Source organism: Syzygium oleosum, unplaced genomic scaffold (assembly GCF_021117445.2).
Source record: "Syzygium oleosum isolate NSW1041296 unplaced genomic scaffold, Sole_v2.1 Sole_v2.14, whole genome shotgun sequence".
In the NCBI taxonomy this organism is placed as follows: domain Eukaryota; kingdom Viridiplantae; phylum Streptophyta; class Magnoliopsida; order Myrtales; family Myrtaceae; genus Syzygium; species Syzygium oleosum.
The window spans coordinates 7,581,209-7,723,108 of record NW_026607498.1 but is presented as its reverse complement, the minus strand read 5'-3'; the positions used below and the strand labels follow the sequence as shown (position 1 = coordinate 7,723,108).

General features: G+C 40.8%; 12 protein-coding genes, 1 non-coding gene and 1 pseudogene across 43 annotated transcripts; 8 read left to right on the top strand and 6 right to left on the bottom strand.

Annotated features, from left to right (window-relative positions):
- Positions 1-5,813: 5,813 nt before the first annotated feature.
- On the bottom strand, positions 5,814-6,549 carry LOC130139887 (uncharacterized). Its single transcript, XM_056317837.1, has 2 exons — positions 6,418-6,549; positions 5,814-6,326 (listed from the first exon to the last, which is right to left on the bottom strand). The coding sequence occupies exons 1-2, from the start codon at positions 6,547-6,549 to the stop codon at positions 6,159-6,161; spliced, it is 300 nt and encodes a 99-aa protein (XP_056173812.1). The 3' UTR covers positions 5,814-6,158.
- Positions 6,550-21,099: 14,550 nt separating this feature from the next.
- LOC115694194 (uncharacterized) lies at positions 21,100-21,579 on the bottom strand. The gene has a single exon (XM_030621321.1). The coding sequence runs from the start codon at positions 21,577-21,579 to the stop codon at positions 21,100-21,102; it is 480 nt and encodes a 159-aa protein (XP_030477181.1).
- An 8,922-nt stretch (positions 21,580-30,501) lies between these two features.
- Positions 30,502-39,560, top strand: LOC115694200 (probable disease resistance protein At1g58602). 29 transcript variants are annotated; one of them, XM_056317796.1, is made up of 8 exons: positions 30,502-30,824; positions 30,917-30,961; positions 33,741-33,784; positions 34,103-34,194; positions 35,231-35,356; positions 35,479-36,584; positions 36,675-36,785; positions 37,621-39,558. In XM_056317796.1, the coding sequence occupies exons 6-8, from the start codon at positions 35,576-35,578 to the stop codon at positions 39,294-39,296; spliced, it is 2,796 nt and encodes a 931-aa protein (XP_056173771.1). In that variant the 5' UTR covers positions 30,502-30,824; positions 30,917-30,961; positions 33,741-33,784; positions 34,103-34,194; positions 35,231-35,356; positions 35,479-35,575; the 3' UTR covers positions 39,297-39,558. The 29 variants fall into 29 exon arrangements, with proteins under 29 accessions (XP_056173771.1, XP_056173768.1, XP_056173757.1 ...); XM_056317793.1 differs by having other exon boundaries at positions 34,075-34,194; XM_056317782.1 differs by having other exon boundaries at positions 34,072-34,194.
- A 4,743-nt stretch (positions 39,561-44,303) lies between these two features.
- On the bottom strand, positions 44,304-50,480 carry LOC115661740 (uncharacterized). Of its 3 annotated transcripts, XM_056317616.1 has the most exons (13): positions 50,158-50,477; positions 49,591-49,825; positions 49,375-49,449; positions 49,204-49,278; positions 48,744-48,841; positions 48,294-48,535; positions 47,675-47,760; positions 46,808-46,905; positions 46,220-46,460; positions 45,684-45,821; positions 45,094-45,339; positions 44,929-44,990; positions 44,304-44,584 (listed from the first exon to the last, which is right to left on the bottom strand). In XM_056317616.1, exons 1-13 carry the CDS (start codon positions 50,263-50,265, stop codon positions 44,414-44,416), a joined length of 1,875 nt encoding a protein of 624 aa, XP_056173591.1. In that variant the 5' UTR covers positions 50,266-50,477; the 3' UTR covers positions 44,304-44,413. The 3 variants fall into 3 exon arrangements, with proteins under 3 accessions (XP_056173591.1, XP_056173590.1, XP_056173589.1); XM_056317615.1 differs by lacking the exon at positions 47,675-47,760 and having other exon boundaries at positions 46,808-46,907; positions 48,297-48,535; positions 49,591-49,784; positions 50,158-50,480; XM_056317614.1 differs by lacking the exon at positions 47,675-47,760 and having other exon boundaries at positions 46,808-46,907; positions 48,297-48,535; positions 50,158-50,476.
- A 415-nt stretch (positions 50,481-50,895) lies between these two features.
- Positions 50,896-54,614, top strand: LOC115661733 (putative disease resistance protein At1g50180; annotated as a pseudogene).
- Positions 54,615-65,540: 10,926 nt separating this feature from the next.
- Positions 65,541-70,015, top strand: LOC115661734 (protein NLP7-like). Its single transcript, XM_030583936.2, has 5 exons — positions 65,541-66,146; positions 66,755-67,326; positions 67,515-67,562; positions 67,661-68,603; positions 68,736-70,015. Exons 1-5 carry the CDS (start codon positions 65,795-65,797, stop codon positions 69,875-69,877), a joined length of 3,057 nt encoding a protein of 1,018 aa, XP_030439796.2. The 5' UTR covers positions 65,541-65,794; the 3' UTR covers positions 69,878-70,015.
- A 356-nt stretch (positions 70,016-70,371) lies between these two features.
- On the bottom strand, positions 70,372-76,791 carry LOC115661732 (beta-amylase 1, chloroplastic-like). Its single transcript, XM_030583934.2, has 4 exons — positions 76,126-76,791; positions 71,819-72,029; positions 71,625-71,741; positions 70,372-71,415 (listed from the first exon to the last, which is right to left on the bottom strand). Exons 1-4 carry the CDS (start codon positions 76,671-76,673, stop codon positions 70,627-70,629), a joined length of 1,665 nt encoding a protein of 554 aa, XP_030439794.2. The 5' UTR covers positions 76,674-76,791; the 3' UTR covers positions 70,372-70,626.
- A 2,845-nt stretch (positions 76,792-79,636) lies between these two features.
- Positions 79,637-83,391, top strand: LOC115661736 (luminal-binding protein 5). The gene is made up of 8 exons (XM_056317866.1): positions 79,637-79,774; positions 80,591-80,858; positions 80,937-81,151; positions 81,258-81,500; positions 81,590-82,069; positions 82,195-82,349; positions 82,451-82,533; positions 82,647-83,391. Exons 1-8 carry the CDS (start codon positions 79,717-79,719, stop codon positions 83,146-83,148), a joined length of 2,004 nt encoding a protein of 667 aa, XP_056173841.1. The 5' UTR covers positions 79,637-79,716; the 3' UTR covers positions 83,149-83,391.
- Positions 83,392-84,836: 1,445 nt separating this feature from the next.
- LOC115661735 (glutamine-dependent NAD(+) synthetase) lies at positions 84,837-92,167 on the bottom strand. Its single transcript, XM_030583937.2, has 13 exons — positions 91,933-92,167; positions 91,157-91,462; positions 90,502-90,725; positions 90,192-90,295; positions 89,399-89,533; positions 88,713-88,881; positions 87,825-87,960; positions 86,735-86,873; positions 86,433-86,609; positions 85,917-86,084; positions 85,508-85,603; positions 85,172-85,300; positions 84,837-85,077 (listed from the first exon to the last, which is right to left on the bottom strand). The coding sequence occupies exons 1-13, from the start codon at positions 92,124-92,126 to the stop codon at positions 84,871-84,873; spliced, it is 2,184 nt and encodes a 727-aa protein (XP_030439797.1). The 5' UTR covers positions 92,127-92,167; the 3' UTR covers positions 84,837-84,870.
- Positions 92,168-96,010: 3,843 nt separating this feature from the next.
- LOC115661737 (ABC transporter F family member 3) lies at positions 96,011-104,742 on the top strand. Its single transcript, XM_030583939.2, is given in 19 exon segments — positions 96,011-96,355; positions 96,710-96,925; positions 97,102-97,291; positions 97,456-97,664; positions 97,771-97,926; positions 98,613-98,741; positions 98,828-98,929; positions 99,068-99,214; positions 99,823-99,885; positions 100,124-100,170; positions 100,266-100,325; positions 101,408-101,490; positions 101,792-101,886; positions 102,161-102,247; positions 103,252-103,339; positions 103,494-103,579; positions 104,055-104,117; positions 104,206-104,323; positions 104,326-104,742. Coding segments are annotated over 19 exon segments (2,337 nt in total). The 5' UTR covers positions 96,011-96,151; the 3' UTR covers positions 104,520-104,742.
- Positions 104,743-105,281: 539 nt separating this feature from the next.
- TRNAG-CCC (transfer RNA glycine (anticodon CCC)) lies at positions 105,282-105,352 on the bottom strand. The gene has a single exon. It is a non-coding gene; the product is annotated as a tRNA-Gly (tRNA).
- Positions 105,353-114,998: 9,646 nt separating this feature from the next.
- LOC130139848 (uncharacterized mitochondrial protein AtMg00810-like) lies at positions 114,999-115,970 on the top strand. Its single transcript, XM_056317640.1, has one exon. It carries the CDS (start codon positions 114,999-115,001, stop codon positions 115,968-115,970), a length of 972 nt encoding a protein of 323 aa, XP_056173615.1.
- Positions 115,971-129,342: 13,372 nt separating this feature from the next.
- On the top strand, positions 129,343-134,074 carry LOC115668597 (probable trehalase). Its single transcript, XM_056317894.1, has 11 exons — positions 129,343-130,228; positions 130,901-131,020; positions 131,386-131,501; positions 131,579-131,676; positions 131,760-131,869; positions 132,455-132,527; positions 132,622-132,789; positions 132,863-132,950; positions 133,143-133,242; positions 133,363-133,576; positions 133,754-134,074. The coding sequence occupies exons 1-11, from the start codon at positions 129,633-129,635 to the stop codon at positions 133,844-133,846; spliced, it is 1,776 nt and encodes a 591-aa protein (XP_056173869.1). The 5' UTR covers positions 129,343-129,632; the 3' UTR covers positions 133,847-134,074.
- Positions 134,075-136,526: 2,452 nt separating this feature from the next.
- LOC130139976 (uncharacterized) lies at positions 136,527-140,156 on the top strand. The gene is made up of 2 exons (XM_056318067.1): positions 136,527-136,781; positions 138,743-140,156. The coding sequence occupies exon 2, from the start codon at positions 138,775-138,777 to the stop codon at positions 140,116-140,118; it is 1,344 nt and encodes a 447-aa protein (XP_056174042.1). The 5' UTR covers positions 136,527-136,781; positions 138,743-138,774; the 3' UTR covers positions 140,119-140,156.
- Positions 140,157-141,900: the final 1,744 nt, after the last annotated feature.

Here is a 141,900-nt window from a genome sequence, read left to right as displayed (position 1 = left end):
CGACGCCGTTTTTCTAATTTCAGCCGAAATTAGCCACGGAATAAAATTCGTGGCTAATTTGCGACGATATTACCCACGAATTTTAAATTTATCGCGGCAAATTAGAATCGAACTATGAAATTGTCGCAGTAAACCCTTATTTTTTGTCCGTGGCAAAATCCGTTGCAAATTTGCTACGGATTTAGCCACGGAAAACAAATCTACCTACACGATTTTTTGTCCGTGGCAAAATCGGTGGCAAATTTGCCACCGATTTTGCCAAGGACAAAAACTCACCCCACACAATTTTTTGTCCGTGGCAAATTTGCCACAGAACTGAAATCTCCCCGCACACCTGACTAATTTTTTTCTGTGACAAAATCAGTGACAAATTTGCCACAGAACTGAAATCTACCCGCACACCCGAACAATTTTTTGTCCGTTGCCACGGATTTTGCCACGGAACTGAAATCTCCAAGCACACCCAACTAATTTTTTTTCCGTGGCAAATTTGCCACAGATTTTGCCATGGGAACAAATTCACCCCGCACATTTTTTTTTTCCGTGGCAAAATCCGTGGCAAAAAATTCACCCTGAACAATTTTTGTCCGTGGCAAAATCCGTGGCAAATTTGCCACGGATTTTGTCACGGAAAAAAATTCACCCCGAACAATTTTTGTCTGTGGCAAAATCTGCCACGGACAAAAATTCACCCCAAACAATTTTTTGTCCGTGGCAAATTTGCCACGGATTTTGCCACGGAACTGAAATCTCCCCGCACACCCTACTAATTTTTTTCCGTGGCAAATTTTCCACGGAAAGAAATTCACCTCGCACAATCTTTTTTCTGTGGCAAATTTGCCACGGATTTTGCCATGGAAATGAAGTCTCCCCACACACCCGACTAATTTTTTGCCACGGAAAACAAATTTATTGCCACGGATGTTGCCACGAAAAAAAATCACTCCGCACAATTTTTTTTCCGTGGCTAATTATCCATGGATTTAGCCACGGAAATGAAGTCTCCCTACGCACCCGACTAATTTTTTTTCCGTGGCTAATTTGCCATGGAAAAAAAAATTAGCCACGGATTTAGCCACGAAAATAAATGAAATTATTCGGGTGAGCAAGGAGAACTCATTTCCGTGGCAAAATCCGTCGGGCATTGCAAGTGCCGCGAGACTTTATTTTCGTCGCTAATTCCGTTGCAAATTAGGGACGAATTCAAATCCGTCACTAATTTGCGACGGAATAGCGACGGGGACGATCTTTCATATTAACAATTCATCAAATAAAAATTTCCCGACAAAATTAGCGACGGCCTTTTAACCATTCAACAAATAAAAATATCGCAAATGTCATCGCTAATTTTGTCAATTAGTGACGATCCAAATTCAATGGAAAATAAAATATCGCAAATGTCATCGCACGAATAGTATTTGACTTGTCGCCATTTGGCGACGAATTTCTCGACAATAACTTTTCATTAACAATAATAACAATAATAGCAATAATAATAAGCAACAACAACAATAATAATAACGATATTAATAATAACGATAATAATAACGATAATAATAACAATAATAAAAATAAAAATAATAACAACAACAACAACAATAAACTCATGTCACAATAATAATAATAACAATAATAATTACGTTATAATTAGTAAAAAGTCTCAAAAATCATAATCTTCATCTTCACCTTCGTCTTCGTCTTCGTCTTCGTCTTGATCTTGATCTTCTTCATGAGCATCATCATCATCATCATCATCATCATCCTCTGTCTCAAAATCAGATTCTACAACACCTTCTAAATTTGATTCGCGAATTTCAGTTAGATCTACATCTATCATTGCTCCACATGGATCTCGTAAAGTTGGAATGTTATATTCCTCAGTTTCAATCGTGTTACAAACTTCCTCTTGTTGATATGTTGAATCCTTCCAGTGTTCCTCGATTTTTCTTCGTGCTTTGATTTTACATACAGCCCACCAATCAGTTTTGTCACGTTTCAAACTAGGATATGATGCATAATATACTTGAATTGCTTATTGTGCCAACACAAATGGTTCATATTTCATATACCTTTTCTTGTGATTTATTTCAACCAAATTAAACTTCGTACGCACCTTCATTTCTTTGATGGGGTCAAACCACATGCACTTAAATAACGGCAAAAGGACACTATAAGTGCCATAAGTTGTGTACGGAGGACACTTTGGTGCCATAACTTTTTTTCGGATCACTTTGGTATCAACTTTTTTGAAAAACGATCACTTTAGTGCCAATGCTGACATGGCTCGCCGGAAAATCTGACGTGGTGCTTTTTTATTAATATCTGATGCTGATGTGACTGGCTGGAGAGTCCAGTCAGCCCTTATAGCGAAAACGATGCCGTTCAACCTTCTCCCCCTAATTTAAGAACCCTAAATCAGCTAATTGGACATATTCCCCAATTGCAAACCCTAACCGGACATATATTATTTCCCTGTTTTCCTCGAAATTGATAGCTGAAGGTTGCAAATGGATGGCAAGAGCTTCACTAGCGGCTCAAACTCGTTTGAACGAAGTGAAGAAGAAGGCCGGTTCTTCTGCTATTGTGGGTTACCGAGTCCAAGAAGAACATCTTGGACTCGATTGAACCTCGGGAGAAGATTCCATGGATGCACCAGGTATAGAGAAGGCTCGAAGTGCAAATTTTTCAAGTGGGTTGATGCGAAATTTTCAGATCGAGCAACAAAGGTGATAGTGAAGCTACTTGAAGCTTGACATTAACCTCCACCTACATTAATGGACAAGTTGGACAATGTCGACTCATTGCAAGCTGAAATGAAGGCTTTAGCATCTCTGGCCAACTATTTGAAGAAGGAAGTTCGAAGGATGAAAATTGAAAGAAAGTGTTATTGATTGTTGATTGTGTTATTGATATTTTTTATAGCCTATTTTATGGTCAAATGTAATGTCAGTGATGAGCAAAAGTTTCTTAGTCTACCATAATTTAAGATAGGCTTGTACTATGTACTTGTATTCAGCAATTTGTAGCTATGGTTGTCTTATTAGTTTGCTGCAATTTACGTATGTAACAAGAGGTTTGCTGCAATCTATGACAAATGGAATGTTGGAATTTATTGGTTCTCAATCTTGAGTTGCTTAGTATTTTATTGCTGCATATTTTGATGCGGTTTTGCCTCATTGGCGACATATTTTTCTCATTTGCTTGCACTTCCTCATTTGTTTGCATATTTTTACTCATTTGCTGCACTTCCTCATTTGCTGCATATTCACTTGCTCATTTGCTGCATTTTTTCATCTGGTTAGATGGTTGCATATTATGGAGTAAGGCTCACTACTGGAAAATAAGGTACTGCAAGTGCTGCAACTCTGCGTAGCAGTAAATCATGGAGTCGTCACAAGTTCAGCAGTTGATATTTTAGTGCCAAATATTTATAATCGAGATCACTTAAGTTCCAGTCGTGGTTCAAAAGTGATCACTTAAGTTCCAGTCGTGGTTCAAAAGTAATCACTTAAGTGCCAATTGTAGCCGAAAGTGGATCACTTAAGTGTCATGCCGTGTGTTTCTTTGAAAAGGGAAGACTTTGGTTCCAACAAATCAATCTTTAAACCAGATCATTTCAGGACCAAAGCAGTAACTGTACCAGCACCAAACCACCCCAAACCATACTCATAAACTGGTTCAAACAGCTCCTAAACCATATTCAATCACCAACACGAAATAGCCCCCAAACCATTTAAAAAATTGGTTCAAAATGCTTGCACCAGCACGTGCTAGCGTGCTGGTCCAAACACCATACTGCACTCCCAAACATGACAAAATCAGCAACTGCCATGCTGCACTCCCAAACAGTACAAAATCAGTAGTTGGTGCAAACATCATACTACACTCCCAAACAACACAAAATCAGCAGCTAGTACAAGCACCATACTGCACCTGAAAATAGCACAAAAAACCAGCACTGGCAGCACCAATTCCCACCCTCCCCACCAACTGCATTTCAGTGTCAAACAGCACATACTGAACCAGTTTCTTTGAATATTAACTTACTGGTGCAACTTGCAAGCGCCCCACTACACCAGTACTATACTAAAACAGGACAAACACTTGTGCAAAAATATGGAAATCACAACCACCTTAATTATGGTAAACATCGAATTTAGTCATTATGCACAACATCCCATTAGTCAATAACATTTCACGACCACAAAAAATCAACCTCCCATTAGTCAATATGGTAAACCTCCCTAATGTCACAAAAACTAACAACCACTTCAACACCCTCCCATTAGTCAATAGTGATAAGTCCACCCTTTCCTTTTCCTTTCAACAGCTTCTTGAATTGGTTCATAATTTTTTAACTCTTTCGAACTGGAAGAGCTGCAGGTTGTTCTTCTGAAGATGCAGGTTCTACAATATCTGGAGCTGCTTCGTCTTGAACTGCTGGAGCTGCATCTTCTTCAACAACTGGAGTTGCTTCTTCTTGAACTGCTTGAGCTGCATCTTCTTCAACAGCTAGAGCTGCTTCTTCTTGAACTGCTCCAGCTGCATCTTTTTCAACTGTCGGATCAGCAGGTTGTTCTACTGGCCTTCTTGCTTGAGATTTCTTCTTTGGCGCAGCAACTGTCTTCCTCTTACTGGTGTTGATGGCTGTTTTGGAGCTGTCAGCATGTGCTGGCTGATCAGGAACTAGTGTTGGATTCGTTGTTAGTGGCCGTTTACGAACACTCTTCTCTGCAGTCACCCTTTTTCTCTTCAGACCAGCCGCTTGCGACGTTGGTTGGGTTTTTTTTTGTGTGGCCCTTGACTCTTGGCTTGGGCCAACTTGAGATATGAGAACCTCTTAACTCCTTCCAGGCTATAACAACATAATCATGGATGAGAAGAAGTAATATTGTCATGAAAGTGAAAAACTCAAAAATGAAATGCATGAGATGTACAAAATTTACATGCAAAATAGTCATTCCAGTATCGAAGTCCGTATAAATTCCATAACCATATTACCTTAATCTTCTGCCGAGGACCCCTCTTGTTTGATATGGTGCCTCACTTTGAGGAATCTGAGCTGCTTGTTCAGTTGGTCTTCTTCTCACCTGATAAGGACAAAACAATGTCAACTAAAGCCAAAGTCTGCTCACCAAAGATTAATACAAATACATATACTGAATAGCTTACTGGATATTTTCTCCTAGCCTGTACAACAGTCGAGGAGGAGGTTGCCCTTGAACCTAGGCCTCTAGTTGGCTCTTCAGCTGGTTCTTGAACTTGGCCTTCAGCAGCCCTTCAGCTAGACAATCAGCATGCCTATCAGCTGGCCCTCCAGTAGGCCTTTCAAAGACCCCTTCACGGTTCTTATCTTTGGCCGCACTTGATCCAATTTGAGTCCCTCCACTTGACCGTTGAAGCAACATCAATTGCTTCTTCGAATGACAATCACTTTTGTTGTGACCTTTCTCACGACAATATGAGCATCTCATCTTTGCACCTGACCTACTCATCTTCTTACTTCCAGGCTCTCCCTCTTGCTTTCTCCATCTCCTTTTAGGCCTTCCTATTTTCTTCTTAAGTGGCAAAGGATGAGGGGCTTCATGATTTGTCGGCTCCTAGAATTTTGTACTTCTAATAGGTTGCATCATGTACTAGTACGCAGCAAGATATGTGCTTTTGTGGTAGCAACCATGCAGGTATTCCTCGGGATTTTGGTACTTCGCTTGGATGGCACAAATGGCATCTGCGCAGGGAATTCCAAAAAGTTGCCAAGCTTGACATGAGCACTTTCTTTTGTCCAATTGGACAACAAACTTGTCTGTCTTTTCCATGACCTCATAGCCATCATCTCCATTCTAGATAGGATGACAGAACCTACTACTCGCTAAGTTGTCATCCAATCTTTTAGCAATCCTAGGACCACACTGTCTAGTCCACTTCGCAGCCTCATCTCTCTGTTTTTGCAGCCTTGTCATGACTATCACTCGAATATCCTCAAGCATGCTAATGATTGGTTTGCATCTCGCCTCTAAAATTTTGCCATTGAAGGCTTCACTGAGATTGTTATCGATGATATCACTCTTGAATTCTTCACTGAAGAAGGCCTTGCACCAATGCTTGGGTTTAGTTTGGAAAAGTGCTTCATAACCATCCTTCATCAAGTCAAGCATCTGCTATTTGTGAATTCTAAAATCAGCCATGTTAGTGCTCTTAGCTATCATCCAAAATTGCTTCTGTAGTTTCTCCCCTTTGTAGATCTTTGCCCAGTTTGCATATATGTGCCTCGCACACATCCTATATTCAGCAAATGGCATCAACTCAGCTAGAGCAGGAAGAAGTCCCTACAAGAATTCATACATCAAGGCATTAATAAAGGCATGTGCAAGATAAAATATGTCATAAATATTGTTTGTGCAGTTGCACTAGCATTACCTTTTGTTGGTCGCTCATAAATGCCCAACATCCTCCATTAGTGATCTCAATGTCTGCCATCAAATTTTTCATGAACCACGACCAAGTGTCCTTGTTCTCTACCTTCACAACAGCCCAAGCAATTGGAAACATCTGGTTATTGCCATCCCTCCCAATGGCAGCCAACAATTCTCCCTTACACACGCCCTTCAAGAAACATCCATCTAACCCTATGACTCGTCTACAACCAGCAACAAATCCTCGCTTGCATGCATCAAAGCAAATATAAATTCGGTCAAAGTTAGTCCTATGGTTAGGCAGTGGCCGCTCCACAACCTTAACATAAACTCGACTACCCGGGTTTTGCAGCCTACATTCTCTAGCATATTCCCAAATTTGACCATATTCTTCCTTGTACCTCCCTAGAAGTTTTTTCATCACCTTCTGCTTGGCTCTTTTGCACGGATTGAGTGACACATTAATCCATACCTGCTCCCTCACCAATTGCTTCAGCTGAGGACATTTCACATCAGGCATCGCTTTAATGGCATTGAAGAAGTGCTTCGACAACCAAGCACTCGTTACCCTTTTGTTGTCAAACATGATGGAACAAGTATGTTCCTCCTGAAGTGACCTAGTTTGGAATAACCCGTTCCTCTTTGAACGTGCGCCATATATCTTCCACGAACAACTAGGTTGAGAACACTTTGCTCTAACATAGTCCTTTATATTTCGAGTGAACTGAAGACTCCTCTATTCAGCTATTGAATACTTGATAATCCCTTCTTTGAACTGTTTGGCATCAGAAAATTTCATACCTACAGTCAACATAGAAGAAGAAGAGTCAGGATCATAGAACGAATACTTACGTTTCCTTCTGCGCACAACGGGATCATCATCTTCATGCTAATTTTCAGAACTATCATTTTGTTCATCAGAGCCACTTTCTTCATAATCAGTGTCGTTACCTTCAGCTAGAGCTCCATCAATTCTATGTCCTGGTTCAGCTTCATGCAATCCTCCAAGTGCAGCTACTGATTTTCTCCCAAATTCACTTTGCTTTTGCCTTGACTGTGCAAGTTCCTCATCGTCATCATCACTTGGGAAATTTACATTTGCCACACCCTCATCATCTGATTCACTAGATGCAGCAACTTCCCACGATAATCCAGTGAACTCTTCACTCGTTGCACGGCATGCCTCCCTCTCCTCCCTCTCTTGCCTCTCATGTCCAGCTTCATCTATAATAGAACTAGCACCAACCTGAGTACTAGGTAAAGCAGCACCATCCCTACGTCTCCTCCCTCAGCCCCTTCATCAGATTCACCATCACTATAGGACTCAACATACACAATAGCTTCTTTTCCATGAAGATAATGGTAGATGATATGCTTAACACCATTATCATCATGAAAGTTTCTAATACCGTCCTTCAAGCTCTTTCCAGGAACACAATAATTCAAACTTCCTATTTTGCATCTTAATTGTTGAACTATATCCCTCACGAGATTAATATATGCTGGCTTGCTTCTATCGAAATAAACAGTACCTTCAAGTCACCCAAAGTATTCCCACTCGTCAGTGCCGATGACAAATTCTCCTCCATAACGAACAATGATGCCAAGAATTGTGTCTTTATCCTACATGTCGACCTTGCATTGAAGGAAAAAGGCCAAAAAAGTCATTATTTTAGCTTTTGGGACCACACCACATGGGAAAAAGAGCACAGCTTTACATGGAGGTCCCCCACATGGTCGACAAGATCGAAAAAGCTACCAATAGACCACATGGGAGACAATGACAGAGGTCCCCACATAGACCACAGTCTATCGCATATACTCAGCCTGGCACCAACACAACCGAATCCACTTCAAGCCCTAATATCCGAACAACTAGCCATAATTTATGAAGTTCAAGCTTTAATTACAGAAGTTCAAGACCTAATTTCAAGTTTGAGCCCCAATTTCCCAAGTTCGAGCCCTAATTTCCGACTTCAAACCCTAATATCCCGAAGGCAGCCCTAATCTACCAATTAATTGAGTGAAACATGGCACAATGAGGCACAATGTGTCGATCAATTCAGCAAAATAGAAATTAACAGCCCTTATTTGAAGACTGACCTTCGTAATTTGCCACAGAGACGGGACCGATGCCGACGGGATGAGTGATGCTCAGTCCACAGGATGATGGAGCGACGCCGACCGACCACGAGGGGAAGGCAAGAGACGGCGATGGCGACGGGATGAGGGCGCCACGAGCCATGAGCGACGGGCGACGGCGACGACGATGGGATGAGGGCGCCACGAGCGACGAGCAATAGGCGACGGCGACTGGACGAGGGAGACAGCAGAAGAATGGGCGTGACTCGCGACGCTATGACAACGACAACGCGATGCTAAGACCTTTGACTGAGCGACGTCATTTTGCTCGTCCACGTGGAAATCAAATTTTGAACCGAATATCCACGTCACTCTCTTTTTTTAAATAAAAAATGCAAGGTTAGCTTTTTGGCCAGAATTTTAGCCGGAGTCACTAAAGTGATCCATTTTTCCTCCGACATGGCACCAAAGTGACCCAAAAAAAAGTTATGGCACCAAAGTGACCTCCGTACACAACTTATGGCACTTATAGTGTCCTTTTGCCCTTAAATAACACAACCCGCATTAATGGTCCATGGTATGCTATCTCTATGATTTCATCCAACAACCCATAAAAATCATCTTTTGAACTGCTAGCATTGGATGAACGAACACACACATCACTATTCATTGTGGCTTTTCCTATTCCATATTCTTGAGTGTGAAAATTATACCCGTTTATGAAATATGCTAGCCAAGTTCGTACTGCTGACTTTGGACCCCATGACAGATGATATAGCAATCCTTGCTCTTCAACTTGATCATGATTACTGTGAACCTAAGGTTACACACGCAAAGTCAATAATATATGTTTTAATAAATAATGTATAAAATATTAATAACTTGATTTTAGTCCATAGGCAACTTACATATGTTTTGAACCATGTTGCAAATTCTTCATCGCGCAAACGGTCAAACTCATTTGGTGGTAGTCCATACATTGAAGTTTGAAAAATCCTATTAACAATTTGCATTTATATATTAGCAAATATTTGACCCGCAATACATATATTTGTAAATGTACACTTACTCGAAGTATGACTCCACTTCTGGACAGATGAGTAAAATATATGTGTGGGCTACCAGCCGTTCTTCGCCTGTTAAGCAACGAAACTTACATGCGCCACTTGGTCAATCGAGATAATTGAAAATAGAGAATGATTTGCAATTGGGATCAATGGGACCCTCATCATTTCTTCCTGCTCTCCGCCTCTTGCACTGCACGTACGGCTCAAAATAGTATGATCCAAATGTTGTCACTTTTTCCACAATATATGCATTGCAAATTGAAGCTTCAACACATGCTTTATTCTTCACTTTTTTCTTCAAATGATATAAGAACCTATTTGCAATACAAATAAGTTTATCAGAATATAATATATAATAAAGTATTTTGAAATTTATTTTAAAAAATATTTTACCTCTCAAATGGATACATCCATCGAAATTGGACGGGACCTACAACTTTGGCCTCATAAGGCAAGTGAACTAAGAGATGCTCCATTGAATAAAAAAACGATGGATGAAATATCCTTTTTAAGTTGCAAATAATAATTGGAATGTCTCTCTCTAGTTTCTCCATGTGTGATGCTTTTAACACTGTTGAGCAAATATCATGAAGGAAATTACTTAACTCTGTAATGGCGCCCCATATAAAGTTTGGTAGAAGTTTCTTGAAAGCTATTGGAATTAGTCTTTCCATAAATATGTGACAATCATGACTCTTTAAACCTGTCAACTTGCATTCGTTCAAATCAACACATCTCCCGATGTTCGAAGCATATCCATCAGGAAATCGCACAAATTTCAACCATTGACAAACGACTCGTCTTTGCTCCTTATCCAATATAAAAACTGCTTTTGGTTTTGGTCCCCTGCTGCTTGCATCCACATCTAGTGTTGGCCGATCACAAATATTTCTCATATCTTTTCTTGCATTCAAGTTGTCCTTTATTTTTCCAGTTACATCCATCACAGTATTTATGACATTGTCAAAAACATTCTTTTCAATGTGCATAATGTCAAGATTATGATGAATAAGATGGGCCTTTCAATATGGTAGGTCCCAAAATATACTGTGTTTAGTCCACTTATGTATATTTCCGTACGCAATAGTTGTGCCATGAGGGTTTTCAACAACAGTTGGAAAGTCTTGCACTCGCTCCCAAATTTGATCATCGATCAACCTCAATGGTGGATGTGTTCTTTCAATCCTATTCTTGATGAACTCTTTTTTTATTCCTTCTGAATGTATGATTTGTCGGCAAAAACTGTCTATGACAGTCAAAATAGTTGGGCTTCTTACCATGCCTTAATCTGAATGACTTTGATCTCTCCAAACATATCGGACATCCTAAGATCCCAGCTGTACTCCATCCAGATAACATTCCATAAGCTGGAAAGTCATTTATCATCCAAAGAAGAACAGCCTTCATTACAAATGTTTGATTAGTAGAAACATCATACGTAACGACACCTTCATCCCATAGCCGTTGTAACTCTTCAATCAATAGTTACATATAAACATCTATCAACTTTTTTGGATTTTGCAGGCCAGTCACGATCAATGTCAAAAACATATAAGGTGTCTTCATACACATACCGGGTGGAAGATTGTACGGAGTTAATATAACTGGCCAACATGAATAACTTTTTCCTGATTTCCCAAATGGGACAAATCCATCAGCATAGAGACTTAACATGATGTTTCGAGGCTCTATCGCAAACTCAGGGTATGTTCTATCAAAATGTTTCCATGCCTCTGCATCTGAAGGATGACACATTAGACCCTCTTCTGTTTCATGATTTGCATGCCAAGTCATGTGTTCAGCAGTGACTTGAGATGAATAAAGCCTTTACAATTTAGGGATTAAGGGCAGATAAAACATTTGCTTGCATGGTCTACGCTTCTGATTACGACCCTGCCTCCTGTTAATTTTGTACCTAGGTTGGCTACAGAATTTGCAAGATTCTGCATTTTCATCATCTCTCCAATATAACATACAACCCCTACTATATACATCAATCCTTTCAACTGGAAGACCTAAGTTATCCACTAACTTTTTTATATCGTAAAAATCACTTGGCATGATGTTATCATGAGGCATTGTTTCCTGCATTATTTCAACAAAAGAGTTGAAGCAATTCTCGGACACATTATGCTCTGCCTTGATATTTAACAGTCTTACTGTCACTGATAACTGAGTGTGGTTGTCACAACATGTCCATAAAGGTTCATCTACTGCTTTCAATACTTTCCAGAACTGATTAGATGGAAATGTTCCATTACACATATTCTCATCAAAACCTGTTACTCCTATCTTTTCCAATTGTGATGCATGACTAGTGTGTACTTGTTCAAGTGTAGGAGTAAAATTAGTACTTGCATGGTTCGAATCTGAAATAAAATTCTGACTAGCTGCATCAATCACCATCCTATGGTATGAGTTCAATTGGTCATAATAGCTACATTCTTCCCTCACTGAAAATTGGTCACTTCTTCGATATCTTTCATCAGATATAAATGGTTCACCATGGCAAATCTAATTATAGTAGTTCGGAGTAAATCCAAATCTATAAAGATGTTCTCTAACTTTATCACACACATGAAATTTACCATTACTGCACTTGTTACATGAACATCTTAACTTATTTCCATCCATTAACTCATATTTACTACTAGCAAAGTCCAAAAATAGTTCCAACCCAGTACGAAACTCATCGGTCAATCCTCGACGTCTAGGTAAGTTCTTATTATACATCCAAGCTCTGCCTCTTTGCATTGTGTCTATATCAAAATAAAAAAATCTCAGTAAAATATTAAAAATATCATATCTACTGTTTAATATTCTTAATTAAAACCATAAAATTCTAAAAATTAAAATTTTGTTTTTGACAAAACAATTACTTTCAAATTGAAAATAATAAAAATATTACCATGTCAAGAAGACTTACCCAAGTATTTGACTGAAATTTTTGTAGTACAAAGTGCTCAATTTGATGAGAATTGCAACGTTCACTTCATCTGCAAGACTTTCAAATGGACACGTACCTAAAAAAATGACTTCAGATTTTTTTTAAATAATATTTTTTTCGAATTTTTTTTTCATTATATTTTTCGCCGGTCACCCGACCAGTTGAGGCCGGCGAGTTGGACCTCGCCGGCCATGGGCGAGGTCTAGCGGCCTCGCCATGGTCGCCACTCGACCTCGCCGCGACGGCAAGGTCCAGCGGCAGCGGCCATGGCGAGGCCGCTCGACCTCGCCCAGATCTGGGCGAGGTCCAGCAGCCTCGCCCATGGCCGACGACCGGCGACGAAGTTAGAAGTTAGGAAAAAAAGAGAGAAAAAAAGTCAATAAAATAAAAAAACCTTTACCGAGACCGGCGACCAGCAAGGAATAGTTTTGCGACGAACTGTCTTCATCGCCAATTAGCCACGAAATTAGCCATGATACTTACCGGTAGAAAAGCTTTACCGAGACTGATTTGCGCGTGCGTAGAGAGGTTTATCAAGAGAAATGAAATAGGGAGAGGGAGGGAGAACGGCGAAGAGGGATATGAGGAATTAGCAGGGAGAGAGAGAAATTGGGGGTGGGGGTATATTACAAGTAGCGAGGGGGACAATTAACGACTAATTTATTTTCCGTCGCAAATTAGCGACGAAAAAAAATTCGTCACTAAATCCGTCGCAAATTAACAACGAATAATTTTTCGTCGCAATTTCCGTTGCAAATTAGCGACGGATTTTTTTTTCATCTCAAATTCCGTCGCAAATTAGTGACCAATTTTTTTCGTCGCAAATTAGCGACGAATTTTTTTTCGTCACAAATTAGCGATGGAAAAAAAATTCATCGCTAATTCCGTCGCAAATTCGCGACGAATAATTTTTGGTGGCAAATTCCGTCAAAAATTAGCGATGGATTTTTTTCCGTCGCAAATTAGTGATGAATCTTTTTTTGTCGGAAATTAGCGACGAAAAAAAAATTCGTCGCAAATTAACGACAAATAATTTTTCGTCGCTAATTTTCCGTGGCTAAATCCTTGTTTTTTTGTAGTGCTCCACCAGTCTGCGTGATGGTCGGTGAGGGCGTCCATGCCTGCGAGGGCTGGGCGAGGGTCCCCTCGCCGGATCTAGCCACGGGCAGCCTCATCCCGCCCTCGCCAAAGGCTGGGCATGAAGGCGAAGATATGAAGAAGACGAACATGAGGAACGTGCTCGAAGTTGAATCCCCGAGAGGACCTCCTCTTCTTGGGATTTATAGAAGGAGAAACAATGCCTGCCCGTGAAATTCACTAGCATCATCTCACCGTCGATTTGACCTGCACATCTCACCCTCCTTGGTGTCACACAGTCCGAGAAATTCTCTGAAAACGCTGTGATGTGAATCTTGTATCTCTTCATCCACTTGCTATTACTCGGACCCAAACCTCAATATGTCTCACTAAGGAATGGTTTACTATGGCTAGCGATCCTCTCACCTCAAACAACCCTGTTTCGCTCCCAGCACCATTGAACTTCGAGGGCCGTAGTAAAGAGAACTCTTCCTTTTCCAAGCTCTAACGAAACCATCTCCGGATCAATTCATCCGGCAAGGGCTGGGCGAGGGTCCCCTCGTCACATGGGTGAGGCACCCAACCCTCGTTGGCCCTTGTCCCTCGCCTCGCCAGCGACCTTCACGGGTCGTCATGGAGGCTGGCAATTGGTGGAGGGAAATAAGGAAAAAGGAAAAGAAAAAAGAAAGAAAAAAAGAAAAGAAGGAAAAGAAAAGGAAAAAGAAAAGAAAAAATGTTTAAAAAAATATCTATGTCAGTGCTAGCCATGTCACGTTGGACAGCCGGTGTCCACGTCAGCAATTTCCAGCCTAAATTGGACGGATTGACTCAATTTGTACCAATGTGAAAAGGTTTAGGACTAGATTGGTCCACTTGAAGGTTAATGACTGAATTGATACCAATGCAATAGGTTTATAACTTTTTTTATACTTCTCCCCATCATCGATTGGGAGAGAGCAAACTAATCCTCGCCATTAGATCAAAGTCTTCTCCTATCGACAATCAGATTTTGCTCGATAATTTTGTCTTACAAAATTCCACAGCGCGGTAAGAAGGCCTTGCATTATACAGGGTGAAAAGATAGTCGATCCAAAACCAAGACTATGGTCCCTCTCCCTTCACTTGGGCTCCTCAAATGTGTCGCGACCTCCTCGAACCGACCCCGCCGCCTAAGAGGTAAGGCTAATGGATTACTAAATTAAACCTAGCTCGAGCTATCCCAAGCTCATACCAATTCGCGACTTCAGTTTAAGTTATTAACATGGAAATCAATTTCACCTAGGAGTCACCACTAATCAGTTTTTGGTGGGTCGATTAAATATCCCAAGTAAAGCACGGGAGAAATGCTTCACTTCTACGAACCAAAGATTCAATGGGTACGGGAACTTGATTACACTAATTGACCAATTAGTGCCCTTTCGGTACCTAATCTTGTTCAATTCACCGCCTAACGTGTTCACACTAATCGAGAGTCTCAAAATTTCATTTCTAACTAAGCTAAGGAAAACAACAATCAATACCTAAACCTAACATGCATAATCGACCATATGCGAGGTTAAATTAAATGCACAATTTAAAGTATATGAATCAAGCAACATGTAATAAAAAATGACACTAATCACGCAAAATGGCAAGAAAAGCCAATTCCAAAGCCCAAATAACATTTTATTTTTATTTTCGAATTTTTTTTTATTTTTTTATTTTTTTAATATTAAAAATAATATAAAACGGACCCAGGTCAGATCTCCACATCCGACCCGGATCGGGACTGACCCGGGTGTGTCGACCTAGGTCCACAACCAGACCGGGCTCATTTATTGAGCCCGGTTTGTCCGGAATTATTTTTTAAAATTTTTTTTAAAGGAAAGGAAAAGGGCCCAGCCCGAAATTTTTCATTTTTAAAAAACAATCAAAAGCCCAAAGCCCACTAAAAATAAAAAAATAAATAACAATCTAGCCCAAATTGACCAATCCGGTTCACCCGCGAAATGGCCCAAAATCTAAAAGCCACATTCTAACTCTTAAACTAAAAAGCCCAGAACAAATAACACCAAATAAACATAAATCGGCCCAAACTCTAACAAAACCCTACTAGGTTGCAACCCGCGAACCCGACCTGGCCATGAGCTGCTGACCCGACTCGCTGGAAACCCTAATGGCTGCGACTAGCTTGTTCGACCCGACTCGCCCGAACGCCGGCCATCGCCCCGACGGAGAGCATGCGTTCGGCCTTCACGGCTGAGACCTTCCGGCCACGCGGCTGGGCCCGTGCCCAACCGTCGCCCGTCAACCCTAGTTGCCAGCCCACATCGCCACCCCACCGAGGGGCAGTGGCATCCTCCGTCCAGATCACTGCCATGGTGATCGGCGGCTGACTGAGACCACCCAAGCCCTGACGAGGGGTTGGGCGGCTGCGAACCAGCCGGATCTCGACGAGGGACTGGCTATTTGCTCGTTTTCGCGGCTACGCCTGGACCATCGTGCCCACCGGCGGTACGCCGGGACCGTCTGACACTCCCAAAAATGCAGCAGAACAGAGACAAACCAAAGAAATTTGGTTCAGGCAAAACGTCTAACAGTTGGTGCGCGCGATGAAAACGAGAGATTTTAGGCTCTATTGAGGCTCAAAATAGACCGAAATCATCAACACAAGACACACAGAGAAGAAAGAACAAGCACGAGGCATCACGGGCCGGAACTCGCGCAAGCCGGACGGCCGCGAGCTCCGGCCAGTGAGCCCAAGAATAGGGGAAAGAAGCTAAAATAGGGGAAGGGGCTGCGGCGCTCCCTATCCGGCTCGGCGACAGTGAACAGTGGCGAACTTGACAGATCAGACTACCTCCGGTCGCCTCGCACGCCTCCGAGCCGAAATCCTCGGGAAATCGGCCTTGGGTCACACGAAACAAAACCCGACAGTGGCTCGGATTCGTCACCTACCGCGTGGAACGGGATGCGCCGGACCGTCGTCGACCACGGTTGAGGCGTGACGGTCGAGGACAGGAGACCGTTCGCCCCTCGAATCTCACTCTCCGACGTTCTCGAACTCACACACTCTCTCTCTCTCTCTCTCTCTCTCTCTCTCTCTCTCTCTCTCTCTCTCTCTCTCTCTCTCTCTCTCCCCCGATCTCTCATTCCAGCCTCGATTTAAAGCCGGCTAGCAGGCAGGTTCGAATGGCCCCTGCCACTGCCATCCTGCCATGGCCGGCCGATCTGTCGACCCGCAAATCGCGCTGTCGCCCCACCTCTTTGGCTTCTGCGTTGTTCTGCCTCTGTTCCGAGTTCTGGCTTCTGTTCCATTTCTTCTCTTCCTCCCCCGTACGCTTAGAAATGTTGACTGGGGAGGGAGGAGGTTGAACAGTGCGCGGGTCGGGCCGAAGGAAAAAGGGCCGGCCCGCGCGAAAAATAAAAAAAGAACACAAAGATGGGCCGCACGAAAAATAAAAAGAAAGGGAAAGAAAAAGAATGGGCCGATTGACCTAGCCCGGAAAGACACATTTTTTTTTAAATATGAATATGTTTTAATAGGCCCTATTAATGCAAATGTACCTAATGTCTATATGCCATGCAATTTAGTGAAAATATTTTTTGTTTAGGGGTTAAAAATTAAACCCTAATTTTTTATGCGGTAAAACCCTAAATGATTAAGCAAAATTTAGGTGTCAACAACTGCCCTTCTTTGAAGGAGAGCTCGAGTAAGTTCCTTTTAAAGATAAAAGACACTTAAATTTTGTTCATGGAGGGCAAGGGAAGATGCATGAGAGACAACTAACGGGCTTGTGGCTGAATGAAAAGGAAGCCATACCATGTAAGAACGGGCTTTTGGCTACACGAAGTCTCACTATATAAAGAAAGAAACTCTAGGCTGCGAAAGCCCTCCAGGTTAATAGGGTGCTCCGGGCTGCAAAAGCTTACCAGGCCAGGAAAAAGAAAAACTTTGGGCTGCGAAAGCTCGCCAGGTTGATGGGGTGCTCTGGGCTGCGAAAGCTCACTGGGCAAGGAAAAAGACAGACTCTCGGCTGCGAAAGCTCGCCAGGTCGATGGGGTGTTCCGAGCTGCGAAAGCTCACTAGGCAAGGAAAAAGACAGACTCTGGGCTGCGAAAGCTCGCCAGATTGATGGGGTGCTCCAGGCTGCGAAAGCTCGCCGTGGAATTCCGAGGCTGTAAATCTATCAATCAAGAAGATTCTGAAATGGCCACTGCACATCTAACGGAATATGTTATTACAAATGCCTTGGTAGGGAAAGCATACCAGGCGAGATTGATATCATTTGGACGTCATGAAGGACACTATCAAAAGAATAGCATCACTAACAAAGTGTTGATGGCATGAGCAAATCAAACTAGTTTCAATTGTTTAGAAAACATTTAGCATCATTCAATATCACAAAATTGCCATTGGGCTTGGGATATGTCATTAATCATCAAATTCTCATAGGAGATAAACCTTTGTCAAAAAGACCTTGGCTCATGAAAAGGGTTCGTTAATATGCCAAACAAGAGTTCCTTAGTCAGAAAGGGCTTCTCGCAAGCTCTCAAAGAAGGCTGTTTGCTCCCATCCATTGATGCGGGAAATAGGCATGTTTTCTCTATATACCTCACACTATCAGTGTCAAAGGCTTTGAGAATCATTCACAATAAGTATGCATTGAGCAATCCAAGAGGTCTTTTAAGGGCCGTAATATGGATTTAGTTATGGTTTCGACAATGGATAAGCATTATCGACTAGGAAATGAAATACTTGTCGATCAGCATCTCCGCCAGGTTTACAAGTCAAGAAACCTTAAAATGAGATAAGACAACCTTGCCCCCACTCCTTCCGGCGGTAGCTTCTTTGGAAGTCCAAATTTCTTCTTGAACCATCCCAATCAGAAGAGACTTTGGAAAGGGTTGTAACGTTGGTTTGATGAAAGGCTCGAAAGGCTCAAGTTTTTCAAATGGGATTTAAGAGTTGGTGATTATCATGGCATCATCACCATATCATCTGATCTTTTTCAAAGGCAATTGATTTTTGAAACCCAACTTGTCTTGAAAGTTCATTGGTTAATCATTTTGACATGAGCTTTGCTCTTTTCTCTAACGGTGTTTGCACTTCCCATGATCTTTCTTTCTTCTTTGTAAGCATTTTGCTTTTGACGTTTTTTACAAGAGAACTATTCTCTGGATGTGACACGTTTTTTTTTACAGACATTGGCCTTGCTTTTACCAGGCACACGGCTTTTTCATGCCCCCTAGCTTTCATTTGACTTTTGCTCATTTGAACATTTTGAGCTCCTAGGACTTTCGAGATTTTTTAGACGCTGTCACATGGGCACCAATTGCCTTGGTAAATCACGTGTTTTGCCCCAGTATATAGAGATAATCACCACCCGGGCTTTAGAAATGAATATTCATGCTCAACTTGGCTGAACAAAGGGTATGAGTGTTTGGGTAGAGAAATGAATGCTCTTCTTCACTTTGGGATGCTTCGAGCTTCTACAAGGATTCACCTGAACTTACCACTAAAGGATTGATGCAAGTAAGAGCAAAGAAATCTTTCCCGTCTTCTTCATCAAATATTGCCAACCAAAATCTCCAAATTTACCCTATTATGGGGTGGTTCTTGACAGGGGTAATTTTATAAACTCTTAATGTGTAAAGGCTCAAAGGGACCTGTAGTGTGTAGGACGGATGAAAGAGATGCCTCTTTTCACTTTGATCTATGTACTATTTGCGAATGAATCCCTCGTCTTAAGACATGATCTTTTCACGCTCAACTCTCAAAGTTTTTATGGGACGTGTTTGGGAATGGCTTGCCTTTCTTCATTCTAAGTATTTCTCGCTTGGCATGATTAACATGTTTCCTCTCGTTTTGCTGAGATCGCCTGAGTTGGTTAATCTCCACGGGGAATTTCAATTCAAAATGAACGATCCACCGAGCATCAAGACAATATCCAAAATTTTTGTGAAAAGTATGCTTTCACAGTTTCAACTTTTATGCTTGTTTTTTCAAACCTGTCAAAAACCCTCTTTTTTTTTTCAAAGCAAATTTTCCATTCGACCTTCTTTTGGCATTAAGAAAAAGGGTACTTACCTGCGGCTTAATGACTTGGTAACCCCCTCTTTCGCATTTGGCTTGTTGGATGCTTGCTAGGACGATTCAGTCGTTTGCGGATCAATTTGCGGATTGTTTGGGACCTACAAAGTAAACATGTGTGCATATATGCATGATATGCATGATGTGAATAACCTACAGTGATTCGGATTGCATCGAAAATGGCTCTCGGGCCTTGGATTTCATTCAAGGAAAATACTTTTTCACTGAATCGGCGTTTACAGGGTTTGGCAACTCTTGGCCATCCATTTTTACAAGAACTAAGGCACCCCCAAGTAGAACCTTTTTAACGACATATGGACCCTCATAATTAGGAGCGAACTTTCTACCTAATTCTGGTGTGAGGGATAGCACTTTCCTTAGCACGAGATCTACGGCTTCAAAATGTCGAGGCCGGACTTTGCGATTGAAGAACTTTGCAACTCGCTTTTGGTAGCATTGACCATGGTATAAAGCCTTTAGTCTCTTCTCATCGATCATGTTCAACTGATCCCACCTCTGTTGAGTCCACTCTTCCTCAGAGAGCTCAGCTTGTGAGAGAATCCTTAATGAAGGGATTTCGACTTCCACGGGTAAGACCGCTTCCATACCATAAACAAGCGGGAAAGGAGTCGCCCCTGTCGAAGTACGCATAAGGCAGCCGTTCATGCCAGTCTCGATAGTTATCGGCAGTTTTTGACAAGATCTTCTTTATGTTCTTATTGGCTGCCTCCACAGCTCTATTCATTTATGGACGATAAGGTGAGGAGTTCAAGTGACAAATATGAAACTCGTCAAGTAAGCCATCTACAACCTTGTTTCAGATTTGAGCCGTTATTAGTAATGATCACCTCCGAGACTCTATAGCGAGCGATGATGTCACGGCGAATAAACTTGGCCACATTCTTGGCGGTAACATTGGCATATGAGTTCACCTCGATCCACTTGGTGAAGTAATCGATGGCTACCAAGATGAAGCAATGTCCATTGGAAGCCTTAGGATTAATTGGCCCAATCATGTCGATCCCCCACATTGAGAAAAGCCATGGCTCAGGCATTTGGCGCAATTCATTCGGGGGCACATTGATTTTATCGACATAGATTTGGCACCGATGGCAATAACGAACATGCTGAATACAGTCAGCTTCCATAGCCATCCAAAAGTAACCCAGTCTCATAATTTTTCTGGCCAAAAGATGATCGTTCATGTGCGAACCGCATTCGCCCTCATGTATTTCTCTCATCAACTGATTAGCTTATTTGGCATTAACGTATTTCAACAAAATTGAGTCAAAAGACCTCTTGTAAAGAGCATTGCCACTGATGAAGAATTTCGACGCTAGCTTCCTTACGTACTTCTGATCCGCTAGTTAACTCCCATAAAGGTATTCACCCTTTTGAAGATAGTTCATGATGTCGTAATACCACGGCTTCTCATCAGGTTCATTCGCGATTGCCTAACAGTAAAAGCGGACGTGTCAGTATTTTGATTTTCAGTGGCTCGATGTCTAACCCTTCCATGACTTGTAGCATTGATGACAATGTGGCCAGGGCATCGGCGAACTGATTTTGCGCTTGGGGTAAATACTCAAAAGAAATCTCCTTAAATTCCTTTATTAACTCCTCAAGGAATTCATGGTAAGGGATCAATTTGGGGTCATGGGGGGTTCGCCATTGACCCTCTGTATGAAGAATGATGAGGGCGGAATCGCTGTAAACCTGCAGCTTCCTAACTTTCATGTCGACGGTCAATTGCAATCCCAGTATGCAAGCTTCGTATTCTGAGACATTGTTGGTACAAGGGAATACCAACTTGGCGGCCACAGGGTGGTGCTGACCCGTCTGGGAGATAAGGACTGCCCCAGTCCCGGAACCAGCCAGGTTAACGACACCATTGAAGTACATAGTCCACTTATCACTCATTATTTCCAAAATGTGCTATTCTATAGGATCTAACTGATCATGGTCTTCCGACCTTTCAAAGTTTTCTACCAACATGTCAGCTATAGCTCTTCCTTTGACGGATTTCTGTGCCATGCTGTGGACGTCGAATTCGGACACCAGAACTTGCCACTTTGCTAACTTTCTAACCAACGTAGGTTTTTCCAGCAAATATTTGATAGGATCATTCTCAGTTACAAGCAGAATCCGACGATGGAGTGTGTATTGGCGTAAGCGATATAACACCCACACTAAAGCCACACATGTTTTTTCAACTCTGAGGTAATTTATTTCGGATGAAGTAAACTTCTTACTGAGATAGTACATTGCACATTCTTTATCATCACTTGGTCTCTTTTGAGCTAGTAAGGCTCCCAACGATTCATCATGAATAGTCAAATAGAGTATCAATGGCACTCTAGGGACAGGTGGCACCAGAACCGGCGGATGAGAGAGGTATTGTTTTATTTCCTCAAAGGCCCTTTGACAATCGGTAGCCCACTCGACTTTGGCATTCTTTTTCAAGAGCTTGAAGAAAGGTTTAACTATCTCAGACAATTGAGAAATAAATCTCATCACATAGTTCAGTCTTCCTAGCAAACTTCGAACCTCTTTGACAGTTGAAGGAGGCTTCAAATCACAAATGGCCTTAACCTTCGACGGGTCAATTTCAATGCCTCGACTACTGACCATAACCCCAATAGTTTCCCAGACTTTGCCCCAAACACACATTTGGCAAGGTTAAGTCTTAGCTTGAACCTTCGAAGTCGATCAAACAACTTCCACAACACCTCGATGTGGTCCTCTTCATGTTTGGATTTGGCAATCATATCGTCTACGTAGACCTCCACCTCCTTATATATCATATCGTGGAACAGGGTGACCATTGCTCTTTGGTATGTTACCCCGGCGTTCTTCAAGCCAAAAGGCATTACCTTATAACAAAAGGTCCCCCATGGTGTAATGAAGGGGGTTTTACTTTTATCCTCTTCTTTCATCCGAATTTGATTGTAACCAGAAAATCCATCAATAAAGGAGAATAGTTCAACCCTGCAGTACTATCGACCAACACATCGATGTGAGGCAGCAGGAAGTCATCTTTTGGACTCGCTCGATTCAGATCGCGATAGTCAATACAAACCCTGACCCGATCATCCTTCTTCATGACGAGGACGACATTGGTGATCCAATCAGAATAGTGCGACACTTTTATGAAGCCCACTTTCAACAACTTCATGACTTCTTCTTCGATTTTCTTGGATAATTTGGGCTTTGTTCTTCTGAGCCTTTGTTTCTTAGGCGGGATACTCGGATCAGTGGGGAGAGCATGCTCTACAATTTTCCTATCTAACCCTGGCATATCCGCATATGACCTTGCGAACACATCTTGGTATTATTTTAAAAGGTCGACCATCCTTCTAGCCTTGATTTCAAAAAGGCTAGCTCCAATCTTGATTTCTCTAACATTCTCCGAATCGCCCAGATTTATTGTGATTGTAGGCTCCGCGATCAACGGCTCAGACTCTTCATGCCGAATCCAATCTCATTCGATACTTTTCCGATCACAGTCATCCTTATCATCATCGGTCCCAGAGGAATTTTCGTCAAGCAAATTCAACTCACATATACACCTATCATGATCATGTGAAATGTTATGCCTGAGATGCAACAAAGAAGGTTAGTAATTAAATTGGCAAATGTTATTGCAACTAATAATATGCATGTGTTTTGAAATCATTTTGAAAGAGTTTTTGAAAATGAGGGATCCGTCCTCATATCCTTGGACATCCTTATCCACAAATGATTTTGGAAACTAGGAAGCGTGCGGAAGTCCAGGTCTTAAAGCATCATTATCAGCCTAGTTTGGGTACTTCCACACGTCCTTAATAAAACATGATCATGATTCTATTAACAAGATAAGGCTGTTTACATGACTCGAGGTCTTGGACCTATGGCTCACAGTCCAAGACTTTGATTACAAAGAAAAACAACACCTAGATCTAAACAGACTTCCCATGGAAGGGGTGAACATAAACTTAAACAAGGCGAAACAAGAAACAAAAGCGGCATCCCTACTCAGAAGGGTTGGCAGTGGTAGCAGAGAGCTCGGCCTCTTCATTTTCCATGATAGCGCAGGCGAACTCTCCCCTGAATAAATCAACTAGGCTAAGAGCGGCCCCCTGCTCTTCTTGTAGTAGCTTGGGTGGACCCGGGAATATCTCTTTCAACTCCGGAAGAAGTAAGCCGTTCTGACCTTCTCCCAATCCAAATAGACTTCCACGACCTTCGCAACATCCACGATTAGCTAGGCTTCCGTAGTCACCACTGTCTTCATTACTTCCTCGGCCACCATAATTAATTTGGCCACCACGGCCCCCATGATGATCTCGACCTCCGAGACTGCCTCGTCCTTCATGGTTATCTCGGCCACCAGAATCGTCTCCATGATAACCTAGGCCTATCCTTTTGCGCCACTTAGAAACCTGAAGGGGTTCTTTGATACCTTGACCATGCAGTGCCCAAGCCGGTTCCGGGAATATGACCATTTTTTAGCAACACCCTGCTCGACATGATCGAAGGCTTAGTCATTTCTGGGTTTCGCATAATAGTTCCAACGGGCACATGGACCATCGAGACTAACTCCAAAGTCTGATAGCTCGATTCAGCTTTGTTCTAGGGTTCTACATATGGGATCGTAGTATCGTGAAAGACCTTGAAATCAGTTTCTCCATGAACAGTTATCAGTTTCCCATCCACGATGAATTTGACCTTCTAGTGCAAGCTAGAGGACACAGCTCTGGCGGTGTGTATCCAAGGTCGTCCCAGTAGAAAATTGAAGACACTAGGGATTTCCAAGACTTGAAAGTTAACCAGAAAAATGACCGGACCAATCAGCAGTTCAAGCTCAACCTCACCAATAACTTCCTTCTTCATACCGTCAAAAGCACAAACGGTAGATTTAGATACCAAAATTTTCTCTTCATTCACTCCTAGATGACGAAGGGTGGCAAGTGGGCAAATGTTTAATGCAGACCCATTGTCAATTAGCACTCTCGCCACCATTCTATCAAGACACTTAACCGAAATAAGTAGCGCCTTAGTATGGTTGCGGCCTTCAACGGGGAAGTCTTCATCGGCAAACGAGATTTGATCTTTCAATAAAACGGATCCAACGAACTCCTCTAGCTGACTATCATCGATATCCTCCGGCACATGCACTTCATTAAGGACTTTCAGTAGTGCATTTTTATGCTTATCAGATGATTTAAAGAAGTCCAAAAGAGAGATATGGGCGAGCATCTTTCTCAACTGATTCACAACGTTAAATTCTCTCGTCTTGACAATTGCCAAGAACTGCTTCGCTTCCTCATCTGAGACGACTTTCTTCTCAACTACCCCAGCAGGTACATAGCAACGGCCTGAACGTATGATGGCGTCAATCTCGTCCGTCTTATAATTTCAAAGAATTGCCTTGGGGTTGTAACTCGGGGTTCTCTCTACTATTATGTCTTCTTCATCCTCAGGCGGGAGTTCAATCACCATTGGCTCCATGACGCAGTCATCGATCTCATGGTAGCGAACTTTTCGGCCATAAGGTCGATGACTACATGCTCGGCATCTCCCTTGTCTGGCATTCATAAATCTTCCTCGACAGATAAGTCAATCACCACAGGGTAATCATGCCAACCATCTCCTCCTCGGGCTCAAGTGGATCGTCCATACCTCTCCATCCATCAGGAACAACATCTTTGGGATCGATGAAGAAATTCGGTGGGGGTGAATACTTCACAAAATAGTCGAATTTGCCGCTAGGTTGACCCAGTGTGTCAACCACTTCCTCATTCTCGTGAGCGAGCTTTATGAACTTATGATTCCAATTGACATTGCTAGCTTGAGGTCCAAGATCATTATACGAATTCTCTCCTTCACTGTCGGTCACAATTAGACTCTCCGAAGCGCCATCATTAGTCGGCTCATTAGTTTCTGTAAGCTCAACAGGTATCTCCTCCGACTCCTTCTCAAAAGATGAGTCAATGACAGCCGCCAGAGCCATCATACTATCTTCTTTCAAACTGTAGATTATACCCATGTCGACCATCTGAGTGATACATTTCAACTTATCTTCCATCAAAATATCCTCCACTTCTTCAATGTGTCCAGCTGACATTAATAGCTCGTACAGCTCATGAACATCCACCTTAAAGATTTGCTTACCCTCATTACCCTTCTCCATAACCACGTTGAAGTTCTCAGCATGATTGGGCAACTGGTTTTGTTGAACATTAGGCGGTATCTCTTTGAAGGATAAAATGCCTTTGTCAAGCAAGTCCTGAACTCTGATCTTAAGAGTGAGGTAGTTATCTACATCATGACCTTTTTCACCTCTATGGAACTTGCAGGACTTCGACAAATCAAACCTGAGGAATTTTGGAGGATTATCTCGAGGTATTTCTTTGGCTATCATCCCCCTTTTCAACAACATGGGCAACAACTTGGACAAGGGCCTAGGCAGGGGAGTGAACTGCCTTGGTGCTCTCCTTTTGAATTCATAATTCTGATATGCCCTCTCTCGGAACATAGGCAGGCCTTGAGAGGATGAGGCAAGGGGCTTCGTCATAATCGGCGCTCGTACATACGCGATCTCCACATCCCTTTCTTTTCTATTCGAGACCTTCCTGCTAGTTCCTTCATTCAATCTACCATCATGCATGGCCCCTCTACCCTCTCTCCGACATCTACCAATTGAGAGAAGGTCAGGCATCCAGAGCCCACCAATTTTAAATAGAAATCATTAGGTAAAGCCTTGAGGAAGAGATCCAGTAGCTCCTTTTCGTTGAGTGGAGGTCGAACTTAAGCGGCGAGAGTACACCATCTTTGAGCAAAGGCCCTAAAGGACTCACTTCTTCTCTTTTCAGTTTGAGTCAACACTTCGCGTGTGGGGGCTATCTCGGTGTTGTACTTGTATTGCAGGATGAATACCTCAACTAACTCCTCTCACTTTTCAAACTTCTCAGGCTCCGACAATACATACCATTGCAATGCAGGTCCCGTCAAACTCTCTTGGAAGGTGTGAATAATTAATGGGACATTCTAAGCATACCTTGCCATTCGATTCAAATAGTACTTCAAGTGGATCTTTGGGTCTCCAGTCCCATCATACTTAGTGAAGTCGGGAATCTTGAACTTCTCTAGAAAGTTCATTTGCGCGTATCGAGACAGATCTTCGATCACGTGCTCTTCATATCCTCGTAGTACACGGAGTTTCTCTTCTATCTTTGCAAACCTCTTGTTGTGCTCCTCCTTCAAATGGGCCGTGATGGCTTCCGAAATGGGGTCTAGTTCGACCACTACGGGTGTAGAATCCAATGCCTCCTCAGTAACATTCCTTCTCGCACGCCCTTCTATGGGCTCGGGAATGGCTTGAGGTGCGACTTGACCAGCATTTGGTGCTACCAACACGGCCCTCATATCATTGGCGAACTGAGTGAGCTGAGCCGCAAGATTATTGATCTTGTCATCTAGAGCGGCGAAACGGGCATTTTGCTCCTCGATATTCATTCGTGTGGCCCTTGATCGTGTCCGAATCGGCAATTGCCTCGAAGCCGTAGCTTTGACTTGGTGGAGGAAGGGAGCGTTGGCGAGCTGTCAGACTCAGCGTGGACACCACGATTACCGGAAGATCTCTTTCTCCGACCTCTTGGTCTCTCAATTCCTCTCTTCGTGCGTTAAATGAGCTCAATTTGGCGAATATAGATGATTTGCAATCACCTGAAAATGAGCATACGTGAGCACACGATTCAAATGGGAGGTTGACCCATGGCAATGGTCTAGGCGTTTTATATCCCTCGAGAGAAAGTTTTCTAAACATTGAGATTTTGGAGTTTTTAGACATTATAGAAGATAACTGAAATGAAAACTCCTTCACATTGAAATTAGAAAATGAGATTCTCTTGACATTGAAACAAAGAAGGTACATAACTATTCCTAAGGCTCGAAATTAGAAAGAAAGAAATTACCTAAACATTGAAACTAAAAAAGTACACGAAACTTCTGGAACATAAGAAGAACATAATTCCCTAAACATTGAAACTAGAAAAGCAACAGAACCGCCTAAACATTGAAACTAGGATGACAAATTAAGTGAAAGTGTCATTTCAAGCTTCTCGAGGCAACTCATTTTATATGCGATAGGGAACCCACGGCTTTGTGGAGCCGTTTGTTCTCTTGAGTTAACCTTGAGATGCGAGTCTTGTCCAATTCCATCCTCTTTTCAAGATGCTCAATTTGCGCTTTTTGGGTGGGCTTGTCAGTCAATTCCGGGACCAGTGGTTATAGAATGGTCGGAATTTGGTGATTGCGGATGTAGAATGTGGAGGCATGGTGAATCTCTTCTTCCCCATTCAATTTCTTAGGCACGACAATTCTTTCAGAACAGCATTCGCTCCATGCGATCTCAATGGCACGGATTTCGTCGAAGTAGTCGTAGTCCGTGCGGGTGAAGCGAGCCTGAAACATCTCCATTTTGAGAGGTGGCGGAATCTCTTGAAGAGCTTGGGCCACTCTGTACGGGTAATAAGAAGTGGCGCTAGAGAGACCAAGCAGCGAGATCGAGTTAGCAAACTTGTGAGCGAAGCAGGCTTCCTCAACCTTGAACCATATAGCATGCCATAGAAGTGCCTTGGGTTCGAGGTCTTTTAGGAAATTTATCCAACGGGAATATTCTTTGTCAGGGGAATGCTTCTCTAAGACCTGGAACCTCTGTATTTGGTGCCTAAACTCATCTACTTGAAACAATTGCATAAGGTGCCAAAATCCTCTTATGTGAGAAAGAAACCATATTTGCAAAATTTCTGGGGAAGCTCGCGTGATTTTTTCTCTGTTTTGTTTAAAACGATTAAGAGACAAAAATGTTTCGGCTAAAATCATGTTGACATAGTTTAATCTGGCACACATGTGTTTGACCACCCAAGCAATTGAAGGATTTATGGCATTCTTACGATGAGGAAAAATGATGAGCCCGACAAATGCTAAAATGAAAAACCTACTCTTTTGAGCCGTCGGTTGATTTGAAAAGCACTCGGCCAAAAACGAGAATGGGCACGCGTAACAATTAGCTTTAACAACCTTCCTTACCGCCTCAGCCCTAACTCTAAAAAATTGTGACAACTCGGACATGGGGTCTATACCTATGGGTGGCTTGACAAGCCACTTGAGTCAATCTACCCAATTTTGGTCCAAAATCATTGACATGGACGCCGGCTATCCTATAGGTCATGTCCATAAGAAGGGTGGCGCTAATGTAAACAATTTGTTATAATATTTTAAATTTTTTATTCGAATTTTTATTAATTTTTTATTTTTCCCTTTTCCTTTTTCCTTTTCTTATTTTATTATTAAAAATTCAAAAATATATATAAAAAATTCAAAAAAATATTAAAATATTATTAAAAATTATCCATATCAGCGTCGGCCGCACCACAGTGACAGAATTGGTAAAGGTGTAGTAGGTTTAGGAATTTTTGGATAATTTCCCCGAGGACAAGCAAAGGGCATGCGAGAGGAGGCGAAATCCAATGGTTCTCGAAAGATGCTGATGCGAGACAAGTCGAAATGAGAGTCGTCGCAAAGTCATCATCAAAGTTAATGCTAAACCAAAGGAGGGAACACCCTTGCATTTTCAAGTGCTGGCCACATGTTTGACAAAATGGCCATGTGGACCGAGACCGTGTTCGAGCGGGCGAAATAAGAGCCCCATGTTGCCTTCGGTTTGAATCATTCAATTCTCACATTTACATGAACAACGAAGTAGGAAAAAGTAAAACCGCAATTAAGAAAAAGACCAATCGGCATCTCCAACTTGTATTGATTGAAGGGACGAGAAAAGACCTATAGCCGTGCCCTATAGGATAGTTGGCATTCACATCAGCGATTTTCGGCCAAAATTGGCCAGATAAACTCAATTGGCAACACATGAAAAAGGTTAATGACTCAATTGACAAAATTAAAAGGTTTAGGACTGAATTAGCAAATGTGCAATAAGTTTAGGAATTTTTGGACAATTTCCCTGAGGACAAGCGCAGGCCATGCCAGAGGAGGCGAAATCCAATGCTTCTCGAATGATGCTGATGCGAGACAAGATGAAATTAGAGTCGTCGCAGAGTCATCGTCAAAGTTAATGCTAAACCAAAGGAGGGAACACCCTTGCATTTTCAAGTGTTGGCCACATGTTTGACAAAATGTCCATGTGGATTGAGACAGTGTTCGAGCGCATGAAATAAAAGCCACACGTTGCCTTCGGTTTGAATCGTTCAATTCTCGCATTTACATGAACAACGACGTAGGAAAAAGGAAAACCGCGATTAAGACAAAGACCAATCGGCATCTCCAACTTGTATTGATTGAAGGGACGAGAAAAGACCTGTAGAAGTGCCCCATATGACAGCCAGCGTTCACGTCAGCTATTTTCGATCAAAATTAATCAGATGGACTCAATTGACAAAACGTAAAAAAGCTTAAGGACTGAATTGGCAAAATTAAAAGGTTTAGGATTGAATTGGTAAATGTGCAATAAGTTTAGGAATTTTTGTACTATTTCCCTAGGGACAAGCGAAGGGCATGCGAGAGGAGGCGAAACCCAATGCTTCTCGAAAGACGCTGATGCGAGGACAAGACGAAATGAGAGTCGTGGCAGAGTCACCGTCAAAGTCAATGCTAAACCAAAGGAGGGAATACTCTTGCATTTTCAAGTGCTGGTCACATGTTTGATAAAATGGGCATGTGGATTGAGACAGTGTTCGAGCGCATGAAATAAGAGCCACATGTTGCCTTTGGTTTGAATCGTTCAATTCGCGCATTTACATGAACAACGACATAGGAAAAAGAAAGGCTGCGATGAAGGAGAAGACCAATCGGCATCTCCAACTTGTATTGATTGAAGGGACGAGAAAAAACGGAAGTATGATGCTGAATTATAGCTATTAGACCATGCGAAACCAATCTTTTGACGGCACATAAGACAAAGATTATGGCTAATTAGCCCGTGTGCCATTACCTCTACGCCATTGCCTATATTTAGTTAGCTGCAGAGAGCGATGAGCTCATTGACCCAAGCCCAGTATTATTGCTGAACGATAATAAAGCTGAATTGTTGTTTCCAGTTGATCCCAGGAACGAGCTCCGGCTCATTCGTCGGATCAGTAGCGAATCCTAAGGAGAGATCTACCTCGGTGGGTTGCTCGCTAACTGATACTCGGTTTTTGCTTAATACGTTCTGCTTCTAGTTTGATTCTGATTGAGGTTTTTTGCGAATTATTTGCAGGTACTATTTATTATTCAAAGGAACGAGGGAGTCGCAGCTAAGCTTGTGAGTGGCTCTATTCCCAGTCAAATTGACCTTTTTTTTTTTTCTAGTTTCTGTGCGTTCTAGTTTTTTTTTAAAGGATTTTTGTAGTAATCGCATCGGTATTTTGTTGATTTGGAAATTGTATGTTTTACGAATTATTAGGCGATGTGGATTGTGCTCTGTTCTGTTTTTCTCTTGGGTTGTTTGACAAGCATAGATATCGGGGGTTCACTTGCTTCCAGCAAGTCGGCGGTGCTAACTGTTATAGTTGAGAATGAATTTTGTTAACAAGTGGAAGCTTTACACGGTTTGCGGCTTTCACATGCATGTGTATTTACGTTCAGAGTTGGGATGCTTGAATTCGTGCTGTGCTTCTGGTATAACATGATTGTAAGCCCAAGTATCAACTTTTACGGTGCATGTCTTAACTTTTTTTTACTAGTCAGTGATCATTGTCCCTTATCGAGTATCGGTTCTTTGCCTGAAAGATTACTTATAAGAGAAAGATAAGAAGATCCATTTTTTTCGACAAGTCAGTGATCCTTGTCCCTTGTTGAGTATCGGTTCTTTGTGTGAAAGATTACTTATGAGAGAAAGATAAAAGGATCCATGTTTTGGTTGGAACATGTACGCTTTCGACTGACTGAGATCAATGAGGGGGTCGTTGCTAGGGAAGCCACTGAGGCAACTATAGTATTCCCTTTTGATGACATGAGTAAGCTCTGTTTAACAATTAAGTAGGGACTAGTGAGAAACGCACGTGCGTTACTGGTGGAGGCGTAGAGAGAGAGAAAGCCGTCGCAATAGACCTTGTTGTCCTCCTTCGGATGCTCCGTTTCTTCACAACTTCCATGGTCATGCATCTGGGATTTGAATTTCTAGGAATTTCAAGAGCTGTGCGAATGCATTTGATAGCTTTACTAGTTATGGTGGAAGCCAAAAAATTATGAAATTTGAGATGTGGGGTTAGACCTACAATCCTCTTGAGATGGGCTAAAAGTTTTTGGACAATTATTAGATTCGTAACAAGATTTCTACACACTTTGAAGATAATAATGTAATCGGGTTTTTCCACATGCAAATCACTCAACGGTGAATGTTTAAATCAATTCTCAATCTGATAATAGATTTAACAAGAGTCCAAACTCTCTTTTTTGTTTCTTCTACTACGTTTTTTGACCTTATGAAAAGCACAAAGCACGTATAAAACACACATTCAGATAAAGTGATTTGATTTTCTTCTTATTTTGTATCTATTTTTTTTCAGGTAATTATATGTTCAAGAACATCATGTTTATGCAAAACTGACCTCGTATAGCTAAATACTTTCGGTTTCTTCTCAATCATAAGATGTCATATTGAATGTAGCAAATTGTAATCGAAATTTCTACATGATTTGTTTTTTGGTCGAAATTTTTTTACATGATTATTAGATGGGTGTGATTTAATATGTGAATTTTTGCTCAAGTAAAACATACTTCAGGCAAATTTATGATGACAAACTTTTGTTCCAATTTTTCCCCATACTTTGACAAATTTTGCTTTACTTACAACATATTTAACCAGGTACCCTGCTTACAACTGAAATCGGCCTGTTGCTTTCGGCTTGTGTGATCGATTTCTTTGTATATCGCCATCAGCCGATAGAGTACATGATTTATCTTGACAGCCCACATAACTACTTAAGAGCCGAACCTTAATGTGTGTGACCGAGAGCAAAGATTGAAAAATACATTCAGAAGAATATCGAAAGAAGCAACACACAGTTTTTAATCGTCCTCGACTTGTTTCCATGTTTTCAATGCATTACTTCATTCTTTCATTTCTATATTATCAAGTACATCTTTCTCAATAAAGAGCTACCAAGGTAATTATTCATCATCAAATGATCCTCCACTCAATTGAATGCGCAGACGATTCTTCATAATCTTCGTTATAGAGAATGATCTTTGTTTGGCAACTTAGTTACCAGTACTGCTCAAAGCTCCAAGAGTTGGGGAATGGCGATGGAGAATGATCTTTCTAACTTGTCATCAGCACAAGCCAAATCAAATTTATAAGCAACTAGATCAAAGGATAAGACAGCATCTTTCTCCTTTTTTTCTTTTAGGAGCTAGCTTCTTCTGAACTAGCTCTAGAACTAATATCAGAGATTAATAGATGGGAGCTACTGAACCGCTGCGTTATTTCTGCCTTCTGGCGGCATTTTTACTTCTTTATTGTCTTTTTTTTAATTATTATTTTTTGGCCTTTTGATACTTATTGTAAAACTATAAAATGATTTTTGTGTCGGCCTTTATTCCACTTCGGGCATTTCAAGTTTTCATAGAGTAACAAATTTTAGGTGGGGTTAAAAGCTCACAAAGCAATTGAGTCAAACTTTGCACGGGACAATTACGGTAAGATTCTTAAAATTTGTATCGATCCGACACTTGAGTTATAAAATTTCCATCAGCTGCTTGCCATCATATAAAAATGTCGATTAGTAGTGACCAACACACACTCTCTCTTCGTCACTGGCTCGATATTCGCGGTTTGATGGCGATGAAGTCTCTCCTATAGTCTTATGTATAAGAGCGTGCATAGCTACGGTTCTTCCCTTCGTAGCAGGGGTTTTGAAATTCACTCTCTGGTGGAGCCACGCGTCGGCAACAAGTTCCGGCTCGGTGGTAAGATCGGTAACAGATCGTTCGGAGAGATCTACCTGGGTTTATTGCTCACTAACTGATATTTGGTTTTTGCTCTATCCGTTCTGCTTTTAGTTTGATTCTGATTGAAGTTTTTCGCTAATTACTTGCAGGTACTAATAATATTCAGACGAACGAGGAAGTCGCGGTTAAGCTAGTGAGTGGCTCTTCTCCCAGTTGAATTGACCCTTTTTTTATCTAGTTTTTGTGCATTTTAGTATTTTTTTTTTTTTTTTAGTATTGTTGTGGTCAACGCATCGGTATTTTGTTGATTTAGAATTTTGAGTATCGACTTTTTTGCTTGAAAGATTACTTATAAGAGAAAGATAAGAAGATCGATTTTTCGCTTGAGACGTATATGTTTTGACCGAGTGAGATTGATGAGGGGTGTTTGCTTGGGAAGCAACTGAGGGAAATATAGTTTTCTCTTTTGATGACATGAAGAAGCTCTGTTTACCGATTAAGTGGTGACTAGTGAGAAAGGCACGGACCTTACCAGTGGAAGCGTGGAGGGAGAGAAAGTCGTCACGATAGACCTTGCGGTCCTACTGCAGGTGCTTCGCGAAGGTGATGTTCCATTTCTTCACAGGTTCCATTGTCATGCATTTGAGATTTGAATTTCTAGGGATTTCAAGAGCAGCGAGACTGCATTTGATAGCTTCACTAGTTATGTCGGGGAGCCGAAGTATGAATATGTGAGATGTGGGGCTAGACATGCAATCCTCTTGGACTGGGCTAAAAGTTTTTGGGCTATTATTAGGTTCGCAACAAAATTTCCACACACTTCGAAGATAATAATGTAATCTAATTCTTCCACATGTCAATCATGCAATTGTAAATATCCAAAATCAATTCTCACTCTGATAATGGATCTAATATAATTCCAAACTTTTTTGTTTGTTTGTTCTGGTACGTTTTTTTTTTAACTTATGAAAAGCACATGTTCTTTATAAATAGGATAACATAATCACGTATAAAACACACATTCAGATAAAGGAATTTGATTCTCTTCTTCATTTGTATCTATTTTTTTTTTCATGTACTTACATGTGCAAGAACATCACGTTTGTACAAAACTGGCCTCATAGATAACTAAATAATTTCGATTTCTTTTCAATCATAAGATGTCATATTGATGTAGCTATTTGTAATTGAAATTTTTACATGCTTGTTAGATGGGTGTAATTTAATATGTAAAGCTTGCTCAAGTAAAACATACTTTAGGCAAACTTATGATGACAAACTTTTGTTCCAATTTTTCCCCATAAGACAATCTCACTATGAGCAAGCTTTTGACAAATTTTGCTTTACTTACAACAGATTTAACCGGGTACCCTGCTTACAAACAAATCCATAATCAACATAGGTTCCCAGACGGACCCCACCATGAAGCCTCTCCTAAGGGGGCTAAGGCCGAAAGCTTAAAAAATCGCATGCTGCCCGCCTAATTCTCGATAAATGCAGGAGTAAGCCACACCAATAGTATGCTTCCTCTCCCTCTATAAATTCCATAACTTACTCTCTCTAGTCCCATGCTAATTTAAGCATCGGAGAATTCTTAATGGGCCAGAACCTGGGGACTTCTTCTTTTTGTGGTGTGCAGGTTCAAGGCACAATTTACAGAAAAAAAAAATTGAAGCTGATGCTTGTTGCAACTCCAAGAGAAAAAGAATAGACATAATACCAGCTCGCTACACTTTGAAGAAAAGTTGGCAAGCTTCGAGACCAAGTAAGCCTCAAGTCATTCGTGGGGTGATTTTCTTGCACTCGTGGATGTAGACTATGTATTATCAATACAATATGCAACTTTCTAAGTACTTATTCCTCTTCTCTCTTCTTTGCAAATCGCAGGCCTATATGTCCCCAGCTTGTTAACGCATCAGAAGTGAATTCTCAAGTCATTCTTAATCATAAGCTCCACTGCTCATAGTCAAGTAGGGTGATACCAATGGCCGAGTATGTTGTTTTGTCCGTGGGGCAGACAATAGGAAAGCTGCTCATCGACGAGGCCAAACTCTTGTGGGGCGTGGAGGGCACGGTCAAGGACTTGCAAAAGGAGATGGAGCTGATTCAGGGCTTTATGAGGGATGCAGACGCGAGACAAGAGCGTGAACAAGCCGTTGGAGTATGGATCGCGCAACTCCGAGACATTGCCTATGATGCCGAGGATGTAATAGAGAGATACATCCTCAGAGTTGCACGGAAGAAGGGACAAAACATCATCAAAGCATATGCTTGCTTCATAGCGAAGTGCATGTGCTTGCATGTTCATGTGGTGGGGAGAGATATTAAGGGCTTAAAATCCAGCATCTCTGATCTTAGAGCAAAGATGCAGGTCTATGGCATACAACCTGTGAATGATAGCGAACGCAAACAGACGAGAGCTTTGATGCCAGAACGTAGTTATGCCTATTTCGAGGAGGATATTGTTGGGAGGGAAGATAGTATTAAGGTGTTGGTGAAAGCGCTGAAGGATGGAAAACATAATAGAGTTGTTTCTATATGGGGAATGGGTGGTTTGGGTAAGACCACACTTGCTAAAAAAGTCTTCGCTCATAATGAAGTGAAGAGCAATTTCCATGGTTTCGCTTCGGCTTGCATATCTAAAAATTTCCATGTGAGAGAGATCTTGGTGGGAATTTTTGAAAAGTTGATCCCTGATAAAAAAGAAGGGGTTATGCATATGAGAGAGGAAGAATTGTTCGAAACTTTATACAAGATCCAACAAGAGAAGAGATGTATCGTGTTTCTTGATGATATTTGGACAAAAGAGGATTGGAAAGCTATTCGAGCCGCGTTCCCAATCAAGAACACGAGAAGCAAGCTATTGATAACAACCCGCAATAGAGAAGTAGCGGAGTATATTGATTCTCATGGTTTTCTCCATAAACCTATGTGCTTATCAAACCAGGAGAGTTGGAAGCTGCTAATGAAGAGGGTGTTTCCTGAAACGAAAAGTAAGGTTTCTCTAAGGTTATTATCCTCACATACAGTAGCTTTAAGAGATTATATTGCTTGTTCCATTCTGATTTGTGGCGCTTCCGTAGGGTTAGATATTGGACCTTCTTCCGTTGGACAAGGAGTTGGTCAAGCGACTGTTGTAAGCCAAGCTGTAGAAGGTATTACAAGACGGTCAGAGACGGAGGGACAAGGACAAGGTACGTCATTACTTAGTTTGGCCATTTAGAAAGTTCAACAATTTATGGATTGACAGTTATTACGGAGTTTGAATGATTGATATATGGAGTACTAGGCCTCGAAATCTTGATATTTGGGGAATGAGATGCCGCTTTTGTTTCTTAATAGCTAGCAATTGTACCTCTAAACAAACATCCAAAACTTTGATCCTCCTTTCCTCTGATGAGGGAAAATATCAAAGAGGCTTTTATATGGCCAACATAATAAGTTATTTTGATAGGAAATCATGGAAATAATGTGGAGCCTAGCTATGTTCCTTCTTCCATGGGCTTCATCTCAGGTCCACCTTGTTTGTATTTGTGAATAGTTGTCCAAAATTAAGAGTTGGGATTGTTAGGAAAATCATTAATTGTTATACTCTAATAGAGCGGCAACATAATTTTTTCACTAGAATTTGCTGCGACAGTGAAGATTACTAGCACACTCAAATCACATATCATTACTAGCACACTCAAGGTTATCTCTACTGTTTTTGTTTTTCTTCATCCAGTAGATTCTTGTTGCTATACATTTACTCGAGCCATTTCAAGCCACAAATAGCAAAGCCAATATATTCCATTTGTTAATTTAAGGTTCTTGATCTTCCAGGTGTAGGTGGAGGCATGTATAGGAACTTTGCTGTGGTCCCTATAGTCTTTCCCCTTACATAAGCATAAATGAATCACCGAAAATAAAGAAATATAGTAACTTACTTATATATATATCAACATATATTCATCCCTGAAGTTATTTTCTTATTATAGTTTTATCTTCGTATGACTGCTGAGTTGTAATTTGTTGCCTAATATCGTGTAGAAATCACTGAAAACATGAAGACGTTTGGAGATGAACTCCTTAGGAAGTGTGGAGGATTACCCTTGGCTGTCAAAGTGCTTGGTGGACTTCTAGCGGCCAACGAGTGGGAGAAGATTTATAGAAACATCAATTCATATTTAAGCAATGATGACGATCTATCAAAAGTGTTGGCCTTAAGCTTTGACGATCTACCATGGCATCTAAAGCCATGCTTCCTCTATTTGGCTAGCTTTCCAGAGGATGAAGAAATCCCTGTAAAAAAGGTTCTTCACATGTGGATTGCTGAAGGCTTTGTGTTGCCCACTGCATATGGCGGAGGGGGAGAAATTACAGTGGAAGTTATAGCAGAGCGATATTTAATGGAGTTGGTTAAAAGGGGGATGGTTCAAGGACAATTCAAATCGAGTGGAAAGATAAAAACCTGTCACCTCCACGACGTGATGCGAGAGTTATGTATCCCTAAGGCTAAGCAATTTCTAAGCATTATTAACATTAAGCAAGACCATGAAACGGAGGATCGTTCTTCTTCAATCGGAATGGAAGGCGAGTCAACTTGCAAAACACGAAGGCTTTCTCTTAATATGCATGGGAGTGCTAAAGGAAATAGCTTTTCGAGAGTCGAACAAATAGGAAGGACCATGCTCCACCTTCGAACTCTTATGTTCTTCTATTCTGGGGGATCTGTTGACGGGATGTGGGAGCAATTTCGACCTATTTGCATCAACAATAAGTTTCTCAGAGTTCTAAAGCTAGAGCACCTAATTAATATGAGTGGAAATTTACCTGAAGCAGTGGGAGACCTAGTTCATTTAAGATACCTAAGTTTAGCAGGAAGTAAGTTCGAGGGCCTGCCGCAATCTATGGCGAAACTTGTACGCATGGAATTCTTGGACCTGTGTATGGGACAAAGAGTAACTGTGCCAAATGTGTTGTGGAAGATGAGAAGGTTGAGGCATCTCTATCTTCCCTACCGATTTGCCATCGAAGAGAAACTTTATGGGAACCGGAAGAAGTTGCAATTGGACACTTTAAAGAGTTTACAGACGCTGAGAAACTTCCATTTGAAGAACTGTGACATGAACGATCTAGGCAAACTGACCAATCTGCGAAAATTGACTTTAGCCACCATCGACCATGCAGATGACCAGTTGGAGAAAATTCCAGAACTTGCTAAATTCGATTTGAAACATCTTGAATCCTTATCTTTTGATTTCTCATGCTTTAATTTTAATATTTCATTGACGGAAGGTGAATTGAGTAAAATGTCAAACTATCCCCATTCCTGCAAACTGTCCATATTGGGAAAAATAGAGAAGTTACCGGAACATAATAATCTACCACAGCAACTGAGGAAGCTGTTCTTGTTTTACTCCGAACTGGAAGAAGATCCGATGCCAATATTGGAGAAATTGCATCACTTGGTTGTTCTCGTACTATTTTATGCTTTTAAGGGAAAGGAAATGGTTTGCTTTGCAGGTGGCTTTCCTCAACTCAAGCGTTTAGTTCTTGATAATTTGAGAAATTTGGAGGAGTGGAGGGTGGCTAAAGGAGCCATGCCTCATCTTTCTCGACTGGGGATCAGCCATTGTCCCAGATTGAAGGCGGTACCTCGACGAGTCCACACCTATGACAGTTCTGAAGAAGTTTATCATGAGTATCGGAAGCACTGCTTCTGAGAGAGAGATATTGATGACGTGGGTGGTCGTGGGTGGCCCCAGCAGTCCGGAGAGAGAGAACAAGGGGGCATTGGCATTGTGGGTTGTCAGAGGGAGGGTGGGCCCCACCCAGATAACAGCGAGATGTGGAAATTGAAGAAATGATGTTGCTAGCATAACTCTGTACGGTTATTTTAATTTGGTAACGGTGCAATGCAACGGCAGCCAACACATTTCATTTTTACATTGATAGGGCAACCGGCATTCACAATCATTCACTGGTGACGGAAACTAATTATGCTATGCAAAGATAGTGGATTGTGGGATTTCGCTCATTTTGTTATGGCACATTTTACATACATAACAACGAAAGTCCCTTTATTTACGCATTGAATTCATATTAATCTTTCTGTCTTTCAAAAGAAAAAGTGTCAATCTCTCCTAATTTTTCTCGAAACATAAATAAGAGATATCTAACGTAGAATTTTGATTGTAATCACTCATGTATTTATCTCGTCTTGAAATAAAGATGATCAAACTGATCCTTTCTAATATTTTTCGAACGAAGGAATTCGTTTGACAAAAGTTTAATTGATGAAAATTGTGTTATTGTCAATGTTGGGACAAATTATTTAATCGTAGATACCGGTATTGTGACAGTAGGACAAATCGAATTTGTGTCTGCTTTACACATGTTATGGAGTCCATTGACTTTTGTGTTGAAATTTAAAAAATCTTATCAGAGTGATTTTTAAGATGGCCTCGGGATATTGAACTCGTACAGAAAGAAAAATAGCAAATAAATTTTTTGTATGGTCCTTTTTTGTGGCCATAAGTTATAAGATCATAATAAATCAATTTTATATAGACCAAAAAAAATCAAATATAGCTTTTGATCAAGTTCATTTTACAATTTCCCATAATGTTCAATAGGAAGATTGATACTATAAAAAGTAAATAAGTTAATCTATGACACTGAATTGGAACAAACAAATCGTTTCATACTTTTAAAAGTATCTAAATTTTGACCGTTTTCTTTCTTTTTGTTTTTTTTCCCTTGTTTTCATTGTGGCCAACCTTTTCTAAATAAAAAAAATTTAAGAGAGAACTCAGTGGAATTTGCCAACAAGAAATATTGCATTGAGTGAGATTCTCAATATCCTAAGGAAACCAGGCAAACAAGTCTCCCTGTTTCGTCTGGAAATTACATGGTGGAGACGGCACCGTTCCTACTACTCTCGTAATATTACGGTGCTGTCATCTTCTCAAATTCCAATGAAAAACACAAAATCAGTTTCCCACAAAATTTTAACTGAAATTGATTATATCGCAATCCTTTAAATGTTGCTATCTAATCTAATATTTTATAGCTAAAATAGATTATTATGGGAATCCTCGATAAATATTCCATGTCTTCTTTTATCATAGAACATCCTTCGTTTTATTTTCCCTCTCATTCTCGAGGACTTAAATTAGTGGGGGCATCTATTATTTCGCTCGCTGTCGAGATAACTGGCGACTTTTGCCCATGGAAGATTGCAAAGTCCTCCCGAGCGCCGTGAGGAGGCGGAGCGAATTCGATGCTTCTCGAAAGACACTGATTGCAGGCATTTATAACGAAATAAGAGTCGTCGCTTGTGGTGTTGAAGACACCATCGTGAAAGCAGCTGTTTTGGTGAGGAGAGAAGATCCAATCATTTCGACATGAACATCGAGTACCCATCGGAACCCCATAGTTCCACTTCAATGTCTACTCATGTTGAGGGGAATAGGAGAACTGTTATCGAGCTATATTCCAGCAAAAACGGGAAAAGAGCCAAAAAAAAGTCCTAAACCTTTTGTATTTGTATCAATTTAGTCATAAACCCTTTTTTTGTGCCAATTCAGTCCTAAACATTTTTATGGTGCCAATTCAGTCTTAAACTTTTTGTATTTGTGCCAATTTAGTCCTAAACATTTTGTTTTTGTGCCAATTCAGTCCTTTCAGCCAATTTTGGCTGAATTTTGCTGATGTGGACGCCGACTGGCCAGCGGCCGATCACTGGCGCTGACGTGGACAACTTCAATAATATTTTAATATTTTTTTGAATTTTTATTTATTTATTTATTTATTTTTCCCCTCCCCTCCCTCCTTCCTCCAACCGATCGCCGGAACGGCGATCGACCATAGGCCAGTGAGGCTCACCCTCACCGGCACCGGCCTCTAGTCTAGCCTCTGGCCGGTCGCCGGACCGGCGACCGGCTGGAGGAACGAGGGAAGGGGGGAAAAAAGAAAAGAAATAAAGAAATAAAATTTCAAAAAAATATTAAAATATTATTAAAGTTATCCACGTCAGCAAAATCCGACAAAAATTGATCGAAAGGACTGAATTGGCACAAAAACAAAAAGTTTAGGACTGAATTGATATTAATACAAAAAGTTTAGGACTGAATTGGTACCATAAAAAGGTTTAGGACTGAATTGGCATAAATGCAACAGGTTTAAGACTAAATTGGCACAAATGCAAAATGTTTATGACTTTTTTGGCACTTTTTCCCAGCAAAAATAGACGTCTCTTCAGGGCCTTGCTTAGCATGCGGAATTCAAGAGAGGACATCAAGTTATGCAAGTCCTTGGACGAGAACTAACAAGAACAGGGAATGGAGGAAAGCAGATAGACCCAAATCTCAGTTTCGTTGCATAGTGTGACCTCGGCTGTATTTGTAAGCTGGCTTAAGCTTTTGAGAATAATTTTATGACAGTAAGAAACTGAATGAAAAGAAAGTCCAGATAAAATTCTACAGGGTATTTCTTTGGAAGATCGTTGCACTCTATAGTCTATAGTTCACTCTCGCCTGTTTATTATTGACAGAGAAGGTAAAGATTAAAGAATGTTTAGAAAAGTGAGACACTGTTTCCTCTTGTTGATTAATTAATGATAGGCTGCTTTACCTTTGCATTCAGCTGAAACTGGGTAACATTCAATGGCACAAAACATGTTATCTAGCTACATAACCAAACTGAGCATCTTCCTCGATGGGAATCGAACGAGCATTCTCTACAAATGAACTGTCTATGATGCAACTTTGCCCTGCCATTTTAAATATTTAAAGACATCAGTACATACACCATTATATTTGCTTCCTCAGCTGAACTTGTTCACCATGCGCTCACTTGTCTTAATTTTAACCAGTATCTCATATCAACATGGGTGGCCTCTTTCCATTTGGCTACGTAAACATAGCGTACCTCAGTATGTAGAAGATGACTGGAAATACATTGAGTATGTCGTATAGCTGAGAAGTATTTCAGATCAGACAACTGAAAATGAACTTGGCACAAAAACAGTCCACATAAAAACCAGAGCTCGATCATCGGGGTCCTAAAAGCTCTAAATACACCCCAACATCTGGTTGAATTGATAAGTGAGTGCATTACTACCCCGAGGTTTTCAGTAAATTTTAATGGCGAACAGGTAGGGTATTTCAGTAGCACTAATGGGCTGAGACAAGGTGATCCTCTTTCTCCATATTTATTTGCTCTAGTTATGGAAATTTTCAATAGAATTGTAAGAGCAAAAGTTGCTGGTTCTTCCTTCAAATACCATTGGCGCTGCAAAACGCAAAGGATTACACACCTTTGCTTCGCCGATGACTTGTTCTTATTTGCCCATGGAGATGTAGACTCTGTTCTATGCCTGGTAGAAGCTCTTGAAGAATTCGCTACTCTCACTGGACTGCGGTTTAACCCTGACAAATGCCAAATATTTTTCTCTGGGTTAAATGAGGAGGAAAAGCTTCTTATATTGGACCATACGCCTTTTCCCGCAGGTACTCTCCCTATCAAGTACTTGGGTGTTCCTCTTATTACTAAAAGACTCACCCACTCAGATTGCAAAAGCCTTACTGATAAGATATTCAAGAAAATTGAAAGTTGGGGAATGAAGCATATGAGTTATGCGGGTCGGTTACAACTAACCAAATCGGTCCTTATATCTATCTGCACGTACTGGATGCAAATGTTTCTTCTTCCGAAGCAAACTATCTATGAGATTGAGAAAAAGATTCGCCACTTCCTATGGGTTGGGTCTTCAACAAACCGTGGATCGTACAAAGTTGCATGGCGTGTAGTATGCTCACCCAAAAAGGAAGGAGGGTTAGGATTGCCTGATTTGAACCTATGGAACAAAGTGTTATTAGGGCGCACAATGTGGAATCTTATCAATCATCCATCTTCTTCACTTTGGAGCTCCTGGGTCCACAGTACAAAATGCAGAGGAACCCCATTTTTTGCGAGATGGACATGAAGGGTAGTATGGCCTGGAGTTGGCGATGTCTTCTCAAACTACGTCATGTCCTAACCCCAGTCATGTCTAATCCAAGATATTGTTGTCATGATGTCTTGGATGAACTTAGACACGAGAGTCCGGCTGTGGAGTGGTATAACTTAATATGGAGTAGCGGCGTTAGCAAACACAATTTTATTGGTTGGCTAGTATGTAGGGATAGGCTTCCGACAGCAGAGATCATATCACGGTGGATGACTTCAGTTGATGTTCAATGTACCTTCTGTAGGGCAAGTATAGAGAACACGACTCACCTTTTCTTCCAATGCGAATGGACAGGTAGCATCTGGCGTAATATTCTTGCGCAACATGGGATTAGGCGTAATGTATGGGGATGGAATGAGGAGCTTCAATGGATGGTTAGAGCAACAAGAGGCAAAGATTTGGCAGCGAAACTCCTCAAAGTATCTTTCCTAGCGACTGTATATTGCACTTGGATGGAGCGCAACCATAGGCGGTTTCAAAACAATCCAACTGACATTCAGATTATTTTGGCGAAGGTGCGGAAAAATGTAAGAGGTAGAGCTTCACTATACAAAAAAATCAAACCTTCGCAAGCTAACTTTGTTTTAGCTACTTTATGGAGACTTCCTACCTCCATATTCTCGAATTATTAGTACTAGTTGTAATGCCGGGGAATGCCCCTAAGCTGCTGTACATCATCTGTTATATACTACTTACATTTTACACCAAAAAAAAAAAAAAACCAGAGCTCGACTGTACATATTTCACGTGTGATAGGCACGAGATTCTTGAGCACTCCATCCAGATTCTTGACAGTAGCAATATAGTTGACTGAGCAATGATCATGGTTCAAAATCCAAGATCAAAACTTGGACACTCGGCCTTCACTTTCAATGGATCCCTATCTCCTTCGGGGGTTGTCTTTTCATCATCAGCATCACCATGAGAACCGCATGAAAGAGAAGCTTCTGAAGCTAGATTGTTGCCACAGCATTTGGGGTCAGCTGGCTCGTGAGAAGGCTGTAAAGGATAATTGCAGCAGATGTATATGCTAGTCATACAAAGCTCAGTGAAATTAGGAATGACCTCTAGGTAAATAAAGAACTAGATTTTGGACTGGGATGTATTAGAGAATTTAAGTAGGTCCTGATGCATCAAGTTTGAAAATTCCCTACAAGCAGTAGCTATCTGCTGCTAACTTCCTTCAGCTTGTAACCAAAGAGTTTCAACAAAAATATCAAAACTCACTAAGTTCTAATGGAATTTCAAGATGCTCAGAGTCACAACCTTGCCACCAACGGGTCAAAATAGAGCTCAAAGAATTGATTACTGTGAATAGAATAGGACAAGTAGATGTGAAATACCTGTGAGTGGCCAATTCCAAAGTCCACCGTAGAGTAAAATTCATTGAAATCAGAGGCCGAGTCTGATGAGATTTTACAATGTCAGATGAGGAAACATAAAATACGAGAAATCTAACATCAAAATTTAAAAGATGCTAAAGTGAGTGAAATCACACTAAAATAAACCTTTAGACTTCATGAGACCAGGCAACTTTTCATTGCCAGTGGTATCAGTTAAATTTCCAGTGTCCACATTCTCCACTGAAGCTAGTTTAGCAGCTGGCGCTCTTTGTCTTTGAGCACCATCATAAGAATTATTTGAATGCTGAAGCTCCTTTGTTAGTGAAGCAAAAGTTGCCTCCCTCTCACGTGAATTTTCCGCAATGGCAACTTGATCTAATGGTTTTCGGAGGACAGATAATATTTGATAGGCTGCATCGATTGGATTAAGAGATCATTTGCAAGTTGGAGTAACATAACACAGTTTCCTCCAACAAACATGAGAGTTGACTTTGAAGGAAATGCAAAATAAAGTGACAGTGCTGCATCAATATCTATAAGATCAAACCCAAGCTTGATTGCATGACATTCTTCTTTCTAGAGCAGGTCCATGAAACAATTTATCCATTTGTGGGCTTTACAAAGCTTACTGTAAAATATTCGACGCAACTGAATAAGATAACTGTATTTGCATTGTGCCTAAACCTAATTACACATGGGATAGATAGTAACTTCAAAAGGCAGAAGAGAATCCTCATGATCAATGGAGAAATCACCATTACGTAGAGGCTTGGTCTCGGGAACTCTCTTGATGCAATCTGTGCTTTTCATACCAGATATTCCACTGTTTGAATCTAATTCTCTCGCTGGATGGACCTTCCCTGGAGTTTTGTCTCCATGTTTTCCCCAGAGTACTGTAACATCCAAAGATAAAGGGTTAGGCATCACATCATAGAGGCACATAGAGTTTTTTTTTTTTTGGTAAGGGCACATAGAGTTAATATCAAGGGAAGAAAGAATTAGATGCTCCATTTCTGAAGCATCTTGAGGTGACCATATCAGGTGTACAATCCACCTCAAATAAGTGCCGCTTCCTTGGTTAGGGAGGTAGCAACTTTCTCTTAAGATATTCTCTCAAAATTTTCATCTACAACTCTATCTTAATACCCACAGATATACCTATATAACCTCTTCAGCACTTCACTAGGACATAGCTACAACAGATAGGATGCATTAAGGAAAACTACAACTATAGACAATAAAGCTATTGAAACATCTGAATAGCATAGGATGAATCAATAATGCTGCAAACCTCCCAGGATGGATTGATCAACTTTAACACCATTCCCCTCCCCATGGCCTTTCCACATCTCTCCAGCGGCGCAACATGGTTCACGATCATTCAAACCCATCGGCACCTTTTCTTCTACTACATGTTCCTCAATATCAACTAAGTGAGAATCGAATACCAGTGATTTTCCAGTTCCCAGCACTTCGTCTTTCCTAAGAAATTTATTCACCAAGACTTTCCTGCTAGCATCATACAGTGTGACCTGAATGATCCAAGGGCGAAAAAATAATGAGCTTTCCTAAGAAATTTATTCACCAAGACTTTCCTGCTAGCATCATACAGTGTGACCTGAATGATCCAAGGGCGAAAAAATAATGAGCAGAAAAGTAATTCCAGGACGTATACAGAAGGGGTGCTTAAGGCCTTTTAACTTTTTTGGGTAGTGAAATGCATTTGAATTAGTGTGCTACTTGGGGCACATAATAAACCATTTTCCAAAAAACAGATGAAGTGATTCATGTTGGATCAGCAAACAAAGTAGCCAGCCCAATTTAATTAAAGAACAGTGGCTTAAGGATGAAAACATGTTTGAAAGTGCTTCAGAATGACCTGCCTCCCTAGGGATCCGCGAACTTCAAGCTGCAAAAAACCATCATGGTATTTCTTGGCCTTTTGAGTTACTTGTGTCGTGTACAAAACCTGCCATTCTACATGACAGGAAAGTGTTAATCTCCAAGTCGGACATGCTCAGTTAAACTAACACAAAATAACGGGAGGACACCACCCACAAAAGAACATTCACATGCTCATGCGTGTTGGAAACGACTGAAGAATAATGATGAACTTGTTATTGATTTCGTTATTACCATAACCTCAAGCTAAAAGGAGGCAGTAAATACACAGCAATATCAAGAACGTAATAGGCTAGTTAATGAAAACTTCATTAGAAAATCTATCGGGAAGTAAACGAACAACTGGCTATTTAATGAAAAAATTCATTAGAAATGTAACAACCATTAAGGAATATCCTGAGGAATCCATGTAACTCGGTTCATTGCCCTCCTCTTTTGCATGAGGTTCTCTTATTTATGACTCATTCTTAAGTACTTAAATAAGGGTGCTAGAGCTAGGACAATCTCAAGAACGTAACCAGACAAGGTGAATTATGGATTTTTCAAATGAACGGACGTACTCAGACCACCTCTGAAGCACAAAGCCGAAAACTCAATAGATAGTTTCATATAAGGTAAAGCTTTTATTTCTGTCATATCTAAGAAATTTTAAGAATCCACCAGGTTAAGCAGTATAATGTTTTGCCTATGACAAGTGCAAAAAAGTCTCCTAACTGGAAACTTTGATTTCATAAGCCAAAAAATTGTCAGATCATGATCACGTAAGAACATGCAACAAACGTATAGACCAGGCAACTAGTAAATACTTGTGGCAAACTGAATATGCATATAAACAAAATCTGACCTGTTACACTTGAGTTTCCAGCATCAAATATGCTCTCCTTTGCCCCATTCTGATGCATCTGACCATTTTTTTCTTCTGAAAGAGTACTAATGAATACATGTTTCAGTGCATCACAAACAGAATCAGGTAATTATTGTAGATCATGCAAAACATGAAGAGAAGAATCATGCTCCTTAACAAAAAAGAAAGAGATAATATTATAACAATGAAGATTTTCAATTGTCATCTTTTTTTATCTGGTCAATGAAGAAAGTGTTAACTTCACATAAAAACAATGAATTGACTAATGGCATCTGCAAGTTCAAGGACTTGTGGAAACCATCCCACGTATTGTGAACATCCCATGAACTTGTGTTCTTAAAGCTACGAATCACATTGTGTTGGAATATCATTTTACTAAGTATGAAGTATCCCCCAATAGCATCAATTGCAGAGCAGCTGAATTATTGGGTAGATGGGAATATAAACAATCAGGGAGAAAATGTTGACAATCTATTGGCAGTTCAAGACTTTAAGCCAGGAGTTAAGGCAAATTACCTCCGTATAAAGACTAAACAGGAAAAATGAATAATTTTTAGAACACCAGCAAACAGATAAAATTGAACTGCATTCCAGGTACCTTTTTACAGCAGATTTAACGGTAGTAACATTATGCTGCTGCTTTTGCATATTTAATTTGTGAAGAGAATTGATGCTGTTTCCACATGCATTAAGATCCCTTAAAGATTCATGGTTTGCTTCACTGTTGCCAACTTCAACCAAATGACCAGGAAATTCCATCATCTCCCCAGGGCTTACTTCTTCAGCTTTGTTCAGGAACCTACTATCTAAAAGTTTCCAGCTCATATCATACAAGAAAACCTGGTAAAAGACCCAAATAAGGTTTGAATCATCTGAGCCATATTTATCCTGGCAAATTTTTTTCTCTAGTCTACTGAGAAAGGTGTACATCACGAAGAAGAAAACCAACTAATAAAGGAAGGAAGAGCTGAAGTTTAATTCAGCAACAAGATAGCTGGTATTATCTAAGGGTAAAAATCCGAAGGAGATGTAGACTGTAGAGCTTGACCTGCCTAGTCATAGATCCACTGCTCATACAACGTAAGAAGCCATCATGATATTTCTTCGACTTTTGAGTTAAGTGTGTTGTATACAAGGTGTGCCAATCTATATCAAAAGGAATATCATGTCAACTGCAGTGCTGAGACAACAATAACAAACTTTTGAATATAACTGCATAGAGAATATCGAGACCAGTTTTCTAAGGGAAGTTTGAATATATCCTAAGAAGCTCCAATGATTTTCAGAAAAGCCATGAAAATATATGAAACCGCTGTGGTTGAGAAGATTTGATATAAAAAGCATCAGAGTTGAGAGTTGACCTTGAAAAGATTCTGTATGTAGTATAAAGATGTGCAGAAACTGTACCCCAAAGAAAATCAAGAACGGATTCACAATCCAGGAGATACATCTAGAGAAAGACACGGCCTGGCATGGGCAAATATGAGTCAGCAAAAGTCCAAACTCACCTGCCATACTCGAAGTCCTTGAGTTCGGACTCGCCTGCAATATACCGTACTTGTTCATTTCATTCTTCTTGAATTCTGGAAATCAAAAAACAAAAGAAACCTCATGCTAAGTTTTGTACCCAGCATTTACTTGCAGTTGAAAGAGAGATTATGTAGGATATCATCGCCAACCTCTAATAATTTTCTGCGATGGGCTTAGGCCGATTGCCTGCTGTTTATCCTTCTCCACTTTGGTCTTCTCATCTCCTTAAAAGACAGCAAAGTGGATTATATAATAGAGGTAGATGATGAGCACAACATTGCGAATGTACAAGTATGAGTCGTCAAATGTCAAACCAATGGAGACACCAGCATTAAGAAAGACAAATATGTAAGAACAGACAATACCGGCGCAATCAGATATGTTGACGAACTTCTTTCTGTGAAGCAAATTTGTTTGCTTAAGAACTTTATTTTCTCGGCTGCGAGTGTAAGTATCATCGGGAGGCTTTTGCCCTCCTTCAGGCTCTCCAACATCAACCAAATAAGCGTTGAACGTCAGTGTCTCACCGGAGCTAACAACTTCATCATTCTTCAAAATCCTGCATTCCAACAGCTGCTCGCTGTCATCATACAGCATTACCTGTCAAAACATCCGACCATCAATCACGGAATGACCTAATCTACTCAGAACAAGCTCGATCCCGGAGAGTACAACGACCAAAAGCCCAGAACAGAACAATCCCGCGATGACAGTCGAAATCGAAATCCGAAAGGATGCTATTCAGCTCAATCGAGCGACCTAAATTCGGGGAAAAGACGGTGGCAAATCGATTGCCGCTGCATTTTCGACATAGACTAGCCAATCAAACTCGAGAGTGTCCGAGCCCAATCGAAGCTAACTAAAATTTTCCGATTCGAGTTGAGCTGGGACATGAATGGCGGAGATCAGTAAGCGAGAGGCCGGCAACGCACCTTGCCGGCGGAGGAGTGGAGAGAGAGGAAGCCGTCGCGGTAGACCTTGCGCTTCTGCTTGAGGTGCTTCGTGAAGGTGACGTTCCACTTCGCCGGAGCTTCATCCATGGCGGTTGCTGCAGCATTTGGGGGATGAAGATGAAGATGAAGAAGAAGAAGAAGAAGAACTTCTAGGGATTTCGAGAGCTGCGAGTGATTGCTGCGAGAGTGAGTGATACCGCTTCTGAGAGCTTATATAGTCGTCGTGGCGGGAGATGAATCATTAAATATGAGCGCGAAACGAGCTTAAGAGCCTCTCTAGGAAGACCGACTGACGACGACGGTGCTTTTGTTACGCTTTTTTTTTTTTTCCTTTTTTTCTTTTTCCGGCCTGAACGTATCCTATTTTATATTTATTTTACAAGATATTGCGGATGCCATGTGCTATGCGCAGGTTGCAGAAGCCTGCTCTCGCTCACGCGTCCTCACCCCCGGCCCTCCCGATTGTTCCGCATTTTCTGCCATAACATTCAAAGACAAGAAAGCATCGGATTCGTGATTGCTGTCGAGCAAATTCTTTACCCTTTCAAGAAGTTTTGATTAAATTCTGTTGGTGCGATTTTCTTGCGTCGGTGGATATAGAATATGTGATTATCAATGCAATATGTAACTTTCTAAGGTACTTATTCCTTTCCTCTCTTCTTTGCAACTCGAGGGCCTTTATGTTCTCGGCTTGTTAACGCATTGGAAGTGAATTTGTCAAGTCATTCTCTATCGTAAGTTCCACTAATCACCGTCAAGCAGTGCAATACCAATGGCCGAGCCAGTTATTTCGTCCGTGGGGCCGACAATAGGAAAGCTGCTCATCGACGAGGCCAAATTCTTGTGGGGCGTGGAGGGCCAGGTTGAGGACTTGCTAAGGGAGCTGAACCTGATCCAGAGCTTGCTAAGGGATGCGGACGCGAGATGTGAGCACGACCGAGCTGTCGGAGAATGGGTCGCCCAACTCCGAGACATTGCCTATGATGCCGAGGACGTCATCGAGCAATACATCCTCGGAGTTGCGCCAAAGAAGGAACTTAACATCGTCAAAGCGTATGGTGGCTTCGTGGCAAAGTGCATGTGCTTGCAGGTTCGTATGGTGGGGATAGAGATCGATGGCTTAAAATCCAGCATCTCCAATATGAGAACGAGTATGCAGGCTTATGGCATACAAATGGTGAATGAGGGCAAACACAAACGCACGAGAGCTTCCACGCTGAAACCGACTTATCCCCATTTCAAGGAGGATTTTGTTGGGAGCGAAGATAGTGTTAAGGTGTTGGTAATTGAGCTGTCGAAGGATGGAAAACAGCACGGAGTTATCTCTACATAGGGAATGGGTAATTTGGGTAAAACCAGACTTGCTAAGAAAGTCTTCGCTCATAATGAAACGAAGAACAATTTCAATGGTTTCATTTGGGCTTGTGTATCTCAACCTCAAGAATACCACGTGAAAGATATCTTGACGGGTATTCTTGTTGAGTTGATCCCTGACCAAAGAGAGGGCGTTATGCACATGAGAGATGACGAATTGTTTGATACTCTATATAAGATCCAACAAGAGGAGATGTATCAGGGTTCTTGATTATATTTGGACCCAAGAGGCATGGGACAATCTTCAAGCCGCATTCCCAGTCGAGAACACAAGAAGCAAGCTATTGATAACGACCCGCAACAAAGACGTAGCGGAGTATATCGATCCTCATGGTCTTTTCCATAAACTTCAGTGCTTATCAAACCTGGAGAGCTGGGATTTGCTGAAGAAGAGGGTGTTCCCTGAAACAAAAGGTAAGGCTTTTTTTAAGGTTATTATCCTAAGATACAGTAGCTTTGAGAGATTATATTGCTTCAAGAGGTTATTATAGTCAGAGACAATGGTACAAATACGAGGTAGTTCATTGCTCAGTTTGGCCGTTTAGAAGGTTTAACAATTTATGAATCGATAGTTACTACGAATGACTGATATATGGAGTATTAGGCATCAAAGCTTTGATATAGGGGGAAAGAGAGGGAAATTGTCCAAAAAGTCATAAACCTATTGTACGGCAGCTAATTAAGTCCTAAATCTTTTAATTATGCCAGTTCTGTCCTAAACCTTTTGACAATTTGTCAATTCATTCATAAACCTTTCAATTATATCAATTTAGTCATATATCTTTTGAGATTTTGCCATGTTAATCCTAAACCATTAAATGAATTGCCTATGTAGTCCTTTCGGCTAAGTTTGGTCAAAGTTTGTTGATGTGGTGGTTTAGTCAGCACCGACTGTCCTATATGATGTGACCGACGCTAACGGAGACAGTTTTTTAATTTTTTTTAAAAGTTTTTGAAATTTTATCTATTTTTTATTTATTTTTTATTCTTTTCTTTTCTTTTTTCCTTCAATATGCTAGCGGGGCCGCCAACCCCTGGGCAAGTGCTCGATTGCCCTCTATATGGCCCTCGCAGTTACCCGCAAGGGCTCGTAACGCCCTAGCCGACCACAAAAAACAAAGACAATACATTACATTTGTTAATTTAGGGTTCTTGATATTTCAAGCGTAGATGAAGGCATGTATAGGAGCTTTGTTGTGGTCCCTATAGCCTTTCCCCTTATAAAAGCATAAATGAACCATAGATTATAAAGAACTATAGCATCTTTCTTATATATCTATAATTAGATATTCTTCCTCGAAGTTATTTTCTCATGATAGTTGTGTCTTCCTGTGATTACTGAGTTGCAATTTGTTTCCTGCTATTGTGTAATAATCACTGAAGATATGAAGAGGGTAGGAGATGAACTCCTTAAGAAGTGTGCAGGATTACCCTTGGCCGTCACCATGCTTGGTGGACTTCTGGCGGTCAATGAGTGGGAGACGGTTTACAAAAATATCAATTCGCATTTTAGTGATAAGAGTGATGTATCAAAGGTGTTGGTCTTAAGCTATGAAGATCTACCATGGCATCTAAAACCATGCTTCTTATATTTGGGTAGCTTTTCGGATGATGCAAAAATCCCTGCAACAAAGGTTCTTCACTTGTGGATTGCTGAAGGCTTTGTGTCGTTGAATGCATATGATGAAGAGAGAGAAATTCAAGTGGAAGATGTAGCAAAGCAATATTTAATGGATTTGGTTAACAGGGGAATGGTTCAAGTATGATTCAACTTGAGTGGAAAAATCAAAACCTGCCACCTCCATAACCTGATGCGAGACTTATGCGTCTCTAAGGCTACGCAAGAGAGTTTTCTAAGCATTCTTAACATTCAAGAGGACAATGAGATGGATGATTTTTCTTCTTCTATGGCAATAAAGTCAACTTGCAAAACACGAAGGCTTTCTCTCAATATGCACATGACTGCTGAAGGAAACATGATTCCGAGCGTAAAACCAATAGGAAAGACTATGTTCCACCTTCGAACTCTCATGTTCTTCGGATATGTCGGAGGGATGTCGGAGCAATTTCAACCTATTTTCATTAAATGTAAGTTTCTTAGAGTTCTGGAACCGGAGGGCATTCATAGTAAGAGAGGAATTTTGACCGACTCAGTGGGAGACATAGTCCTTCTAAGATGCTTAAGTTTAGGAGGAAGTGTGTTCAAGGGCTTGCCGAAATCTACGGGGAACCTAGTATGCATGGAATTCTTGGACCTACGAGTAATAGATTTAGTTGAGGTAACCTTGCCAAATGTGTTGTGGAAGATGAGAAGGTTGAGGCATCTCCATCTTCCCATCTATTTTGCCGTCGATGACTTGAAGAAGTTGCGATTGGACTCTTTAAAAAATCTACGGACATTGAGAAACTTTAATCTAAAGAACTGTGATGTGATCGATGTAGGTAAACAAACCAATCTGCGAAAACTAATTGTCTGCAACCAGTTCGTTTGGGACGAGTTCAAGATAATTCCACAACTTGCTAAATTCACTTTGAAACATCTCCGACCCTCATATTTTAGATTCACAAGCTATGGTACATTCATTGAAGGTAAATTGAGTAAAATGTCAACCTATCCATATTCCTGTAAACTATCGATGAAAGGAATAATAGAGAAGTTACCAGAACATAAAAATCTATCCCAGCAGCTGAGGAAGCTGATCTCAATGAAGTCCCGGCTCGAAGAAGATCCTATGCCAATATTGGAGAAATTGCATCACTTGGCTGTTCTCGTATTGGAGACTGCTTTTATGGGAAAGGAAATGGTTTGCTCTGCCGGAGGGTTTCCTCAACTCAAGTATTTAGTTCTTGATAATCTGCAAAATTTGGAGAAGTGGAGGGTCGCTGAAGGAGCCATGCTTCATCTTTCTCAATTAAGGATTAGCAAATGTTTCAAATTGAAGACAAGACCTGAAGGAGTTTACGAATCTGGTGGTTCCGAAGACATAGGTGATGACGATAATGACATGACGAGTTTTCTTTCCAAGGTGAGTATTGCTGCCACTTCTTATCAGAAGAATTAAAGTGAGGGAATTTAGTATACTGACTGATAATGCAGACTTGATGTTAAAAGTGATGTGGTAGCGAATATTGTTGGGTGTTGGGATAGGACTCGCTTAATTAAAACATGATCACAGTATGTGATATTCCTTTGTACAAGATTTGGTATACAAATCACATATATCTACCTACTGTACCTAATTATTATATTTAGACAGGTTTTCTAAATTTTCTTTGCAACATTACTTTATAAAGAAATGATATAAGTTCATCTAATCGAGCCGACTTGAACTATTTTCCAAATAAGGCCCATAAAAAAATTACTCTAGGTTGGGGCCATATGCACAGGTCAAAAGTTTGGACTTAGCTGGGTCATGGGGCTCACAAGTGTTTCATAAGCCTTTAGGTAACCAGTCTCTAAGTCTGTGTCCCTGGATTATAAAAAATAAAAAAAAAGACCCATAAAAAGTTTTGATGTCGAGTGAAGAATTTTTATGTGCACCATTGATAAATTACCTCTGCAATTTACTTAAAAAGGATTAATAGTTATTCCACTATGATATGAAGTTGTATAATAAGTATTTTCAACAGAGTTTTTAAGTGATCATGACATTTTGAATCGGATCTATATCTATGCAAATGGAGGCAGTTTTAGAGATTTTCTACTCTTTTTTTGTCCATTTGCATATTTCGCAATGGACAGCTAACTTATTGTTTCTCTACTTTATTTGTAACTCCTTTGTGTGAAAAATATTTTTTTGAATTACTTAACAAATTCTATAAACTCTATAAATATCAATGACAATATTGTGTTCGCTAATTCATTTATTCAAGTTGTTCGCAAATTCTTTAAGTTTATATCATGATTATTATCATCTAGTAATAAATTAACATTAAGTCATCTTTACGCTTAAATACATTGTCCATCATCTTTTATCATAAATTTGTCAAATAATTCATGGATTACATCTAGTTAATTGCATTATGGCTATAGGACATGAATACTGCTCAATAGTTCCACACCCTAATTAATTCAAACCTTTTAACCGCAGGAGATACAGGAGTTAAAAGAGGTTTTTGAAAGTTGGCCGTGAGGTAAACAACAAATTGTCGAGTAATTAGTATTTTTGAGAATGTCTTAGCAATCGATATATAAATGTCTTAGCATTTCTTTTTTAAGAAAATTATCTTAATCTTTTCCTGATGCAGTGGATTAAAAGAAGCCGAAGGGAAGGAAAAGAGCACAAGCCTTCGTACTAGGGAGAACTCTCTGGTAATGTAGTTTAATTCAAAGTTTACTTGGATCGCGGTTCGGTAATAAATAACAGGCACTTCATGTTTTCTCTTTTCTGGAATTTCAATGTTATGAATTATGATTGGGCTAAGATATTATTATTCAGACGACTAGTTAAAAGATTAAGCTGCATCCTCTTTAACTTGAGCTAGCTCAAGAATCAGGCAATTTGGGCTAAAAGGACTTGGTCCTTTGGGCAATGACCATGGTTCAAAATCCAAGATCAAAACTAGGACCCGCAGCCTTCACTTTCAATGGATCCCTATCTCCTTCAGGGGTCTTCCTTTCATCATTAGCATCGCCATGAGAACTGCGTAACAGAGATGCTTCAGAAGAAGCCAGATAGTTGCCGCAGCATTTGGGATCAGCTTGCTCGTGAGAAGGCTGTAAAATGATAACTGCAGCAGATGTATATAATAGTCATACAAAGCTCAAAGCAATTGAGAATGTCCACTAGGTAAATAAAGAACTAGATTTTGGATTGGATTGTATTAGAGAATTCAAGTACGTCCTGATGCATTTCGTTTGAAAGTTCCCTACAAGCAGTTGCTATCTGCTGCTAATTTGCTTCAGCTGGTATGGTATAGTAGTTTGCACCAAAGAGTTTCAACAAACATCAAAACTCAAGAAGTTCTAATGGAATTTCAAGATGCTTAGAGTAACAACCTTGCCACCGATTGGTCAAAATGGAGCAGAAAGAATTGGTTACTGTACATAGAATAGGACTAGTAGCTGTGAAATATCTGGGAGCTCTCAATTCCAAAGTGAAATCAAAGACGAGTCTGATGAGATTTTACAATGTCACATAGAGATACACGAATTATGAGTATTGCGGAAATAAGCAATTGAATATTAGAATAAACTAAACAAGAAAATAAATCAAACATCAGATTTACGCGATTCGGTCGGTGTGACCTACATCCAGGGGAAAATAGCAAAGAATTTCACTATAAATCAAGCAATACAATGAAAATTACAACCACACTCAAACGCTCTCGATATTTCTCACCTTTCAATTACACTCCACAACTCACACAGTATTTAGTCTTCACAATCCCTTGCGATATAATCTCTCGATCTTACAAAAAAAATCACAAATTATACCACAAGATTTATTGGCTTCAACACTCTAGGACTGATTCAGGGTGTAATTCACAAGATCAAGCAATACAAAAAAAATTACAACAACACTCGAGTCACTCAAACATTTTCAGTATTTCTCACCTCTCAATTACACTCCACAACTCATGCAGTATTTAGTCTTCACAATCTCTTGCGATATCTCTCGATCTTACAAAAAAAATTCACAAATTGTACCACGAGATTTATTGGTTGCAACGCTCTTGAACTGATTCAGGGTGTAATTCACGAGATCAAGCAACACAAAGAAATTACAACCATACTCGATTCACTCTAACGCATTCAGTATTTCTCACCTCTCAATTACACTCCACAACTCACATTGTATTTAGTCTTCACAATCATTTGCGATGTAATCTCTCGATCTTACAAAAAAATTCACAAATTATAACACAAGATTTATTGGCTTCAACACTCTTGGACTATTTCGGGGTGTCATTCAAAAGAAATCTCCTCTTGGATGTTCTTCACAAATAAGACCCGCTTCTTACATATAAGAGAATTAGATTTAAAATAGGAAACTCCCTTTTAGGAAACCACTTAAATAGGAAACTTACTCAAAATTAGGAATTTTTTTCTTGGGGCCCAGACTCACTACATATTTCCGGCAATGTTGGCCTTGACTCAATATTTGAGTCAGGTTATAATTGCTTCTCTAGATTTCGAACTTCGCTGCTACTCTTCCACAGCTCCTCATGATCTCAACTGCCACAAACATCTTCCATATCCAAGTCGCACTTGAATTTAGTCGTAACTGTGAATCTCAACAAAACACCAACTTCACTTTCACCTTTAGTTACTCCATAAGGGTTCAATGTTGTAACAGATATGTTGCATCTGTATCTGTTACAACATCGAATATGCACTTTGTTAAATTCAACAGACAGAAATTGTTGGCTCGACGGGTTTAACCTCATTATAAGTATCATTTGTGTCGATTACTGCACAACTACTCGATATCTCATGAGTTTCTAGTTGCAACTCCACCTTCTAGATCCATATAAATAGTACCACAATCAGCCCTACTCAAAATATAACTTTTCTACTGATAATAAGTGAATTTAATTTCAAACACCACAATCAACAATCCTGTTTTTTTGTGCATAGCCTAGGAATATGCACTTTATTTCCCTCTCATCGAGCTTATCATCATTCACTCGAACATAACACGGTTAACCAAATATTTTAATTATAAAATAATCAACAACCTGACCCCACTTCTTTAGGAATCTGACATCCAATCATAATCAGTGGAAATTTATTTACCAAGTAGATCACCGCACTAAGCGCATCTGCCATGGACAGCCTCGATCAAGATCATGAGAGCTAAGCGACTTTGGATCAAGGTCCCAACGCCATGACAACTTCGTAAACTTGTTAAATGAGTGGGTTGGGTCGATTTAAGTTAAGTCACAAATGATCCAATCCAAATGGACACATTAACCTGTTTATGACCCATTTATTCGCAATGTAAATTTCCCAACCCACACCCAACCCAACCCAACCCATATTGCTAAAATACTTTCATATTTAATCCAATCTAGGAAAACTTATTTCTTATGATTTTTTTTTTAAAAAATCATATTGGTTTAACACTTCCATGCAATACAAATCTATCGGATAATTTTTATAATTTTTTTAAATAAATTGACGTTTCATTTATTTTGCGGAAAATATGACATTTCTAGAAAATGTTTTCCAGGAAGTCTTCCAATTTTTGTTTGTAGCGTGACTCAAAGCGCTCATCAAGATGATTTCGAATCAATAAAAACAATAAACAATTATGTGGATGTTGGTCAGTTGATACTTCATCAATGTCGCAATCCAGAGTATCGTGACAGTGCTGAAAGTATGGAGCATCTGCTAATTTGAGCATTCTGTAGCAGCCGCAGCATAGCAGACTGATTATTAGGAGAAAATCAAGCGATTGTCGGGCCGAGCAAAGTCCAAAGGGCAAAAACATCATGACGTATGTTGTTGCTCGAGCTGGCACGGTGAGCATGCAATGTAACATATCTTCAACGCTAGAAATCGCAAGATGCAAATTGATGTTGGCTAAGAACACGATCAGCAGTAATCTGGTCAAGAGAAGCTCATAATGGTTTATGTAAAAGGGGTTATCTGTTCACTTCTGTTTTTAAACTGATAGATCGGTGCTAGTAACTCAAGGATTACTGTGTATTTGACTAATGGATTAAGATTTAGTCTTGATAAAATCCGTTTTACCCACCGACCGAGCAAGAAAATTGCTTTAACTATCTCAATCCAAGAGTATCAATCTACTCGTGCTTAATTAGGATTGGCAGTGCTCATTGAAGCCATGAAAGAAAGTCGATCGGAATAAGATTCTCAGGGTACACGTACACTCTGTAACCCTCGTCTTGTTATTACAAGTAGGGCGACATATCAAGTCGTGTCAGTTTCGAGTTAGTCATATTGTCTCGGATTTGAATTCCTCTCCAATAAATTGTACCTTTTTTTCTTTCTTAACACACTCTTTCTCTTTTGATACATTTGGATCTTGTCCAGCTCGCTTTAAAGGATCGTGAGGCTCCATATAGAAGTTGGATAGAACTTGGAAACTAAGTTCAAGTGTACAGCTGCATCATGAACTGAAAATTCATGAGATCTGCTCGGCCTAAACAACTCCAATAATAAATGCAGTTGACACTACAAACTAAAGCCACTAGCGCGATTTGTAATGATTTCTGAGTCAGTCAAGCACCAACAAAACCACTACTAGAAAAAGTTGTACATTTACTAATTGAATTCATATAATTCTCTAGTTTGCGCTCAGTCTTCTCCATTGAGTTGCGGACCCTTGTGTGTGTATATATAGAATCAATTTATAAAATCTAGAACATCCTGCTGAGTGAAAGATAATTTTTTTTATATACATTTACACCAACACAAAAAAGATAAAGAGGAAGGTGAGAATCTGAAGTGGCCTGCCTCAAGGACCATGAAGAGTGCAATCTGAAAAGTGATGATGATGATGATGATGATGATGATGGCCATGGTCTGCGCTTATGTAGACGTACATTCAGAATACATCCAAATATTTTCCCCATGTATATCAAGTTGCAAAGCATAAGATCTCCATCTGGGCAAAGCCGAATATGCATCTTATTTTTTCTCCATCCTTGCAATCACTGATTCCCTTATCTATGCATTCCTCTTTCAGCAAATTTCATGTCTGTCATACTGTGTGCTCTTCTTACTTTTCTTTGTTATTCTCCTCTCTCTCTTTCAATGTACACTGGACGTTTACCTGTGTGCTCTTTGAGAGTTCAAATTTATTGGGAAAGTTAAGAAGAAAAAACAGATAAATAAAGCATTCATAGGATTAAGGTACACACAAAGTTCAAAGTACTTGTTTATATAGGTGGTCTTTCCTGAAGCTGTTAAAATGTAAATTGAAGGATCGATTTATTATCGTCTAAAAACAACAAAAATAGATAAATTTATTAATAAAAGGAATATGAGATTGATAATTAAACTCTAATATAAAAGAGGACAAAAACAATACCTAATAAGATTTTGAACATGGAATAGTAAGAATTGGATGAGCAATCAGAAGTATGCTAGAATGCATCTTCATCCTCGTTCCACATTGTAAAATAAAATTGACAATATTGTCAACAATGCATGAAAACGAAATTTCAGCACATCTCGAAGAAATTGCCATTTCGATTCTGAACCTATTGTTCGGATTGCAATGTAGTTTTTAAACCTTTCAATTGATTTAATGTTGTCATAAACCTTTGCATGAAATTTTAATGTAGTCCATTCGACCAATGCTCGCTTAAAAATGCTAACATGGCTGCCCACTCATCGTCGACTATCCTATATGGTACAGCCTGCAATCTGAAAATTTGGTATTATGATAAACTTTCTGCTTGAACAACATCTTTGCATGATTGTATCGAATGCTTTGGGACTCCTTTCTTTCTTTCTTTCTTTCTTTCTTTCTTGTTTTTCTTTGGAATACTTCTATTTTTCATTCTTATACTTTCATGCTTCTTCTAAACGAGTCCATGTATTTTAATTTATCTAATTGAGTCTTCTGCTTTCACAAATTTTCTAATCCAATCCATGCAGCCCTAAATCAAACCAAATTCAACCGATAGGACTGCCAGACGACCCAAAGTATGATGCAAACAGAATATGCGGGTGTGTGGGAAAATTTATGCAATATAGCCGACATAAAGTATTATATGCAAAAACTTTATTAGCTAATGTGGACACTCATGTGAATGTCCACATAACGTCGTGAGATAGCCAAGTTCACTGGAATTGATATCGGATGGACTTGATTAAAAATATGTTAAAGTAGAATGATTTGATTACACAAATTAAAAGTAGATTAACTTAATTAGTAAAAGTAAAGGACGAAACTAAAAAAAATTCTTTCTCTTTGTTTTTTCCTTTGATGATGATGCTTGAAAAAATGTGAATAAAATAAAATCTGGGTTGCCTTCCCAGATCTGTGCGCTTCAAGCATGAAAAATTATAAAATCTGGATTATGTGCAACTTGTGGAGCAAATGAATGAATATGATAATAGGGCAGCGATGAACTGGGCGAACCCTGGACATGGGATGCACAATTTATCATGCCTTAATCATATCGCTGCCCAAACTGAGGAGTTTGTTTAATCTTTCTTTCAATTTGGAACGATTTAATTAGTATAGAGACCAAGTTTAATGCATTAAGCTACTCGTGGGCAGCTGGAATCGGCACTCTCGTGTGAAGATTACTCGAGAAAAGAACGATGATAAAAAGAAACTCACGACGAATTATTTTCTTAAAATTATATATTTTTATGTATATAAAATCGACGAATCGAAAGGAATGGTGCAACTTGACTAGTGTACACGTTTGGCAAAGTTAGCCCACATCGGAGCTGTACGTACGTCGTCATCCTCTGATAGAGAAAGGCCCTTTGTATTTGTCACATTTGCTCCCCCCTTGTCTTTTCGACCCCCTGAGGAAGCTCGTAACCTAGGGAGTCTTTCCTTCTTTCTTTAATCCAAGTCAAAATTGGTAAAATTCAATTTTGTAATCACGATGTCGAAATCGAATCCCAACCAAAATTCAGGTTCTCCTAGGGTGATCGGTTCTCAGTACTGGGAATCGGTCCGGTCCGGTCAAATAAAATCGGTCATTTTTTTTTTCTCACTATTTTTTTTTTTAAACTAGAATTGTATTCTCCATACCGACTATACATAATCACGAAAACAAGTGTGCAATTTGAGCTAATGCGATGACGAATTGTATTCCCCATGTTGACTATACATATGTTCTAAAATTAGAATTGTACTCCCCATGCCAATTACACACAATCGCAAAAATATATATATAGTCGATCCGGTCCATTCGGTCCGGTTCCCCTTGGAATTGGAAACAGGACTGCCCAGACACTAATTTCACTTTTAGGAACTGGAAACCGGACCGTTACTCTCGAAAACCGGACCATATCGCCGTTCCAGTACGGTCCGAGCAGTTTTCAATTTGGACAGTCCGTTTTGCGCATCACAGGCTCTCCCATTTTCAATTTCAGCTGGGCTAAGCCAAGGTAATGATTGTCCAGCAAAATTTAAAATTCCCTTTTTCGCCCCAGCTTTTAGAGATGACCCATACTTATGTAGTTGTGTATAGTCCAAACATCGAAGAGACAATAGTTTTAGTGTGATTTAAAAAAGTCCCATGTTCTAGTTTTTAGCGCGCACGTCGTTTTAGCACCCATGAATCACGATACGATTCTTAACTCTGAAGATTCACAAGCTCTCAGCGTGGTTTGGTAGGGACAATGATACCTAGCCGAATCGAACTAGGACGAGCCATAGTCATTTATTTAATGGACGAAGTGGTAACTCATAGGTTCAAGAATGGGTCATTTTTCTTGATCTGAGATGATGCGAATCGTCCAACATTTCACTATTCAATGGTCCCAAAGCCTCAATAAAAAGTTACAACCGAAAGGAGCTCTATCATATTCTATCAAATTATATAATAATCTTTTCCATCATCATCATCCACCATCAGCCATTGGCTTATTTATATTATGAATATGATTACTAATTTAATCATGAAGATCCCTCTGGTGTCATACGTACATACACACATATATATAATATTTGGTTGTGATTGTGAAGAATAGAGTAGAAAAGAGAATTTCTATGTATTTCTGCATGTCTAATACTGATGATACATGAGCCTATTTATAGGCTATTCAAGATAACTATCTAAAGCAACAAAATATTACAATATCAAAATAACATCAAATAGAATCAATCAGGGAGGATTGATATCTCTAATATTATCAATCAGGGAGGATTGATATCTCTAACAGTGATTACATAAAATTAAGAGCATGAATAAGGCTAGATCCTGCTCTTTTCTCTTCCGATGAAAAGCAATTCATCCGGCGTAATTTGAAAGGAACTTGATTTATTATTTTCCTTTTCAGTATCCAATTATGGATTTATCACTTTCTTAAGGCCGGTTTCATTTGATCATAACTTGTCTAAACATCAAATATAAAATATCAAGCTTCTCGAGACACAGAATCCCAGTCGTTTTACCAACTCGGCCGACTCCTTTCGACTTAACTATAGAGATATAGGACTCAAGGAGAAGATGGGAATACATTTATTTACGGTTCTACATCTTTATATGACTAAAATATTAACGATGACAAAGTTTTCAACTTTCTAGCTACCCAGTACACACTAATTCCACTGTTAAAAAGTTGGGTCCTCTATTACTTGGTGCATTAATTTGTTAATTTAACAAGCGAATTCGTGGCTAATTCGTCGACGTGCTTGTCTTTATTTGAACGAGGGCCATTCTCTTGTGGATCATGCAATAGCTGTCCTTAGAAAGGCTACATGCTGGTGGAGTATCGGTGGGGTAAAGCTCCCCCTTTTGGGTGAGATCCAATGTCTCATATAGTGCTACACACATTAGGCAAACTTGTCTTGTTCCTCTTCTTCTATAGTTGCATACATATGCAATTGTGTATATCTTGTATTAAAAGTTATATACTTATAATATATAAGGAAACCGGAAGATGAAATTCTTTTTTAAGGATCGCCGGGGATCGCAAAGTGTTGTACATGAAAATGCACGTTTCACTTACCGTATGGACAAAAAAAATCACACATCTTCATCATTAATGGAGTTGTGAGATAATCCGAGATATTTTCTTCTCGTGTTCATAAATATTTTTCTTGAAATTAGCTCGCACATGAAGAGGCAGAACAATATGCTATAATCAATTAAAAAGAAAAATACATTATACCACTTCTTGTTCCTATCCGGGCCTTACTCAATTTTCAGGCAACTTCTCTTTAATCTTCGTTTGTGACAAGGAATCCCATCTCAACTAAGTAAGACGCGACCCAAGTGAAAGTTTGGATGAGTGTCTAATCACAGGAATCAGTTGTGCGAAGATTGAACCGAATATCATGCGTCTAATCATACACAAACTCTCTTCTTTAACAAATCAGTAAGCCTACTCATGAGTCAACAGTTTCTCGTTCCAACTCTAACTTATAAACACGACCCAAAAAGGCTCGAAGGAAATCGACACCGTCTATTTAAGAGAGAAACAAAAAAATGTGAAGACATGTTAAATTTCTCGAAGCCGATGACTACATCACATTATTCTGAAGCTCCTGATGCAGTATTCTTATGAGAAATTAGGTTCTCCTTAGGAAAGAGAAAAGGAATGAAGGTGAAGAGTATATTGTCATCCGTGGAGATCCTAAGCAATATAGCGAGAACTTTTTAGCATACGCTTTTCTTATCGGGATAGGTTATAACTCGAGAAGTATCAATGTATGTCTTCTAAGTAGATCTTGTGTTGTTTTTATTATTGGTTAATACCATAAAAAATCTCAAACCGGTACCCATGACATATTTACCTCAAATCAATTTTGATCTCACGAAACATTTCAGACCGATAATATAATGCAAATGTACTCTTGATTAGGAGTAGTTTGGGATATGAAGTGGATGATGGGTAAATGTGTCATAAGCGCACCGGTTTAGGATTATTAATGGCATTAACCATTCTATTAAATGTGGCCTTGTCAACAAAAAAGTGGAAATATTCAATCAAATTAAAAAGACCGTAAGACTATGGTTGTTAACATAATTTTCCTTTTTGTAAAGATTAAATTATTCTTATTATTTTATTTTTGTTTTTGCTAAGATTGCAAACTAATTTACTGAACCCTAAGCTTCTAATTGGGGCCTCCGCGCCAGTTCAAGTGTATACACATGAGGGCTGACAGGACTGCATTCCTTATTTAACGTGCCCGCACACCCAGCCCCCTATTTGGTTGTATGTTTTTCGATCCCGGTACTCAGTTCTACCCTCGATGTTTATCGTCTGAGGGGTGCCGAGGTTTGCAAGAGGCCTCAGACTAAATAATTTAAGGTCTTGCTTAGGACCTACGGGACTTCGTTCATTGTTTAACGTGCAGGTGCTCGCAGGCCCGCCCAACCCCCCAAGTTGGCTGTACGTTCCTTTACCTGAGAATAAATACTTTCTGGACAATATCTGGTGGTTGGTTGCTGCGGAGAATCACTTTCCCCCGTTCGTCATTTTTTATCGCTTGTCGATCAACTGGCCCAACTGTTCGGATTCCACTACTAAAGGCTCGACCGGGAAAAGAAAGAAAAAATGAATAAGGACCACCCTCCCCGTCTCCTCCACTCGTGAGACTTTCCCGGAAAATCCCGTCGTTTTCCCGAGAAAATGCGCGAGCGCGAGGGCGACGGCCCCGACCGCAGCCACCACCACCGGCGGCGGCTGAGCCCGGGGGATCCGCTGCCGGCGGCGGCGTCCCCGAGGAGGGAGGAGTCGATGATCATGGACCTCGACCTCGATGCCTACGCGCCCTGGCCGCCGGTGGTGATGGATCAGCAGCTCCCCTTCGCCGCGAACCCCGCGTCTCCCCTCTTCCTGTCCACCGCCTCCGAGCAGCCCGGCTCTCCCCTCTGGGCCTTCTCCGGCGGGTCCGAGGACAAGCTTCTCGCCGCCGCCGCCGCCACGGCAGCCGGCGGGGGAGCCGCCGCCGGGATCGGCCTCTCCGATTACTTTGTCGCATGTGAGTCTTGAGTTCGATTCGTTCTCTTTTGGTTTCGAGTCGGGTTTTTCGGATTGCGATTGATTGAACTGTATTTGGGTCGTTAAAAAGCTTCTTTTTTTTTTTTTCATCTGAGGCTGAGAATTGAGGGTTGACTATTTGTCCACCTGCGTTCACTTGCTTATTTTTTGTCTTCTCTGGTTTTGCGATCTTTGGAAAAAGTCGAGATTTTTCCTTGTTTGGGACTCACCTGAGTTCGTTGTATGGTACTTGGTTTTTCTTTCCCCTTTGACTGATCGGGAAATTTCGTCTGACGATTCAGTTTTGTCTTCTCCCGCTTCGAAAAAACTTGGGATTCAAATTCTGATGTTTTTTTCCTGCTAAGCCAAGGAGTTTGAATTGAAATGGTGGGGTTGTTCCTGTCTCCAAAACCAGTGGCTAGTTGCCACTTCGACCCCTTGTGTTACCTGATTTCATATTATCGTGTGAGAATTATGAATTCTGAGAGTCCTTTCTCTCGACTGCGAAGTCGCCTCTTGCTTGAAGTTTGATTTGTTCCAACTGTCTGCAATTGCCTGTGAAGCCACGCTAACTGAGTTGTGACTGAGAAGTTGTTTCCAAATATACAGATCATCAAAATTCAGAGACTGAAGCCCCTGCTGAGGATGATGATCGTAAAAAGCTGCCGTCACTGTTTTTGGCGCTCAAGGCATTTGAAAATCCTGATGGATACTGTAAGATCAAAGAAAGGATGACCCAGGCTCTTCGTTACTTCAAAGAATCGACTGAACAGCATGTTCTAGCTCAGGTTTGGGCACCGGTAAAGAATGGTGGTCGGTATGTCCTTACGACTTCAGGGCAACCCTTCGTTCTCGGTCCTAATACGAATGGGCTTCACCAGTACAGAATGGTGTCTCTGACGTATTTGTTTTCTGTGGACGGGGAGAACGATGGAGAATTGGGGCTTCCTGGTCGTGTTTTCCGGCAAAAGCTGCCTGAATGGACTCCTAATGTACAATACTACACCAGCAAAGAATATTGGAGGCTTGATCATGCTCTTCATTATAATGTTCAAGGAACCTTGGCTTTGCCCGTCTTTGAACCATCGGGGCAATCTTGTGTTGGCGTGCTTGAACTCATAATGACTTCACAGAAGATTAACTACGCACCGGTGGTTGATAAAGTCTGCAAAGCACTTGAGGTTGGGTTTTGTTTAAGAATCATGCTTTTCTTTCTTCTGAAATTCTCTTATTTGGCATTGGTGACAGTTTCATTCTTTATTGCATCAATTTGTTGGCTGTCAGTTTCTGATAGTAGTTAATCATTTAATCACAATGCAAAAGATAGCATTACAAGAATTGGCAGTCATACAATTTCAGTTTTCTGCAGGCAGTGAACTTGAAAAGTTCTGAAATCCTGGATCATTCAAACCTACAGGTAAAATGCGCCGAGTTTGCACCACATCCCCAACTTAATGCTGGATATCAAGATACTGTGGTTTGCCTTTTCTTACATGCTTTAGCTTTTGAAACCAGATATGCAATGAAGGGCGGCACAATGCATTGGCTGAAATTTTAGAGATATTGACAGCCGTATGTGAAACCCACAAGCTACCTCTGGCTCAAACCTGGGTCCCGTGTCGGCATCGCAGTGTTCTGGCTGATGGTGGTGGCCTGAAAAAGAGTTGTTCTAGCTTTGATGGTAGCTGCATGGGACAAGTCTGCATGTCCACAACTGATGTGGCATTTTATGTTGTAGATGCTCATATGTGGGGCTTTCGGGAAGCTTGTGTTGAGCATCACTTACAAAAGGGTCAGGGGGTCGCTGGGAGGGCTTTCTTGTCCCAGAACTCTTGCTTCTGCAAAGACATCACCCAATTTTGCAAAACCGAGTACCCTTTAGTGCATTATGCACGAATGTTTGGGTTAACCAGTTGTCTTGCAATCTGCTTACGAAGTAGTTATACTGGAAATGATGATTATGTTTTAGAATTTTTCTTGCCCACTGGCATCACCGATAATAGTGAGCAGCAGTCATTATTGAGCTCTTTATTGTCTACAATGAGGAATCATTTCAAGAGTCTTATGGTTGCTTCTGGGAAAACACTTCAACTGGAGGACAACTCTATTGAAGTTATTGAAGCTGTGCTGAATGAGAGACTTGATTCGAGAGTTGACAATCTTCAAATACCTACATATACAGAATTATTGGCTGGACCCGATTACTTGCCAAACGGAGGAGCGGCAAAGCTGTTAGATTCATCAAAGCAGCTGCTGGTGGATGTCATCGATGCAACCAATGATGGAGTCAATCCTGTAATAGCAATTGCAAGTGAGGATGTTGTTACTTTTCCAGAAAATAATGTGATGAAAAAGAAATCTGAGAAGAAGCGAGGAAAGGCTGAGAAATGTATTAGCCTTGAGGTTCTTCAGGAATATTTCACTGGCAGCCTTAAAGATGCTGCAAAGAGCCTCGGCGGTACGATCAATTTCTCTTGCTTCCATTGGCCACTATTTATCTCATCGTTTTTATTTGGTGTTTCGCCTCGCATAGGAATTTGATTGCATTTTCTTGTTTTATATCTAAAGTTGTATTCTTGCCTCTTTCCAGTTTGCCCAACAACAATGAAACGAATCTGCAGACAGCATGGGATTTCAAGGTGGCCATCCCGCAAAATTAGCAAAGTCAACCGTTCTTTATCAAAGTTGAAGCATGTCATTGAATCTGTTCAAGGTGCTGAAGAAACATTCAGTATAAGTGCTTTAGCTACAAGTCCACTTCCCGTTGCTGTTGGTTCTATTTCTTGGCCTTCCAGTTTGAAAGGGTCCAATGAGCAAAACCCACCCGAAGCCAAGGTACTTGAAGCACAAGGTGAAAGGATGAATCCGTCCCCATCCAAGTTACCCAGAACTGATGAAGATGCTGCGATGCAAAATAAATCTCATGGGAGGGTGCCTCACGAGGAGCAACTCTCAAACGAGCATGGCGGGTTTCCACCAGAATTTGCTGGAGCATCAAGCAGATCTAAATCTAGAAGTGGCTCGAGGGAACAGAGTGCCGGTACACCCACTTCTCATGGTTCGTGCCAAGGTAGTCCGGCCAATGAAAGTTTGCCCGTGAAGGATCAGTCTGATTCTCCACACAATGATCAATGCGTAAAAAGAGGGGGCTCTCCAGAAATGATGTTTAAGTTGACAAATGCGCTGAACTTCTCCGCTGCATATTCAATGCCTGATGCTCTAGTAGTTACAGAACTTCAAGAACCATTTGGAGGAATGCTAATTGAGGATACTGGAAGCTCAAAAGATTTGAGAAATCTGTGTCCATCAGTTGCAGATGCAGTTTTGGAAGATCGGGTCCCAGAGTCCAGCTGGACGAATCCCCCATCCTCTGATATGGCTTCCAAACAAGCGGCAACTTTTCTTACAACAACGCCTCGCGCTACACCTAGGCAAGACATGACGTGTGTGACCATCAAGGCTACGTACAGAGAAGACATTATAAGATTCAGGATATCACTGAGTTCTAGTATCGTGGAGCTGAGGGAACAAGTGGCGAGGAGGCTGAAATTAGAGGTGGGTACCTTTGATATCAAATACCTTGATGACGATCAGGAGTGGGTTTTGATAGCCTGCGATGCAGACTGGCAAGAATGCATGGACATCTCGCGATCATCTGGCTGTAATATGGTCAGGCTGTTAGTTCATGATGTGATGGCGAACCTGGGAAGCTCCTGTGAAAGCTCAGGGTAATGACTATAGGAATGTAAATATAGTTTGTATGTTGTACCACTTTCTTTTTGTTAGTGTGGCAGGAAGCAGATGCAAAGAGATTGTATGCGACTTGTATAAAAAATTTTGGAGAATTTTAGGCAATTCTTCCTTTGTTAACTCTTATCGTACGAAAACAGTTCGTTTGATTTGACCCTTCCAATGGTATTGACATCATTTTCTCACCATTATACCCTTTCTCCAACCTTGCTTTACTAGAAAGTAGAAATTAGTATGGACATCTTCTTCACATTATTCATCTGGTCTATCAGAATTTTACCCTCATGGAGCTCCGAAAACACAAATTCTCAGCCCTTTTATCTTGAACTTTAAGCCACTAGCGACCGGACGTATTGCGAATTGTGATCTCACAATCAGTTGGATGGCCCCATGTGTAAAAGACAATTTGAAATGTGGTCGTTCCCGAGCAATCCCACAGCGAAACCATGAATGAAATGAGCATCCAACAAAGTATCTGCCAATCAAGGAATATAGATTCCAAAATGATGTGTATACAATATAGGCCTGCCATTTGAAAAATCATGGTAAGGCATTATGAAGTTGTTATACACCAAACAGTTCTCTTCCTCAGTGACGAGCATAAAATGGCTGTGAAAAATGGGTATTGCTACACATTTCACAACACTACACCAAGGTTGAATTCCGTATGAGAATATACATCAGACGGCATGGGTAAAATAAATATCCAACTAGGCAGGGAGGAGGCTTCCTCAGCTGTAGGCAAAAGCAAATCCGAGTTTCGCAGAATCTGCTGCTGAAGAATGAATATCTGGAGAGCCTAGTCTGGCTCGAAAAATATTGGCAACAGACATTTGCCTAACAAATCGAGAAAAACGCACCCAATTGTTGTATTCAAACAAGTTTTTATCCATCCTAACAAAGTTGAATGAAAAGGACGGCTTTTCTAGACCATCTGAGTAAAGCTTTGACATTTTTAGGACCTGTTGAAATGACCTATCATCTAAATTGCTTGTGCAGTTTTCACCTTCAAGGGATACATCACAGACCCTAGCAGCCAAAAGGAGCTGTCTGAGAAAGCCTTCAGGGCTACTGACCGGGTTCATCTGCTTCTCTTCCACATCTTGCATTTCAAAGCATGTAGAGCATAAAGTAAATCCATACCTACCAAACATGCGAGTGATTGGTAGGTAGCCATCTCTCGTTGAAGTATTGTAATAGCCTGCAGTTAATTCAGATGCATGAGACTCTGTGCCATAGTGCCAGTGAATTCCGGCCACTTTTGATGATGTATTCACTTCAATGCCGCGGAAGATCGTCTCAGCTTCCCTGCATATCCTCTCTCCATGCAAAAGCAGCATCCCCGAGTACCACTCAAGGAAAAATTTACCATAGGCTGTATTCCAAGAGCCATCATCACTTTTAAAAAACTCAGTATTCTCCAGGTCCTGCATCAAATTGCCAGTGCCAATAGGGCCTCCACTTCCCCATTCACGCATTCCAATCTCTCGTGCACAAGCGTTTAATGATGCAAGCATATACTGGCCAGAGCAAGGAAACAATAACAATGTCAATATAAGTCATAATTCAGGATTATAAAACCAGAAGACAAAAGAAAAGGAGAGAGCAGGCCCATGCATGGGGAAAGGAGTGGAGACCAGTAGAAGCAACCAGGTACAAAAGAACTAAAGCCTGATTGAAACATTTTCTGTGCAAATACAGTATAGGCTTAATTTCCCTGCATTCATACCTTATCATAGCATTGAAACTCTCCAAGTTCACGTGACCGCCAAGCCCACATCAGCTTGTGGGAAGGACATGAAGGATACCTTAATTCACCAGCAGGACCCATCCCAACTTGAACTCCCTGAAGAGAATAAGATTAACGAATGGGCAACTGAATCTAGGATTTAGGTATCTATAAAACATATCATATGATCTTACAGTTATGACATCGCCAAAAAAGGACCTAAATGCGTCCCTGAAGTTCCTCATAAAATCTGCATATGCTTGAATGGGTGATCGTCCTTGCAGCACAGGAAGAATGTCACATCCTAGGGAAATGTATTCCGTACTCCTCCTTCCTAATCTATCTGAATAAGTTATATCAGGGTCTTTATCCATCTGTTGAAGCACCCAAACAGGCAGAGGTATCCTACAATAACATAAAGGTATCGGAGCCATAAAATAAGACTATGGCATAAAACGGCACTGACCAAATCCGTATAATTTTGAAGCAAGACAAATCAGTCAAAGGGTACTGTTAATTTGCCGGAGAAAATGTTAATCAACAGAAAAGAGAAAAGTTATGACCAAAAAAATTGACATTATATCAGTACATTAAAAAAAATAAACTGAGCTAGAGATCCTTCAATTGAGTAGAATGAAACTTCCAAGAACAAACTTCATGGACTACCTATATCAAGGTATCATGCAAAAAGTATCACATAGTATGCATATAAGACTTGGTATGATTTCCTTTTAGGGAAACTTAGGTAACTGCAGAAATTTTTCCATCAAACACCAGATCATGCATAAGCTCTAGGCACGATAGCTTCACAATCAGGGACAACAAATCATGGTTGAAAAAATCGTTATCAATTTAATGACTTTCTTGTAGAAATGTCAGTGACATAGGACAGAACTGTTGGAGGCAACACCCAATAGAAGCCGCAAGGATAACAAAGTGAAAGAAAAGCAGGGGCACACAAAATGAAGGAACTCCAACACGCTGGAAGACACAACAACATTCCTTTCAAGTCGGTAAAATAAGCAAATTCAAAGTTAGTCAATATCCTTCAACAGCAAGTAATTGAAGGAAAAGTCAACATTGGTGTGCACCTCGTGTCCATGTGCAAATGAAGTCAGCCAAGGCTGAGTCGGTTCGTGCATCTATGTACAGCTTGTAGTTGTTGTTGTAGAAGAGTGTTTCAAAGAGCCAACGAGAGAGGCCACCAGATGCAAAACGTGAACTTCGAGAGAGAGAGAGACAGAGACAGAGAGAGAGAGAGAGAGAGAGAGAAAGGCAACGCAGCCAGATAGAGAGAGTTGCTCTCTATGAGTGAGAGATAAACAGATTAGTTGAGAGTGTGTATCTGTATAAGCAAGTATTGCTTTGAGTATTTTGAGTGTGGTGAGAGAAAATATATTGCAATGGTCATGTGAGATAATATTTGATTGTTATACTTGTACCGTAGTTTGGTATAACGAGTGTATCTCAAGTTGTCGATTACAATTCTCTCGTGTTACCAATATAACGCTTCCAAATACCCTATAAGGGGTATCAAAGTAAGGTTGCGCACTCTATGATTGGTATCAGAGCTAGCAGGCCAGGGACCAGAGTACAAGAGCCTAGGAGGTTAGGAACCGGAGTATCAAAGTAAGGTTACGCACTCTACAATTGGTAAAAGAGCTAGCAATGGAATCCACAAGTTCTGTTCAATTACAACTTCCAAAGTTGAACGGAAGGAATTTCAATAATTGGTCCGTCCAGATGGAGGTTCTTTTCAAATCGCAAGATTTGTGGAACCTAGTGGAGAATGGCTACACTAGATTGGCCGATGCTGAAGCATTCGATGCTTTAAGAAAGACGGAGAAAGATTTATTGGTGGAAACCCGAAAGAAAGATCAGAAAGCGTTATTTACAATCTTTCAAGCCATGGAGGAGACGATATTTGAAAAAATATTGAGCGTGGAGACTGCAAAAGCAGCATGGGATATATTGCCAATCCTACAAAGGTAATGATCGTGTCAAGCGAGTGCGGCTCCAAACACTTCGAGGAGATTTCGAGTCTTTACGCATAAATGACTCTGAATCAATCTCGGCATACTTTGATCGGGTGCAGACTATTGTTAACCAACTGAGGGTTAATGGTCAAGGACTCCAAGATGTTCGAGTTGTAGAAAAAATCTTAAGGTCTTTGACTAAGAGATTTGACTACGTTGTTGCGACAATTGAAGAAGGCCAAGATATATCAACCATGACAATGGAGCAGTTGATGGGTTCATTATGCTCGCATGAGCAAAGAATGAATCAGAAATCCATCAGTTCGTATCCCGAGCAAGCACTGTAGAGTTGGGTGGTTCGCTCAAGTCGAGGAGATTATCAAGTGGACGAGGTCATGGAGGTGCCTGAGGTAGAGGTGAAATTTTGAATTTCACCAAAAAGTATAAAACATGTGACAAATCAAAGATCAGGTGTTTTAAGTGCAATAAATTCGGACATTACAAACCCGAATGTCAAGAAGAGGTGACGGAACATGCACATATCTTCGATGATGACAAAGATGTGGTGCTAGCATGTGCCCTGAATGATGAAAGTTCTAAACGAGATTTCAAGAGCCAGAGGAGAAATGGCACTGACGCTAGAGATGGCAAGCAGTGGAAAAGTCACTGGCAGAGGCGACCCGCAGTGAGAAGCACTCAGCCAAGGGGAGCTCACCAAGATCGCGACAAGGACAACAGAAGGCATAGCGGACGGTGCTACATCTGTGGCAAAGTAGGTCACTTTGCTAGAGTCTATTGGTTCAGGAGAGAAGAAGGAAATGCAACAACTTCTTTCAAGAAGAAGAACGACAGTAAAGAAGAATGGAGTCTTCAAGCGACTATTGTGGCAGAGGAGCAAGAAGAGCTCGAAGCCACCGATATCATCGAGACAGATGATGTGATAGCCATTAAGATGTCCCCGAAGAAGAGCAAGTCGAGGGAAAACTCGAAGAAGCAAGTAGTAGCTTCAACAAGCAGCTTTGAGAAGGAACTGCAAGAGATGCAGAAAATATTGAAAGAGAAAGACGAAATGTTGAGGCAAAAGGACAAGGAGCTCAAGCTAAAAGAAAGAGAGCATGAGAAGCTCTGGTATGAGCTCAAGAAGTTGCAGAAGCTCAAGAATGCTGCCCAGAGAAAAAGATCCTAAAGGGCAAGGATCAATGGAAGAGTGTAGAGAAGAAGCCCTATGAGAAAAAGGATCGAGATGTCTACACCGAAATGCTTCAGATGGAGTTGAATCAATTGAAGCATGAAATGAAAACCATGAAAGAGTGACTTGACCGCATGAGATGCAATCTAAAAACTTTTGCAAAAGATTTGAGTGGGGAGACTGCGAAGAAAGAAAAAGAGACTGATGCGCAAATTGAAATGGCGTTGATGAAATCTGAGCTTCACAAGGCCCAGTCGGAAGTCGGTAGTCGTAGAGGCAACTGAAGAAGACGAATACCAGATGCTATATGATAAGAGTATTCGGTGTTGAGGGGGAGTGTTGGAGTCAACACCTAATAGAAGCCGCAAGAATAACAAAGAGAAAGAAAAGCAGGGGGCACACAAAATGAACGAACTCCAACACGCTGGAAGACACGACAGCATTCCTTTCAAGCCGGTAAAATAAGCAAATTCAAAGTTAGTCAATATCCTTCAACAGCAAGTAATTGAAGGAAAAGTCAACATTGGTGTGCACCTCTTGTCCATATGCAAATGAAGTCGGCCAAGGCTGAGTCGGTTCATGCATCTATATACAGCTTGTAGTTGTTGTTGTAGAAGAGCGTCCCGGAGAGCCAACGAGAGAGGTCACCAGATGCAAAAGGTGAACTTCGAGAGAGAGAGAGAGAGGCAACGCAGCCAGACAGAGAGAGTTACAGATTAGTTGAGAGTGTGTATCTGTATAAGCAAGTATTGCTTTGAGCATTTTGAGTGTGGTGAGAGAAAATATATTGCAATAGTTGTGTGAGATAACATTTGATTGTTATACTTGTACCGCAGTTTGGTATAACAAGTGTATCTCGAGTTGTCTATTACAATTCTCTCGTATTACCAACATAATGCTTCCGCATACCCTACAAGTGGTATCAAAGTAAGGTTGCGCACTCTACAAGAACAAGCCAATGCAGATGTCATGTATGCAAAGGACCTCATTATATCACCAATTCGCTGCAGATGCAGATGAAGATTTCGTGCTAGAAGTTCATGGTAGCAATACTCTCTCTCTCTCTCTCTCTCTGGGACAAACCTCGTGTTGCCCGCATTTCTCTAAAAGATTTAGATCTCTCATCTATTGCTTATGGACTCGGAATAACATCATGTAACCCCAACTCATACAGCACCCTATCAAACCAAAAGCCCTTGACTTCATTCTAAGTGATATGCCTCTCAATCCTAACAAACAGTTCAAAATAATTGGTGAGCCACATTGCATCCATCAATCAATCATCACAAGCAATACAGATCACGCATATATCGAAAAGCATAAAAATCACACCAACCAGTTAGGATCCCCAGGACCAGTGCCACACTGGTGAAACCCCATCACTGCCCTAACCTTCAATCCACAGCGCCTCGCCATCGTCACAATCTCCCAATATCCATCCCAATTGTAAACCCTAGGCTCTTCCCTCTCCACCAGCCCCCACCACACCTCCATCACCACCCCCTCCACCCCCGCCGCCGCGAGGGCCCGGAACGACTGCGCCATCGCCCTCCTCCGCCTCACCTGCCCCGCTCCGGGGCCCACGGCGTCGGCGGGGAGCGCGACGAACACCGGCGATCCCCCCCGGCGGCGGGCGGCGGGGGAGAGCGCGTGTTGGAGCTCGTACTGGCTGAGGTCGCCGTTATCCGGCGAGACGGACCCGCTACCGGCGCCGGAGGGGGTGGAGGAGTTGAGCCGCGCCGAGGCGGCGAGGCGGCGCCGACGAGGAGGGGGGTGGTGGGGGAACGCGGCGGCGATCGGCGGGGAGCGGGCGAGGCTGGCGGCGGAGTCGGCGCGGCCGCAGCAGAAGGAGGCGGAGAAGCTGGGAGGAGATGCGATCGCCATTGGAGGGAACTTCGGAGGTGTTAGGGTTCGGATTCCTCCATGAACTTGCAGAAATGGAGAGAGAGGGATAGAGAGTGCTTCCTGTGCACAACAGTGCGAGGAGAAATTGGGATCACAATTTTCCATTTTTGTCCAGGTTTTATTAATTTAATTAGGCTAAAATACTGAAAATTAGTGCGCCATTGGTGGGTTTTTTTTGCTTTTAAATTTTATTTTTTTTCTAATTATTAAAAAAATATCTATTAATAGCAGCATAAAGGATCGCGACTTTTTTAAGATTTTCTTGATGTAAAAAATAACATGGGTTTATGTAATTCCTTCTTAAGGATTTAATCCTTCAATAGAAATAATAAAAACAGAAATGATATATATACTACTAACGATGATTGCGATGATGGCGATGATTTCTGGTACTATTCAAAAAGTAATATTTAGGTCTAATTTTAAGTATATAATTTTAATTTGCAATGGTTATTGTAACTATAAATAATTGGAAAACCCCTTGGCGAGTATGAATAACAAGCAATTCAATATCCATGGGATAATTATGAAAAAAAATCCTAAACCTATTACGTTTGTATCAATTTAGTCCTAAACTTTCAAGTTGATTAATGTAGTCATAAATCTTTTGAGAATTTAACAATGTAGTCCATCGCCAGTGTGGACGCCAACTGCCCTTCATGTCACGGGCCAAAGCTTGCGTTGATATTTTTTTTAATAAATTTTAAAATTTTCTTTTCTTTTCTTTTCCTTTTTTTCTTTTTTATCCTTTCACTGTGGTCAATCTCGCCCATGCCTGGCGAGGCCTTGCCCATCGCAGGCTTACAATGAAAAAAAAACAAAAGAAGAGAAGGAAAAGAAAGATGCCCGGCGTCTACATGGTTAAGTTGAAATAAATTGACAAAACATTAAAAGATTTAGGATTAAATTTGCCAAATTGAAAGGTTTATAACTGAATTGACTCAAAAACAATAAGTTTATGACTTTTTTAGTAATTTTTTTAATATTCATTGTCATTTTGCTTCCTCCCCTAGCCATTACCACAATATCTATTTATAGAACTCTCATCTTACTCCAAACTTTGTGAGGGTAAATTTTAATTTTGCGACTTTTCTTAAAGTAAAAAAGTTGATACTTTTTGAAATATACAAATATTTTAGGTGTACAATTTATATTATCTAATCATACTTTTTAAGACTCGAAAATGTTTTCTAAAATTTTAAATTTTACAGGGAAGATCATCAGCAGAAGTACAAGCAGTTCTTGGAGTTTTAAAACCGGCGCTCTACCTAAAAATACATACCATAACTAATTACATATAGCTTTTAAGATCCGTTACAAAGAGTTCTAAGAAAGTGACATATTCCTAAAATATTGATAATTAAATATTCACACAAACTGAATACATCAATCCACATTAATATTCTCGCTTAGTTAATAAAGACCTACTTAATATTTTAATGCGCGATTAAAAGATGTGCATAAGTGTAAAAGTGTCCACAAGGTATTAAAAATTTACTATAGTAGAATGGTTAATGGACTCTAGTACTGATGTACTAGATGTCGGTGACAACGTCATTGATGACAAAAGTGGTTAATGGCTAAGGTGATAATGTGTCAAGGTTGCGATGGTAAAACGGTGACAGTATTATGAACGACATGGTGGTGAAACTAAGAAGTTATGTAAAGAAGATGATCGTTTAGGCGGTAGTAGCAATTCCCATGTTGGTAAATCCACATTATATCTCCATTTGTAATGGAGCGTTGAAAGATGATTTTTTTTCTTGAAAAAATGACACAAATGATCCTTGAACTTTCACTTAATATGCAATATGATTCGTGAACTTCTAATTTATTTGATGTGGTCCATGAACTTTAGCTTGATGTGCAATATCATCCTTGAACTTTCAATTTATTTAATGTGGTTCATAAACTTTTAATATATGTTCAAGTTAGTATACGGACTATATGAAAATGTTCAATGAGGTCCCTAAACTTGAATTAATGAAAGTATAGCATTGAATATTTTAATATAGTTTAAGGACGAACTTAAACATGTATAAAAAATCCATGACCACTTTGAACAAATTAAAAATATAGAGACGACATTACATATTGGGCTAAAGTTGAGGGATCACATTTAACAAATTAAAAATTTATGGACCACATTGCACATTGAATAAAAGTTTATGAACTATTTGTATCATTATCCTCTTTTTTCTTTGGTTGAGGTTCAGCCACTTTATGTCCTTGGAAAAAATATAGGGAAATATAAAGAATAAGTTCCATTTTTCACCCAATAACTAAGAATATACCTCAAATTTTCAAAATACAAATTTCCCATCTCAAGATAAATTTCTTACTTTGAAAAGATCAAATTACCCATTTTTTGCAAATTCGAAGAGAAAAAGAAATTGGAAATGCTAAAACACTTTCATGCAATACAAATAATTTTTTTATTAAATTAAGGCCTCGTTTGTTTCGCAAAAAATGTAACATTTCTGAAAAATGTAGGAAGTGACAATATTTTCACGTGTTTGCTAGAAATCTAAAAATGAACCGAACGATATTAAATATTTTCAGCCGTTTGGTTTGAAAGTCTAATTTGATTTTCCTTCGCGCACTCCTTTTATAATTTTTACTTTTATTTTTGCCTTTCGTTTTTTCTTTTCAAAAAAGATCGAGTTTTTAGTTATTTGAAAAATTCGAAAACTCAGATACACTTTCCACGGGTTTGACTAAAACCCAACGTGATCTCGACGCGTAAGATCTCCATCACATCCAACGGCCAGGAACCTCCCAACGCCAGGGGCCAACGCCATTGGCTCGGCCACCCCACCCCCGCAACGCCATTGGTCCACGTCATCGCCGATGACATGTTCTGACGCTGCACCTTGCAGCAGACGGGATTTCGCTCCCTATATAAGCAAAATCCGGAGAGCTCTCTCCGTAGCCCATCCGTTCGCATCTCGCGGAACCTCCATTGTCATCGGATTCAAGCTCCGAGAAGGAACAGAGGGAGAGAGAGCGAGTTGCAGACGCCATGGCTGGCTCGTGGAGAGCTCGCGGTTCGTTCGTCGTGCTGTCGATCCTGCTCTTCGGTAAGATTTCGCCTCCGAACGATCCGTGCTCTCGCTCGTAGATCTCAGTCGCTCGTCGGTCGAAGATGCTGGTTTAGTGTGTTGTTTTGGCGAGTGTTTTCGGAGTGTTGCTTGATCGCTGTAGCGCGGTAGATCTGGTCGATTCGAGTGTTTCGGGATCTGCTGCATCGGCTTGCGACGCCTTTTCTTTTGGCGATCGTTTGGTTTGATCAGTCTTGCGATAGGTTTGATTTGTTCGATGTCGGTGTAAGTAGTGTTATGGCGAACATGAGATGGATGACTTTGAATGATCTCTATCTATGCGCTTGCATCATGTATTTGCTTGGGGGACCATTGAACTTGCGAAACTGCTCGATTCTCGGATTTTGAAGGCAAGCGGGGTAGAGAGAGGCGAGGAATGTTGGAATTTTCTCTTTGTTGTCGACTAGCTCGGGAATTCGGATAGGCCGTGTCGGATCATTGTACCGATTCTTTCGGCTGCCTCGCACCGGTTAGCTTTAAGTGGCAAGCTTTTTTTGCCTTTGGTTGGAGTAGATGGCTGTCGCCTAGCTTAACTATCTTGTTGACTTGGTCTTGCGTGTTTGCTTGATTTACATATACGTATTCATTCTGTGTGATTTTAGTTGCATGTTGATTTGCCATGTTAGTGTGGTTTTCCTTTTATGTTTGCCATCCACTTTTAGTCTAGGCGCTATGTGTTGCATGATGATAATGCTACTTGATGCTCCCATAAGATTGGAAGTTGCTTCTGTCGAATTACTGTGAAGGACTTTGGGCATTTTGCAGAGGCAATAATGTGTCTATTCTTGGTTACAGGATGTCTGTTTGCAATTTCCATTGCGAAAGAGGAAGCCACGAAATTGGGTACAGTTATTGGCATTGATCTCGGCACAACCTACTCTTGTGTTGGTGTCTACAAGAATGGTCATGTTGAAATTATAGCGAATGACCAAGGAAACCGTATCACTCCATCATGGGTCGCTTTCACCGACAGTGAGAGATTGATCGGTGAGGCTGCTAAGAACCAGGCAGCTGTTAACGCCGAAAGGACGGTCTTTGATGTCAAGAGACTTATTGGAAGAAAGTATGCGTCCTTCTATTGTCATGTCTTTGTTTCTGGATTTTGTGGGATATGATGCTAAGTGAGACCATTATTTGACAGGTTTGAGGACAAAGAAGTTCAGAGGGACATGAAGCTAGTTCCGTACAAGATTGTTAACAAGGACGGTAAGCCTTACATTCAGGTCAAGATCAAGGATGGTGAGACCAAGGTTTTCAGCCCTGAAGAGATCAGTGCTATGGTTTTGACTAAGATGAAGGAAACAGCTGAAGCATTCCTTGGAAAGAAGATCAAGGATGCCGTTGTCACTGTTCCAGGTGTGTAACTATCAACTGATCTTCAGTTCACTTTCCTTTCAATGTGGATAAACTTGTCAATCATTTTGGTTGTCTTGACTGTTGTGACACTTTCGTCAATATGCAGCCTACTTCAATGATGCCCAGAGGCAAGCTACCAAGGACGCTGGTGTGATTGCTGGACTTAATGTTGCTAGAATTATCAATGAACCCACTGCTGCTGCCATCGCGTACGGCTTGGACAAGAAAGGTGGTGAGAAGAATATCCTTGTGTTTGACCTCGGTGGTGGAACATTCGACGTCAGCATCCTGACAATTGATAATGGTGTCTTTGAGGTTCTTGCCACAAATGGTGATACCCACTTGGGAGGTGAGGATATATACTTTTAACTGAGTGGACTGACTTTAATGTATTGCATAAATAACATGTTTGTTTACTAATTATGTGCTTTTTTGCAGGTGAGGATTTCGATCAGAGAATCATGGAGTACTTCATTAAATTGATCAAGAAGAAGCATGGCAAGGATATCAGCAAGGACAACAGAGCTCTTGGTAAACTTAGGAGGGAAGCTGAGCGTGCCAAGAGAGCTCTGAGCAGCCAGCATCAGGTCAGAGTGGAAATTGAATCGCTCTTTGACGGCACGGACTTCTCTGAGCCATTGACCAGGGCAAGGTTCGAGGAGTTGAACAACGATTTGTTCAGGAAGACAATGGGACCTGTGAAGAAAGCTATGGAAGATGCTGGTTTGGAGAAGAACCAGATCGACGAGATTGTTCTTGTTGGTGGAAGTACCAGGATTCCTAAGGTTCAACAACTTCTTAAGGACTACTTTGATGGGAAGGAGCCCAACAAGGGTGTGAATCCAGATGAGGCTGTTGCTTTTGGTGCAGCAGTGCAAGGAAGTATCTTGAGCGGAGAGGGTGGTGAAGAAACCAAAGGTATGCACAGCTTCACGCACACATGCTTGAATGCTTGTTTTTTCAGATGATTTCAATTTCTTAGGCTTGGTCGTGAGAGATGATTTACTAGACTACTTACTGACATAAGGCAATACTCGATGCAGATATCCTTCTCTTGGATGTCGCTCCCTTGACTCTTGGTATCGAGACTGTTGGTGGGGTGATGACCAAGTTGATTCCTAGAAACACAGTCATCCCTACTAAGAAATCACAAGTTTTCACTACTTACCAGGACCAGCAGACCACCGTATCCATTCAGGTACCATACTCCTCCTCTTCTTCTTTTTTTCCTTTCTGGAAGATGGAGTTATTATGTTAGAAGGAATGAAACTTAGTCGGGTTGCTTCGGTGCTGTAACAGGTGTTTGAAGGCGAAAGGAGTCTCACTAAGGATTGTAGGAATTTGGGAAAATTCGACTTGTCTGGAATTCCCCCAGCTCCAAGGTTTGTGTTCTATCTGTCTAACACCTTTCTAACATTTGGTTATTCCATCATCAAAATTGCTTTTTTTAACTGCTAGCTGGTAGTAAAACTCATACCATTCTTATATCGAACAGAGGAACCCCTCAAATCGAAGTTACATTCGAGGTTGATGCCAATGGTATCCTGAATGTCAAGGCTGAGGACAAGGGCACGGGTAAATCTGAGAAGATCACCATCACGAACGACAAGGGTCGTCTCAGCCAGGAGGAGATTGACCGGATGGTCAGGGAAGCTGAGGAATTCGCAGAGGAAGACAAGAAGGTGAAGGAGAGGATCGACGCTAGGAACAGCCTCGAGACTTACGTCTACAACATGAAGAACCAGATCAACGACAAGGACAAGCTCGCCGACAAACTCGAGGCCGACGAGAAGGAGAAGATCGAGACCGCCACCAAGGAGGCCCTCGAGTGGCTCGACGACAACCAGTCCGCCGAGAAAGAAGACTACGAGGAGAAGCTCAAGGAGGTCGAGGCTGTGTGCAATCCAATCATCACTGCCGTCTACCAGAGGTCAGGCGGAGCCCCAGGCGGTGGAGAGTCTTCTGAAGATGACGATGATTCGCACGACGAGCTCTAAACCGTTTTCGGTTCGATCGAGAGCTTATGCCAAGAAAGGCGGGAGAGAGAACGGACGATTAGGTTTAGACTAGGGAAGACTCGGGTGTTAAATTTTTGTGACATGGAATACTCGGGATCAATGGTTCCCCTTCGCTTGGTTCTTTCGGGATATGATGATACATTTTATTAGATCACTTTTCTTCTTCTTTTCAAGTACTTGTAATTCTACTTATCTGAAAAACTATTTCCCAGATTTTGGTCACCATCCTTGCGTTCGCCTCTAGTCTTTCATGCTTGAAAGCGGAAACGTAAAGCTCAATTCACTATTCGCAGTCGTTGACGGTCCAGCTCAGAACTAACCAACGTGGGCTGTGGTGTGACCGATAGCGGGTGCGCGCGCGCGCGTGTGGATTAGTTGATCTCGTCAAGAACGCAACTCGTAAAGTGGACTCGACCGACGAAAGATGTTTGCCTAATCGGCTGCGGTGACTTTAAATGCTATTCTAGCTCTATAATCTGGTTTGACTTTGTAGTCCAGGTAATCCCTAACCAAGATAGTAGTCATGGTGAAGCCAAAATATTTGTACAAACCAACGAAGTAATCCCATCTCCAACGGTCCAAAGGTTCAATTCTTTGTAATATTCTGAACCATTCATGAACATCACAACAAATAAATAAAATTAAAACGTTTATAGCTCCTACATAAATAAGGAGCTGCTTAGCCGGAGTTTGATAGAATATAAAATGAAGACATACAAACGAGAACCACAATCCCAAGGAAAAGGCAGACAGTATAAGAATCGAGTAATGATGCGTCGGGCATTCTTGGGCAAACTCGCACATTGGCAATAGAGTCTTATGAGATTATGGGTGAGCGGTTTTAGGTTTCGTACAGGTTCCAAAAACTTACCCATAGGAACAAGTTCTTCATTTTTTGAAACTTGGAACTTATCCTACATACCTTAAAACCTAGAACCGACCTTTTCAGAATCTACCTAGGTTCCACCTATATTTTTAATTGAATAATTGTAGTGACCATCACTTGCTGCTACGATCCACTAATCGCAACTTATATTTAGATACACGAAGAATATGAAACATTAATAAGTCATAAAATGAAAGCTCAAACTAGTGATTTCATATTATACACTCATAATCTAATGTCATGGAACACACAGGATCATGCGAATACATAGACCAAGAAAAAACACAAAAAATTTGTTTAAGGTTTCAAGTTTCAGCTTCCAAGTTCCACCTACCTAGAACCAGGAACTTATCCATCGAAACAGGTTTCACAATTTTTGAAACCTGAAACCTACCTTGCGTACCTTGAAACCTAAAACCTACAGGTTCCACCGATCAGGTTCTTAGGTTCCAGTTTCTATTCTTAAATCATGCTCACCCCTATATGGACGACCGAGGACCACAAGGCTGGTCACCATTTTGATTAGTCTTTATCTACTCATCTTACTCATTGTCTTTCCCTTAAATGCGCTCGTGGGCAGTTCTTGTATTTGCTGCTGAAACAAATCAAAAGAATGTAGAGCAATGCTCAAAGTAAAGAGTAGTTACAGGCTCTTATGACAGTTTGGAAATGGAATGTACATTGTGACATATACGACAAGGATTGAAGAATTCTATTGTAATCAATTCTTGTTATTGTTTTGTCATTTTTTGAAACACGGGAGTCGGAATCCCATGCCTCCTTTGGTAATTGTGCCGTATGCATCTTCGTCAGAGTTAAACACCGGCTTTAGGATCCCCTGAGCCTGCTGCTACAACTCCCATCCCCTCTCCATCCGACGTACCTGCGGCCGATTCTTTGATCGCAATCTCGTCGCCATCCAACTTCTGCACAAGTTCGTCGATCTTGCGGAATTGGAATGGCCACCTCACGTTGTAGAGAAACTGGCGGAGATCGAACCTGTTATCTTCGGGGGAGTAACTCTGCAGCAAAACCAGAAAAGTTGAGCGTTTTATTCGAGAATAAACTTCCTTGAAAGAGTGTTAGATAAGGAACTTGCTCTCTAAAGCAACATACCTCTGCATGATAGGAAGGTGTCAGAACGGTCATTTTGTGTCTATTAATGGAATAGTACTTGAAGAAATGCTTCACTTTCTCAGCCACCTCCGCAGGAGTTAATTTCGTGCCCCATCTATAGCAGAGGTTCTGCAACAAGCGACATTGTGCAGAAACCATGAGTCCTCAAGTAGGAAACATCACAGAAGGCACTTGAATCAAGATCCATAAATATCTATTGGTTAAGATTCTAAGTAATATGTCCTCGGTATTATGATTTGTCACATATATTTGGTCTGAAATGTCGTCAACCTCCTCAAATTCGACTAAAAAGGAGCACTAGAGTTCAGAACAAACCTGAAACATTGAAACTGGACCGCAGCGGAAAATTTTCCGCAATCTTCCGTAGACGGATAGTTCCTCATAGGTCATACCCATATCGACTTCATCCAGCTGCGTACAAGTAAGAAAATATGACTCAACAAATGAATTGCATGTCTTCATTTACTTCAATCCTAACTTGGCCGGCAAAATAAGAAAGTTTAGGAATGGTAAGTGCCTTAAAAAGGAAGATTATCAAGACAATTAAGACATCTCAATACATTTTGCAGTTTTGGTTTACGAATGCTATATCGTATGTTTAAATCATGATGACATATCTGAAGCCAATAAAACATTAACAATATGGCAGGGAGTGAGATGTGTGAAATTTATTTAATAACTTGACCACAAACTTAAAATTATTCATGCTACTTTGAAGGAGGACCTGGCTATAGTTAGAACGTATAGGCTCCAGTTCAGCAGTAGGAGGAGCTGCTTCAACCTCTGCCAAGGATGAGTAACCAAGATGGTTGGCAGCCCATCGCAAAAATGACCGGAGATCCTGCTTGCTAATACTTCCAATTGGATTAATATCTGCGGAGCTACAATCATACTGCAAAAGAGACGAGTTACCATATGAAGATTGTCACTATGGACCAAGTATGATGATACAAGTATAAAAAGATGCTTTCAATGAAAACGCACACATGCAATCACTCATGGCTGTACAAACACACCCACCTACCAGAATCCTTGCATATATACGCAGACACATGTACATCCAGGAACATCCTCATTAGATCTTAGATGTCCGAATGCTCTAGCTTAAATTGTACATTGGCCTATGACTGTAAGTACTAAGTACGGTTGTGCAATTATATATACTTTTATCTACATATCTCATGTGTAAATGTATACAAAGCTAATGCTGAAAAGAAGAGGAGGTATTGTTATAATAAACCTTCGTCAGGTAACCACGCAATCCTTCATCCACATTGGAGCTACCCAAAACAAGATAGAACCCCGACTTGTTGTGCACCCAGGGCAAGAGTGATGCCAACATAAATGCCAGGACCATTCTGATTCGTGCTTGAATGTTCTGCAACCCTAGGTTCTCAGCATTTGATCCCCCATCAACCTTCAAAAGAAAATCAGAATGTGAGAAAATTTGAAAAGAGTTTTTTGAATTGGCATCCAGGCTGAACAAACTTTTTCTGCTTTTATTAGGAGACTTGCGCACATTATCTTATGAAGCCACTTTACCTTATAGCGTGGTCTCTTTCCAGTAAGCTTTTCAAACAAAGAGAGAAGTGCAGAAACAACATTATCTATACAAACATCGAGATGCCAGGCACCGATCTCATCTGCCAACAGCTTTGCCCGTGATCTTGTGGCTTCTGAACTGAGAGAAACAAACCCTGTTAATGAACTAAATTAATTTCAGAATGCACATAGCAAACAATCGCATAAGATGGTCTTTCAGTCAAAAGATCCAATTAGCACTAATGAGAACCACGGTCAATGAGTCATCACCACGTCTCCCATAATTCTCTTTTTTGGCACACAAAGCAGTCAATCTCTCCTAAAGATCAGGATGGCCTTATTCTAAATGACTTTTACTATTTCCTTAATAAATCTTCATTACTTTATTAAATGACTTGTTCCTCTTTGGTGATCATCAGTGTCAAGAGAGGCTTCACAAAGAATCAGGTATTAATTTGTGTCGGAGAATCCGGTATTAACGTCTGTCCAAACCTGCCAAATGACTTGGCCCCCCTCGATGTTCATCAGTCTCAAGTAACTTTCTTTTCCCTTTTGATGGCCGGTACCATGAGAAAGCAAGATTTCACAAGGAATTGGACCTCAATTGGGAGCAGACATGCACCCTAATGTTCAATTTGTCTATCCATTACCTTCAGTCAATTCTCATGTCTGATGATTGCATCTTTGCTCATGCTATCGAAAACTTGTAATTTCAGGTAAGGCCAAGGTACTTAGCATTATAGGAAATGTGGACAGCATAACTGACCAATGAACAGAACAATCTCATTAGCTGACAATAAGAAGGAATACATATGCCAATAAGTTTGTGAAAAGACTGCTCCAAAATCTGCTCAAATGCTACTACAAGGAAAGCTAGAACATATACCCAACCAAATTCAGAACAGTAAACTCATAACACAAAAAGCATCTAAGGCATGAGATCGATTTTCTTCAGATTATTCATGATTTCTAAAGAGAAAAAACAAGCTTCTATTTTGTTCGTCTTTTTTTCTTTATTGAGTGCAGACCGAAGCACATACTGATCAAGGAGCTTCATATGAAACAAGAATTTTAGTTAGCAGAAGTTTACCTGTTTTCAGTTCCCATATAAACCGTGTAAAATATCCTCTTTGCAAATTCTTTGCTGTCAGTGGGGAATTGTCCATCAGCATACCGTCCAATGCGTATTGCATCAGCTTTCACTTCTTCATCACCATTTGCAATTTCTGCGACCATCAAGAAGTTTACACTGTCAAGACTGTCTGGTGGTGTGCGGGCTTGTGAAATAGGATAGAGCACCAAATGACCAGAGGGCTCAGCCAAGAGGATTAGTCACTCCAACCAAATTACTAGATTGCTCTGCATTTGTCTATCCACTAGGTACTTAAATGACTCTGGCTAATGACTCCCATCCTGAAAAAGTCAGAAATAGAAGGTGGCAGGCTCCCACAGTCGACAAAGACCACCAAGCTTTTCCAACCAGGTGGACCCAGCTATATGGATCCATTCTTACACCATTTTGCCCTGTCTTGTACCAAATGCCATGCGACAGTCTAAAACAAGCTAATTTGAAGTTTCTAATGCAGTAGTGCTAATGCCCCACATCCTATCTGTCTATGAAGATAACTGAGAACCATCAACTCTAGATCTATACTTAGAAAGTGAACCAGGCTACATGGATCCATTCTTATGCCATTATGTCCTATCTTGTAGCAACTGCTATGGGATAGATAAAAAAGGCTAATTTGAAGTTTCTAGTGCAGAAGTGTTAATGCCCCAAATCCTGTCTGTCCACAAAGATAGCTGAAAACCACCAACTCAATATCTATACATGTAGGAACTCTGCATTCAATACTACCCACTGATAATATGAAACAACCCAAATCTGAAATGGACAATGAAGATCTCAGAAAAGAAAAAAAAAATTATGAAGGGCACGTTGGATCTGTGCAGAGTAAGGTCTCTGTTTAAACTTGACCTTTTACAACAAGTTGGCACATGCAGCCAACTATGGCAGCTACAGACGAGCTGTCCGCACCACCTGAGAGAGGAAGCAAAAAACCAGAGGCTCCACTTCTCCTTAGATAATCCCAGAGCCAGCAACCAGGTCCCAAGGCTATTTCCTCCTCAGGAGAATGATACTTGATCTATATACAGTATGCAATTTCATTATGAGTCAGATATTTAATTAATGCTGCAGACAGAAATTGAACATATTAAACTCTTTATCTGGTACTAGCAAGAAACAATTACTCTGCAAGATTTAAATGAAGTTATTGAAGGAAAACAAGATCCATTAGGTATACAGTTAAAAAGAAAATAATTATTTTTGTCGCCAAATCACTTAACCTTACAATCAAGCTTTTAAATAAGCCAAACGAACGACCTGTCAACCTAATTCGGCCAAGCAAGATGAGCTCCACATTATTATGAGAATACAAATGTTTTATAACAAGGCCTCTTATATTCAGATATTGCAAAATCCTTCCCCCTTTTCCATTTCTCATTAAGTCAAATTGAGGATGGTGTGTTTCTATACAAGAAAGAGTTTCATGTTCAGATCGATCTGGACCTTTCCTAGCAATCATTCGAAGAAATATGAGCTTAAAGGCCAGGTCTATGTGAGCAAATCATGTGCACAAGCATTTCTTAAAGAGAACTCACCTTTAGTGGACCTGAAAGGCACATCCGAAGATGGAATGATTGACAAAGATTGTAAGGCGCTGCTACTGATGGTACTTTAGTCTTAGCACTTGCTTGCTCTTGGAAACTACTAATAGATCCTCTAAAACTAGCAACCTGCCATCAATCTCACAAGTTGAGGAATCTATCAAATCCATTCAAAAGTGAACATCAATTAATCAGGATATCAGTGAATAACTTTTTTTCCTTATTATTAAAAGAATTTTTTTGTTACAGCATATAAAATCAAAACATCAATGGCGCAAAATCCATTAGATTCTTCTATTTCTGGACTCGTGCATTTGCCGACTACAACACAAATTATAATCAACTAACAAGAAGAAGGCCAGAGATCATGTCTTCTAGTCAGAAATCACAGCTCTCACCTTTTAAAGTGTTCTTTCCATTAAGTGTCTTTCATATGGTCAATCATTTCAGTGTAATATACAAGGCACTATTCCATAATTAAAATCAAAGATCTTGTCTAAAATACTACAGGTTTCTAAAATAACACCTTAAACCAAATCTACTAGCCTATCAAAGGCAATACTATCTCTTCCAACAACCCCCCCCCCGGGCAAAAAAAAAGAAAAAGCACCCACCCTCCCACACACACACAGAGTCAAGTTCATAGACTGTGTACATATTCCTGACATTGAATGGTGTATGCGGCAACTTATAAAGCGTGTGTGTGTGTGGAGTAAATTGAATATTCAGACACTTCCTACAAAATGTTTGTACATAAATATTAAAGTAGTGTCGCAGCGCAGCCTACCGCGTCCAGATCGATTTCGGCAATTACAACCTCAACATCCTTCAAGGAAAACTGGGATCCTTGAGCAACCATATCACCATTTACAATCACACAGGAACATCCATCTGAATTAAGATATTGCAACAACATCAATAACATTAAAATCTGATGGACAATACTAACAGATTCAATCGAAGATTAATTATCACAACAACAAAAAAGAAAAACTACCTAAATAAAGGAATTGTCTGTATTTAACAATCAAAAGCACGATGGGAATTAGGAAAAGAAAGGACAGTGGTCATTCACAGTTTGTATTCATGCTATGTACCATAATATAGGCGGCCACCATCGCATCCTTGATGATTGCTGTACATGTAAACTCCACCGCGATAATAAGTTGCACCTATAAAAGCGTGAAGACGGACATCGAGCTTCCTAAGCTGATGGTGACTTCCACTTGCATTCATAAACACTTCAACTCCATTCAATGCAAGCTCCGTGTGAGGGGGCAAAGGAGTGAACAGTTCCTCGCAAACTTCAGCAGCAACAGCCCTGTCAAAAGTGTACGGGAATTCTCAATTAAAGAGCATGAGCTGAAAAGGCTTGAAAAGCCCAAAGAATATGACAATAAGTTTGAGATATGCTATTTATCCCACAAGCCTTACAGATATAGACATGACTCATAATCTTAATGATTTGATGCTAGCCAGATAGCCATTACAAAATGGATTACACCTCAATTTTACTGCAAGCGGCATCTCTACCCTTCCAAATGTGGCATAGTACAACTTAGATGTAATGCCGGCACACCTCAACGGCATCCATTGTCTAAGGGCCTTTTCATCCGAAGATTACAAAAACCAAACATACCATCCAGAATCTTTGCAAAGTTGAAAGAGGAAGACATATGTTGTAGAGATAAATAGAAAGATTAATACGATAACAGAGAGGACACGAATAGGGCAAGTAAATCTGTAACTCACGTGTCCAAAAATTGTATATATCCATATCCAAAAGGAACTGTTTTCTGTGACACGGCCTCAGAAATTTCACTGGGAAGCTGAAAGTCATCAAGCTGGTTTTTTTGCTTCCATGGTGTGAACCACCTAAGTTCCCGGTAATTTCCATCATTTGCAAGCCACATTTTTGGGCGGATCATGATGATTTTTCTGTTCATGCAAAGAACTTGGCAGTTGTAGCGCTCTGATCCTTTAATGATAGGCATACCGAAGCTGCATAATATTCCATCGGTCCAGTCGCCCAGTAAAAGGTCCTTCAAGCATTCCCACCTGAAAGAGCACCAATCCGAACATCAACAATAATCGAGAGATGATATAATCCGGGAAGTGAAATTGTTGGAAAATAATTCCATCCTTGTACTTCCAAAAGACCACCAATTGCAATCAAAATTCAATCCGAGAAGGCAATACATCACCTCAATCTCTGTAAACTCCAACCCCACTTAATGAAACTCACAATCCAATGCAACTAAGCCGAGCACCAGCTCTCTCGATGCTACCACACATACATTGAATCACATAGCACTCTCTCCAACTACAACATGACCTAGCGGCCTCCGAAAAACTAGAAAAACGCTACTCGACCAGATCAATCCACCTGATGCTACTCACTCTGGCACAATCTACTTCAAATCCAAGAACAATCACTCGCTGCAGACTAGGAAACGCTCGTCCGCGTAATTCTCCCAATAAGGACACGAAATCGAAGCGACGAGGATGCAAGGCAAGCAAAAACTCACGCGTGAGCGACGGTATCCAGCTCCAGGAAGTGGTCCTCGCAGCCGTAGCCGGTAATCTCCAGCTCGGGGCCGAGCCTGATCACCGCGCCGGCTCCCTTGGCTTCGGCGATCGACTCCTTGATGTTCTTCACGTTGCAGTCGAAGTCCATGGCCCACTGGTTCAAGTTACACGTCGCCACCTTCAGCAGCCTCATCGTCGAACGCCTCGCCTGCAAAGTTTCCGGCGCCGGAACGAGGAACAATCGCCAACCGGACGGCGGCGACGGGGAGGTGGAATCCTTCCGGCGGAGGCTCGCGACGGCGATTGCTGGAGGAGATGGATGCGGAGTAGGAGAGAGAGAGAGAGGGAGGGCGGAATCTGGAGGCGTTGCGCTTGGGGAATATTTTGCAGGGGAATTGGCGACGTCGGAGATGAAATAGGGAGGAGATGGAGATGGGTCGTGTCGTATCGAAGGGGGTGGTCCGGGTCCTGGACCGTTGGACGGGTTCGGTTTTGCGGGGTGGACACGTCGGATCCTCCTCGGTGGACTTTGGACTCTACTAGAGAGATTTTTTCTTATATATATATTTCTAGATTTTATTAATGGAGATCGCTACCCTATATTTACAAAAATAGAACTTTCCTTCCAAATTTGTTTTTCTCCTAATCCTAAATTTTCACATTTATCCAAAAATACTTGGAACGACTAAAAACAAATGGCAAAAGCCACAAAAAAATATATAAATTATGTCCATTATGGCATATTTACTCTTAAATTTTTTTTTATGATACCGAAAATCTCAAATTTATATATGTGTGACATATTTACCAATTGTTCATTGTTTTCTAATGAATGACTTGAGAAAAGAAAGGTCCGTAAAGAAAAGAAGGTTGAATGTTTCGCATGAGCTTCTTTTTTGGGGGCCGAAGAGTTTTCCATGAGAGTTTGGGAAAAGGCTTCTTGGCATCTGACTTCCTCAGTAAACAAGGTCGTTTGATGAATGTTCGGGGAACCTTCTTCCACTTTGCGTTGAGCAAGCACGAAACAATCTAAGAAATTAAGGTGTTGATGAATTTTTCACCTAATCTCAGTGAAGCCCAAATGATACGAAAGTGGGTCATCTTTTCTTATGGAGAAAACTCTTTCAATGGCAAAAAATGGCAAACCAATATTGATCCCTAAACCTTAGCATAAGCATTTTGTATATGCTAGTATCGGATATCTATGTACTAAGCGAAAATCAAGTTGTCGAAACGACCAAACTCTTCCACGAATCTGACCCATCTCTCCTCCACCACAACCATTGTGCGACCACACCGTCTACCTCCTGTCCCGCCATGGCCTTCTCGACAGTTGACTCCCCTCTCTTGCGTCACCGTGAGATGGTAGATTTGGGCCACGGCTGCTAGATCCGAGCTTCAAGGGCCATGGCCTCAAGTTCCGAGTTTCGAGCTTTTGCAGCCATGACCGTGATCTCAGATTTGGTGCGACCATGGCCACGCCGAGCAATCATAGTGCGGGCTCGAGCTTGGAGGAGATAGGGAGACTAGACGAGGAGAGAGACATAAGAGATAAGAGAGATGCAGACGGGAGAGAGATGGGCGAAGGGGTGCTCGTGTGGTTGCGGCGTGCGTGGGAGTGGGGTGAGGGTATTTTCGAAAAGTGTTGTGGCAAAGTTATTGATAGGTGGATAATTTTGCTAGCCTGCGACATGCAACTTGTAATTTAAAAAATAGAAGTATGTTTTTTTGTCACAAGGTGAAATCTCAGGTATATTTTTGGTATTGGTCCCCAATTAATAAGTAAAGATGTGATTTTCGAGTCACGTGTCTTAAACCTTATCTTGAATTGACCGTAGTCTCTTTGGTACAGTCGTAACAGTGTTGTAGGTATGTTGTATCAAAGCATATGCCTTTTGCGAAACATTATTTAAAGATGTTGTGCTGTTATTACGAATGATTAGTGCGTTTGGCAAACGCTATTTGGTAACAGCCTGTTAACATATTGTTGTGGTTATCAAAATGACGAAAAACACTCGTGATATTGTCGTAGGATTGTTGCCGACGTTTATGCCTTTATTATCGAAACTTTTGTAATATACCATTTTCACTGAATGATTGTTATTGTATATGTTTCTAATTTTAGTACCATTGTGGTTATGAAATTAATATAGTAATGTTATTAGTTCGCCAATAGGCATGCGGTCCTGCTGGTAAAGGAATTTGGGGGTGAGGACGTCAGTATCATAAGTGCGGAATTCGACTCCCACGCTCTGCAAGAGGCAGAGCAAAAGTCAAAAAGTGAGGAGAGTTAGATATATGATAGACAAAAAGAAAATGTTATTAGTTTTTGCATTAAATTTCTAGGACAATATTTGATGACAATGGGAAAAGATAAAGTTTTTTAAGAGATTTTTACAAATGTTTCAAAAAGCCAAAACTCACCCATTGCCATAGTTGGAGTAGCTGCAGAACAAGAAAAAATGACATAAATTGTTCTTGAATTTTAGTCCAATATGTAATGTTGTACGTGGACTTTTAATTTGTTCAACTTCCGTTAATTTAAGTTAATGGAATTTGCTGATATGACTCCAATCTGCTAAGTTTGAACATCGGACGATAAAAAGAAAGTTATGCATGGATTATATAAGTAAGATATTTATCTCAAATTAGAAAATAATAATCCATGTCATCGAATGATGATGAATATGTTCCCACCCCAATTTTTTTTCCTTTTCCGTATCAGCGAGCAAACAAAAAGACTTCATTAAATATTTATCAATAATTGAGGGGCTACTCTCAACAAATTAAAAATTCAGAAATTATATTATGTATTTGAGTCAAAGTTTAAAAATCATTTATGTCTTTTTTTATGACAAAACCATACCAAAAACACACCCATGATCGTCAAAGCACCTAAGTGGCGTGCGCACCCTAAACTAGACTTGTCAAAATGGGTAATAGGTGCACTTTTTAACCCATATTTAATCGGTTGAGTTGTTATATGGGTTAATTATATTTAATAAATGAATCATAAATAAGCTTAGAAAGATAAAACTCAAAATAATATGAGTGCTAAATAGGTCCATAACTTACTCAAACCTAACCCGATTTATAAATATGGATTATAAACTCATTTTTTAACTCATATTTTATGGGCTGAGTCATTATAATGACTCTCTGGATTGTTTCAAGTTTAGAGAAGTCTTGATGGACTTGTAAGATGGGTTTCACTTCACCTTTATTAAAAATATCAAGATGGCTTCTTTTTTTTGCCCATTATTTTTTTTATTAATCTTGCAAGTTTCATCCGTTAATTATTCGAGTATATCTTTCCTTGGTTTTATTTGGCATTGTTATTTTATATAATATTCTAATCTTAACATTGTAATCCGTGGTCAGCATAAATCATTTTCTTCTTCTTTTTTTTGCATTGAATTGTCATCACCTTCTTCAATATCTTACATTCCATTTAATTAAAATTTCAATTTCCCCACGTTATTTGTTGCTTTTCATTATGAATCAATATAAAAATTGAAAATTCTATATAATGTCTAAAGCCAATTTTTTAGCATCTTATAGTCTACAATAATACCACGCCGCATTCTCCGAAGATTGAGGAAGAAGAATATTATATGAAGAGCTTGAAGTAGGTCAACTAGGCGAATACAAATAATCACAGGTTGGATTACATATAAAAGTATTTTAGTATATGGGTCAGGTTGAGTATGGGTCTCTCAGTTTGTATTGCATATAAATGGGTCAATTTGAGTTGGATTATTTTCAACACAATCTATATGCGACCTGACCAACCTATTTGATAGCGTTAGACCCAACCCACCTATGTGACTCTCTTTTTACTTTTTCTCGCGCTCGCTTACTTCGCGCTTTCATCTCACTTTGATATGAATTTTCATATATTTAGTTAAATATGAAAGTGTTTTAGTAATATGGATCGGGTCAAGTATGGAATTGCATGAATACGGGTCAAAATGGGTTAGATATGTTAATTTGGGTCGGGCCATTTTCGACTTACCCGACAGACCCGTCTACCCTAAACCATCCCGGAACTACTCGTCGTTTGGGCTGCGCCATCACAGGCACCGAAGGAAGCATCGGAGCTTCTCAATACGACGCGCTGTTTATCAGCCCCAGTGCCTGCCATCGTCAACCCGACGAAGCCGAAGCGCTCTCTTAAGGTCCCGAGCCTCCGCAGAAAAACCCTGCAAACCGCGAAGGATGGCTGAAGTGGCGAGCTCGATCGTGCACGACGTGCTGGGCCCGAGGCTCCAGGACGTGGATCAGCCCATCGTCGACTACATCGTCAACGTCCTCGCCGACGAGGACTTCGACTTCGGCGACGACGGCGACGGCGCCTTCGACGCCATCGGCGAGCTCCTCGTCGGCGCCGAATGCGTCTCTGACTTCGACGAAAGCCGCCTGGTAAGTTCCGGGATTCGCAGAGCCGTTCAGTTTGGCTGCTCTCTTGTCCCTTTCTTCTTGCGATTTGTATTGTGGTGAATCGACAGTCGGACACTCAACGAGCTGTTTTTCGATCGATTCATGCTAAGTAGTGCCGTTCGATTTTGTGTAAGCATCATGTTGTTAGGTCGCGAGATGTCGATATTGGTGTCGGCGGCGAAGGCAATTTGAGTGAGAGGTGTTGTTTGTGATGAGTTTTATGTTTTGGAGTTTGGGGAATGTGGAATTTGCTTTCTTTGCCTGACTCTTGAGAGGTGGCGATGAGGTAATGATGAGCTTGCACTTCTGTCTTGTCACTTGTACAATTTGTGATAGGTCTGCAGCAAATTAACTGAGAAATTTGGGAAGCATGGTCTGGTTAAAGCTAAGCCAACAGTTCGGAGCCTTGCGACGCCTTTTAGAATGGATGACGGAATGGATGAGGAGGTGGTCCCCAAGAAGAAACAAGAGGTCTTTGATGGTCCCATTCTGTCTGAGCGTGATCGAGCGAAGATCGAGCGGAGAAAGAGGAAGGAGGAGCGGCAGAGAGAGGTAGTGTTTCATTGATTTACTGATTAGACTGCCTAGCTTGGGTGTGTTTGATTTTGCTGCCCCTCACCTAGTAACCTTGGTGAATTGTGGTTTAAGTGTCATGATGATTGAGATGCATAAAGCTGATGGAACATTTTGATGATTCTTGTAATAATTCCTTTTAGATGATTTTTCAGGCAGAATACCAAATGCATGTGGCAGAGATGGAAGCAGTCAGAGCAGGAATGCCTGTTGTCTCTGTAAATCATGACGGTAGTACTGGACCAGCTTTCAGGGACATCCATTTGGAAAACTTTAATGTGTCTGTGGGTGGTCGTGATCTCATTGTAGATGGTTGCATAACCCTTTCTTTTGGAAGGCATTATGGTGAGTTTGCTTTCCCTTTCAAATAGAAATTACTGTCCCACATATAGAAACAGGAAAAGAGAGGAGAAAACATCATGTCTTTGGAAGCTATATGGTCGAATAAATCTTTATTTGTGGTTAGTGCTGATTGAGACTTGATGGTTGCTTCTGTACCATATCTTCAGGCCTTATTGGGAGAAACGGTACTGGAAAGACAACTTTCCTCAGGCACTTGGCTCTGCATGCGATCGAGGGTATTCCTCGAAATTGCCAGATATTACACGTCGAGCAAGAAGTGGCTGGTGATGATACCACAGCCTTACAATGTGTTCTTGACACTGATGTTGAAAGGACACAGCTCTTGCAAGAAGAAGCTCGATTAATTTCCCAGCAGGTATGTGAAAGTTGAGATATGTTGCTTGTTGAGATATCCCGCCTTCCCTTTTTTCTCTTCTCTTTTCCTGAAATTTATCTGTTGGCTAATGTGATTCTCTTAATAGAGAGAACTGGAGCTTTTGAGTGCCGGTGGAAAGAGCAATGGGGATCTAAAGGGGCCAAATGCAGATGCAATTGGACAAAGACTCGAAGAAATATACAAGAGGCTTGAGCTTATTGATGCTGATTCTGCAGAAGCTCGGGCAGCTTCCATTCTAGCGGTGAGTCTTAAATTTTTTTTTTTTTTTGGTTCAGTAGGTTCACAAACTACACAGTTTACACATAAGACTTTTCTTGTTCATCCTACCGCATCATTGGTGAAGTCAGATTTGGTTTTCACAAGAGTATTGAACAGAGTGAATGATGCTTGAACAAATAAGGAAGGAGATTGATATACTGCCTTCGAAAATTGGAAAATAGGATGAGAATGCTCCTTTATTGATTAAAAATGAAATTGAGGAGGAAGGTTTGGGAAAGTGGACATTTGCTATATAAATTTGCCCGTGCTCATCGAGCATGCCAACTGGTACCAATGACAAAGTGGGGCTGCTTAGGAACTGATTGCATGCTTAGACTTCTCGCTTCTGATGTTGCCTGGTGCTCTTGGTCCTTGTTTTATTGGAAATATCTTTAATAAGGGTAGTTTGGTATCTGCTAAAGCAATCTAGTCCATGAAATGGGAGCAAATTGGGTTCATCTAAATGACTTTTTCTTGGGAGGACTGACTAATATGTATTTTGTGTGTATGCATGTGTAAATTGTGAATACAAATTCAGGAGTAAATATACATACTTCATGTGATTATGCATGTTGGCCGACTTGTGGATATGATCCAGCGGTCGCTTTGTGTTCTGCATGGACTTTGTTTATTGGACTGATTCTTCTCTAAAACCTACAAAATTACCAGGGTCTCAGTTTCTCTCCAGAGATGCAGCATAAAGCAACAAAAACTTTTTCTGGTGGATGGAGAATGCGAATTGCACTTGCTCGGGCACTATTTGTGGAGCCTGATTTACTGTTGCTTGATGAACCTACGGTGTGTATCTGATTAACCACTTTCAATGTTTGAGCTTTATCAATAAAATAAAATGATTAATGATTATGTACAATCTCTTTATGTAGAACCATCTTGATCTCCATGCTGTTCTGTGGCTGGAATCTTATCTTGTTAAATGGCCGAAGACTTTTATTGTTGTTTCTCATGCGAGGGAATTCTTGAACACTGTAAGAACTCTTCAGCTTTCTTTTCTCCCCTTCTTTATTTTCTTAGGATCTGGTTTCTGGAAGTGGAATATTGAATAGGCAACTCCTGTAGTCACATTTGTCTTGACATTTCCTTCTAACGTGATTTTACTTTCTCAGGTAGTGACTGATATTATACATCTACAAGGGCAAAAATTGTCTACTTACAAAGGGGATTATGACACATTTGAGAGAACACGAGTGGAACAGCTTAAGAACCAACAGAAAGCTTTTGAGTCTAGTGAACGAGCGAGAGCGCATATGCAGGTGTGCTTTATGCTTACAACCAGTTTTATAATAATGCCATACACTTCATGTTTTCTTTTCAGGTAACTTTGTTCCTGGTTTCTTTAGTTGGTGAAATTACATTTTCTGTTGCCTTTCCGCTATTGTGCTGCAATCATCATCTGTTTTTAGGTGGCTTGTGTTTGCAATTGCTGCTTAAAGCTTCTAAAAGGAAAATCCTTTTGTCCTATACTTTTTATAACTTATGCATTATGTAACTACGCAGTTGAGTCAAGCCTCTCTCAATCAGCTACTATCCTGAATGCATGCTCAATCACTCGTCTTTTAGGGCGGAAAATGGCTTGTTGAAAAAAAAAATTCTGTCTGGTTAAGTTAAAACCTTTGTGGTTGGCATTCTGCTTAGAGTTTAGGTTGATCTGTTGCCTATTTCTTTCTTCAAGTTTAGATGACGCTAGGTATATGCTGTCATGTTAGGACATTTTGTGGAAAAGTCTGCAAATGTTCATTTTTTGGATAGATTATTCTCATTTCTTTTGTCCTGTAGTTTCCATTAATTGGTGATGAATTGCTATTTGCATTGAGAAGAAAAGTATAAGTTACGTTTTAACACGCATGAGTGCAAATTCCAGGCCTTCATTGACAAGTTCCGCTATAACGCGAAGAGGGCCTCGCTTGTTCAGTCAAGAATCAAGGTAATTATAAATGTTGGAACCCCCCTGCTCCTCTCTCTTTCTCCTAAGTGGTTTCTGGGTCCAGCATTCTGTGGCATTTCGTTCAAGTTCATTTAAAATTCTTCATGAAAAGGTAGCATTCATTCAACAGTTTTCTTGAGTTAACAAAAGAAAATCTTATCGTAATTTTTATTGTTTTAGCTTTATCTAGATGCTTTTATGCACAATGCTATACCATCAAATTCCCATTTAATTTCAGGCATTGGATCGTATGGGCCACGTGGATGAAGTCGTTAATGACCCTGAGTATGCTCAATCTTTCTGTTTATGACTTGTCAATTTTACTATCAATTTTGACAGTTAAATAATTGCGTCTATTTTTGTCTGTCCTTCGTTTGCAGCTACAAGTTTGAATTTCCAACACCTGATGATAGGCCAGGCCCTCCGATAATCAGTTTCAGGTTCGGATTGTACTGCAACAGCTTATTGGTCATCATCTACGAGCTCATACTAGCTTTGAAGTTTTGCAATGTGCATGATTCTACAAAATCTTGTTAAGATGTCACATAAATGAATATTTATTTTGTCTGTTCATTTAGTCGATATCGAGGAAGAAAAATACTAAATTAAGTATGTGTCTATCAGACCTGGTGTTGAGGATTCCAATTTTACAACCACAATGTGTGGCTTTTACTATGCACATCCAGTGTATCTGCATGTAGTCCATTGGAGAGGTACCAACTACGAAAGAAGAAATGCTCAATAAGTTACTTTAAGTAGATAACCAATATGCATTAAGAAGTTGAGTTTCAAGTTCTAGAAACTATATACACATTTAATCAAATTAGTATAAATGGAAAAACCCTGCTCTGTCTTCAAGTGTCTCTGTAATCCAAATTTGGCTCATTATATTTGAACTCCCAAGTTAATGGTCATTATAACTTATATTAATTGCCGGTTTTGGCGAAGCCTATACTTTTATCTACTCGTACCAAAAGGTATGTTCATTGTGCCCTCCATGACTCTTTTAGGACCAACCAATTCGTGAGGCAGTTGGAGTTTACAGGAGTGATATCATATTATTTGCTAGTGGATGACTTACAAACTTGACTAAAGTTGAAGGCTGATTGAAAGAGCAAGGATTAACTTAAATATGGTTAAAGGCTGAAAAGTTGAAGGGCGAACTAGTGGGACGCCCTCCACATTTTTCCTTTTGATGTAAAACTACATACCAAGTTAATTATTACTTCTAGGGGTATATGGTGATGTAATGCGACATGATTTGCAACCATGATATTCCACATCAACTTTTGCAGGTAGTTGTGATACGTTGTTTTGAATTCTTATAGCTTATGCTCTCTGTCACCATCTCTTATGTCCACTTGTCAAGTTTAATGGAAACCTTTAATGGAATGCGATTCCTCTAGTCTGCTTAGAGGGCTGGATGCCACTCCCTTTCCCTTTGTGTCTCTTCCTAAGATTGGAGGTGTGTATACTAGGATTTCTTGGATTCTTCGTTACACAGTTTTGTACTTGGTTGCAGTGATGCATCATTTGGTTATCCTGGTGGACCCCTACTGTTCAAGAATCTGAACTTTGGCATAGATCTAGACAGTCGTATTGCAAGTAAGCATGATTTTACTTTCGAGGGGTAACTCTTTATTTTACTTATTTGCAGTTTGAATAGTTTTTCAGATATTTTTGTTCACAAAAGTTGTGACCCAATATGAAGCTTCAATAGTGTTTTCTCATATATTCTACTATATTAACAAGTGCATGTCATTCTAGGAAGTATGAAGTTTGACTTTGGAACAGAAACCCACTTTTTTTAGAAACATTTGCTGTATTATCTGTAGTGCTTAAGGTCATGCTGCATCTATCATTTTCTGGACTTCTGAGTAATTAAAGAGCGTTGACTGTTATACAGTGGTCGGGCCAAATGGCATTGGCAAGTCAACAATACTCAAACTAATTGGCGGGGAACTACAGCCAAGTTCTGGGACAGTTTTCCGTTCGGCGAAGGTGTATTGTCTCATTTTTACTGATCAAGCTTCTTGATATTCTCTGGACATTGTAACTGTTGTTTTCCTGACATGCATGGTACAAGAATTTTGCTTGTTTACCTATATCTTTCTGAAAGTCATCCGTAGTTATGAATGGTAACTATTAATTTGGTTCACATCAATTATGTCAGACTTAAGAAGAGTACTTGACAATGTTACTTCAATTTTTGCTAGTGTGGAGCCTTTTTCTCCCTTTGGACTGACTCTTTAGGCTTAAATATGATTTTCGACAGGTTCGCATCGCTGTTTTTAGTCAGCACCATGTTGATGGGCTAGACCTGTCCTCAAGTCCACTTCTATACATGATGCACTGTTTTCCGGTAAGTTCTCATGTTTTTATTCATATTTCAAATTGATATTTCTAAAGGAAAAAGTTCTCTTAAGGCGGTGTTTGCTGTTATCTGGTTGGTTCAGTTTAGGCATGGCGAAAAGGAGCATTGGAATAGTCTTAGTTCCCAAATATTCAAACAATAAAAAAAATAGAACATTGAGAATAACATTCTGTAGCATCCACTCTAAAGAAACGCGGTAAATAAAGTAGAAAAGATACTTCAAAAATAATAATAATCAAATAGCACCATCTTTGTAATAGGTAAATGCCTCTCTTTCTACTGAAGTTGTCGGAATCGTATGTACGGCTTGGAGGGGGATCTTTCTTTAATTCTCCACATGAAAGGAGAAACGCTTCTGAAACATTTAGCATTTGGTCCTTTTCTTTCAGAGAGAGTAATCATGATCATATATGTGGAAGCTGTGATGTGAATGTGAAGAAAGGGGATGCAGTTTTTTTATTTATTTATGGTTTTCTTTAGAATCAACAACTTTCTTTCTATTGACAATGATCCTTCGTAGCATTAAGTGGTCGATCTGGGATAAAATTCTGGTGCACCTCATGGCCTTAAGCTTTCAATACAACTCCAATTTATGACAGCATTGATATTCCTTAAATCACCTTCCATTTGGCTCATGGCCTTAAGCTTTCAATACAACTCCAATTTATGCTTTCAATACAACTCCAATTTATGACAGCATTGATATTCCTTAAATCACCTTCCATTTGGGTCATGATCTTGGGTGGGGTAGGGACTATTACTTACAGCTTGCTAGAAACTTTTAGCTGATATACTTATGCTTGTTTGGTTGAGATTGTAACGATATAGTGCGTGCCTCTGCGTTTGCATGGTCAGCAGTGACCTCGGGGGAAAATCCATTCAATTCTTTAAAGTATCAGTCGTTTTGATTTACTTCATTGCGGAATATGAGCTAGTCGTACATTGTGTCATTTTATCTGAAAATACCTTCCTATGTGGCATTCTTCCCGCAGGGAGTTCCTGAACAAAAGCTTCGAGCTCACTTAGGTTCCTTTGGTGTAACCGGAAATCTTGCGCTTCAACCTATGTACACCTTGTCTGGTACATCTCCTCCCTCTCTGCTACTGTTGCAATGTAAATTGTTTGTTGAAGTGATTTTCGTATAACATTGTGAAGCTCTATTAGGGGTTAAATTAATTTGTAATGTGAATTGTACTGTGTACTTTGTAACATTGTGCTTTGACCATGTAAATAGGTGGTCAGAAAAGCAGAGTCGCATTTGCCAAGATTACTTTCAAGAAACCTCACATACTTTTGCTTGATGAGCCGTCCAATCATCTGGTGAGTTTATTCATCTTTCTCCACCCTTTTCCCTCTCATGATTGTGACGTTGATTACCTTTTCAGTTAGCTTGTTATTGTCCTTGCACTAATTGAACTTTTTGGAATCAGACTCTACATGGAAAATACAGTAGAACCAATCAGTGAGCAATTGTCATCATACATCTAACTAAAAATGGAACAGAAACCAATCTAACTGTTCCTAATAGTAAAGTTCTTGGAATAGAACAGTTATACTAGGCTGATCTGTGTGTATTACAGTCATCTATAATACCAAATAGTTCCAACATCTGTGCCAATAGGTGGTATTGAGATCTGCATATAATAGATGTGGACCTTTTTCTGTTTATACATGTTGACTTTTAAGTTCCGCTTTAATGACCAGTGACTACCAAAGAATTCTCTTTCTAAATTGTTAGTTTCTTTTCTAAGGATGGATGAGTATGATTCTACTTTTTTACTATCCACAACTGTAGGATTTGGATGCGGTCGAGGCGCTCATTCAAGGTCTGGTCTTGTTCCAAGGAGGAATTCTGATGGTGAGATTGACTTTCTTGCCAAAACATTCAATTTGACCAACGGTGGATCGTTTTCACAGTAACAACCTCCTTTTGCCTTGATTTGCAGGTTAGTCATGATGAGCATCTAATATCTGGAAGCGTGGATGAGCTCTGGGTGGTTTCCGAAGGCAGGGTGGCGCCTTTCAATGGGACTTTCCAGGATTATAAGAAGATTCTTCAGTCCTCTTAGTGAGAAGCAAAGAGATAGGTTCATCGGGGTCACATTACCTTACGAAACAGAAAAGGAGGCTTGGCTGCAGAGAGAAAGCGAGAAAGGACGAAGAGAGGATTGCTGCTGATATGAAGGACGTGCTCGCAGTTACATCGGCACGCGTCTGTCATTTATACTTGATTAGGGCTCGGGGAAGGACCGAGTCTTAAAGTTTTTGACATTGAGTATATGGTCATTTTGCCAATGGCTTAAGAACCGAGTCTGGATTGCTAGTCCGGGTAAAATTTATGACCCTTTGCGCATTTTGTCCTAGCAATAGGTTCATTTCTCGCGCCCCGGAAGTTTGAGATACTCCATCGCTGCTGAAGTCGGCTTCCCTGTACACAGCAAAATGATTTGATCATTTGCGAAAGAACCCTTTTTGGCACACTATACTATTTTGTAAGTTGCGAACGTCTAAATGCTTCTATATTTCGTATTGACGCCCCCAGACAAAAAAACAAAAGAAAAGAGAAGAGATTCTATATCCCCTATTAACCTGGCGATTAGCTTCGGATGCAACTAAGGGTCTATTTTACGAGAAATTAGCCGCGCGAAAATATTTTCCCCATTTTTGCCATTAGGCATTGTTTAGGAGAATTAATTATGAAAATATTTTCTACGACCATGAAAATATTGTGTAGGCCTTGACTAGCAAAGAAATATATATAATGACATTTTCGTATAAATACCTGAATTTGTTAGATAATATCCTTTGCCCATTCATGCGAAAAAGGAGAAGGAGAATGTGGATTTTTTTTTTTTGGGCAGTTGCCATCCAATTTATAAAGGAAAATTATATGCTTTAGATAAAAGGACAAAAACCATTCCAAATTATTCATGGGAAAATCTGACTGAAAAGGAAAGAAAAAATTTACAAAATTGGATTAAAAAAAAAAAAAAAAAAAACGAAAAAGGGAAAATGAGAGATCTGCGCATCCGGGGAATCGAACCCCGGTCAGTACCGTGGGAGGGTACTATGATACCACTACACTAGATGCGCTGGTCGCTGACTATCCTACTTATAAATAATATTTGTAAGAATTTGAAAATCTCTTTACTTAGTCTTCATTGTAGTAGCTTTATCTCCCATTGCACTTAATCATAGTTGCAATATTTTTCACGAGGCAAAAGCCCCCATTAAAAGTATATACCGACTAAGAGTTATTTTCAATTTCCTCTTGAGATAAGATTGGTCAATTCCTCTTCCCCGTCCTTAATCGATTGATGTTTGCATATTTTAGATGTTATTCATATCACAAGCGTATCAGTTTGAAATTTTTCGCGATATTAATTTTTTAAAAAAATCAAATTATTAATTTTCTGCGAAACGAAGGCGTTTCGCACGATTGTTCGACCAAGCACCACGTGTCGAATTTGGAAGGATGATCGTTTGCTTTATGTTGCCGTGGAGCCCACGGGATCCGACGGTCTATATCCCATCATGGCGCAGAATACGTCCTCCGTTCTAAACCGATTTTCGTTTTCTGTTCTTCGCACCCTCCTCCTATTTCGTCAGACAGAAACGTTCCCCAACGCAAATTCAGGCCGCTCCTTCCCGGCGAGCCAACAGCGACGGAAAATGGCAGAGAGCACCCACAGCTGCGGCGGCGGCGGCGACGACAACCGCAATAGCAGCGACGACAACAACGGCCCCAACAACGGCGGCGCCATCGTCCCCCGCGACGCTATCGACCAAGTCGCCGGCTGGGTCAGTGCCGCCGTCGTCTCCGCCTTCTTCTCCTCCCTCGAGCGCTTCTCCTGCGTCGACGTCTCCACCGCCAACCCCGACGACGACAGCGACGACGAGGACGGATCCGCCGCCCCGGCCGAGGCTCGTCCTCCCCCCGGTTCGGCAGCGACGTCGCCAAGGCCTCCGTCTGATCGGTCTGGGTAAATTCGTGGGTGGGGTTCCTTCGATCGCTCGACGTTGCGTCGAACCGATCGCCCCTTGTTTATAGGTTTTCTGCTGTTCGAATGGGCGTTTCGTAGATCGCCCACGTTTGCTTTTTTTCGGTCGCCCATGTTAATGTGATTGGATTTTTCACGATATAGTATGTAATTGCCTTTATATTCATAATTTGAGCTCCTAATTCTCTCTTTCTCTCTCTCTCTCTCTCTCTCTCTCTCTCTCTCTCGCGATGTTGCATCATTGCTGTGTTCTTGCAATCGTCAACGGGGTTGAACCTCCATACACTCGCAATTTCTGTGTGTTTGTTCATACTTCATTAAGAAAGAAAATGCTCGGAATGTCCTTGCTTTACAGGAACATTGACAAAACGGAATAGACCCCATTAACTTGTCTGCATTGCCCAGGAGTTTGATCTATCTCTTTTCAAAAAAGCGGGTTCTGTTGGGCGGTACAACGCGACTGCCTCTTGTAACGATATTGAACCTTCTTTCTCTTGCTGGTTTGAACACTTTGTCCCTAATGGCGTGTGATCTGCTGACCCTTTTGTTCATAAATTTTGTAAGAGAGAGGCTTACTTGGATAGAGAGGATTTATCTGCATGGGCTATGAGAGTTAGAGCTTATCTAAAATCTAATCTAAGATGAAAGGCAATCACCTCGTTTGTTTATGGACATGTTGCTACATAAGTATCTAAAATTTATGCGCATAGTAATTAGTAATTTGATGCTAAATTGAGGGATCCTGAAGTTGACCACTGGGCTGTGAAATGTCATGATGCAGTACTATATCGGCAATCTGATATTGGGGTTGAAGTTATTTTGACTACTTACTTGGCAGTGAAATGTCATGACGCAGTAGCATATCAGCAATCTGATATGGAGGTTGAAGTTCTCTTTTGAACAAATAAGTAGTAATTCATGCCCTATAATCAATTTTCCTACAGAAAGTAGAATGGTACTCATAAGGACTTGAGCAGTTGCATAACCTGTAACTATGGTGCCAATCTTGTGATTCTGGAAGAAAAGGAACGATTGTCATGAAACCAATCTTCGCAGGCGTGAGACTTTGCTGTCTGTTCTCTTTAGGCATTTTCGTTTACCAAGGGTCCATGACTCCATGCTGCATGGAGTTGCTGTTTCATACGCATAAGCAAATTCTGGCTCTTTCAGTATGTATTATAACTTCTTGGATACGATTCGCTGTTGTATGTGCCGCATGCATTTGCATTTGTATTTCTACAGTATTCTTGTTTAAGAGATATGAGAAATGGAATTTTCCTTGGATAGAAATGCTGCAAAAGGAAAAGGAAAAAAAATAGAAAGAATAGAGAGAAATTAGTGAGAAATAGTCATGGACTCTCCTACTAATGAGATGAAGGCTTCGAGCATTGAACTGAAAAGACCGACTGGATGTATATTCGATCCAGTTTTTTCTCAACATTTGTCACTTTAGGAAAACTAAGAGGTTTTTCCATCAGTATCTCTACCTTACTTTTACAAAATAGGACTGGTGAAAAAGCATTGCCTCGACTCTGCTCAATCTCCATTTTCCTTCCAACAGAGCAGCATATATACACATCTCCGAATGATATAGAGCTTCGCTCTCTTCTCCTTCAAAGCCCCGCCGGTCGACCCCGGAACTTTGCCCTGCTTGTGCGGCGTGGCGTCGGATGATTCCATGCTTCCAGTTCTTTCCCCTTTTAACTTTTACGACATGGGCTTCGACCTGGTGGCCTTGTTTTATAGGAGCTGCCCTCCCTGATGGAATCTTTTGTAGGAGTAACTACTGCAATGTCCTCCAGATATTTTCATTTGAGGTCAGTAAAATAATTGAAGAACAGCGAGGCCTGAGGTGACCTATAAATGCTCAAAGCTATTCCAGTCAAACTAGTTTTTGGCTGCTTCCTGTTTGTGGTCTTCCGCTCCCCTGGGTCTAATGTCCATGCTTCCAGGTTGCTTGTCCCCATCAGCCCAACTGTATCAGCTTTCTGCTTCCCATAATTATTGCCAAAAGGACAAAATGCTCATCCAGAATTCCAGACGATACAAATCCCTTTGGAGGTTGAGAAAATATTTAGTGATTTCATATCATCATGTCATCGTCCTACGTGGCATGCGTGAACCATTTAAAATTCGACACGTGTGCGATGACATGGAATTAAAAAATTGGATTCGGAACCTCTCTTTCTTTTCTCTCTCTCCTTTTAAGAAGACTAACACACGCAACATTAATTGCCTTCTTTCTCTTCCCTTTTGTAAAAGAACTATGTTCCAGATGAGGAGGTCCTCCTTCTCTTTCTCAAATTTCAAATTTCACTCCCTCTCTCTGCGTCCGAAGACACACTCTCTCGCCTTCGGCTCCGGCACGTCGCCTCCGCCGTCGCCGCCACGAGCCCCATTGCTGCTGGGTTTGAAGCTCGTATCCGCCTCTGGCACTTCGGCTCAAATCCGCATCCGGCACGTTGTGACTCTTTTTCTCGTGGGTTTTGGCTTCCAAAACTAGGTGTGACTTCTCCTTCAAAACCATGGAATCTTGCACTCCATGGATGAGGCCTTCAGGCTCTCGGTGTTGCATTTCGGGGTTTCTTGAGGTTTCGCAGACTTGTGAGGGAATATCTCTATTTTTTTTTTCTTTTTTACAAGGGTATAAAAAGTCTGCTTCTGTATGTGGGCATTTGGCCTTCTTGGGGGCTCAAAAATTGTGTCTTTATTGGCAAAATCAAGAAGGAGATTCGTTTATGAGAGGGAATGAAGATTCGTAGTAGTGAACTGAAGATAGAATATGTCTTTCGTTTTATATTATGTTGATGGAACCCAATGGTTTAGGTGGCGGGATCTTTGGAGGCATTGGTCCAGGAATGCTAGGTCTAGAAATGCCTCTGCATCAGCAACAGAAGCCCCCAAATGCCCAAAACCCTCACTCCTTGCACCAATAGGTGGTTCGAGGGGTCACAGTGGGCAAGGACACGAAGAAGAAAACGCTCACAACGAGAGGACATCTTCGCGCAAAAGGCCGAGGAAATGCCTACTCTCGCTCTCTATGGCACTCCTGCGGCAACTGAGCGGCGAGGTGACAAGCATGATGCAAGACGGCAACAGGAGTCTGGGAGAAGAAGCCGTAGATGAAGGCGAAGGTGTTGTAGCCGGAGGAGCAGCAAGTGAGCTACCAGCTGCAAGCGTTCGAGCTCGAAAAGGCAGCGGCTGAAGTGGGTGAAGTTCAGCAACAAGAAGGAAAGGGAAATGGAGAGAGCCAAGCTCGAGACCGAGAGAATGGTGCTTCTCATCTTCCAGAAGCTCAAATTGCTCGATCCTCAACAGGAACAGCAACATTCATTCAACAAATGGAGTGAACCGTCCTCGATTACAGGATAATTTTTACATTATCTAAGATAGAGTAGAAACAACGAATTGATTATTCTTCAGAAATGTAGTTGTGATCTCAGTTTTTCTATATGAATTCAATTGTGTAGCTGTTTTCTTTAAAATCCTTTTCTTTACAACCTTATTACATGGTCGGTTGCTTCACTTAGCATAGACATGCGACTACCTATATGGTACGATGTTTGCCAGAGTGATATATATCTCTAGTTGCAAATGTATATACAGTCAGTCACATTCAAGGTACTTTTGATGTTGTAACAATTTGAGTAACCATCTCAATTTAGTACTTTGATGGCCAACTCTAACTCTTCAAGATGCTGAGCATAATCAGTAGTTATGAATCCTTTTTCTGGTAAGCTCTAACTTTGAGCATAACTAATAGTTATGAATCTTTTTTCTGGTAAGCTATGTCCCAGCTCAATAAACCAAAAGTTGAAAATGGAAAAAAGGGGCCATGAAAATATGCTTCCTTGTAGGTGAAACATGATAGAGATAGAAGGACAATTTTCTGGCAAAATGAAGTGGAGATGATGTTGGTTTGTTCAGGTCACAAGCATTGGTGCTGAAATGGGCTATCCATCACGCTCCTGGTTTAGTTTATAGCAAGAATTCTGTTGTAGCAGCTAAATTTGAAGCAGCAATTTCTGATTTATGCTTATATAAGTCATGCTTGACATATACAATGCCAAAGTTTCATAAACTTCAAAATTTATGACTTCAAAATCGAAATACCAATCTAACGATTTGTACAGATGCCTGTGCACGCATAGAACTACTGTTGTTTCCGTAGTTGCACCATGCATGTCCATCATATCTTCAGCTTGTTGCGATCCCCAACTGAAGCTAGACATTGACAGTGATAAGAGTGTCAGTTGTTGCAGCAGTGTGCGCGCATGGCCTTCCGTTGCATCTCTGCCTTCTCTATTTTCTCAAGCATATTTCAAGGGCTTTGTAATATTAAAATAGCTAAAACGAGTCTTGATTCACCGAGTTAACCAGAATTTGGTTCTATCTTGGCATTCGGGAACAACATCGGTCTTCTTTTGCACAGTTCATGCTCTTCTTTCTTGATTTTGCCAATAAAGACACAATTTTTGAGCCCCCAAGAAGGCCAAATGCCCACATACAGAAGCAGACTTTTTATACCCTTGTAAAAAAGAAAAAAAAACAGAGATATTCCCTCACAAGTCAGCGAAACCTCAAGAAACCCCGAAATGCAACACCGAGAGCCTGAAGGCCTCATCCATGGAGTGCAAGATTCCATGGTTTTGAAGGAGAAGTCACACCTAGTTTTGGAAGCCAAAACCCACGAGAAAAAGAGTCACAACGTGCCGGATGCGGATTTGAGCCGAAGTGCCAGAGGCGGATACGAGCTTCAAACCCAGTAGCAATGGGGCTCGTGGCGGCGACGGCGGAGGCGACGTGCCGGAGCCGAAGGCGAGAGAGTGTGTCTTCGGACGCAGAGAGAGGGAGTGAAATTTGAGAGAGAGAAGGAGGACCTCCTCATCTGGAACATAGTTCTTTTACAAAAGGGAAGAGAAAGAAGGCAATTAATGTTGCGTGTGTCAGTCTTCTTCAAAGGAGAGAGAGAAAAGAAAGAGAGGTTCCGAATCCAATTTTTTAATTCCATGTCATCGCACACGTGTCGAATTTTAAATGGTTCACGCATGCCACGTAGGACGATGACGTGGTGGTATGCAACCACTAAATATTTTCTCCCTTTGGAGGGAGGTCGGTTCAAACTTATAACTGCTGCGTCATTAATCTGCAAGAACCTGAACTTAGGCTGACTGAAGATGGGACTGACTTCGATGGGCCCCTTTGATATTTCAACCATTGGTTCTCTGAGTATCCTCGTCGCTCGACAGAAGTTTCTATAGTCATATTGATCATATGGCAATTTCTCTATTCGCAGTGCTCAGGAGGTTATTATGGAGATGGTGGTGCTGCTTGTTTGCCTGGCATTGTTTTGGATTTGTCCGAACCGTCTTGGTTCTGTTGAAATAATAATTGTTTATTTTTCTGCACGTTTAGCTGATTTGTTTCTCAGTTGTCCTAGTCTTTAGGGGTTAGTGGAGTAATTGATTTATGCAGATTATGGGTTGTCATGGGTCCAATTTTGGTGGTGTTTCTGTTATGTATTTGCCTATTTAAAGGCTTCAAAATTCTGAATGAGATATAAGATTCAGCCTCATCTCTCATCTCTTATAGATATTTTCATACCTCTGTTTTATTGTTTTCGATTCTACAGTGGTATCAGAGCCTTGAGACCCTGAGAATGAAAACGTGAGGCAGCAACAAATTTCTTTCATCTATTTTGTCATTTACCCAATGGCCACAGATTCCAATTTTGTGCAAGCAGCCATCCCATGCTTTGATGGTTACTATGACCATTGGAGCGTGCTAATGGAGAATTTTTTTACGGTCAAAGGAGTATTGGCCAGTCGTCAAATCTGGAATTCAAGAGCCACCAGCAAGCACGGCTTTGACAGATTCCCAAAAAGCAGAACTGGAAGCTAGAAAGCTAAAGGACCCGAAGACAAAAAATTATCTCTTTCAGGCTATTATTGATCGTCCCATCTTGGAAACTATTCTTTTCAAAGAAACTTCCAAGGATATTTGGGCTTCTATGAAGAAGAAATATCAAGGCTCTGTTTGGGTGAAGCGTGCATAGCTTCAAGCCTTGAGAAGGGATTTTGAGACACTAGTGATGAAGGATGGAGAGATCAGCAACAAGATGCGATTCCATGGCGAGAAGATGGACGACGTCACCATTGTGGAGAAGATTTTGCGTTCCCTAACACCAAAGTTCAATTATGTCGTCTGCTCAATTGAAGAGTCGAAAGACATAGATGCACTCTCTCTTGATGAATTACAAAGCTCCTTATTGGTCCATGAACAGAAGATCAACAGTAGAGGAGCAAGTGTTGAAGGCTTCTACCAATACTCATTCCAACAATTTCAGAGGAAGGGGTAGAGGTAGAGGTAGAGGAAGGGGAGATCGAGGAAATAGAGATGTCAGCAGGAATTTCAAAGCCAATAATGACCAATCTCAAGGCAAAGGCAGAGGATGGGATCTTGACAAATCCAAGGTAGAGTGCTTTAGGTGTCATAAATTTGGTCATTATGCATTTGAATGTTATACTAAACCGCCTAATGATAAAGAAAAGGAAGAGAATTCAAATTTTGTCAAAAAGAAGGAAACAGAAATGTTGTTCATGGTTATTCAAGATGAAAAGAAACCGAGTCAAATATTTGGTATGTGGATGTAGGCGTCAAATATTTGGTATGTGGATGTAGGCTGCAATAACCATATGAGTGGAAGTAAGTCTTCTTTTTCTTATCTAAATGAAGATTTTCATTCTACTGTGAGTTTTGGTGATCATTCTACTGTGAAAGTGATGGGAAAAGGTGATATTAAGATAAGAACCAAGAATGGTTTTGTGGAAACGATCTCTAATGTGTTGTATGTTCCTGACCTGAAAAGTAACTTATTGAGTGCTGGTCAATTACAAGAAAAATGGTTATGTTATCACTATTAAGAAGGGTGCTTATGAAATTTATGATTCTATTAGAGGTACTATTGTAGTTGTTCAGATGAGTTCAAACAGATTATTTCCATTAAAGATTGAAAGTATTCAATCTTGTCTGATGGCTAAAATGAAAGATCCCTCATGGTTGTGGCATTTTCGCTATGGCCACTTGAGTTTTGGTGGATTGAAGATCCTCCAACAGAAAAAACATGGTGATAGGTCTTCCTCAAATTACTACTCCTTCCCAAGTATGTGAAGAATGTGTTGTTAACAAACAACATCGTTCTCAATTTCCCAAAGGGAAGTCATGGAGAGTAAAGGATGTTTTGCAGCTAGTGCATTAGGACATTTGTGGTCTAATAAATCCATCTTCTAATGGAGGTAAAAGATACTTAATTACCTTCATTGATGATTTTTCCAGAAAAACTTGGATTTATTTTTTACAGGAAAAATCAGAAGCTTTCTCTACATTTAAAAGCTTCAAAGCTCTTGTAGAAAATGAAGCAGGAAAGACCATTAAGACCACCCTTCGAACAGATCATGGTGACGAATATTGCTCAAAAGAATTTGAAGTTTTTTGTGTAGAGCATGGCATTTGAAGAGAGCTTACAGCCGCATATACACCACAATAAAATGGTGTATCTGAGAGGAAAAATAAAACCATTCTCAACATGGTGAGAAGCTTGTTGGCACGAGGAAGAGTTCCAAAGATTTTTTGGCCGGAAGCAGTAAACTGGAGTATTTATGTTTTGAACAGAAGTTCAACTTTTGCTATTCAAAAGATGACACCAGAAGAAGCTTGGAGTGGGAGAAGACCAGCTGTAGATCACTTCAGAATCTTTGGATGTATCGCGTATGCCCATGTCCCAGATGAGAAAAAGGAAGAAACTTGATGATAAGGCTGAAAAATGTGTCTTTCTTAGTGTAAGTGAAGCATCCAAAGCATATAAATTTTTCAATCCACTGACAAAGAAGATTGTGACCAGCAGGGATGGTATTTTTGATGAAGAGAACACTTGGGATTGGAATAGGCAGCAGCCTACCCAAGTCCTTTATGACAATAATGCTGAATAAGAGCAAATTTCAGCACCTTGTATGGCCGAAAATTCATCAAATATAACTTCTACAGCCGCTGAAGTCAATGAAGAAGAAGCTCAATCTCTTCGCCGTGTTAGAAGAAGGCCTACTTGGATGGAAGAATATGAGGTAACTAGAATTGAAGATCCAATTACTCACTTTGCTTTATTTTCAGACCGTGACCCTACAACTTTTGAGAGTGCTGTCAAAGAAGAAAAATGGCGAAAAGCGATGGATGATGATATTGATGCCATTGAAAGAAATGATACTTGGGAGCTATCCAACCTTCCGAATGGACACAAAACCATTGGTGTAAAGCGGGTCTTCAAAACAAAGCTGAAAGAAAATAGTGAAGCTGACAAGCACAAGGCATGCTTGATAGCTAAGGGATACAAACAGCAATACGAGATCGATTATACAGAAGTTTGTTCTCCAGTTGCAAAACATGACAGAATCAGATTAGTGGTTGCATTGGCGGCACAGAATTCTTGGCCTATTTTCCAGCTAGATGTAAAATCGCCATTCTTGCATGGGTACTTGGAGGAATAGGTATTTGTTGAACAATCCCCTGGTTATGTCAAGATTGGAAATGAGCATAAAGTTTTCAAATTGAAGAAAGCCCTTTATAGGCTAAAACAAGCCCCTCGGGCTTGGTATAGTCACATTGAGAATTATTTTCTTAAAGTTGATTTTTCGAAATGTCCCTATGAGCATACACTTTTTGTTAAGATTGGAGATAAAGAGAAAATGCTCATTGTCTACTTGTATGTTGATGATCTTATATTTACTGGAAATTGTGATGCCATGTTTAAAGAATTCAAGAAGTCTATGATGGATGAGTTTGAAATGTCTGATCTTGGTATAATGCATTACTTTCTTGGCATAGAAGTAGTACAATCAAGTGATGGGATCTTTATTTCTCAAAAGAAATATGTGGGAGAAATTTTGGATAGGTTTCAGATGAAGGATTGTAATCCTGTAAACACTCTAATTGAGTTTGGCTTAAAGCTACACAAAGATCACGAAGGGAAGAAGGTTGACAGCAAACTTTACAAACAAATTGTGGGCAGTTTGATGTATCTAACTGCAACAAGACCAGACATAATGTATTCTATGAGTTTAATCAACAGATATATAGAGAATCCTACAAAAATGCATTTGTTAGTTGCCAAGAGAATTCTTCGTTACTTGCAAGGAACTAGAGACTTTGGGCTATTTTACAATAAGGGTGAAAAGTCCAATGTGCTAGGGTTTACTGACAGTGATTATGCAGGAGATCAAGATGATAGGAGGAGCACTTCGGGTTATGCTTTTATGTTTGGTACAGGCGCTATTTCGTGGTCATCCAAGAAGCAACCAATTGTCATCTTGTCAAGTACAGAAGCTAAATTTGTTGCTGCTACAACTTGTGCTTCTCAAGCTATTTGGCCAAGGAGAATTCTTGAGGAGCTGCAATTCAAGCAACCGGGAGCTACTAAAATTTTTTGTGACAACAACTCAGCAATCAAACTCTCCAAGAATGGAAGAAGCAAGCACATTGATGTGAAATTTTATTTCTTGAGAGATCTTAGCAATGATGGAACAATTGATCTAATCTACTACAGGAGTGAAGATCAGGTTGATGATATATTCACCAAGGCCCTCAAGATGGAGTCGTTCGTGAAGCTCATAAGGAAACTAGGTATCTGCACGCTGAAAACAGTTAAAGTTTTAAACTGAATGTTAACAAACATCAATTTAAGGGAGGAATTGTTGAAACAATAATTGTTTCTTTTTCTACATGTTTAGCTGATTTGTTTCTCAGTTGTCCTAGTCTTTTTTTTTTTTTTTGATAACCAGGTGTCCGTGGCCGTGAGCAGAACTTAACCACGTGACGATCGTAGTCCTCGAGGGCTAGCGCCATCCCACCGCCACGACCCCAACTTAAATCACGATGCGATTGTCCTTGTCCTAGTCTTTAGGGGTTAGTGGAGTAATTAATTTATGCAGATCATAAGTTGTCATGGGTCCTATTTTGGTATTATTTCTGTTATGTATTTGTCTATTTAAAAGCTTCAAAGTTTTGAATGCAATATAAGATTCAACCTTATCTCTCCTCTCCCGTAGATATTTTCAAACCTCTGTTTTATTGTTCTCGATTCTACAGATTCATGTTCACTCTATTCATGCATATGTTGTTTCTGTCGAGAAGAGACAGATAGCAAGGGATGAGGCTAGATTTCGCATGGTCCAGGACAAGGAAGAATGACTGTTTGAATGAATTGAATCGGAAAATCATTATAGGGTGCACCGATGCTTGCAAGCTCGATGCACTCGAGCCACTAAATCGGGTGTATCTCGTGTCGGGACCCACCAAATTCAATGGTTGAAAAATGCTAGGCGCGCAAATGGGCCTCTGTTTATGCCACAATCTTTCCTCATCTACCCCTTGACTATATGCTTGCAGTTTGCATAAGACCATAGGGAGACGAAATTAACCCTGACTTGGTCTTCGATATTGTTGTGACTAAGCTAGAATTGAACTGTTCCGTTATGGTATTAATCATGAAGAGTGAACTAGAGGTATTGCAGGAAAATTACCAAAAGTCCCAAAACTATTACACATTTGACAATTCAATTCTAAACCTTTTAATTGTGTTAATTGAGTCATAAATATTTTCACGTTTTGCGAATTAAGTCTATCTGGTCAATTTTGATAGGAAATTGCTAAAAGTGGACGCTAACTGTCCTATGTGGTACGGCCGGCGTTGACTTTGACATTTTTGATAATATTTTAATGATTTTTTTTTCTTTTCATTTACTTTTCTTTTGTTTTTTCGAGGGAGGATCGGTGACCCTAGCCAATACTGGGGGAGGGCTCGCGGCCCTCACTCCGAAAAACAATTAAAAGGAATGAAAAAAGAGAAAAGAACCAAAATATTATTAAAATGTTATTAAAAATATCTACATTAGCACCGGCCACCGGCCATGCTACGTAAGATGGCCGGCGTCCATGTCAGCAATTTCCGGCCAAAATTGGCTTGATAGACTCAATTGGAAAAACGTGAAAAGATTCACGACTCAATTAATACAATTAAAAGCACGCTAAAAAAGAATTAGCATAATTAAAATGTTTATGACTGAATCGTCAGAAGTGCAATTGTTTTATGACTTATTTGGTAATTTTTCTGGAGTATAGCTGTCTGCTCTGTTCCTTGTCATTCCGTGAGAGCCTGCGAGGAAACAAGCCCAGCCCATGTCCGGGAAAGATGGGCCGACACCAAATCCACGCCATTGCTCACTATAAAGCCGAAATTTAGGGCTAGCTGGCGACAGGATGCACGGCTGTTCAGCTGCAAGTCCGTGCCCTCTTCTTCTTCTTCCATGTTTCTAATTTTCCATCGTCCGTGAGCTCGACTTTCGCGGCGGCCGAGCCTCGATCGGCCGTCGTATCTCCTTCTTTCACCACCACGACGCGCGGTTCCCGGAATCGAAATCTCCTTCGAATCTCTGATCCGTGTCGCTCCCATGATGAACGCTATCTGATGTCGTTCCAATTCCTGAAGCGCTCCGATCCTCAGCGGATCGGAGCTCGATTCCGTGTGGAACTGAAGAGACATCTGAGGAGCTTTAACAGTATATCCCCAACCCACCACCTCCCACTTCCATCGAACACCGATTCTTCTTCTTCTTCTTCTTCATCTTCTTCGTTTTTAGCTTCTTCTTCTTCTTCTGTTGGTCCAGGAGACATGATTGCACGCAGCGACTCCATGCTCTTGCCGTCTCTGTTTCTTTTAATAGAATTTTTGTCTCTTTGGTTCGAGCTATAGCAGACAGCAGCCAAATCCCAGGCAGCGATTCGAGCCGCAGATCCACTTACAAACAAAAAAAAAAAAAGAAAAGAAAAAAGAAAAAGGAAAACATTTTCGTGTTGGTTGATTTTTATAATTTTTAATTTTTTTATAAATGCCACGTAGGATGGGAAAGTTTCTCGGGTAAATCAGTGTACGTGATTTTTAGGTTTTTTTTTTCTTTACAATTGTTTTACATTTGGCTAGGACGATTTTTAGTAAAGTCATGAATCGATTTTATTAAGGGTGAGCGAATCCAGGTTCTTTTCCGTTGGAAAATAATTCTCGTTTTTGAGAATCTGGAACATATCTTTCGTACATTGAAATTTGAAACCTACAACAGGTTCCTAGGCTTTATTCTTAATTAAACGATTTCAGTAAATCATCACCTTTAATTACCACTAATTACTGCTACAATCTATTGATCATAATTTATATTTAGACATGCAAAGAATATGAAATATTAACAAAGTAAAATTTTCAGCCATAAAATGAAAGCGATTCTACATTATGTACTCATCATCGGACGCTAAGGAATATTGCAGGATCGTGCGAAGATATAGATCATGAAAAACACCTATCTAGAACTTACCTTTTGAAACAAGTTTTCCAATTTTTGAAACCTTCACACCGGTCCGCTTCTCAGAATCTGGAACCAGGATTTTACGATATATTTTTTGTGCTCAATGATGACCACGCGTTGTAACGTTCCACATTACATCTAGAGTACCATGGAGGTGCCCCACGAGATGGACCTCACAATAATGTTTGGATCTTTTGTAATCCGGGAGATGATTTGCCTAAAGGACAACAAATACCATCTCACAATTTTCCCTCGAAGATGTCTTAATGGAGGCTCGATCGGTTTGCTATGGCGTGCAAACAATGCTACATTAACTTCCACAACACGAGATTGCTTTTTAAAAACCCCACTTGTCCATTGTCTCGTGACATGACCCAAATGATCTCTTGCAGCAACCGCTACACAACCCTAATTATTTTCAAATTATCAATTTTTCTTACAGAATTGCAAACTTTAATCAACATAACTTATCAATATTTTAAAGTTACCAACTCTTACATCAGATCATCGATCTTAATTTGAGTTATTAAAGTCCACTTGTCCTTTTCTTGCAATCCACCCTTTTTGCAATTCACTTACCAATTTTCAATTGCGTAATTTACCTATGTTTTCAAATTTACCATGTCTTAAATGGAAAATCATTAACATTAATTCGAGTGAATTATCAATTTTTCTATTTAAATTAAGAACAAATTTTTTAAGTCACTAACTCTTATTTGAATAATTCATTGATAATTATAGGTTATTTTCAGATTTTTAAACTTTCCTAATAAATAGCCTATCAATTTTCATTTGCATAATTTATAAACTTTCCGTCGTTTGTTTTTTGCCCCTATCGATGTCTGTTTTTCTTTTGTCAAATATAAATCAATGTCCTTTTTTTTTGTCGGAAGAAAAATTAACGTCCGTCGAGGGAGGGAGGAATTTGTCCGTGACTCCGGTGCGTCATATCCATCACCTTTATTAAAAAAAATGACACGGATGGTATCTAAATTTTGACCTGATGTGCAATGTCGCTCATAAACTTTTAATTTGTTCAATGCACTCCTTGAAAACTTTAGCCCAATATATAATAGGGGTATGCAAAAGAACCGAGACCCGCCTGGACCGCCCGGAACCGGACTAGAACCAGTGGTTCCCGAGGGAACCAGTCCGGTTCCCGGTTCCAATTTTTTGGAACCGATGGGTACCGGTTCGGTTCCCGGTTCTCGGTGCGGAACCGCCCACCTGGACCGGACCGGTAATATAATAATAATATATTTTTTATTTTTTTAATTTTTAATTTAAAAAATCTGACCAAAAAAATGAAAAATAAAAAAAGAAAATAGGAGAGTTGTTGTTTTGTTTGCTTGCTGACTATTGTGAACTTGTGGCAAACTCCCACATGTGATATATAATATAGGCTACGGATGTATTTGATGTGAAGCAAGGTAGCATGTGGTGAACACAACCCACCAACGGGCAAGAATTACACCAGTTCATTTTTTGATTTGTCCAAGAAAACTTAGCGGGACTGGTTCCATGGACCCACCCGGGAACCAGACCGGACCGGCGGTTCGGTTCTCGGGTGGGTTCATGGAACTGACGTGCGGTTCTCGGTTTCAATTTTTTGGAACCGGTCCTTAACGGGCGGTCCACGATTTCGGAGTGGGAACCGCCCACCCAGACCATGCTCACCCCTAATATGTAATGTAGTCTCTGAACTTTTAAATAGTTCAATGTGGTCCTTAGAATTTTGGTACATGTTCGATTCGGTCCTTGAACTATATGAAAATGTTCAATGTTATCCTGAGCTTGAATTAATGAAAGGACAACATGGAACATTTTCGTATAGTTTGGGGACTAAACATGTACCGAAAGTTCACGAACCACATTGAATAATTAAAATTTTAGGGATCGCATTGCGCATTGATATAAAGTTCAGAGATAATATTGAATAAATTAAAATTTCAAGAATTGCATGACTAGGGATGTGCAAAACGGATCGCCTAAATTAGAAATTATCGGATCGGACCAATTATATATATATATATTTTAATTTAATAAAATGTGAACTAAATCACGTGAGGAAGGAGTGCTCGGGAAAAGTTAAAAAAGATAAAAAGGCTGCATGTTGAAGTCCATTAATTGGTCAGAGGCAAGAGGAGCGCTGGTGGTTTCTTTTGATTTCCTTTTAACCGCTCGGTGGACTTTTACTGAAGGAGAGCACGCCCCACTTTGAAGACTTCACCACCGCACCATCATTCATACAGAGAAGTACGTCGTGGGAGCTGCGGAGCAGAATAGAGAGAGAGAGAGAGAGAGAGAGAGAGAGAGAGGCGATTTCTCTGGAGGTCAGCAAAGGACCCGCACGAAGACTTCCATCTCTCCGTTTCCCACTCCTTCACCGAGAAAACTTGCAGATTTCAACGGACCGGTTCCATTGGAACGGATGGTCTGGTTCGGTTCCCAATTTTGAAAACCGCAAATCAATCGTCGAGTTACATATTGAATAAAAAATTTAGGGACCATTTGCGTCCTTTATCCCCTTTATTCGATTCAGAGCTTGTGCTCCTTATTCCCTTTATTCGATTCGGAGCAGCACAAGCGACAGCATCAAACATGGCATCGATTCATCATCATCATCGGCTTGACCAAGGCTCGTCTCCTTCCTCGCATCTTCATGCCCGGAATTCATCCACGCGGAAACCCGTTCGAAGCTCGCCCCCGAGACCCCACCGAGCAGAAACCGACAAATCAAGCGTCGCCATCGCCACCTCTCTCCCTCTCTCTCTCCCTCCCTCCCTCCCTCCCTCCGCCGGCCATTATCAACCCCCCGAAGCTCCAACCATGTCGTCGTCGTCCTCCTCCTCCGCCGCTGCCGCCGCCGCCGCACCGCTCGATAGCGGCCTCCTCCGATGATGCCGGACTCTCTCTCCTCCCTCTCGCTCTCCCTCCTCCTCCTCCTCCCCCTGACGACCTCCGCCACCTTCGCTACTGCTGCTTCCCCTCCGCGCGCGTGCGAAATGTCCACAGTTGCCTCCACTCCCTTGCTTGACTTCCTCGAGCGCCTCCAGGAGACCGCCCTCGCCGCCTTCGGTCCCCGGAACTTCGACCCCAAGCTCTACATCGACCTCGAGGCCGTCAAGCGCGCCTTCACCGACCTCCCCAGGTCGCCCAACGGCTCCGTCCCCGCCGGTGACTTGGAGAGGTTCGTTGTCGCTCACTTCAAGGGCGCGGGGGCCAATCTGGTGTACGCGCAGCCGGCGGACTTCGTGCCCGAGCCGGAGGGGTTCTTGCCCCAGGTGAAGGACCCGGCGGTGTGGGCGTGGGCGCTCGAGGTGGACGCGCTGTGGACGAACCTGAGCAGGCGCTTGGACGATGCGGTGCGGGAGAGGCCAGATTGGCACACCTTGCTTCCCCTGCCGAGGCCGATCATCATTCCCGGTTCAGGGAGGTGAGTTACTGGGACTCTTAAGGCGTGCATGGAATCCATTCTGGAGTAGAAATTTTGCTCCAGAATGCATTCCGGAACAGAAATGCGTTTGTTAAAAAATTTCCGGAATGCATTATGGAGCAATTTTTGCATTATGGGATAAAAATGCGTTTGTTAAAAATACTTGATTCCAGAATGCATTCTTGATTCCAGAATAAGTTTTTGGCAAGAAAAAGAGAAGCTACTTTTTGTAGCTTCTCTCTTCCAGAATGCATTCTACCTATTTTCTCTCTTTTTCTCACTAATTTTTTTTTCAGAAAATGCATAAAAATTGAAAAATTCCAGAAAAATTCATAAAAATTTCCAGAAAATAAAAAAAATCAGATTTCGAGAAAATAGGAAATTTGGTGAATTTTTTTCAAAAAATATAAAAAAATCAAAAATTTCAAAATTTCACAGAATGGTTTAGAATACCTTTGGGCACCCACTTTGAGTGAAATTTAATTTTTTTGAGGTGCCCAAAACAATCAAAAAATCAAAAATTTCAAAACTTCACAAAATGGGTTAGAATACCTTTGGGCATCCACTTTGAGTGAAATTTAATTTTTTTGAGGTGCAAAAAAAAATCAAAAAATCAAAAATATCAAAACTTCACAAAATGGTTTAGAATACCTTTAGGAACCCACTTTGAGTGAAATTTTTTTTTTGAGGTGCCCAAAAAAATAAAAATAGATTTCTGTTCTAGAAATCAATTTCTGGAACAAAATTAGTCATGTTTTATCAAACATATTTCTCCTCCAAAAATCAATTTCTGGCAAGAATTCCGGAAATCAATTTCTGGCAAGAATTTGATTTCTGGAGCAGAATGGTTACCATTCGCGCCCTTACTGGATCATCAGGTCAGCTCTTTTCCCATATGTATTCCATGCCCCCTTCTGTGTATATCTTAGCTACTGAATATGGTACATAACTGTCACTGTTCACACATCACATGTGGATCGGTAGATTTCTCATAGTCGGTGCTCCCTCTTCCTTTGAGAATTAGAAAGATCCTTTTCAAGTACTTGACTGACCGCCTTCATACTATATTATGTCCCAAAAAAAAAAATGATTTTTATCGACTGTAGCAAGGAAAGGAAAGGCCGAGGACTGCACATCCTTTTTCCACAGTTTAAATTCGGGTGTCGCCTGATCAAGAAAAAACTCGAAATCTCATACAATGGGCTCCATTTCCCGAATTTTACTCTCAGCAACTCCCTAGTTTTTTCGTTCTTTGATTTTCACGTTTCAGTTTGGCTGGTGAACTTACAAGTTACAGTCTCCTTTAGTAAGGTAATTCTTTTGCCTGATGAACTTGCAAGTTACAGTCTCCTTTAGTAGAGTAATCTCCGAAGATGATGATTTGCCTGGAGGGCTTATGATGTAGCTAACAAGAATCACCTAGAGGGGGGGTGAATAAGTGATTTGAAATAATTTTGATCAATTTATAGCGGAAATGATTGATCACAGTAGAGTCTGCATAAAATTCAGATTCAAAACAGTTTATATAGACAGTGCTCTTGGTGTGTAGTATGTAAAGCAAGAAATAAGGGATAGAAAAACTGTACATAAGTTTATAGTGGTTCGGCTTATAGCAAGCCTACGTCCACTCTCTCACGCTGATAACCTACTGGCTGGATTTCAATATGTAATCAAGAGGAATTACAGATTCTGAGCGACAGCACTCTTATGTGTGATAGGACTCTCTATCTCACACAATCATTTTTACAAAGTATCCCTCAAGATCTTAGTGTTTAGCTCAAGAAAGACAAGAGAAAGGATTGGAGTATGCTCAGACTTTGAACTTGTTGATTCTCGATTTCGTTCTTATTCATTCTGCTCCTCGTTGATCTCCTTTTATACTCATTCACTTCCAAACTAGCTATTGGACAATCTTTAGAGGATCATCTTCCAATCTTCATCTTGGACAGATTTGTATAAAATGGATTGAGTAGCCGTTTGCTGACAAAATCTGAATCCCGCTGATTCTAGTCGCCCATACAATTAGAATCTTGATTTCCATAAGTAGAGCTTTATCCGTTGTAATGCATACTTGTCATAATGTTGGGTTGTCAATCAATTATAACCTTAGATTGAGACAATCAAAATTTTTCTTCTGTGAAATCCATGCCAGATCACTAGCTGTAATGTTTCGTTCAGAAAGAGTTTTGCTTCTGCATCTGAAAAACTTCTGCGTCGGCATCTGCATAACTTCTGCGTCTGCATCTGCATAACTTCTGCATCTGCATAACTTCTGCGTCTGCATTTCTTTCAGAACTTAGATTAGTGGGGTTCTTTTAATAAGATATGAACCTATTTCTCATAGGGTCTGAAGTTCTTTGAAGACTTAAAATAGAGTCTGAATGACTTTTATGGTAAAGTCTGAACTTCTTATTCTGAATCTGAACTTTAGTTCTGAGAACTTATAAAGTCTGATATTTCCTTCTGAACTTTCATAATATATTAACCTGGAATGGAATGCATATCAGATTCATAAGATAAACATATAAAGTTTTGTCAGCTTCAAAATTAATTAAGCGTTTTCCTCAACAATCTTCCCATTTTTTATGGTGACAAAACTTCCATGCAGATTCAATCAATGTCGAATAAATTTGAAGAAAATAACCATATTAAGCGCATGAAACACAGATAAAAAAAATGTGCAAACTCTTAAGATTTGTGTATTTCTCTTCCTTTGAATATAACCTGCATATTGGAATGTTAGTACGGCAATATTTGCATAATCTCTCCCCCCTTTTGTCATCAGTAAAAAGAATAAAACAATAAGAAGCCGAATAAAGCACCGATATAAACCATCCAAACAGTCTAACAAAGGAAAATGTTAAAAAATTACAGAACCAGTTTGGAAATAAGAATGGTTTAAAAAGAGGGTATGAAACAAGCTATTTCTTGGATGGGGTTCGAACAAGCTGAAAGTTCTCTAGGATAGAAACAGCTTCCTCAATCTTTGTAGAACAATGACCCATAGCTTTCTCCATATTTGTTGAACATAGAGCAATAGCTTCCCCAATCTTTGCTTTGTCTTTTTCTGCCCGAAGACGTTGAGCCTGATTGTTTTCCTCAACAATTTTCCGAAGATTCTTCACGTCCTCTTCAAGTGCAGCTTGTTTCTCTTTTATTTCTAGCAGAAGGGTCAGAATGGTCATATTGTCTGAGGTTTGTCCCTGAACATTATCCGGTGCATTCTGTTCGAACTCATCCCCTGTCTTTGTTGGAATCTCCCCATGAAAATCTACCTGTACTACAATAGTATTTTCATTCAAAATCTCTTCAGGATTAAGTGGAGATTTTCTTACATCTGTCCTCTGTGGAACATCATCTTGTTGTTGCAAATGTGAGTCCCCAGATACTGGTTCTGAAACCTTCTCAGCAGGTGCTGAAACATGTTCTGGACCAACATTCTGTCCTGTTTCAAGGTGTTCTGTTCATCATTTTCATCTCTGACAAGAATTTTTCTCTTCTTGCTGTACACCCTTAATGGACTTGAAGACAGTCTGCTTTCTTACTTTTTCTTTTCCTACTCTTTTTCCTTCTTCTTTGTCTTGGTCAGTTTTCCTGCCAACAGATTTTGCTTCTGACTGCTGAACACCCTTTCCTTTGTCTGTACTTGCTCTTTCCTTTCTATCATCAAATTGCTTAAGATTCATCTTGGTAAGCATCTTTTCTCCAACAAACATCAAAGGAACAGAGGTTTTGCACAAATCATCAGGAATAGTAATGTTTAAAAAGGTAAAGATTATAGTAATGAATGCACCATAAGGAAGTTGTCCCTTGTCCTTCTGGAGAGTTCTGTACATGTGAAAAATGATGATGTGAGGAAGAGAGAAAAGCTTTCCATTCAGAATAACCCAGATAAGCTTGATTTCAGACTTAGACAAGTCAGTCTTGGAAGCAGTTTTAGGTTTTAAGCAATGGATAATAATCTTATGCAAGATCACGGTCCTTCTAGTCATATTAGAATATGAGATATGGCGTTTAGAGCCTCTAGCAAAATTTTGATTTTCTGAAGCTGCTTTGGAAACATCTTCTAAGCTCACTTCAAATGGAATGAACTTGTAATTTTTCACTCCCATAATTAGAGCCAGATCTTCCACTTTCAGATCATACTTTTTTATCACCAACAGTAAATTGAAGCCAATTTGTGGACAGAATGGATAGATTTGAGTAAAAGTAAGCAGTCAATTTTGCATATACATGTGCAGATTGCAGACAGAATTCATAAATGTCCAATTTTTCAAAAAGATGTTTCACAGAAATGCCAGCTTTATCCAGATAATCGAAATCCACACTACGATGATTCATAATCCCTCTAGCAAGTAACAACTGATAATATATATTGTGCTATGTATTTCTGAATAAACTGCCATTACCTTGTACACCAGATACAATTCTAACCTTAATCTCAAAGTTATGAAATAGTCTAGCATCATCATCAAGAATCGTAAATTTAGACCCACTTGTAGATTTAGGCCTTATACGAACAGATTTCGTTTCAGAGGGAGTTGATGGTTTCCCTTCTTTCTCTTTTCCCTTCCTGGAAATAGTCTCCTTTTGAGTAGTACTAGCCTGATCATGACCAGTTCTTGAGGAAAATTTAGAATAACTTCGCACAAGACTTTCTTCAGTGTGAAAGTCGTTGTCTTTCAGATACTGACAAAGAACCGATACAAAAGCATTGCTGTGTTTCAACCTTTCGTATGCTTTCCACACAAGAATATATTAACCTGGAATGGAATGTATGTACACAATTGTCACTGTTCACACATCACATGTGGATTGGCCGATTTCTCATAGTTGGTGCTCCCTCGTCCTTCGAGAATTAGAAAGATCCTTTTCAAGTACTTGACTGACCGCCTTCATACTATATTATGTCCCAAAAAAAATGATTTTTATCGACTGTAGCAAGGAAAGGAAAGGCCGGGGACTGCACATCCTTTTTCCGCAATTTAAATTCGGGTGTTGCCTGATCAAGAAAAAACTCGAAATCTCATACAATGGGCTCCATTTCCCGAATTTTACTCTCAGCAACTCCCTAGTTTTTTCGCTCTTTGATTTTCACGTTTCAGTTTGGCTGGTGAACTTGCGAGTTACAGTCTCCTTTAGTAGAGTAATTCTTTTGCCTGATGAACTTGCAAGTTACAGTCTCCTTTAGTAGAGTAATCTCCGGAGATGATGATTTACCTCCTGGATTGCATAAGCCGCAACAACAACTACTATCTCGCGATCTCCCTTGAAGGCTTATGTCTTAGTCTTGAGGCTCGATCGGTTCGCTATGGCGTGCAAACGATGCCACATCAACTTCCGCGACACGAGATGCTTTTTCGAAAAGCCCCCTCTTGTCCCGGGTCTCGTGACGGAACCCAAACGGTCCCCCTTGCTGTAACCGCTACATAACCCTTAATTGTTTTCGTATCATCAATTTTGCTTGGAGACTTGCGGACTTTAATCTACGTAGCTTGTAAAGATTTTAAAGTTACCGACTCTTTCATCGGACATCGGGTCGTCAATGTTAATTTGAGTTGTTAACATCCACTTGTTCTTTTCTTTCGATTCACCCTTTTTTGCAATTCACTTACCAATTTTCAATTGCGTAATTTACCTATGTTTTCAAATTTACCATATCTTAAATGGGAAATCATTAACATTAATTTGAGTGAATTATCAGTTTTTCTATTTATATATTATTTATTTATTTATTTTTAAAAATTAATAAAATGTGAACAAAGAAACGAGAAAAAAGGGGGCCTTTGTAAGTCGCATAAGAAAGGAGAGCTCGGGAAAAGGAAAAACAAATAAACAGACTGCATGTTGAAGTCCATTGATTGGTCAGAGGCAAAACGAGCGCTGGTGGTTTAGGATGCGCATGAATACCATTCTGTGTTCGGGAACTATTTCTGAACAGAAATGATTTTTTTTTATTCTGTGCCCGGAAACAATTTCTGAGCATTTGAAGGCGTTTGATAAACTGTCCAAAATTTCTATTCCTAGAGTAGAAAAGAACAGAAATGCGTTTGGTAACTACACAAAATTTCTTTTTATTAATAATATTTTGAATTGTTTAATTTTTTTTTTCTTTCTACCCATTTTCTTCTTTGGCCATGGCCGGTCGCGTGACAGGCCGCCCATGCAGCTTCTGAGCGGGTCCCCCTTCTTGGCAAGGGCGAGAGGCTGGACCCTCGCCGCCTAGACGATGCGGCTCGGCGTCGCCGGTCATGTGGCGAGTTCGGCCTCACCCGGATCGGGCGAGCGCGCGACCCACGGCGAGGCTCGGCCTCGCCGAGGATCCGGGCGAGGCCGACCTCGCCATGACCGACGGCGAGCCGCGCTCTCCCGGGCGGCGAGGTCCGGCCCTCGCCCTCGCCGGCAAGGGGACCTCGCCTCCGCGGTGGTCGGCGAGGGCCGTGACGCCTCGCCGACCCTGGGCTGTGGCCGGTCGCCGGCCGCCGGCGATCGGCCACAACCCAGGAAAGAGCCGCCGGCGACCGACCACAACCCAGGAAAGAGCAACACAAAGAAGAAAAGAAAAAAAAGAAGAAGAAGAAAAAAAACTGATTCTCAAAATTGTGCGAGAAACAAAAGCAACTTTTTTTTCTTGTTTCTCTTCCAAAATCATTTACTGGCACAAATTTTTGCAAAAATGTGCTTAGGGAATAAAAAGTTTACCAAACGCATTTTTGTTTCTAAACTATTTCTGAGAACAAAAGAACAGAAATTTTCACTGTTTGGCACGTTATCAAAGCCTTATTGTGATTTTCCTTTTCACCGCTCAGTGGACTTTTGCCGAAGGAGAGCGCGCCCACTTTTGAAGGCTTCACCACCACGCCATCATCCATCATACAGAGAAGATGGTCGTGGGAGGTGTGAACCGCAATAGGGAGAGGTGATTTCTCCGGAGGTTGACGAAGGACACGCTCAAAAGTCTTTTATCTCTCGGTTGCCGCTCCTTCATCTAGAAAACTCGCAGATTTCAACGGACCGGTTTTATTGGACCGGACCGAACCGAACCAAAACTGATGATCCGGTCCCCAGTTCCCAAGATTGGGAATCGGTCCTCCCAATCTGATTTCCAATTCTACCTTGAAACCGGACTAGACCGAAAACCGATTACCTTTACACATCATCGTACATTGGACAAAAAATTCATGGGCCGTTCGTTCGTGTGCTGGACGCCCCTTTATTCGATGCGTAGCACCACCGCAAGCGACAGCATCAAGCATGGCATCGATTCGTCATCATCGGCTCGACCAAGAGTCCCGTCTCCTTCCTCGCATCTTCTTCGTGCCCAGAATTCAACCCCCACGGAGGAACCCCGTTCGAAGCTCGCCCAAGACGACCCCACCCGCCAAGCAGAAACCGACAAATCACGCGTCGCCATCGCCACCTCTCTCGCTCCCTCCCTCGCCGGCCATTATCAACCCCCCCGAAGCTCCAACCATGTCGTCCTCCTCCTCCTCCGCCGCCGCCGCTGCACCGCTCGATAGCGGCCTCCTCCGATGATGCCGGACTCTCTCTCCTCGCTCTCGCTCTCGCGCCTCCTCCTCCTCCTCCTGACGACCGCCTCCACCTTCGCTACTGCTGCTTCCCCTCCGCGCGCGTGCGAAATGTCCACGGTTGCCTCCACTCCCTTGCTCGACTTCCTCCAGCGCGTCCAGGAGGCCGCCCTCGCCGCCTTCGGGCCCCGCAACTTCGACCCCAAGCTCTACATGGACCTCTCCCTCAAGTCCGACCTCGAGGCCGTCGAGCGGGCCTTCGCCGGCCTCCCCAGGTCGCCCAACGGCTCGGTCCCGGCCGGCGACCTGGAGAGGTTCGTAGCCGCTCATTTGGGGGCCGCGGGGAGCGATCTGGTGTCCGCGCAGCCGGCGGATTTCGTGGCCGAGCCGGAGGGGTTCCTGCCCCGGGTGAGGAACCCGGCGGTGAGGGCGTGGGCGCTCGAGGTGCACGCGCTGTGGAGGAACCTGAGCAGGCGGGTGGGCGATGCAGTGCGGGAGAGGCCGGATTGGCACACCTTGATCCCCCTCCCGAGGCCGCTCATCATCCCCGGTTCCCGGTTCAGGGAGGTGTATTACTGGGACTCTTACTGGATCGTCAGGTTACAGCTCTTTTCCCATACGTATTCCATGCCCCCCCTTCTTATCCGTATCTAGCTACTGGACTATGTGGTACACAGCATCGTCGTTGTTCACACATCACAAGTGGATCGGCGGATTTCTCGTAGTTAGTGCTCCCCCCTCGTTCTTCGAGGATTAGAAAGATCCGTTTTCGAGTACTTGGACCGACAGCCATCGTACTATATTATGTGCCCGATAACGATTTTTTATCAGCCGTGGCAAAGAAAGGAAAGCCGGGGGACTGCAAATCCTTTTTCCCCGGTTCAAATCCGGGTGTCGCCTGACCCAAGAAAAAACTCGAAATCTCATACAATGGGCTCCTTTTCCCCGGATTTTATTCTTAGCAAATCCTTGTTTTTTCGCTCTTCGATTTTCGCATTCTGGTTTTGCTGATGAACTTGCAAGTTACAGTCTCCTTTAGCAGAGTAATTCTTTCGGCTTTGGTAATGGGTACTATAGCGAGGCATGGATTAGTAATCAGTATTGTCCGTTGCCGAATTTCACATAAGTAGCCAGACACATGATTATCTTTGCTTATAACTTTGTTCTTTGTCGGGACTATTAGTCGGAAAGATTACAACGCATGAAGAAGCTAGCTTGCGCGAGTATCGAAATTTGATTTCGTAGGGGTAACGTTAGCGGACCATGTGCAGGGGCTTGTTAGCTTCTAAGATGTATGCAACGGCAAAGGCGATTGTCACCAATCTCATCTACCTCTTAGAAGAATATGGCCATGTCCTAAACGGTGCGAGGGTCTACTACACAAACCGGAGGTAAGTGCTTCTCACAGTTAGGTAAATATGAATTTATCCTCTTCGTTTGTGAAACGAGGTCTTTGTTTTACTTGGAAGTTGTTAATGTGGTTTCTTGTCCTCATACATGCCCTTCAATGGAACTCAGTTAGACTAGCCTACTGCCTCTGTGGATTACTTGCTAAAAACACGCCACCAATTCTACTGAAGTTCTTCAAGGCTAGGTTTTGTCTATTACATGCTCTACTTAGATCCATAAACTGAGTTTCTAAACTTTTGCGTCTCTTTTCTTTTTGTAAGTTTCTATGATCAGAATTTGCGATTGACTAATCTCATAGGGTGTATCATGCTGAATTTGACTTACATTCTGGGCTAACTTTTTGCAGCCAACCTCCCCTTTTGAGTGCAATGATTCGTGCCATCTATGAAAAGACACATGATAAGGAATTTGTCGCGAAGTCTCTCCCTGCTCTTCTGAAAGAGCATGAATTTTGGACATCAGGTATCACGGCATCCTTCATTTGGATGTTTTGATCAATATGCATTACCCCTATCACCATGGCCGTGCTTATTCCACAGGGTTTCATCAGATCACCGTCCGGGACCGTGAATGCAGTCATAATTTGAGTCGCTATTATGCAATGTGGGATAAACCCAGGCCCGAAACTTCGACAATCGTAAGTCCTCTCTGACTCAGCTTTCATAGTATACCAGCTAATCTAAACCTTATGAGTACACCTGTTCACTTCTCATCGGACAGGACAAGAAGCTTGCTTCAAACATATCAAGTACTTCCGAAAAGCAGAAGTTTTATAGGGAATTAGCCACAGGAGGTGAATCTGGATGGGACTTTAGTGTCAGATGGATGAGGTATTTTTGCATTAGCAATCTATCAGTCGTATTCCTTTTGTTTGTGTTCTCGAATAGTTCTGATTTATATAATTGATCCAAATTTTCAGTTGTTATTCCAAGAGTGGTACTTGTCTTATTGTTTGCTGAGCTTTAGTCAGGTTTTTAAATTCATGGACTCAATTTTGAACGGTTTGTGCCAAGTGTTAGATTTCCGTCCAACAAGTATGTTCTTGCTTCTATTTGCTAATTTGCTGTGAGACCGTTACATCCTGATGCCATAGGCCAGCTTCTGAAATTTTTTTTGCCGTGTTTAGCTCCTAAGCTTCTGCTTTCACGCACGCACAATATCCTTTTGCTTTGGAGATGGAAGAGTTCTGATTTTATACTACTTGTTCTTTTGTGCAAAAATCAATCGTCCTGATGTTTGCGGGTGAGATGTTTCGGTCGTCTCCTATTGAGAGGGTATGATATAGAAGAGCACGGAATCACTATTTGTGGCCTATAGTTTGGTCATTTATTGGTCAAATTTGACATGCTAGCGTAATTCCTTTTTGTTACTTTTTATAGCTAACAAAACACATAAACTCCAATTGTCTTTATTAGGAATCCTGAGGATATTACGACACTGGAAACAACATCAATTTTACCGGTTGATTTGAACATATACATACTAAGGGTATGCCAACGTATGCTCTTTAGTTGCCCTTGAAGTCCCTTATCAATCGACCGTCAACTTCCTATAAGGAGTTCTCTGGAATGTGTTGGTACAGATGGAACTTGACATATCCTTCTTCGGAAAAATTGTTGGGAATCATAACATTGCCACACAATTCTTAGAAGCTTCAAAGGCTAGAGAAAAGGCTGTCAGCACCGTTTTCTGGAATGAAAGGATGGGACAGTGGCTTGATTATTGGCTTGGCGATAGCAGTTCATGCGTGGTATTATGTGCGCAGTATATTATCTGTATATCTTGGTGCGATAGTATTGCGTTGCTTAACCTATTCCTGACAGGAAGGTCAACATTGGGCTGCTGCAAACCAGAACCAGAATGCGTTTGCTTCAAATTTCGTACCTCTGTGGATGGACGTGTTCAATTCGGGTTTGTTGCTTGCTATAAACATCCTAATGTAAAAATATTAGAAGTATGGCACTGAATTTCATTTTCAATTTGCATCTTATAAGCACTGGTCAGGGATGCTTAATTTGGGGAGAGAGTTATCAATTGTTGATATCATGTCATGTTGCATTGATTGATTAGTAATGAATAGCCGTTGGTACAAACGTGATGCAGATAAGAATTTGGTAGAGAAAGTCGTGAAGAGTTTACGGAGTTCAGGTCTGCTCCATGCTGCTGGGATTGCATGTTCATTGACAAATTCAGGCCAACAATGGTTAGTAGCCAATTCGACATTTTGAACTCTACTTGGTCAGTTTTCCGATACGTAGAGAAGGACAAAGATGTCATGTGAAGGTACTACTTATTTTCACCGTTTGGACTTGTATATGTGCAGGGATTTTCCAAACGGCTGGGCCCCTCTACAGCATATGATAGCTGAAGGCCTGGCTAGATCGGGGTCTAGCGAGGCAAGGTCTTTGGCGGAAGACATAATCATCAGGTGGATAAGGACTAACTACGTTACCTACAAGAAAACTGGCACAATGCATGAAAAATACGATGTGCAAAAATGCGGGGCATTTGGGGGCGGTGGAGAATATATACCTCAGGTACGGCTATGTCACTTCATTAGGCCTAATGATGAAGTATTTTGAAGATGAGGGTTGAGGATGCTTGTCTGTTCGTTTTTGGGATTATTGGCAGCGGCCATAGTTTATGCAGCTGCTCGAAAATGGGCAATATGTGCTTTAATCTGATCATAACTTTGCCTTCGTGTTGTGCAACAGACTGGTTTTGGCTGGTCAAACGGCGTCGTGTTGGCCTTCTTGGAGGAGTTTGGATGGCCTGAAGACCGGAAGATTGATTGCGAGGGAGACTAAACCTGTTAAATGTGGAATAAGGACGTTGACCGTGTGAAGTGTTTCTTCCCCAGAATGGCCAACAGCAATAAACGAAGAGTCTTCATTGAGTGGAAACTCCTTTCTGATATCTTCCTGTTCATTACGTTAACCAATTTGATCCTCCCCGGAGGTCGTATTGTATCGTTCGCAGTTGAAATAATATAGTTCAACCCTCGAAATTCATACCGGTAGTTGGAGTCTGTGATATCTTGTAAGACCATTGCCAACTATTTTAAATTATAATATTTAGATACTTTGAAAGAGTCTAATCACGCGAGGGGTTCGATGATGTGCTAGTGTACACTAGGGGTGTGAAACCGGACCGGCCCACCCGAAAAACACGTCCGGGTACCGGTTCTTGTTAGAACCGGTTCGGGAACTGGTTCCATTTTTTTGGAACCGGTTAGAACCGATCCGGTTTCCGGTTCCAAGTAAAAACCGACCCGAACCGGTTTTAGAACCGGTTTTAAGATAATGTTAAAAAAAAAAAAAACTCTAAGTAACGATCACGTTACCCTACCTCTCTTCTCTCTTCGCCGCTCCTCTGTCTCAGTTCTCTCTTCGCCGCAAGAGCGCAATTACGCAACCGCAAGAACGCAATTACGCAACCGAGGAGGCTCCACGTTCGCTTCGCCCGTCCGGCTCTCACCGATCCGTGAGTCCTCCGTTCCCTCAGTCTCTCTTCTTCGTCTTTGTTGCAAGGTCAGATGGTTTCGAGCTCGAGCTCCGAATCTGTTCTCGTGTTGGGGAAATGTTCGAGTTCGAGTTTGAGGTTTTGCGTTCGAGTTTTAGGGGTTTTTTGCCGCGGGCTTGGGTTGGTGTAGAAGATTCTTTGAATTTTGATGATCAGTGGAGGACTTGAGGGAAGAGACGTCATCTGATCTTGCGGAATCCGGCTTGTCTGAGTTTTTTTTTTTTTTTAAAACTTTTATCTCTTGCTTCTTGGACTTCTGAGTTTGTTTAATGGCAAAATATAAGCATTGGTTGCATACCTGATTTCAGTGGTTGACCTCAACTCGAAACTCTATATGTTGCAAGCTCCTTAAACATCAGTGATTTTTGCGTATTTGAGTTGAGAACCCCCTTGAGTTAACCTGATATGTTCATAAGGAGTCCCCCTTTGTTCATTCTTGTCGTTCTTTTGGTTTAGATGAAGAACTTAAATTCACTAAAAACAAATTTCGCCCTTTTATCCAATATAGAAAAGAAAACAACTCGTGCTTGTTAGCATGCAGATCGCTAACATTTTATGCGTGCTGCTTGTAATTTATGAATAGGAAGGGAATAATTCGTCACATATTAGTTTAGCATCGTAGACAAGATCAGTGATATTTGATCCTAGAATATAGTTTAGCATCGTAGACAAGAAAAAGTTTGCAATCGCACCAATAAGTCAAAGAATGGTCCATCTGTGTAGTTATATGTTGCAAGCGCCTGCTGGATTTACTACCAAATCTTGCGTAGTTGGATGGTTCAGCTTCAGCGAGTCTTTATCAGTTCGTACTCAAGATTATGAGTTCAATCATGCAGAAGCAACTCAGCAATGGAACCACAATGTCTAATGGCCTCCTAGTTCTAGGATAGTCCTTGGACCAAAAAATTGGCAAGTTCTTTAAGTCATGGTCAATCACTTTGGAAACGATTGAAGTCTTCTTTTCATACCATTCAAGTGTCCGATGGTATGAAAAGAATCCTGTCATTGTTGTATAATTTGTTTTCAGTAGAATCCTGACATTGTTGTATAATTTGATTTTAGTTGATGGATCAAGACTATTGACACCTAAATTTTGGAGACCCAATTAGTTATTCATTGCATAAAAATTAGGGATCGGTCCCGGTCCCTAGAAAAATTTAATTAGTTAAATTGCATATAGATATTAAGAGCATTTCATTAATAGTTAATTAGGCCCATATAGTTTGCACATTTATCGAACATACGGCAGCGAATGGTTCTGAGCTTAATTCAATCAAGCCCATAACCAAAAGTCACATGTTTTGCATGCGTGATCTTCGGTCGCAAGAGATCTTCTGTATATATATTTTTTTCTGCCACATGGAGGACCAAGAAGGAAGGGAGATTCATTATATTTGGCCGTATTGTCAGAAGATAGGAGGGAGTAATATCCTATCCGCACATATCTTTAATCCATGGACAGTAATTGACAATATATCTTTTGGAAATTCCATTAAAAAATCTTGGGCGTCACGACAAGGCAAGGGGGAACATTCTTCACCGAGGCGAGGGCAATAAATAAAGGAAAGAGGAAGTGTATCAGCAGATTTTGTTTCTTGGTATCTTTGTGCAAAGGAAAAAAAAATATGAATGATACAAGAAGAGGAATACGGAATCGGTCAACGTGGGGATATATATTTGGAATTACGTTCTGGCGTCATGGGCACAAGCAAAAAGGGAAGAAGCCAAACGTAATATGTTTTAAATATTCTTGAGTGGGTCTCTTTCTAAAAAGGCCTAGACATTCTCACTTATAAAAGGATCACGTACAGACAAGAACAGGAGGTCGAGAGAGGTATGGAAGGAGGGGCTTCGTAAAAAAAAAGGGGGTGAGCAGAGAGAGTGAATTGGAGAGAAAAAAAATACGCTTCACAGTACGTCCAAAAAAGGTGAGAAAAAGTTAGGAGTGAGGGCTTGATCAAAAAAGAAAGGAGAGAACAGACGTGAGGAAAAGAAAGAGGGTTTTCGATTTCCACTAGCCGAGAACCTTGCATCGGCGTCTGTTGATCCATCCGCCGCTCGGTCCGTTGCCATCGTCGCCAGGAAACAAGTTCGAGCTACTGCCGCGGTCCTTCGCTTCAGCCATTCACGTTTTTTTTAAGGCTGGGGATCGAGCATTGTCACCTCACCCGTGGATCAAGCAATCCTTGGTGTTTCAATTTGACAACTTTGTCAAATTAGGTAATGAATGTTCTTAACTTGTGATATTTGTCGTGCATGATTTTTAGGTAATGATTACTGTTTGGATTACGAGAGAAACTTGCATAAAAAAATCCTGGTTTTCCTTCTTGTTCTTGTTCAATCTGAAAATTCTCATTACATTGGTGATCACGTTAAAATTGCAATTTGACTTGCAAGATGTTAATTGGATCATTGTAATTTCGAATCCGTTGATGGTATGGGCTTGTGGATGACTATTGTTTGAATCTTTATTCAAAATTAGTGGATGGACATTTCCCTTGTGGATGAGTTGATCTTATTTGAATTTTTGGTGATTGCAAGAGCTTCATCCGAATTTGCTGATGAGTATAGTGCACACGAAGATATCTCTAAAGGATTAAGCATTGTTTTTTTTATAAAAAAAAACCTTTAAAAAAAAACGAAGGTGCCTCGCTTAATTTAAAACTGCGATTTAACTGAATATTCTTTGGAAATCTTGGATGTGTATTACTTGTCAAATTTGGATAGAATTTGAAAATTTCAAAATCTTTTGAATATATCCAAAATATTTAAGATAGCAAAATCTTTTCAAGATGTGATCGGTTAATAAAATCTCCTAATCCGCAACCGCACACATGGGAATAAGTCTATCTATCAGGCTTTAGATAGAGTTATTTCCATAGCGGGTATTTCGAATTTTTAGGGTCGATCTGTCAGGCTTTATATCGAAACTTAGTTCGAAAGATTTAGCGGTTATAATCTTTCTACTAAAAGATTTGCGATTTAAATTTAAATTCGAAAATACATCAAAAATACAAAAAAAAAATCATAAAAAAGAAAATCAAAAAAAAATTGCACCTTTGAACTCTAAGTTAGAATTCATCAAAATTGCCGAATTGAGCATTTTTCTTGAGATTGGTACCGAAAGGACGTAAGGATAATCTAGCATAACCAAGTCCCCGGATTTATAATCTCTGGTTCGTAGAAATAAAATAGTACTCCCGCTATTTTATTTAGGTTTCTAATCAACCTACCTTAAATGATTAGTGGCGGCTCCCATTGAAAATATTTGCATGCTCATAATTGGACCTAAGTTGCGAACTGGTAGAGTTTGGGAGAATTCGAGCTGGGTTAGTTAATTTAATTGATCTAGTAATCCATTAGCCTAAGATCGGAAAACCTGATTTTTAGGTTGCAACAGCTTGGCGACTATCGGAAAACCTGATTTTTAGGTTGCAACAGCTTGGCGACTCCGCTGGAGACAACTTGAATTTTTTGAAAATTTAAGGAGGACTTAGGCCAGAAAATTTTCATGGAAAAATCACTCGATTTGGCAAAATTTGATTGAATTCTCATTCTTAGGTGTTAAATGGTTTTGCAGAATGGGAGTTATAAGGGGAGTAGTGATTGGCTAACCCTTTGTTTTGCAGGCTTGGTGGATTGGAATTGTGATTTAATTTTTGTACTATTGAAGCGGTGTTTGCATGTAATTGTTATGCATGATTTACCGTATTTGCACTACACCACACACAACCTGTGACCGGACCTGGGTCACACCCATAGTTTTAAGATGGTATTTAGATGGTTCCTTAACCTTGGCGGTAAGGCTTCGCTAAAGGTTATCCCATCTGGATCCCGAAAATTTTTCAAAAAATGGCTCATGGGCCGTCCTCATGCACGTGAGGCTACGATGCATGGGGGTTGCCCTTGTCGACCGAACCAAGCCGAAGTGATTGGACCCGATTAGTCATGACTATTGTATGCGAGGCTGCGACTAGTCATGGTGATTGTGCGCGAGGCTGCGACATGTCGTTCCGTTCATCATTTCACTTTGCAAAAGCCTTTAGGGTAGATTGATTAAGATTTAAACTCACGATTCATGTGCATGTCTCTGTGATTAACACTTTCTCCCCAAAGGCGGTAATTTCTTGAGCTTTATCTTTGGTTTTCTTCATCTTATTTTGGGTCGGTCCTTGATCTAGGTTGAGTCATTTGGCACGTGGTCTATATACGAATGGGTCGCCTCGATATCCGTTTCGTGCCTACTCCGAAGCTAGAGCTCAAGAAGTTATGGGGCCAGTTGAAGCTAGATGGTCAGCAGTACGTTCTCAAACGCATTGGATTCATGCTGCCAACCCTAGACATAAATGTTCAGAGCGGGGTCATGCAGGCACTTGCTCATTTTTGGTGCCCCGAGACGACCACATTTGTGTTGGGAGGTAAGTTTGAGCTCACACCGACTCTGGAAGAATACAGTATTGCCATTGGGAAATCGATTGAGTTGGATATAGTTGAACCACCCATTCGGGTAGATCCTGTGGTAGCGCTTGCTGAATTTTTGAGTTTGACAAAAAAAGAAATTGAAAAAGTGCTAAAGGGTAATTGTCAAGCATGCCTAATATCTTTTCTTATTGAATGTTTCGAAAATAGCTCCATCCGCATGAGATCTAGGATTTTTATCTTAGCTTTTTTTGGATTCATCATTTTTCCATTCCGTCAAAATGCTATTGATCCTGTAATAGCTTGGACGGTAAAACAAATATGTGGTGGAGTTAGTTTCATAAACACAATTCTGGCAGAGACTTTCATATCTCTGACACGATTCAAGAAAGAAAAATATAGAACTTTTCGAGCCCCGATCGAGCTTTTACAAATCTGGCTTTTCTCACACCTTTCTCAATTTGAGGACAATATGACTGTATTTGAAATGGGCATGACTGATAACCCTATTTTAAGGTTCAAACAAATACAAGATCAAACTAAGAGTTTGCACTATACACAATGGGTCCATCTGTTTAAGGATCCAAACTCTAAGATTTTCCTTTGGCAAGCTGTGTGGTTTCGGGAGGTTGAGGCTCGACTATGCCATGGCGATCAGAAGCCCGTACCTTTGATGGGCATTTATGGGGCAACCAGCTATCAGCCTCTTCGAGTTACACGACAATTCCGAGTTTTGCAGGATGTCCCACCTCCACTCGGGCCCAATGAATTTCAAGTCCAATTCGAGAAAGGCGAGTGCTACAGAGCCGAGCTTAGGCATCATTTTGAGGCTTGGCAGAAATGTTCCACTCAGAAGTTGATTTGGCCCGCAGATGAGCCCACCGGAAGGATGAAGAGTCACTTTGCCATGGCCCGGTATATTCAGTATCATACCATCCTTGCTAAGATACTCCCGAAAATCCCGGTTGTGACAGCGCGGCATACCCGTCAGACCCAAATCAAAATCAGCGAAGAAAAGGCGATGAAGGCCCAGGAAAAAGCAGATGTTTTGGCTGAAGAGAATGCACGATTACGGCGTGCCTTGAAGGCCCATTCGTCTATAGATCACGTGGCCTCTAAAAAAAGGAAGACCATTTGATTTCATGTTTGGTTTAGGGAGTTTTTCTTTTTTTTTAGGGAGGAAATGTTAGCTTACATTTGCACTTCATACTATTGACGTTTTCTGGTAATAGATGTTGTTGTTTCTGGGCGATCTTTCTAAGAATTCCTTTGAGACATTTTCCATTTTGGACAATTCAATGAGAAACATTAAGCTATAATTTGTAAATTTTGGAATTAGTCTAGGTTTATTTTATTTTATTTTATTAATAAAGCAATCTGGAATTTCGAAATTTACTGGACGAATCAGTCTTTCCAAAGAAATTTCGTCTTGGGGGTCTAGAGGATGTCATGGACCGACTCGCTATTCTTACTTGTTGTATTTATTCGATCGTTACTTTTTGTAGGTAATTTGCCACGGATCCCCCTCATCCTTATAATACTCGATCAGTGACCAAAAGAAGGATGGCCAATCAAGCCGAGATTGCAGCCATGATCGACGAAAAGCTGAAAGAACACATGAATACAATGAATGAGCAGATCGCGGCTACCATGTCCAAAATGATGAGTGATCTCATGGCCAAGCAGCAACCGATCAATGCTGCCTCTCAATCGAAGATTCCGCCTCCAACCCGTCAAGGCCTCCGCCTTGACAAAACTCCCGCACTAAACACTGATCCAACCTTTCAACTGGATGATGTCATTTTGACTGACACTAGTGTATCTCCGGCGGCCCATCTTCTTCATCCACCCCCCAATGACGAGAATGTCAAGTTGCTGGCTAAGCTCGACCAGAGGTTACGTGAAGTGGAGGGAACTCAAAGTGTTCCGCCTGTTGATTTGTCTATTTTTGCCCGGGTCCAAGTGCCCAATAAATTCAAGATGCCAGCTTTCGAGAAGTATGACGGCACCTCAAACCCAATTCAGCACATCGAGATGTACCAGGGGCTTATGAATAGATATGTTTCTAACGGACCTCTAATGATCCAAACCTTTCAAGCAAGCTTGAAGGATGCTGCAATGAGGTGGTATACCAACCACCAGATCAACCGGAAGGACTCGTGGGAAGAGGTGGCAAACCTTTTCATCAAGCACTTTAAGTTCAATCTCGATGTCACCATTACAAGGGAAGACCTGGAGAGAGCTGAGCAGAAAAAGGGGGAGACTCTAAAGGAGTATGCCACTCGCTGGAGGAACATGGCAGGACAAATCATGCCTGAACCCTCAGAGCGTGACTTAATGAAATTGTTCGTGTCCACTCTACCGCAGCCGGTTCGTTCACGAATGTTAGTAACTGCCGTCCAATCTTTTAGCCAGCTGATAGCCATGGGTGAGGAGATTGAGTCCGGGCTCAAGAAAGGATGGTACAGTGAGTCGGGTTCATCAGGCAAGAGATTTACTAGTAAGAAGGATAAAAGAGCATGTCCCCGAAGTCAACATGACTTATGTACAGAAGACGCCAGCTCAGGCCCCGAAGTTACAATTTACCACCCAGTAGCCAACCTCTTATGGGCGGCAAGGCCAACAGGACCCACGCCAGCAGCGCAAACCTCGCCAGTTTACTCCACTTCCTGGGACGTTATCTCAGGTACTGGCGGTGCTAAGGAAGAAGAACTTGCTAAATTCAGAGCCACAAAGATCTAACGCTGCCGGCTTTGCAAGGTATGATCCATCGAAGAAATGCGATTACCATAGAGGTGAGGTAGGACATTCGACAGATGATTGCCAAGTGCTCAAACATCGAGTACAGGATCTACTCGAGACTAGAGCGTTTGCACTACAGCCAGCCGGTAAGCCCAATGTGCAGAACAATCCACTCCCT

Coding starts and splice junctions, on each gene's coding strand:
- LOC130139887 (XM_056317837.1), bottom strand. CDS start 6,549: ATGTTTCCAATTGCTTGGGCTGTTGTGAAGGTAGAGAACAAGGACACT. Junction 6,327..6,417: donor TTATGAGCGACCAACAAAAG/GTAATGCTAGTG, acceptor GAATTCTTGTAG/GGACTTCTTCCTGCTCTAGC.
- LOC115694194 (XM_030621321.1), bottom strand. CDS start 21,579: ATGAGTGATAAGTGGACTATGTACTTCAATGGTGTCGTTAACCTGGCT.
- LOC115694200 (XM_056317781.1), top strand. CDS start 35,576: ATGGCCGAGTATGTTGTTTTGTCCGTGGGGCAGACAATAGGAAAGCTG. Junction 36,585..36,674: donor GGTGTTTCCTGAAACGAAAA/GTAAGGTTTCTC, acceptor GCGCTTCCGTAG/GGTTAGATATTGGACCTTCT. Junction 36,786..37,620: donor GACGGAGGGACAAGGACAAG/GTACGTCATTAC, acceptor AATATCGTGTAG/AAATCACTGAAAACATGAAG.
- LOC115661740 (XM_056317616.1), bottom strand. CDS start 50,265: ATGGATGAAGCTCCGGCGAAGTGGAACGTCACCTTCACGAAGCACCTC. Junction 49,826..50,157: donor TCCACTCCTCCGCCGGCAAG/GTGCGTTGCCGG, acceptor ATGTTTTGACAG/GTAATGCTGTATGATGACAG. Junction 49,450..49,590: donor CAACATATCTGATTGCGCCG/GTATTGTCTGTT, acceptor CTGTCTTTTAAG/GAGATGAGAAGACCAAAGTG.
- LOC115661734 (XM_030583936.2), top strand. CDS start 65,795: ATGCGCGAGCGCGAGGGCGACGGCCCCGACCGCAGCCACCACCACCGG. Junction 66,147..66,754: donor CTCCGATTACTTTGTCGCAT/GTGAGTCTTGAG, acceptor CCAAATATACAG/ATCATCAAAATTCAGAGACT. Junction 67,327..67,514: donor AAGTCTGCAAAGCACTTGAG/GTTGGGTTTTGT, acceptor AGTTTTCTGCAG/GCAGTGAACTTGAAAAGTTC.
- LOC115661732 (XM_030583934.2), bottom strand. CDS start 76,673: ATGGCGATCGCATCTCCTCCCAGCTTCTCCGCCTCCTTCTGCTGCGGC. Junction 72,030..76,125: donor GGTCCTGGGGATCCTAACTG/GTTGGTGTGATT, acceptor ATGTTATTGTAG/GATACCTCTGCCTGTTTGGG. Junction 71,416..71,624: donor AGTTTCAATGCTATGATAAG/GTATGAATGCAG, acceptor TGCTCTGGCCAG/TATATGCTTGCATCATTAAA.
- LOC115661736 (XM_056317866.1), top strand. CDS start 79,717: ATGGCTGGCTCGTGGAGAGCTCGCGGTTCGTTCGTCGTGCTGTCGATC. Junction 80,859..80,936: donor AAGAGACTTATTGGAAGAAA/GTATGCGTCCTT, acceptor ATTATTTGACAG/GTTTGAGGACAAAGAAGTTC. Junction 82,534..82,646: donor GGAATTCCCCCAGCTCCAAG/GTTTGTGTTCTA, acceptor TATATCGAACAG/AGGAACCCCTCAAATCGAAG.
- LOC115661735 (XM_030583937.2), bottom strand. CDS start 92,126: ATGAGGCTGCTGAAGGTGGCGACGTGTAACTTGAACCAGTGGGCCATG. Junction 86,085..86,432: donor TGCGTGGTTACCTGACGAAG/GTTTATTATAAC, acceptor TCTCTTTTGCAG/TATGATTGTAGCTCCGCAGA. Junction 85,078..85,171: donor CACCTTCCTATCATGCAGAG/GTATGTTGCTTT, acceptor GTTTTGCTGCAG/AGTTACTCCCCCGAAGATAA.
- LOC130139848 (XM_056317640.1), top strand. CDS start 114,999: ATGCTCATTGTCTACTTGTATGTTGATGATCTTATATTTACTGGAAAT.
- LOC115668597 (XM_056317894.1), top strand. CDS start 129,633: ATGATGCCGGACTCTCTCTCCTCGCTCTCGCTCTCGCGCCTCCTCCTC. Junction 132,528..132,621: donor TGAACATATACATACTAAGG/GTATGCCAACGT, acceptor GTGTTGGTACAG/ATGGAACTTGACATATCCTT. Junction 133,243..133,362: donor ACAAATTCAGGCCAACAATG/GTTAGTAGCCAA, acceptor GTATATGTGCAG/GGATTTTCCAAACGGCTGGG.
- LOC130139976 (XM_056318067.1), top strand. CDS start 138,775: ATGGGTCGCCTCGATATCCGTTTCGTGCCTACTCCGAAGCTAGAGCTC.